At 38.2% G+C, this 125,952-nt stretch overlaps 1 long non-coding RNA gene across 2 annotated transcripts; it reads right to left on the bottom strand.

The window, feature by feature from the left end:
- Positions 1-54,888: 54,888 nt before the first annotated feature.
- On the bottom strand, positions 54,889-125,630 carry LOC121818101 (uncharacterized). 2 transcript variants are annotated; one of them, XR_009598702.1, is made up of 3 exons: positions 125,529-125,630; positions 123,677-123,827; positions 54,889-55,619 (listed from the first exon to the last, which is right to left on the bottom strand). It is a non-coding gene; the product is annotated as an uncharacterized LOC121818101 (long non-coding RNA). The 2 variants fall into 2 exon arrangements; XR_006058210.2 differs by lacking the exon at positions 54,889-55,619 and adding an exon at positions 57,141-65,408.
- Between the last annotated feature and the right edge of the window lie 322 nt (positions 125,631-125,952).

The following is a 125,952-nucleotide window of genomic DNA, read 5'->3' as shown; positions in this document are numbered from 1 at the left end:
AGGATTGACATATGCACATTATTTATATAAAACAGATAACTACTGTATTGCACAGGAAATGCTATTCAATACTCTGTAATGGCATCTATGGGAAAGAATGTAGAAAAGTGAATATATGGAATATATGTATACATATAACTGACTTACTTTGCTGTACACATGAAACTACACAAAATTGAAAATCAACTACACTTCAATAGAAATTGCCTTTTAAAAAGAAAGAAAAATGCTTAGGTTTATGCAAAACAAAAGTCAAGCAGTTTATGTGGTTCTGTTTATTGTACTGCTTCTTTTTATTTATGATAATTTATTTTCAATTATATTAGAATGGCTTTGGGTAAAATATACATAAATGATATTCCTGCCACAAACTAACACTTCTCCCCTGAATTTACTGTAACTGCACAAAATGGAATCAAGATTGCTGGGAGAAATATCAATAATCTCAGATATGCAGACGACACCACCCTAATGGCAGAAAATGAAGAGGAACTAAAGAGCCTCTTGATGAAGGTGAAAGAGGAAAGTGAAAAAGCTGGCTTAAAACTCAATGTTCAGAAAACTAAGATCATGGCATCATTTCACGGCAAATAGATGGGGAAACAGTAGAAACAGTGTCAGACTTTATTTTTGGGGGGCTCCAAAATCACTGCAGATGGTGACTGCAGCCATGAAATTAAAAGACGCTTACTCCTTGAAGAAAAGTTATGACCAACCTAGATAGTATATTCAGAAGCAGAGACATTACTTTCCCGACTAAGGTCCATCTAGTCAAGGCTATGGTTTTTCCTGTGGTCATGTATGGATGTGAGAGTTGGACTGTGAAGAAGGCTGAGCACCAAAGAATTGATGCGTTTGAACTGTGGTGTTGGAGAAGACTCTTGAGAGTCCCTTGGACTGCAAGGAGATCCAACCAGTCCATTCTGAGGGAGATCAACCCTGGGATCTCTTTGGAAGGAATGATGCTAAAGCTGAAGCTCCAGTATTTGGCCACCTCATGCGAAGAGCTGACTCATTGGAAAAGACTTTGATGCTGGGATGGATTGGGGGCAGGAGGAGAAGGGGACAACCCAGGATGAGATGGCTGGATGGCATCATGGACTTGCTGGACGTGAGTCTGAGTGAACTCCGGGAATTGGTGATGGACAGGGAGGCCTGGCGTGCTGCGATTCATGGGGTCGCAAAGAGTTGGAAACAACTAAGCAACTGAACTGAACTGAGACTGCACAATGTGGTATATAAAACATACATAGTTTTTATTAGCGATTTCTATATCCAATATAAGTACTTGAACAAATCATATGTTCAAAATACATATTCAAATTTAGTCCATTTTCTGCAAACATACTCTAGCAACTGCCCTGAATTTTTCGACTCTGTTCCAAAATCTCAGGTGATGGGTCAAACTCATCACTCAACTAAACTATTTGCATAACGAGGACTTTGTTCCAACTGAGCCTCATATTCATGTTACTCTTGGATCCATACCATGAAATTTAAGATAATATATACTCCCAGTTTTTATTGGGGTCATGATGAATCTGGCAAGCAATGCCACTACAAGTACTTAATCACTGAATTGTACTACTGTGAAGTTAAAATGCCTGTGAATATACAATCAATGTTCTAAATGGGTGCATCATGATAGTAAAGGTCAGGGAATGTCAAGTGGACCAGGTAGAAACGACATCATTATAGCTTTTGGAGGGAGTTAGCTAAATATTCTTGTTTTAAATGCCACATATGTCTAAAAAATATGAATATTTGCTACAATTTCTAAAAATACAAGGTCAAATACTTTAGTCAAATATAAATTGTACTTACATATTCTGAAAAAATTTAAAACTCCAGTCATTAAAAAAAAGTGTTTTGGGTCACTTACATGAAGGTCAGGCATGAAGGTAAGGCTATAAATAATAAATCATGTTGCCAGACACTTTAAGGCTTAGTTTTATAGTATTGGATCTATGGTTTTCTGTATAAGGGAAATATACTTTCTAAAGAAGGTCTTTTCTCCATACTCTGTAACAGAGAAATGGGTCAACAAAATGGAAATATTGCCTATATTGGACAAATAATGCCAGAATGCATGTGAGGATGGGGGCAAGTAAGGTATAAAGAAGTCTTCCATTCCTCCACTAGAGTCTTCTCTCTTTTTCCTATTTTCCCTCTTACCAGTACCTGAAGTATGATGAAGACTGTAAATCTCATAAATGAGGTTTTCTCTTTAAATGGTTGTTAGGGATAGAACAGAAGCAAAATCATAGCCCAATTCTAATAAGTACTTAAAGTAGCACTTTTTTTGTACTTGCACACCCACCTCATCTTATTTCCCTATTCAAATCTCCCTGTAACCAAATTTCATAATCCATCTTACTTGAAGTACTATTGAGGTGGCAGATAAATAGATGACTGAGAAATAGATGGCAGATTAATATTTATACCCTCAGGAAGACTGTGCAGCATCTAGACTGCATGTAAAGTCAGGATAGGAGGGACAGAAGGAACAACAGCAATCTTAGGGTGATGGAAAGAGGTTTTTCCTTCCATCTCTTCCATCTTCCTCCCCTTTCTGTGTCTTCTCCTAACCCAATATCGCACAGTGAAAAAGAGAAGGGTCTAGAGGTGAAGGAAGATGAACAAACTAACCCTGAGAGAAGCTAGGAGAAAAATACTTAACAGGAACAGTAAATGTAGGTATATAAGTCAAAAATTGTGTGTATGTTACACAGATTTTCTTGACTATATAAACAACGTATAATATATACTGATTATATATTATGTATAATGCATACACATAAACACTTCAAAAGTTCAGAAAGCAAAACATTTTTATGATACTAGGACAGGGAAAATAAAGCCAGGAAAGGGTTTTCTGGACATCTTTCAAACCTAATCTTGATTAGTTGGCATGTACATTATAAATAATTTGTATCTCTCCCCAAAGCATTTGAGTCTTAAATTAATTCTATGCCTTGTAGCTAAAAATGAGGCATAACCAATGATAGCCTTTTCCAGCCTCAAGCTCAGATTCTTGTTTGGGTAACTAATAGGACTTATTATAGAAAAATTTAAACTTCTCTTTATTTTGGGGGGCTCCAAAATCACTGCAGATGGTGATTGCAGCCATGAAATTAGAAGACACTACTCCTTGGAAGGAAAGTTATGATCAACCGAGATAGCATTTCCAAAAGCAGAGAAATTACTTTGCCAACCAAGGTCTGTCTAGTCAAGGCTATGGTTTTTCCAGTGGTCATGTATAGATGTGAGAGCTGGACTGTGAAGAAAGCTGAGCATCAAACAACTGATGCTTTTGAATTGTGGTGTTGGAGAAGACTCTTGAGAGTCCCTTGGACTGCAAGGAGATCCAACCAGTCCATCCTAAAGGAGATCAGTCCTAGGTGTTCATTGGAGGGACTGATGCTAAAGCTGAAGCTCCAATACTTTGGCCACCTCATGCAAAGACTGACTCATTGGAAAAGACTCTGATGCTGGTAGGGATTGGGGGCAGGAAGAGAAGGGGATGACAGAGGATGAGATGGCTGGAGGGCATCACCTACTTGAAGGACATGAGTTTGAGTAAACTCTGCGAGTTGGTGATGGACAGGGAGGTATGGCGTGCTGTGATTCATGGGGTCACAAAGAGTCGGACACGACTGAGCAACTGAACTGAACTGATGATAAACTTCATGATAAAAATTTAAAATTTATGATAAAATTTAAACTCTATGACAAAATAGAGAAAAGTCTATTGGTAGTAATTATTATATTTTAGCATTAATCTGGAATTTGATACATTATAGACAAATCCACCAGATTTTCCAGGGAAAAAATTTAGGAATGCAATTCTTGGAAATACAGCCTGAATTTAAAACTATAAAAGTCTCAGTACAAATTACCATCAAATATCACAATTAAAATGATTAAAATTCAATGATTATTTTCCTTAAAAGCGAATAGGCTATTGTTTAATAAGTCAAGATTGAAATCATTGATCTGAAGGATGATTTTACTTGAATGCTTTTGGTAAACCGAGCCATAGAAAAGAGTAGGAAAACCCAGGTTACTCAAAATTCGTTTTCAAAATTATTGTAAAATTAATGACTACAAAATACAGTTTTCATTTGGATTATTCATTTATTACATCTTCCTAGACTTGTCTCTAATATTATAAGATCTAATTTAAAGATGTTATCACTTAATGTACTTTACCAGACTCTGTAAGACTCTTTCAAAAGTCTAGTTTTGTGTTGAAAATTACAGGAATTAAAAAATAAATAAATAAATAAAAATAAAAAAAAGAAAATTACAGGAATACAGAAGTAGAAAACACAACTTCTGCCTTCCTTATTTTTAGTGACAATTATGATTCTTTGAATGCACAGACTGATCCAATATGAGTTGTAATCAAAACAATTTAGGTTAAATAATATGTACTAATCAGCTTCCGTCTGGCAATCATTCTGTAGTTAAATAATCAATTCACACAGAAAGATATTTATTATTAGAATCTCTTCAAACAAAGGTAATAAGTCAGGATGATGAATTTCCATAGAATAAAATAGATAAGTAAGAAGGAGAGCTTCAAGTCCAGTGATCTTTTTACTACATTTATATTGCCTTCAAGAGCAGAAAAAAGATTAATTTACATATGGGTTTAAAGTTGAAAAGAGTTGGCACTGATATATGTAACATAATTTCCTTATTCCTTTGCCTAGGATCGATGGCAATGTTCACAATACTCACTAAAACATAAATGCTATTCCTTTTCTGCAAAAGAAAATCTAGATATTTGCCTCAATGTGGGTAGAGATTCCCCAAAAGAACTAAATACAAGAGCTTAGAGTGACAGTGACAAAAGTTTCTGACATGACAATTTGTTGAGGATCTGCACTGCACCTTTCAATTTCCCTATCTTAAAAATACTTTTATTCATAATAATGAAATTTAATTTAATAGAGTAAATATACATCAGGAACTGTTAGTATAGCCCAAATATAATTTTAAACTTGCCTGTATAAACCCATTGATTTATTTTACAAAACAAACATCATAATTCAAATAAAACTTTAAAATTAAACTAAATTTTTTTAAAAAAACGTACTCAACCAGTAAGCAGTTAAGCATATTCCTTGGCAATGTAAGACTTCAGGCAGGATAACTAATATTTTCTTAGTGAAGCTAAAACAGCACCAGGCACAAGCAGGATTTTCAAGGACTGTAACAGAATGGAGGCTTTTCCCAGCCTGACAGCTCTTTTCTGCTGAATGCCAATTGTTTTTGTGGTTTAGATCTAATTCTCTAAGTCTATCTATCAAAGCCAATATTAAAGATGTGTTGGTTTGTTTTACATGTAAAAAGAGAAAAACCAAGGGACAGGCTGAGTCCTACTCCATTCATCATTGATCAGAAGAGGGGTCTTTCCACACATCACAAGAATTTGAGGTAATCGCAGTAAAACTAATCTTTTTTACATACTGCATGAAATTGTCCTTTCTCTTAGAATCAGGATCCAAAATGTTCTTACTCCAGGGAACTGAACTAAACAAAATGATGAGCTTTCATCTGGTGTCTCTCATCATGGACACTACTCATTTCTGAAAGCATGAGGCATAATACCTTACTGCATTATTTATATCCTGAAGCACATGGTGGTTAACATTTTCCACAAGTCATTATTCAGTATACTTCATAAAAGAGAATTACAATCAATGAGATCATAACAAAAAAATATAATTGTTTCACTTTCTTCCACCGTGGCTCTTACAAGATTGAAGCATCTTGAGTCTCCAGTGGACAGTGGAGACATGAAGCTCGTGTTTTAAACATCCCCAAAGTATGTATGTTCTACAGCCAATTATCTTTGTGGGATTCTATATGAGCAGCAAGTCTACAGTTGCTGTTGTTGTTCAGTCATTCAGTCGTGTCTGACTCTTTGCGACCCCATGAACTGCAGCATGCCAGGCTTCCCTGTCCATCACAAACTCCCGGAGCTTGTTCAAATTCATATCCATTGAGTCAATAATGCCACCTAACCATCTTATCCTCTTGCCTCCTTCTCCTCCTGCCTTAAATCTTTCCCAGCATCAGGATGTTTTCTAATGAGTCAGCTCTTCAGCATCAGTCCTTCAATCTACACTTAGGAAAATACATTTTCCCATAAATAACCTAAAATAGATTCTTATCCCTTTTGGTGTAAAACTAAATTAATGGGGTGCAAGTCTCAATAATTTAAGATAAAATGAAAGAAAGTAAATCTATATTTCCTTCCTTTATAGCATTTCTGATTTTCACAAGGACTTGTTCAATATCAATTTCCTCCATTCTCCTCTGAATACCTGATTTTTGTTTTGTTCTCTTATATCCAATTTTTTAGCAGAGCCTAAAACCTAGACAGTATAAAAATACATTCTGACAAATAACAAATGAATACGATCTCGCTTATACTCAATCCTCTGAGTTGTATCTTATTGTAAGACAACTGCTTAAACATGTGACATAACATAATACTGTGAAAGCACTGACTGAGGAACTACAAGTCAGGTATGATGATGAGCCTTCCATTCACTCTTGTACTTAGTTTTGCCCAACCATTCTAAGAGACCACTGCTATAACTGCCTCATTTAGTAGATGAAAAAAGAAAGAACTAAGAAGTTAATGGTCTTCAACCTGCAGGGTATATCAGACGCAATGCTCACACCTAAGTACAAATTGTCTGAAACCCACTTTTGCTTGAGTAGGGAACAGTCTTTCTACCATCAAAATAAAATTAGGTTTGATGTGAAAGACCAGTTTTACTACTAACCACCCAATGGCATCAAAGTAGGCAAACTTGACAATCTTTCTCAGAAATTCAGTAAATTTGCAAATTAAATTATTTAATTATAAAATAACACAAATTAGTTTACAACTTCATAAATGATGAACTAGTCTGAGATTTTGGAAGACATAATTCAGAAATTGGAAATTTCTAATAGTAGAGAAATTAGAAACTTCTAACGGTAGGTATCTCACTCGATTTCTGAACGCAGAACATTCTATGAAATATATGTTATTATTATTACTATTATTATTATACTTTATGTATGAGACCATATGTTATAATCAAGAGCACAACCATACAATTATAATTTTCATTTTAGTTAAAGTATGTAGTCATTTTCATGTGATGATTTTTTCCACTTTCAATTCAGATGTGTTCAAAGGATGGTATGAAATAGAAACTGGAGAGAAAATCAGATACTAAATATAGATTCTAGCTCGTGAGGGATGTCAGATTTATTTCTATATTGTGTAACTAAACAAATCTAGGCACCCTACCTCAGTTCCCTATTGTGTCCTAAACACAATGCTCCTGCTGCAAATGGAGGGCACATTAGCTTAAATACGCTGGTGAGATTAAGGTTTACAAGGAGCACTAACTGCCCCACTCTTCATCTGGGGCAGCCCCAAGCACCATGGCCAGTCTTTCTTGCTGTGTCCTTATTCCAGGACATACAAGCTGTGAATATCATAGGAATCACTCCCTTTGACAGTAGATTAAAAGGAAGAGGAATAATAGTAACTGCTGGATGCAGCCATTCAAGGTGCTGTTGTGAAGCTGCCATCTTGCCCTCTTCCACGTCAGAGGATTGTTCACTCTCTCTAAATCATGAAACTCTTAATCACTAAATAATTACATCGTTTGGGTTTGAAAACATTCTAGTTTTCGCTGAACATCATAAATCCACTTATAACAACTGCTATAACTTCTCTTGGGGTTTTGAGGAAAGAGATACTCAACTGGAAGAAATTATACCAAGTGCTATGACTGACTTTTTAACAGACTTGTGTTACAGTGCCATAAATTACATGGTTTCATGTAAAGTAAAGTCTTTTCTAAATGCTCTTTTATAGGCTTAGCATTGAAAACATCGACCTAAGCGTGAGATCATATTACATGCTTTCTTGGTAACAAGTGTTTAGAGTGTCTTCTTGAATAACGTAAAAACAAATTTATATGACATTTCTGAGAAAATCAGCTCATTTCCCAGGAATCTGTAAAACAGCCTCCAGTTGATCAACAATTATCTATACTGTGCACCTTGCACGTGCCGCCCACCCACTGACCCAGCACCGGACTTGACACAGATGAATTAATCTTAATTTAAGAAAGGATAAAGTCTGGAGAAACTTTCTTCTCCATCTAAATAAATGCTTAATAAGTATCTAGGAACTTCTTGGAATGCACATAGGAATACAAAAGGGACATCTAAAGAAATATCCAAAGGAACAAGAGGCCTGTTTTAGAAACATAATTTGGCTGGACCCGCAAGAGATAAAGTGCTGAAATGCAAGGGTACTTACAGACAGAAGAAAAACAACAATATATTATTGCTCTGTCAACCCGAACAGAATAAGCTACGCCTTATTTCCATGTTGATTTTGGCATAAACCACAATACTGTTGAATATTTTGAAAGATAGTAATAGGAGAATTTGTAGTGGCAATAAGCCAAATGAAAGCTAAGGATATAAAGCAGTAGCCAGAACTGTTCCCTATTGTCTATAGAGGCTTTGCTATCAGAGAGCAACAGGCAATTCACATCGGAAAAAAAATACTCTCTTAACAAGTGGCAAAAGCTAGAAAAATATAGGGAAAGCATGAAGTGGTAACATAACTTCACACATGAAATTTAAAAGCAAGATTGGAGATAAACCCTGCTGGGTGGTTCCTTCTTTGGCTTTAGGGACACCTGTCATATGGAATCTGCACAACCTTTGATGACTGGCTTGGGAAGCAAATGTTTTTAAGGGTGCTTGCCAAAGGAGTCCACAAGTGTGGCTTCAAGAGAGGGTTTCTCTCCAAGCTGAGAATTTGCTCTCTTACACCTAAATTCAGTCTCAGTAAAACTGAGACTTTTCTTAGTGATTCAGAGGCCATCATGATAATATTAAGAATAAATATACATTCTCCAGGGCTTGCCTTGTGGCTCAGCTTGTAAAGAATCTGCCTGCAATGTGGGAGACCTGGGTTTGATCTCTGGGTTGGGAAGATCCCCTAGAAAAGGGAAAGGCTACCCACTGCAGTATTCTGGCCTGGAGAATTCCATGGACTGTATAGTCCACAGGGTTGCAAAGAGTCAGACATGACTGAGCAATTTTCATAGTTACTTATACATTCTCCTACATAATCATGACTGACAACATTCCATTCCAAAAGGATCACTGCATGAGTGCATGCTAAATCACTTCAGTCATGTCTGACTCTTTGTAACCCCATGGACTGTAGTCCATCGGGCATCTCTGTTCATGGGATTCTCCAGGCAAGAATACTGGAGCGAGTTGCTGTGTCCTTCTCCGGAGATCTTCCCAACCTAGGAATTGAATCCTAGATCTCTTACATCTCCTGCATTAGCAGGTGAGTTCTTTACCACTAGCACCAACTGCGAAGCCCAAAGCATCATTAGATAATACTTATAACACCTAAAGGAAACCAGTCACCTCCGAAACACACAGACCTCTCTGTCACCTCCCTGACACACCTCTCAAGAAGCCTACCTCCATGAGAAAGTGGCCTGCTGGACATAATCATTACCAATCTGAAGAAAACCGCTAACCACCAATGAAATTTTCAATTCTCTGTCAAAGGATAAGAAAAACAAAAATAATTACAGTAATCCAACCCAGAGATCGAACCCAGGTCTTTCACATTGCAGGCAGATTATTTACCAGGTGAGCCACAAGGGAAGCCTAAGAATACTGGAGTGGGTAGCCTATCCCTTCTCCAGGGGATCTTCAAACCTAGGAATCAAACTGGGGTCTCCTGCATTGCAGGCAGATTCTTATCAACTGAGCTATCAAGGAGTTACCTTGTTATGACCGCCCTCAGAAACTTACACACTGGGTAACACATTCAAAAAAGCACAAAAAGCATAAATGTACAGCTCAGTGTATTAGTGAAGAGCAGGTACCTACATGAATATACTAGAAATGGCCCATATTGGGTGGGAGGCTTCCCAGGTGGCTCAAGTGCTAAAGAATCTGCCTGTCAATGTAGGAGGCACAGAAGACATTGGTTCAATCCCTGGGTTGGGAAAATGCCTAGGAGGAGGAAATGGCAAACCACTCCAGTATTCATGCCTGGGAAACCCCACGGACAGAGTAGCCTGCTGCAGTCCATTGGGTTGCAAACAGTTGGACAGGACTGAGCACACACACACTTAATCCGCATCTCTTCCTTCTTCCCAAAGGTAACTACTATCAAGGCTTCCAACCCTCTAGCTTCTGTTGAAAATACGTCCATAAATAGACCCAGACAGTATGCATTCTTGTGTGTATGGCTCCTTTCATTCAATATTATGTTTCTAAATTTTAATCAAGTCTGCACCACATTTTATGCATCTATTGATCCTCAATATTTGGCACTGTTTGCAAACAATGCTCCAGTAACCTGCTGGTATATGTCTTTGGTGTATGTGCACCCACTGCTGGTTTTTCAACTTGGAGTGAATTGCTCAGTCACAAAGTAGGCATGTTCACAGCTTTCCCAAACAAGTACAAGTAAATTTATAAAATATTTGCATCAATATGAGGCTTGCACCAAACAAGGGGCTTCCTTCAAACAAGGGGCTTCCCTTGCGCTCAGCAGTAAAGAGCCTGCCTGCCAGTGTAGCAGATGTGGGTTTGATCTCTGGGTTGGGAGGATGCCCTGGAGAAGGAAATAGCCACCTACTCCAGTATTCTTGCCTGGCAAACCCCAAGGACAGAGGAGCCTTGTGGGCTACATTACATGGGGTCACAAAAAAGTCAGACATCACATAGCAACTGAACAACAATACACACACCAAGAGGCAGTAAGTGAAAATTCATATACTCGGTACTGACAGTCTTTTTGAATCATTATCATTCTTGAGGGAGTATAGTAGTATCTTATTGTCTTTTATTTTGCACTTCCTTGATCAGTAATTAGTACTTTTTCATGTTTTTATTGGCCATTTTGATATCTATTTTGTGAGGGCACAGTGGTAAAGCTACACAGGTCAAGAATTTGAAAGAATAAGTAATTTGATAACAAGAAAAGTATAAAATATTATTAGAAAATAATATCACTGGTAACACTCATTAGTAAATGGTTTTTGCAATACATTTGAATCAGTTCTGATGAGATGGATGAAACTGAAGCCAATTATACAGAGTGAAGTAAGCCAGAAAGAAAAACACCAATACAGTATACTAACATATATGGAACATATATGGAACTTAGAAAGATGGCAATGATGACCCTGTATGCAAGACAGCAAAAAAGACACAGATGTGTATAGCGGACTTTTGGACTTAGAGGGAGAGGGAGAGGGTGGGATGATTTGGGAGAATGGCATTGAAACATGTATACTATCATGTAAGAATTGAATCACCAGTCTATGTCCAATGCAGGATACAGCATGCTTGGGGCTGGTGCATGGGGATGACCCAGAGAGATGTTATGGGGAGGGAGGTGGGAGGGGGTTTCATGTTTGGGAACGCGTGTACACCCGTGGTGGATTCATGTCAATGTATGGCAAAACCAATACAGTATTGTAAAGTAAAATAAAGTAAAATCAAAAATTTAAAAATAAATAAATAATGTAAGATGAAAAATAAATAAATAATAGGCTGTTTATTGCCTAATATAACAATTTCAGAGTAGCATGATTCCAGTACCCATTAAGTCAGTGTTCACTGAACATTACTGGACTATTCTCTACCTTCAGCTCTACAACAAAATAACTCAGCAGGGTGATGGGAGTGAATCTCCGTGGGTACAGACAGTAAGAAGGTCTCTTTCAAATTTATAGGGAAAAGTTGGTATAATAACATTGGCTATTCTCTCCTGTCTAATAATCTAACTGATTTGTTATCTGATGATATGCTTTTACAGTTGGAAAACTAAGTCAATGTTCTGAACCAAATTTCATGGTTACAGTGTAATAGGTGGGGGGGGGGGATCAAAATAATAAGCATCTTGCATTAATGCCCAATTAAATGAAAATTTCAAGTTTAAATTCCAGATGCAACAGTGAGCAAGTTTCCCTCAAACCCAAGTGGGTTGTTACACAAATCTGTAATCAAATGATCATGCTTAAAATGTTACTCTATACCTTAATATATGACACTGATTAATGCTATAGTCGCATAGGGACGATCTTATTTCAAACTAGAAATACTCCTTGAAATGAGAGTTCAATTCAGTATGAGAAAAATTCCAAGATGACAGAAAGGTTTATTAAAATATTTTTGGTGAAAGCTATATGGAAATATCTAGAAACAGACTTTTTTCACTAGAATTTAACAATTTTTTTTAATAAGATGCAAAGTAAAGCCTTCACTTGCAAAGATTTTTTGTGCCAGAATTCACTCCCAGGTAAAGTTCCCCCTGGGCTCACGAATATTAATTATCACTCACACCAGGATTTTAAACCCACACTTGGCAGCTTCTGTGGACACACCCAAACACACTAAGAAAATAAGTAAAAGCATGTATAACACACACACACACACACACACACACACACATCACACTCTTACAGAAACAATCTCCCCAGAGATTCACTTGGCAGCTAAACTTCCCTTTTCTCTTCAAGTTAGCTTGATGAATGCTTCATTTCCCTGACCTCATCTCTTGCTTTCCTTAAATCTAGTTATTCCTCTCGTTTGGATGTTGCACTCAACTCCTGTCTCACTGGGAGCATCTTTCGTCTCCTGGTGAGTCTCTGGACCTCACTTGGGCTTGGGCGGCAGGATCTCCCCCACTCCCTATTTGGAAGGAGAAGGGAGTGACAAAGCTTGGATGCAAGTAACAGCACTTCAGAACCAGTGCTTAGGACAGAATTTCCCTCACCTTTCATGACTGCCTCATGCTCTTCTTTCTCCCAGAAGTAAGATGGCAACTCAAAGATGTGGCTGTGTCATCCCCTCTGGTCCTGTTACTCAGTCACAGATGAAGATTCGCTCAGTTAACTGGAGGTTAAGACTGACTGGCAGTTAACATCTCACTGGAAGCCCAGAAATAATCTATCCTAAACTAAATAAGTATGTTTCATCCCTCTATCTACGACATTTATCACATGGCCAAAACAGCAGCTTTAGATCCATGAGAAGGAAGACTGATAAGATCTTGATAAATCTTAGCTCTGGGCCAAACCAGCCACTTCTACCACAGGTCTTGCTGTGCAGAACTGAAGAAGCCAGCCCCATCATCACTCCTCCTTCACAGACAAAGAAGCAGAACTCTGTTGAGTGTGTCTGCGTAAATTTAGGATTCAAATTCTCTTGTGCTTGTGGGGTCTGCCTCTAACATTTTTAAAGATGCAGGCGAAGAATACAAGTGAAGGTTCACATACCATACATCTAAATATTTAACAAATTAAGTTAGCCAATTTTAAATTAAGTTGCTCTTACTCTAACAAATACTGCTTCAGAAGAACCTAGATGAGCAGGTTCAAATTTGGATCTCTAGATACTCTGGTGCCCTCGGGGACAAAGCCTACCTCTTCCCACCGCTGACTCTGTCCTGTGTCACAAGCAGTCACATCTATCCATTCCTGGGGTCCCAGCTGTCACATCCACCACACTGTCTACACACACCACAAGCACCCTTGGCAAGTTCAGAGCTTGAAGAGCTCACAGCAGTGGTGTGACCCATGCTAAAAGAACTGGGTTGGAGAAGAATCCAAACTGGGTCCCAGCAGCAGGTTAAGAGCTATTAGAGTATAGAATTGGGGTCCAGGTGTACAAAGTCACACAAAGAGAGGGTTTGGCTCCTTCCTTGAAGCTACGGCCACCTTGCCTCCAGAAACCATCTCAGCCCCTGGGGAGCATCTAAGAGGTCCAGAGTGGGCCTTTCTAAAACAGTGTTTCTTATACTTTAATTTTATTTGGATCACAAAAGCCTGGGGCTGTGAGCAGAGAGCCTATTCCTGACGTCTGACGGCAGTGATCCCTGCCAGATTCTAAAGGTTAAACTTCTATCTCTACTGCTACCCGCTGCCCAAAAGAGTTCAGAAGGAAAATAATACAGAAAAGATACACTAATTAAGGGTATACAAGCATACTTAGAAAAAACAATACATATAGAAGTTTCCTGGGAAGAAGCTCAAATTATGAGGTCAATCTAAGAGAGTTTGTGTCTTTCTCCAAAACTATCCAAGCCCAGTTTTCTCTCTGCAGAATACACTGCTTTATCGCCTTATGTAAACCATTATTTGTTGGCTCTCAATGACATGGAGTGAGTGGAAATACTAAAAATACTTTGCAACTTGGCTCTAAAGAACTAAGGAGAAAATTCTGGCTTGTAAGCTGGATTTTGGCTCTAGTTCTATTGCTAAGAAGCCACTGTGGGTAAGTCACTCAACCTCCCATTTGATTGTCTTTGTCTAGAAGAGCATGGCAACAGGGAAGGCACTGCAGATCCCCCAAAATGAAATATGAATCAAATATAGCAATAAATATAAAATATGTATTTTGGAAAGCATACAATGGATTTATCTAGAAATCTACACATATGTAAGATGACAAAATTTACTGTTTATGTAAAGAAAAACAATCTATTTAACTTTTAAATACTGAAAATATTATGTTTGAGGGCATTATTACAAAAGAAACATTTCCAGGATTTATGAAGTAGGAAACAAAGAGAAATACTTTAGAAAAACCAATTTTTTTAGGGAAACATTAATGTTAGCTTCTGTCTTACAAAGTTTTATGCTAAAGCCAAGACATGAAATAACTAGGTAACCTTACATGAGGCAAATTCACAACTGAATTACAGGCAATTTCTACCACGGAGAATTCAAAACAGCTATTTGAAAAATTTCTACCATTCAATAGTTAAAGCACATTACATGTGAGAGAACTGAAAATAACTTGCTTATCACAAACATGCCCAGAAATTTATTTTTTAAAGTCAACATACAAGATATCATACATTAAGGATTTGATTATATATTTTCCCAGTTTAAAGGCAGAATGAAATATTTTCCCTTTTAACAAAGTTAATCATCAATCAAACAGCTTCTTACTTCTAAACAGAACAATATAAAATAAACGTACAATTTTACATTTAAGACATCATCTTTTACTGTCCCCTTGAAGTTAGTTCCCCCCGCAAAAAATGAAACAGCTGTAGACCTTCTGAATAATTACACCAAATAATTCACATTCTCTACAATTTTCTTTTGTAGAGAAGATATACCTTGCTTCACTACCACCCGACGCATCAAGTCATATGGGCAATATGTCTTAAAGTAATGAAATTTATATAAAATTAAAACATTTCTTTAAAAATGTAAATGATTTTGTACAGAAAAAGTAATCCTTCATTCACTAAACTGTGAGCATATTATAGGTCCTTTATAAATATATCTAATTCTTCCAACCTTGAATTCTTGGTATTGATATTGCATTTTTACTTGGGCTTTAGAATATCACTCAGACATCCATATGGGACATCACCTTCCAATCCTGTAACTAGCTGCATGTAGCAAGTGAGCTGATGAAATGTGGCTAGGACAACTAAACAGATCATGAACTAAACAGCTCAGATCATGGACTCCTTATTGCCAAATTCAGACTTAAATTGAAGAAAGTAGGGAAAACCATCAGACCATTCAGGTATGATCTAAATCAAATCCCTTACCATTATACAGTGGAAGTGACAAATAGATTCAAGGATTAGATATGATAGACAGAGTGCCTGAAGAACTATGGTCGGAGGTTCATGACATTGTACAGGAGACAGGGATCAAGACCATCCCCAAGAAAAAGAAATGCAAAAAGGCAAAATGGTTGTCTACAGAGGACTTACAAATAGCTGAGAAAAGAAAAGAACCTCAAGGCAAAAGAGAAAAGGGAAGATATATCTATCTGAATGCAGAGTTCCAAAGAATAGCAAGGAGAGATAAGAAAGCCTTCCTCAGTGATCAGTGCAAAGAAATAGAGGAAAACAATAGAATGGGAAAGACTAAAGATCTCTTCAAGAAAATTAGAGATACCAAGGGAACATTTCATGCAAAGATGGGCTTGATAAAGGACAAAAATGGTATGGACCTAACAAAAGCAGAAGATATTAAGACGAGATGGCAAGAATACACAGAAGAACTATACAAGAAAGATCTTCATGACCAAGATAATAACGATGGTGTGATCACTTACCTAGAGCCAGACATCCTAGAATGCAACCTCAAGTGGGCCTTAGGAAGCATCACTACGAACAAAGCTAGTGGAGGTAATGGAATTTCAGTAGAGCTATTTCAAATCCTAAAAGATGATGCTGCGAAAGTGCTGCACTCAATATGACAGTAAATTTAGAAAACTCAGCAGTGGCCACAGGACTGGAAAAGGTCAGTTTTCATTCCAATCCCAAAGAAAGGCAATGGAAAGAATGTTTAAACTACTGCACAATTGCACTCATTTCACACACTAGCAAACTAATGCTCAAAATTCTCCAAGCCACGCTTCAATAGTACATGAAACGTGAACTTCCAGATGTTCAAGCTGGATTTAGAAAAGTCAGAGGAACCAGAGATCAAATTGCCAACATCCCTTGGATCATGGGAAGAGCAAGAGAGCTCCAGAAAAACATCTACTTCTGACTTATTGACTATGCCAAAGCCTTTGACTGTGTGGATCACAACAAAATGGAAAATTCTTCAAGAGATGGGAATACCAGACCACCTGACCTGCCTCTTGAGAAATCTGTATGCAGGTCAAGAAGCAACAGTTAGAACTGAAAATGAAACAAATGAAACTGGTTCCAAATCAGGAAAGGAGTACGTCAAGGCTGTATATAGTCACCCTGCTTGTTTAACTTACACGCAGTGTATGTCATGTGAAATGTCAGGCTGGATAAAGCTCAAGCTGGAATCAACATTGCTGGGAGAAATATCAATAATCTCAGATATGCAGATGACACCAACTTTTGGAAGAAAGCGAAGAAGAACTAAAGAGCTTCTTGATGAAAGAAAAAGAGGAGAGTGAAAAAGTTGGCTTAAAACTCAACATTCAGAAAACTAAGATCATGGCATCCAGTCCCATCACTTCATGGCAAATAGATGGGGAAACAGTGGAAACAGTGACAGACTTTATTTTTGGGGGCTCCAAAATCACTGCAGATGGTGACTGTAGCCATGAAATTAAAAGATGCTTGCTCCTTGGAAGAAAAGCTATGACAAACCTAGACAGCATAGTAAAAAGCAGAGACATTACTTTGCCAACAAAGATCCATCTAGTCAAAGCTATGGTTTTTCCAGTGGTCATGTATGGATATGAGAGTTGAACTATAAAGAAAACTGAGCACTGAGGAATTGATGCTTTTGAATTGTGGTGTTGGAGAAGACTCTTGAGAGTCCCTTGGACTGCAAGGAGATCCAACCAGTCTATCCTAAAGGAAATCAGTCCTGAATATTCATTGAAAGGACTGATGCTGAAGCTGAAATCCAATACTTTGGCTATCTGATGCAAATAACTGACTCTCTAGAAAAGACCCTGATGCTGGCAAAGATTGAAGGTGGGAGGAGAAGGGGACAACAGAGGATGAGATGGTTGGATGGCATCATCAACTCAACGGACGCGAGTTTGAGAAAGACCCAGGAGTTGGTGATGGACAGGGAGATTGGCGTGCTGCATTCCATGGGGTTGCAAAGAGTCAGACACGAATGAGCAACTATATCGAAATGATAGTATTTTGGATATATAGACTAAATAAAATACATTACTGAAAGCAATTTCACTTATTGTATTTATTTTAATGTGACTACCAGAACCTTTTAAATTACATACATGTTTACATTGTTTTATACTGGATAGCATTGACATGGAATATATATGGCTGACCTTAGAGAGAATCTAATCTGTCTATCAAGTTGGCTATTTGCCTTAACGATAGGCTGGTTCTCAGTACATGAATCATTTGCATTAATTATTTCTCTTTAGCTTAAATAGAAACACTGAATATGATTAAATTTTAGTGTGAACTAAGAACATCTCTGTGGCATATATTTTTATTCTGTGCTATTTTTAGTGCCACTAGCATGTTCTTAAGCTATATTAAGTAGTCCAAAACTGTTTTGGTTTTGTGGTTCTTAGATGTATTCTTGCTTTTTATAAATTTTTTTTCTCATTTTTCCCCTTGTTCTCAGGCTATGAATTTTTCTCCCTTCCCCAGCCCCACTGTAGACATGTCTCTCTAGCAGACCCTTCTTCCCTAGTCTCCTTAAACACCTTTGGAGTTCATTTTCTGTGGACTAGGAGGTCAACTGAAGGGGTCCCTTAGCATCAGTTATAAAGTATCTTCAATTCGACACGTGCAAAACATGTGCTGTTATCCAAACCATGTGTTCAAAAGATTCTCACAGAAAAACAGGAAGATGCAATATAATGGCTTTCTAATGAATGTTTTGTCTGCTTACAGAATTTTTTTCTGTTTAAGTTCCATTTTTGGCATTGTTCTAGATATCTCATTTGGCTGAATAAGTGAATATAGGTGTTATTATTTCCACATTTCCATTTCAAGTGTTATTTGGCTCAAAGGTGAGTGTACATTAATTAATTCCATAGCTGCCACTCTCTACTAAAAATGGTAAAGAAATCATAGCAACAAAAATCCTGAAATATGGTATGTTAAATAAAGAATGAAAATATTCCATCTGCCAAATCATTTACTTCTCAATGAAAATCCATTAGAGAACATTCAGAAAAAGACCTCTGAGGGCTCATCGTTATAAATGACTTCAAGACAGTACCCAGGTGGGTGAATTTCTTTTTCACGTATTTCTATTTTGTAAGACTGTTGTTCATATTACAAAACAAGGTAGCTTTAGATTATAGCATGCACTCCAAGGTCCACTTAAAGGGTTAACCTGTGGTTCTCACACTGGTTATTAGTAGTCAAGATTAATCCACTATTTTAATTTATCAATGACGTTTGTTCTTTAAATATTTTAAGTTCTTTGGATTCTATGTATGTGTTTATTTCCATGTCAGAATATCCATGAATCCCAATGGTTAAGAAACAGAATTTCCACATCTAAATTTATTCATGAAGTTTTGAGTTTTAAAAGCCTTAGATTATAAAGAAATGAAAATACGTAAAAATTTTAGAGAACTTTCAAAGAGTATAGTCAAATTTAGTGCTTAAAAAAAAAAAAACCCGGATTGTTAAAAGTGACTAATTTTATAAAAGACTGAAAACACAGAGGTCTTCAAAGACGACCGAAAGTGAAGTCACTCAGTCGTGTCCAACTCTTTGCAACCCCGTGGACTGTAGCCTACCAGGCTTCTCTGTCCATGGGATTCTCCAGGCAAGAGTACTGGAGTGGGTTGCCATTTCCTTCTCCAGGGGATCTTCCCAACCCAGGGATCGAACCCAGGTCTCTTGCACTGCGGGCAGACGCTTTAACCTCTGAGCCACCAGGGAAGTCTACTGAAGCAGCTAGCTTATTATTATAAAACCTAGTAAGCAGCAGGCTCAGGAGTCAGTCCACGTTGCACTGCTACAACAAATACAAGTTCCAGTGCTCTAGTCACTAGGTTCAGAGATTTCTAAAACTGAATTTTTTTTTTAAATGATGTAAGTCAGACATAACTGTCTTCCAAAAGAGCAAAACAGCATAAAGTTAGAATGCGTTTTCCAAAAAGAATAACTATTTGAAGTTGTGCCTTATCATGTGCAATTTTTTATGAAATTCTGAAAACACTGGCAATAAATATCTACATAGCAGAAGACTCCCTTGAGTGTAAAGCACATAACAAATATCCATGTTAATGCAGGATGGACCAATCACGTAGAGACATAGGCATTATATTTCTGTCCTATCCACTTTTTGATCTCTGGCTCAGGACTTAAACTCTCCACTCAAGCTCAAGCTGTCCCCCTATCCTGCAATGTGGGCATTATTAAGAAGAATCAAGCAATGTTTTTTAGACCCTGGAGCATTTTGTAGAGTGTATTATTTTTCAAAACAATTTCTCACATTCTACCGTATTTACTGGGGATGCTCTCCTAAAATCAACTAAAGAAAAACTTAAGCCCTTTTTAAAAATGGAAAACAAAGCGGTAACACAAAAAATACCAGGGCGTACATTGTGCTCCCCTTCATGTGGACTCTAATCTTTTATTCCCCACGCTTCTTTCACAATATATCTGCTGTTGAAATTCAGTAAGGATTGAATTCCTAGTCTTTTTTAGCCCTTATCCTCAATGTCTACTGAATATAAAACTGACTTTCTAAAGCTTCCAGGGGCCTATACCTGGAAGAAATGTAGAATTTAAAATGGCTTATGTTTTAGAGTTTAGGGTTTTCTTTAAGAGTATGAAGAAGCTATATAGGCCTTCTGCGCTGAAAAAAATGCCATTAAACACAAAATATTGCATACAATTTCAATGAATTCATAGATTTATTGAAAAGGACCTCCCAGTGGTGGTAGATTTCAGGTCAAAAAATCATGAGTTGTATTATTCTCATGAGTATACTGCACTGGTACTGCACAACTTTCACCTACTGTGTAAAGTGTATCAGTTGGGAATGGACCATCAGTGTCTGCATGGACATCTATTCTATGCACAATATTTTTCCCCAATATTGAAGATTTAGAATTTTCCCCTCAAATTTACCTGTTTTATAAAGATTAAGTCATGTATTTAGATTTAATTACATCATTAATAGTTATTGGAAAAGAAATTTTAAAAATCATGTTAATAAACAGAAGGCAATTAATTACTATATAAATTCAAGGATGATTCATTCTGATTACTAATTAGGAAGTTGAAGAAAGACATCAACAGGGATAATACCCAGAAATTCACCATACCCATGATGAGAGAGAAAATAAGCGATAACAATAAGTATGTCAAGGGAGATAAGGAAATAATGTCTGTGTACCTTAGCCCTCATCTTTCCAAGTTCTCGACAGTGGAGTACCCCAGGATTAATTTCTTACCTCTTCTCGTATCCATCCATATTAGGCTCTAGATGACTGTATCCAGTTTCAGTTTCAAATGTTACCTACATTTGGCACCTCATAAATTGTTGTCTGAAGTCCTTATATCTCTTCTGAATTCCAGAATCATATAAGTATCTACTAGACTTTTCCACTTAAGTCTAAAAGACATCTCCTGTCTCAAATTGAAACCTTATTTTCTCTCTCAAACCCTGTTGCTCCCAAGGTTTTCTCCATCTCAGTAAAACGGCATTTCCAGTTGCTCAGACCAAGAGCCTTGCTGTTCCACTACACTTCTCCTAGAAAATATATACTCACTCGGACAAGTTGTTTCCCTACCACATTAGCCGTGTAGTCAAAACCACCATCACCCCTCATCTGAATTATGGCCTGATGCTTTACCCTTTCCCTTTATTCTTCATACAGCACTCCACTCTCCACTCTCTACTTTGTAAAGTCAAAATGCATTACAATGACTTGTAAGAGCCCACAAGACATATCCCCCAAATCCTTCTCTAAGTCTGTCTTCTACTATAGGTACTGTGCCCTCTGCCCACTCTGCTCCAACCACAACCACCTCCTTCAGTCACCTCACCCAGCTGCTTCTACCTCCAGGCCTCTGTTCTGGATGTCTTCTGCCTGGATGGTTCTTTCCCCAAGTATTTGCATAACTTCCTTCTCCTATTCTTTCAGGATAAAATATAACCTCATGAATTAATCCTTTCTTCATTTTCCTGGATAAAATAATAGGTTTTTATTCCACTTCACCCATGCACACTTAATTTTCTGTCTTACTTTTTTTTTAATCACCATCTGAAATACTACATATCTATTTTTAAGTCTGTTCACTATTTGAGCTCTGCACAAGATAACTGGAAAGAGAGCAGAGATTTAGGACTCATTTTGTTCTGTTTGCTGCTTTCTCTGCAGTGTTTAGGACAGTGCCTAAGGCCTGGTAAATTCTTGATAAATAGTTATTTAGTGATGGAGTCTTTGTCTTTAGTTTGAAGAATATAATTCAGGGAGGTGAAAGCACAAGAAATGGCTGAGGAAGTGCTCATGGTGATGGATAACAGCCGCTTGGACTGGTGTGGCAGAAGGGAAATCAGAATATGCAATAATTAAGATGCATATTTGAAGTAGAATCAATTGCATTTTCTCGTAGATTAGATTTAGAAGTAGAAGGAAGAAAGTGAATCTCATCTGATGTCCAGATTAATGACTACAGTTAAGTATGTAAACATCCACTGGATCATCAAAAAGCAAGAGTTCCAGAAAAACATCTATTTCTGCTTTATTGACTATGCCAAAGCCTTTGACTGTGTGGATCACATTAAATTGTTAAAAATTCTGAAAGAGATGGGAATACAGACCACCTGACCTGCCTCTTGAGAAATCTGTATGCAGGTCAGGAAGCAAGAGTTAGAACTGGACATGGAACAGACTGGTTCCAAATAGGAAAAGGAGTACGTCAAGGCTGTATATTGTCACCCTGCTTATTTAACTTATATGCAGAGTACATCATGAGACACACTGGGCTGGATGAAGCACAAGCTGGAATCAAGATTGCTGGGAGAAATATCAATAACCTCAGATATGCAGATGATACCACCCTTATGGCAGAAAGTGAAGAGGAACTAAAAGCCTCTTGATGAAAGTGAAAGAGGGGAGTGAAAAAGTTGGCTTAAAGCTCAACATTCAGAAAACGAAGATTGTGGCATCTGGTCCCATCACTTCATGGCAAATAGATGGGGAAACAGTAGAAACAGTGTCAGACTTTATTTTTGGGGGCTCCAAAATCACTGCAGATGGTGATTGCAGCCATGAAATTAAACGATGCTTACTCCTTGGAAGAAAAGTTATGACCAACCTAGATAGCATATTAAAAAGCAGAGACATTACTTTGCCAACAAAGGTCTGTCTAGTCAAGGCTATGGTTTTTCCAGTAGTCAAGTATGGATGTGAGGGCTGGACTGTGAAGAAAGCTGAGCACCAAAGAATTGATGCTTTTGAACTGTGGTGCTGGAGAAGACTCTTGAGAGTCTCTTGGACTGCAAGGAGATCTAGGCAGTCCATCCTAAAGGAGATCAGTCCTGGGTGTTCATTGGAAGGACTGATGTTGATGCTGAAGCTCCAATACTTTGGCCACTTCATGCGATGACTGACTCATTGGAAAAAACCCTGATGCTGGGAAAGATTGAGGGCAGGAGGAAAAGGGGACGACAGAGGGTGAGATGGCTGGATGGCATCACCGACTCACTGGACATGAGTTTGCGTAAACTCCAGGAGTTGGTGATGGACAGGGAGGCTGGGCATGCTGCGGTTCATGGGGTCGCAAAGAGTCGGACACAACTGAGCAACTGAACTGAACTGAAGTGTGTAAATGATGATGCCAGAAATACAGCTGAGCAATTAACAGAGGAAGATGCATTTGTCAGGAGTTGGTCGGATCACAACTCCTGTTTTGGATATTTTAGATGTTGGTCATACATTGAAATGAAGTGTCAAGTACGCAGTCTGATATGTAAGCCTGGATTTGAAGTAGTACTGAAGGCTGGAGATTTCATTGGGTATAAATCCACACACACTGATTTTAAAGCCGTGGATGAGATTTTCTAAGAAATAAGTTTATCTAGAGAAAGAGGACCAGGAACACACCACGGGGCCATCCAATATTTATCACTAGGGCAGTAGAAAAGAAGGCAACCAAACGGATGAAGAGTGAGTGAGGGAGGAGGTGGTTTTACAAAAGCTAAGAGAACATTGTCTCAAGAAGATGAAACTATCAAAAAAAAAAAAAAACAGAATTAATGTCTCTAACTTCATAAAGTTGAAGGCAGATGCAGGCTGATTAGTGGATTTGGTGTTGGGGATCCTAGAAAATAATTGTCTGATAGCCTCTGTTTTCCCAAGAAAACATGAATTGTGATCAACAGCTAGGACTTGGGGGTGAATAGAAGCTATTGGGGGAAACAAAGAAAACATTCTTATTACAGGAAATGAAAAAGAAAATGTACTAGCAAAATAAAAAATGTCATATCTCTTCTAGTTCTAGAATTCAATTTACTCATTTTCCAAGGAATTCCATAAACACTAAATCATATAACAGATGAACAAAGGGCACAGAGGATTTTTAGGGCAGTGAAAACACTCTGTATAATATTATAACGATGGATATATGCAATTATACATTTATTCAAACCATAGACCATACAACTCCAAGAGTGAACCCTAAGGCAAGCTATGGACTTTGAGTGATTATGGTGTGTCAATGCAGGTTCATCCTTGTTAAAAAAAGAAAAAGTACGGTCTGGGGAGTGATGCTGATAATGGAGGAGGTTGTGCTTGTATGGGGGCAGGGAGCACATGGAAAAATCTCTGTTTCTTCCTCTCAATTCTGTTATAAACCTCAGACAACTGTTGAAAAATAAAAACTTTAACAAGAGATTAATAAAAGGAGGAAACTCTTTGAGGAGACTAGGGAAATCTTTTTGACAGAGTGAAGATCCAAGGGGAGTCTTTGTGGTTTAGTTAGGACTTGAGAGAGAGGAAATGAGAAAAGAATATGCATGGACTAGAGACACAGATGTCTGCAAAGAGGTGAAGGTAGAAATGTACAAGGTGTTAATGTTTGAGTCTACTGCTGAAATATTTCACAAGCTACAAAACCACTTTATAGAGATATACAAATTGCCAAACTTTCTCACTTGCATCATTCCACCACTTGCTCTTTCTAACAAGATGTCTTAATAACTCAAAGGATTACATTGCAAAGCAGATTCACTTCCCCTCCATAAATCAGCTTCTGTCCCCTACATTGCCCTAAATTCTAGAAATGAGACCATGATCACTTCGTACTGCAGCATCATAACATGTGTGACCTCAGGTGGGTCCTTCATCTATCACAGGTGGCCTTGGGCTCAGTAGCTCATCTGCTCCTTCTTTCTCCCTCTCACTGTCATCATCCATCATCTAAAGCTCACACGATGGCAAGCATCTTCCACCTAATCTAGATTTCTCAAGTGTCTCACAGTTCAAATGGATCTTATTAGTACTCTTGAATCACAACTCTTATCATATTCTCCCCTCAAATCTAAAACCTCTGACGTCTCCTTCATTTCAGTTCAGTTCAGTTCAGTCGCTCAGTCGTGCCTGACTCTTTGTGACCCCATGAACCACAGCACGCCAGGACTCCCTGTCCATCACCAACTCCCAAAGTTCACTCAGACTCACGTCCATTGAGTCAGTGATGCCATCCAGCCATCTCATCCTCTGTCACCCTCTTCTCCTCCTGCCCCCAATCCCTCCCAGCATCAGAGTCTTTTCCAATAAGTCAACTCTTCACATGAGGTGGCCAAAGTACTGGAGTTTCAGCTTTAGCATCATTCCTTCCAAAGAAATCCCAGGGCTGATTTCCTTCAGAATGAAATAGTTGGATCTCCTTGCAGTCCAAGGGACTCTCAAGAGTCTTCTCCAACACCACAGTTCAAAAGCATCAATTCTTCAGTGCTCAGCCTTCTTTACAGTCCAACTCTCACATCCACACATGACTACTGGAAAAACCATAGCCTTGACTAGACGGACCTTAGTCAGCAAAGTAATGTCTCTGCTTCTGAATATGCTATCTAGGTTGGACATAACTTTTCTTCCAAGGAGTAAGTGTCTTTTAATTTCATGGCTGCAATCACCATCTGCAGTGATTTTGGAGCCCCCAAAAAATAAAGTCTGACACTGTTTCCACTGTTTCCCCATCTATTTGCCATGAAGTGATGGGACCAGATGCCATGATCTTCGTTTTCTTAATGTTGAGCTTTAAGCCAACTTTTCACTCTCCACTTTCACTTTCATCAAGAGCCTTTTTAGTTCCTCTTCACTTTCTGCCATAAGGGTGGTGTCATCTGCATATGTGAGGTTATTGATATTTCTCCCGGCAATCTTGATTCCAGCTTGTGTTTCTTCCAGTCCAGCATGTCTCATGATGTACTCTGCATATAAGTTAAATAAGCAGGGTGACAATATACAGCCTTGACGTACTCCTTTTCCTATTTGGAACCAGTCTGTTGTTCCATGTCCAGTTCTAACTGTTAGTATCTCTTAATTAAAATCTGAACTCTTTCACCTTGTATTTAAGGCAGTGTGGAATCTAAACCAAATTTTTCTTTAAAACTCAATTCCCCAATACAAGCTCAGTATTCCCTAGTACAAGCTGTAGACTGTGTCTCTGCAAATTTGCCATGTCTATTCCCCAAGTACTTGCTTATGCTGTTCCTTTTAGTCTGAGTGTGCTTCCATCAAAAAAAAAAGACACACACACATGCATACATATGCACTGATCTTGCCACTTGAAATCCTATTCATCAATTTAAATAGTGCCACTTTCTTCACAAACTCCCCTCATAGCTACATCACAAAATGTTCTCTTGCTTCTCTGAAGTCAAACAATATTCCTTTATTATTCTCATGTTACTCTAAACTTACAGTGAGAAAATCCACACTTACATTCATTCCCTGTCCATTAATAATTACATGACCTTGGACAACTCATTTGACCTCTCTGTGCCTCAGTTTTCATATCTGTAAAATGTAAGAGCTTTAAAATTAGTAAAATATGGCACAAGCAAAGTCTCCATTCATGTAATTGGTATTTGTTGAAGACCTTGGTGAATCATTGTTAATTTATCAAATAAAGTATTTCTGTATATAAGAAGTTGAAGACAGACTTTATTTATTCAGGAATCTGGAAAGCAATTTTAACATATATAGTCCAGCATTTTAAAGTTTATAATGGATAAAAGCAGCAAAAAGGCATATCATTATTACCTTAATAAATAGTAAGTATCTATTATGTGCTAAGCTACTTGAAAACAAATAGTTATAAGAAATAGAAACACTACAAGCACATTGTACAATGTCTAAAGAAATTTTTTTAAAGTTAGAACATTGCTACATTGCTGAAAATGTCTTTTGTTATAGCAAAAGTAAGCATTACACACATCTTTGATATAAATATTACACCCAGCATCTTGACTAAAAAATGAAAAGGCCCATCAATAAATGATTTTGTTTTCATGACATGAACAAATCCATCAGAGGAATTCTTTAATGGGTTGACCAGTTGGTTGGCAACGTGAAAACACAGGCTTGCCTAGATCATAAAATAATTTGCCAAATCAATCAACTTAGTAGAAACAAAATCAAACAACGCTAGCAAAAATTTCCAAATGGATGGGTGGAACTCCCACTTTTCAATCTGTTGTTTTGGAACTACAGGCGCGTAGTGTAAAACTTTTAACATTCTGAAGGATTTCTTACTTCCACTTAATTAGGGAATACTTTAGAGAAGGCAGATTTTACTTTTATGATAGAATTTTCTCTGATGTACTAAACTTAGAGGAAAAGAAAAGTGTGCAGCAGATATGAGGATGACTGGAAAACTGGAGAGATAGAAAGGAGTTGAAGGAAATAATTTTTGCTGTAAAGTTTACCTAGTTGATATTCAGTGGGAACAGAAGAAGCAGCTAAGCATGTAAGCATAAACCAAAGACGGAAAGAGAGTTCGAGATGAGATTGTTGGGTTTATTGAGTAGGCTCAGTAGGGATCAAGGAAGAGTCCTGAGGTGAAAGAGGTGGTCAGATTTTTCAATAATGATTTAATCTACTGGACAAGCCTAATTCATGCTCAGAAGTTAATTTTCTACCCCTTTTCTTAGCTTAGTATCTAAAAAGTGCCACTTCTCAAGTTACAAGCTTTGCCAACTCTTTTTTACACTATTGCTAAAAACTTTACAAACAGTAACAAAAAGAAGTTTGGTTAAAATGGATTTATTATAGTTTAAGATCCAATTATTTAGATAAAAAAAAAATCAAAGTAGAGACTAAGAGAGTGTGAGACAAACATAACCTGAACTGTCAGTAATTCTAGAAAAACTCATGAGGAGAGACCAAACAAAAGAGATTAAAAGAAATTAGATCTCCCTGTGAAAAGGTCTTTCTCTTTTAACCAATAAAAATAGTCTTTCAAACAACCTTATTTAAAACTTGAGCTTCCAGGGCTGACCAGTTTGCCTTTACATCACCTTACATTCATTAACTTTATAAGATCTGGGGAAAGGCATGCCAAGGACAGTTAGTTTACACACCACTAAACAGAAGGTGGACGAGCTAATGCAATCTCTGTCACTGAAAACAGATCCTGGGCTAAAGTTGATTGTTGTTTTCTTCTGTTTTTCCGTGGCAAACTTATTTTTTCCTGAAGAAAAAATTCATAAAAAGTAGGAATTTGATATTTTTCTTAAATCTACACACTTGGCATGTTCATGAAGGACACTGGATTTGTTTCCCTGTTAAAACTAACAGTAAATAGTGATTTCAAAACCTCAAGGAATTAGGATCATTCTCTAAAGTGCTGAATGAATCTACCAAGGGAGACTGTAATTTCAAGCCAATTTCAGTTTACTTTTTGCCTTGGGCAGGTCTCTGCTAATTTTTCTATATTTATAAGCACTGTTGACTTCATATAAGACACCAGTTTTTGACAATGTTTGAAGATTTATGAAAAGTGATCTGGCATCATTATACAGAACACCCTTTCAAAATACACTTGTGGAAACAAGCTGTGATTCCTAATCAGGAGGTTCACTTAACTTAAGACGAACTGAAACCCAGGATTCCACATCTGTTTATGGTAATTCACTGACACATGCCTTAGAACTCAGACACCATTCCTGATCCCAGGGGAATGCTGAACCTATTCCTGCAGCCACCATAAACAGAATTCCTGGTACATGAGGGAAAATAAACTACTTCTTTAAGCCACAGTAATTTAACTTTTTCTTACCTGAAGAAGAAATCATCTAACTGATATTTCTTACCTGGGGAATGAACTACATTATATGAACAAATAAACAAAACAAACAGAAGAAAAATAAGCCACCTGCTCAAACAGTTGTCACAATAGATTTATGGACTCTAAGGTCACTTGGGTGTTCGATACAGCCCAGCAATCCTGACCCTCCTCTTCTCAGCATGTTTTCAGGTCTCCAGAAGGGCTATTTCCATCCTCCATTCTGTTAACCCTGTCACTTAGTAATTTCCCTTCCAAATGTGTACAGAAAACAGGAGATTTCAGTCTCTTACCCACCACAGTCCATCTTCTGTTCCTACCACTCTGTCCATCCCAATCTCACCAACCATGTTTGTGGACTCTTCTTGTTTGACCTTCATAAAGTTCCTCAAGTCCTCCTTTTTCACGTTTTCTTCAACCTCTCCTCCCTTTAATTTCAGAGTCCCTTTCCAGAACACTCCTCAAAGTCTCCACATCCTGTGTTTACCCCTTAAATGTCAGTATTTTCCAGGAGTCTGTCATTTGCCCTCTATGTACTCACTCTTCCACCTAGATTTTTCTTTGCATGTATATCTGATTGCTTACTAAAAATCCCACTTTGATGTCTCAAAGACACCATGTTCAAATTTGAAGTCATGTCTTTTTGCCCCCCCCCCCAAGCCTCCTACTCATCACAGAAGTCTCGGTGGAAGACGTCATCAGTAGTAACTCAAGGCAGAGATCTGGCATTATCTTCTGTCCCTTAACCTCCTGCAAACTTCACATGGACTCCAGCGTCATCTCATCCTATCTGTTCTTCCACCAGATAGGTTCCAGACACTTTTCTCCGTACTCCTTGACACTTTTCTCCAATACACCATCATCTGTCTCCTAGAATATGACCACAGACTCCTACCTGGGCATGATCCCTGCTCGGCTCACCTCCACCCCACCTCCCTCCATCCACTCTCCTCTGGCAACCAGCCATGTGTGCTCTGTATCGGTAAGTCTGCTCTCATTTTGCTTTGTTTGCCCCCTTGCTTGTTTTTAGATCTCACATATATGTTTTTCCTTGACTTGTTTCACTTAGCACAACACCCTCCAAGTCCATCCATGTTATAAATTTTCATAGCTTTTAGTTGCTATATAGTAAGATTTATTATCCCATTTAGATACCACACATGATGTAAGAGATCCAACATTAAGATTTAAGCACTGAAACACTGTGAAAGAGAGGGAAGTATTTGCACAAACTTAACAAGTAATAAATCTGGAGTCTACCACTGCCCCCAGCCTCCCTTCTCACCTACTCCTCAGGTTCAAATCATTCAAAGATATTCTATACATCTATGTATCAGAAAGCTTGATTCTTTATCTCTTATGTTTTCACATTTTGAGCTTCGGAAGAAAGGAGGTTAGGAAATAGGAGACAATATACAATTTCTCAAAAATACCAACCACAGTCACTTTCAAAATGAGAAATTTCCAAATGACCTGGAGTAAAATGATATAATGTCATTTAAGGCAGAAAATGTGAAGCCTTGGAAGCTATGCTTTAATGCATTCAGCTGCATTCTATTATCTCATGCTTGAGAGTCAGCCCCATGGACTCCTCCATTATATTCTTCATTAAATCTATCATTAAAGCCTTGAAAAGAAGCATCCTTGCTATGCTTTTAAATGAATACATTAAATATGTTCAATGACCCAGGGAAAGTGTTCAGGAATGTCTGGAATAGAATGGAATTAATCTTTCACTTAAATAGCACTAACAACTCTTCAAAGTATCTGTATGTTTCAGTAGAGGCTGATTCATTGGTTATAGGTTTATATACTAAATAAACCAATAAGTAGGTCTTGACTGATGTATGCTCAGCACTATTTGGCACAGAAAACTATACAAGAGAAGTAATCAATATAGTGCCTAGTTTTGGAGAAAGAACGAGACTCACATGACACTACTAGAGAATGACCCCAGGTCACATATATTTAAGTGCAAAATGATCCAAGATTGCAAATATTTATAGTGCTGCTCTGAAAACCTCAGAGAAGGGAGAGGTCATTCCAAGTATATGCACAGAATCAGAAAACTTTAGGGCTTAGAAATAATCTATTAATAATTTGACTTGGTTATTTTACAGATAAATAAAATGAGGCCAACAAACATAAAAGATAAGAAAAGAAAGGAAATAACTGTTTTACAAAAAAATATTACATATTCTTTGTATACGTTATTTCAGTTACTCCTGGCACCAAGTCTACAAATTTGGTGCCACTATACCCATTTCATAGGAAGTCTATGATGTTGAGAGATGGATTGTTTTTGTGTAAGTTTTCAAAACTCAATTCATATTAGGTTTCCTTAATTCTAAATCTTATTTTACATAGCATGAAAAATAAGCAGATTTTATGCACAAAGTGCATTCATATATTTTACTTGAATTAATGTTAAAATAATATAATACCTCCAATAATATAAAATTCCCTCCTGCCCCCTTCTGTGATGACTTTTGGATGAAATTTTATGCAAGTCAGAAAGATCTAAAATAAATATCAAGTAGTTCTGAAATAACAAATATTTTTTATCACCCATTTTCTAGTTGTTTTGCATATATTTACTCATTTAATTACCCATCATAACAATGCTGGAAAGCCTGTCACTTGAGCCCATGCAGGTAGTCACTGTATACTGCTACCATTCACTGAGAAGGAAGGAAATAAGAGACTTAGCAAGAGATTCAAGGGATTTGGCTGCTGCACCAACAATAATAAAGGGTGCCCTAGTGAGCAAAAGGACTGAGATTCTGGAGGAAAGAAACAGCCGAAGAAGAGCAGTCATGAGCACCTTTACAAGGATCAGGCATCCGAAAGCACAGAGTAGAGCTCTTGGCAATTTTCTCACTGAAATATTTCCCTTTCTCTTTACAAGAATAGTGACTAGTATATACTTGTGTTCTAATTATGTTGAAGCTGAAGATTGGGTTGATGATGATACAATTTCTCTGTAGCATTACCACACCGAAGCTTTCTGCCCTGTTTGAAGAAAAGTCTTTAAAAATACTTTCAGCAGAAAATTTAAGATTATTGCCTTCACTTGGATTGCTTATTTTTATCTTACTCTCTTCTTGAATTTCCTATTTCACACAATCACTTGGGAAAAAATTACCAATAAGTCTTAGATACAGCAATGGAGCAAAGGAATAATTAAACTGGATCTTTTGGTTAAAACTGAATTTCTATCCATATTTCCCTTCACTATATAACAGTTAATTGGCAGTGTATTTTGCTATTTGACTATTTGAATAATTAATTTAATAAATAGTGTTTAATTATTAAAACAATCTAATAATTAAAGTTCTTAATGATTAATTTGTATATAAATTTAGCAGTTTTCATAATCATTACTTATTATGGATGTTACTTCTTAAATAACATTTATGCATATATCACTTAAAATTCCAATACATAAGCTGATTTAAGCTACATTTAGAATGAATAGCTAAATTTGAAAGTACGTAGTAAGATATTAATGATAAATCTGCATGACATGCCTTGTTCTTGTTCCTGAGATTTAATCTAATGGCACCTATAATAGCTCACAATCATTGATCACATGGAGTAAGTTCAGCTAAATAAGGGGAAAAAGGACACTGAAAAAGGCATTTGGCTTATCAGTTCCAAATGTCAAGCGAAAGTCAAAGGCAAACAGTTTTCACCTCTTAACTAGACTAAGCCACACTTTGGTAAAGACCAAGCTATTACATTTGTTTTTACTCTGAAGAGTCTAAGAATCTGTTCAGGAGAAAGAAAATAGAAAATCCAGGGGTAGAACCAAAAAAGCATTATATTTATGAACAATGTTTTAAAGTTAAAATTGAAATGCAATAAGTGGCATATATTAGGTATACGATATGACACATTAGTATAAATATATGACCAAGAGGAAAATGAACCACGTGTCACTTAGCAAATCTTCCCGTGCCTCGTGAATTCATACCTCCTGCCCATCTCCACTCCACCACCACCCCTCCCTGGCCCCAGAAAACCTCTAATCTGTTGTTTCTCACTATACGTTACCTTGCATTTCCTAGGATTTAATATTAATTAAATTTTAAAATGTATACTTTTTTGTGGACAAGGTTCTTTCACTCAGGATAATTATTTTGAGATTAATTTGTTACAGGGGTTTATCAGCAGTTCATTCTTTTTGTTGCTAAGAAGTAATCTGTTGTATGGAGTGATAACTGCGGACTTAAGCATTCACAAGATGATGGACATTTGGGTTATATCCAGTTTTGGGTTATATAAAGTTGCTAGAAACATTCATGTGCAATTCTTAGTACGAAGATATGCTTTTCTTTGTCTCCAGTAAATACTTAGGGATGAAATTGCTGGATCACATAATAGCTGTTCAGTTCAGTTCACTCGTGTCCAACTCTTTGAAACCCCATAGACTGCAGTTTGCCAGGCTTCCCTATCCATCACGAACTCCTGGAGCTTCCTCAAACTCATGTCCATTGAGTCGGAGATGCCATCCAACCATCTCATCCTCTGTTGTCCCCTTTTCCTCCCGCCTTCAATCATTCCCAGCATCAGGATCTTTTCAAATGAGTTAGTTCTTCGCATCAAGTGGCCAAAGTATTGGAGTTTCAGCTTCAGCATCAGTCTTTCCCAGGGATATTCAGGACTGATTTCCTTTAGGATGGACTGATTGGATCTCCTTGCAGTCCAAGGAACTCTCACGAGTCTTCTCCAACATCACAGTTCAAAAGCATCAATTCTTCATTTCTCAGTTTTCTTTATAGTCCAACTCTCACATCCATACATGACCACTGGAAAAACCATAGCTTTGACTAGATGGATCTTTGTTGGCAAAGTAATGTCTCTGCTTTTTAATATGCTGTCTATGTTGGTCATAGCTTTTCTTCCAAAGAGCATGTGTCTCTTAATTTCATGGCTGCAGTCACCATCTGTAGTGATTTTGGAGCCCCCCAAAATAAAGCCTGTCACTGTTTCCATTGTTTCCCCATCTATTTGCTATGAAGTGATGGGACCCAATGCCATGATCTTAGTTTTCTGAATGTTGAGTTTTAAGCCAACGTTTAACGTTGAGTTTTAAGCCAACTTTTAAGTATCACTGTAAAGTGTTTCCGGAGAAGGCAATGGCACCCCACTCCAGTACTCTTGCCTGGAAAATCCCATGGACGGAGGAGCCTGGTGGGCTGCAGTCCATGGGGTTGCTAAGAGTTGGACACGACTGAGTGACTTCACTTTCATTTTTCACTTTCATGCATTGGAGAAGGAAATGGCAACCCACTCCAGTGTTCTTGCCTGGAGAATCCCAGAGATGGGGGAGCCTGGTGGGCTGCCGTCTATGGGGTCACACAGAGTTGGACATGACTGAAGCGACTGAGCAGCAGCAGCAGTGAAGCGTTTCACAGCATAAAGGAGTATCAACTGCTGTTTGAAAAATACTATTTCTTGAAGCTGTAGAACTAAAGACAAGCCTCTGGCTATTTTTCAGCCAGAAAATTCTCAGCTCATGGAGAATACCACTAGGTCTCTGTCACATGGCTCCCTCCACTGACTCTCACCACCACATGTCAACCTACCTTCCCATGGCCAGCAGTGTCATCCTTCTCATGTTTTGAACCTCAGACTAAGGTTGGACTAAGGTTGGACTATTGTTTTTAAGTCTCACCTGATTAGGTCATACCTATCCAGGGTAATCTCCTTATGATTACCTTAAAGTCACCTGATTTGAGATCTTAACTACATCTGTAAAATCTCTTCACCTATGTCATATAATGCAAACTAATAAAAGGAGTTACATAAATCACATTCTTCTCTGTTCCTTCAGAAAAGAGAAAATCATAGGAACTAAAATTTTTTGACAAGATCAATAAAATTGATAAAACTCTAATCAGATTGATCAGTAAAAAAGATAGGAAAGAGACAAAATTACAAATGTCAGGAATGAGATAATATCATTGCATAGCCTACCTATAATGCAGCATTAGAATGGTAGAGAAACATTATGAATAACAAGTCTAGCTTTTTAATCCAATCTGACAAATTCTGACTTTGTAGTATTAGATCAATTGTATTCAGTGTGATTATTAATATGATTAAATTTAAATCTATCATCTTGCTATCTTTTTTTCTATTTGTCCTTTATTCCTTCTTCCTGTCTTTCTTGCCTTCTTTCAGGTTAAGTATTTTATGATACCATTTTATGTCTTGTGTTTGGTTACTTTAGGGATCATTTTAGGATTTATAGTGTACAACTGTAACCTTTCATAATCTACTTCATCAGATATTATACCACTTCACATTTAGCTTAAAGATCTTAGTATTTTATCCTTTAACTTTTGTGCTATTGTAGGCATATGTTTTAATTCTTTGTGTGTATCAGTATTTTTATCCATTCATTTGTTGACAGATACTTAGAATGTTTCCATATCTTGGCTATTATGAATAATGCTGCAACAAACATGGAAATGATGATATTTCTTTGAGATGTTGATTTCTTTTTGACACATACCCAAGAGTGAGACTGCAAGATCATATGGTAGCTCTGTTCTTATGAAGGACTTCCAAACTATTTTCCATACTTGGGGCTAAGCCAAATTCTTGGGTATATGAGTTTATAGTTTTATCAAATTTGGAAAAATTTCAACCAGTAATTCTTCAAATAGTTTTTTGCCCCACACTCTTCTTTAGGAACTCTAATCATGTTTATAAGAAATTGTCCTACAGCTACTGATGCTGCTTTTTTTTTTAGCTCTTTTTCTCTATGTATTTGTTTTGGGTAGTTTCTATAGCTATGCCTTCAAGTTTAGTAATCTTTCATTCTGAAAAGTTTAATCTGCCCTTAATCCTCTGCAGGGTAATTCTGATCTCATTGTAGCTTTCTGTATCTTCTATTTCTATACTTAACTTTCAAATACAGTACATATGAATATACTGTACAAACATAAACAAAACTGTTGGATATCTTTGTGCTAATTATATAACATCTCTGTCAGTTCTCAGTCATTTTTGATCAAGTGATTCGTCTCTTGTGTTACATTTTCCTACATTTAACACACCAGGTAATGTTTTTATTGCCAGAGATTGTGATTTTATCTTACTGGGATCTAGACACTTTTGTAATCCTATAAATATACTTGTGCTTTGTTATGGAACACAGCTAGTTACTTGGAAACAGTTTGATCGTTTTAGGTTTTCAAGATTTCTTTGTAGTGGAATAGAGCTGTGCTTAGTCCAGGACTAAGTTATTCACCACACAGGTGCAAGGCTCCTTATTCTTCCCAGTGCTCCATGAAGTTTTCAGTTTGCTTGGTGCACCAGTTACTATTACAGCCCCTGTAGTTCTTCCTTCTCCCAGACTCCAGAGGTCTGGTCACATGGAGGCACACTCGGATCAGTAGTCTGTTTAATACTCAAGGGAGAACTACCCAGGTTTCCAGAGTTCTTTATCTGCTTAGTCCTCTTCTCCCTACAAATACTCTGCCTGGAAACTCAAGTTGCCTTGGTTCCCATGGTCTCTCAGCTTGGTCTCCTCAATGCAGGAGCTCCACAGTGTTCTGCCTGGGTTTCCCCTCTCTGCACTGCAGCTGGAAACTCAATCTCAGCTATACACTGAGTTAATTGCAAGACTGTCTTGTTTGTTTCCTGTCTCTCAGAAATTGCTGTTTCTTGTCTGATGGCCAGTAACTTGCAACGCATTTTTTCATACATTTTCCCCCATTTAATGGTTGTTTTTGGCAGGAGGGAAAATTCAGTCCTTGCTATTACAAGCCAGATGTGGAACTCAACAATTTATAAGTGTTATTGTTTTTAAAGACATGAGCATCCCAGTAAGAGCCAAGCAAAATGGTCTATCATCAACCATTTTCTTCAAATAGAAAAAGGAATATATGGTGTCTAATTTAGTTTTAATTTCTAGAGACTGCATCTAGAAGGAATGAAAAATATGTATGTGTATGCATTTATTAATTTTATATCCCCAGTGTCATATAAATATGTTCTACGTATTCTAACTCCCCAGGGAAATCTCTGGGAAACATAATAATTGGCAGGATACAATTTAATTATCCTGAAACCCTGGCCACCACTGTTTAAATGCCTTCGAAAGCCCATTTCACAAACCTTACATTATAACATGAATTTTTTTTATCCCTCCTAATTATTCTAAGTGGAAGAATGAAGAGAAGTGAAAAGTAAGGGAGAGAAGGAAAGATACATCCAATTAAACGCAGAGTTCCAAAAAACAGCTAGAAGAGATAAGGCCTTCTTCAATGAACCATGCTTAATAATACAAGAAAACAACAAAAGGGGAAAGACTATAGATTTCTTCCAGAAAATTGGAAACATCAAGGGAGCATTCCACCTAAAGATGGGCACAATAAAGGATAAAAATGGTAAAGACCTAGAAGATGCTGAAGAGATCAAGAAGAGACAGAAAGAATATACAGAAGAACTGTATAAAAAAATCTTAATGAACTGGATTACTACAATGGTGTGGTTAGTCACCCAGAACCAGACATTTTGGAGTGCGAAGTCAAGTGGGACTTAACAAGCACTGCTGTTAATAAACCTAGTGGATCTGAGCCACCAGGGAAGACTCTGAAACACCAGCAGAACTATTCAAATAGTTCATCATCCCTAAAGGATGACGCCATGCCATCAAGGTTTTGCATTCACTATGTCAGCAAAACAGGAAGACTCAGCAGTGGCCACAGGACTGGAAAAGGTCAATCCTCATCCCAATTCCCAAGAAGGGTAGTACTAAAGAGTGTGCTAACCATTGAACAATCATACTCATCTCCCATGCGAGTGAGGTCATGCTTAAAATCTTGCATTCTAGGTGTCAGCATTATGTGAACCAAGAGCTTCCAGATGTCCAAGCTGGGTTTAGAAAAGGAAGAGGAACTAGAGATCAAATTGCCAATTCACTGGATTATAGAGAAAGCAAGGGAATTTCGGAAAAACATTTATTTTTGTTTCATCAACTATGCTAAAGCCTTTGACTGTGTATGACAAACTATAGAAAGCTCTTAGAGAGACGGGAATACCAGACCATCTTACCTGTGTCCTGAGAAACCTGTAAGTGGGTCAAGAAGCAACAGTTAGAATCCTGTATGGAACAAATGATTGGCTCAAGATCGAGAAAGGAGTACGACAAGGCTGTCTGCTGTCACCCTGTTGGTTTAACCTATACACTGAGCACATGATGAGATATGCCAGGCTGGATGAGTTACAAGCTGGAATCAAGATAGGCGGGAGAAATATCAACGACCTCAGACATGTGGATGACACCACTCTAATGGCAGAAAGCAAAGAGGAATTAAAGAGCCTCTTGATGAGGGTGAAGGAGGACAGTGAAAGAGATGGCCTAAAACTACATATTAAAAACCCTAAGATCATGGCATCCAGCCCCATTACTGCATGGCAAATAAAAGTGGAAAAGGTGTAAGTAGTGACAGATTTCCTCTTCTTGGGCTCCAAAATCACTGTGGATGGTGACTGCAGACATAAAATCAGAAGACGATTGCTTCCTGGCAGGAAAGTGATGACAAACCTAGACAGTGTGTTGAAAAGCAGAGACATTACTCTGCTGACAAAGGTCCATATAGTAAAGACTGTAGTCTTCCCAGTGGTCATGTATGGTTTTGAGAGCTGATCACAAGGAAAGCAGAAGGCCAAAGAATTGATGCCTTCGAACTGTGGTGCTGGAGAAGACTCCTGAAAGTCCCTTGGACAGCAAGGAAATCAAACCAGTCAACCTTAAGGGAGATCAACCCTGAATATTCCCTAGAGAGACTGATGCTGATGCTGAAGCTTCAGTATTTTGGTTACCTGATGCAAATAGACAACTCTTTGGAAAAGTCCCTGATGCTGGGAAAGATTGAGGGCAGAAGGAGAAGAGGGTGTCAGCGGATGAGATGGCTGGATGGCATCCCAGATGCAATGAACCTGAACTCAGGCAAACTCCAAGAAATGGTGAGGGACAGGGAGGCCTTGTGTGCTGCAGTCCATGGGGTTGCAAAGAGTTGGATATGACTGGGTGACTGAACAACAACAACAATTATTCTGAGAGTTTGAATTCCACCTTTACACCTATGTATATGAGATATTTGATATTTTTCTTAATCTCTTTAATTTTCACTTCACTCACATAAAAAATAGCAAAAACATAGCAGTATAACATGTTATGCATTCAGTGATATATGTAAAATATCACATACATTGTGTGAAATTGATATGATAACTATTTAATACTATTATTTCCTGCTTGTAATTTGCCCCAAGAACAAATTGTTACTATTAGCAGAAGTCACAATATTTATGCCTATTTTGTTCCCTATACCAGGAAAGCTTTTAGATTCAATTTTATTAAGGCTTCACAGCCTTGCTTTTGTTGATTTTCAATATAACTTATGATGGTTTCTAGTTTGTTGCATGCAACTCAATGTTGCATGGAGATTCGGCTTAATTATCTTTTAGGGTAATTAGAAAAGACATAAAATAAAACTATGTGTGCATAGCATTTTAAATAAATTACATCCTAAATAACAAGATGGAATAATCTATGTTTAACACAACTGATAACAAGTAGATCATAAAATTCTGATGGCATGCTTCTAACAAATACATATTTCACTTTGCAAATAAACCACTGAGAAGATTCTATAGGGCAAAGTAGCTCTATGTTGACTTCAACATTTCTGAGTATTTGATTACTAATATTTATTTTCCTCTCATGCTAGACTACAATTAGGATAAAGCCTTCATATGATACTTAGGTCTTGACTGGTTAAAATCTGATTCACTGGCAGGGTCTCTGATTAATATCTTAATGGGAATTAAAACTTATGCCCTGAGAACACTTTATCTCTTGTTCTCTCAAGTTAGAAGTCTTTTTCTCTCATATCCACATATTATAGGATCTGAAGGTGTGGAAGATGTCTCCTGGCTGCTTGTTGCCCTTCAGACTATCTAGCATCCTTCCTGTATTAAAAGTCTCAATGGTTTGACCCACCTCCCAGAATACTGGAAATAAAAGCAAAAATAAACAAACAGGATCTAATTAAAATTAAAAGCTTCTGCACAACAAAGGAAACTATAAGCAAGGTAAAAAGTCAGCCTTCTGAACGGGAGAAAATAATAGCAAATGAAGCAACTGACAAACAACTAATCTCAAAAATATACAAGCAAGTCCTACAGCTCAATTCCAGAAAAATAAATGACTCAATCAAAAAATGGGCCAAAGAACTAAATAGACATTTCTCCAAAGAAGACATACAGATGGCTAACAAACACATGAAAAGATGCTCAACATCACTCATTATCAGAGAAATGCAAATCAAAACCACAATGAGGTACCATTTCATGCCAGTCAGAATGCTGTGATCCAAAAGTCTACAAGCAATAAATGCTGGAGAAGATGTGGAGAAAAGGGAACCCTCTTACACTGTTGGTGGGAATGCAAATTAGTACAGCCACTATGGAGAACAGTGTGGAGATTCCTTAAAAAACTGGAAATAGAACTGCCTTATGACCCAGAAACTCCCACTGCTGGGCATACACACCGAGGAGACCAGAACTGAAAGAGACACATGTACCCCAATGTTCATCACAGCACTGTTTATAATAGCCAGGACATGGAAGCAACCTAGATGTCCATCAGCAGATGAATGGATAAGAAAGCTGTGGTACATATACACAATGGAGTATTACTCAGCCATTAAAAAGAATGCATTTGAATCAGTTCTAATGAGGTGGATAAAACTGGAGCCGATTATACAGAGTGAAGCCAGAAAGAAAAACACCAATACAGTATACTAATGCATATATATGGAATTTAGAAAGATGGTAATGATAACCCTGCATGCGAGAGAACAAAAGAGACACAGATGTATAGAACAGTCTTTTGGACTCTGTGGGAGAGGGAGAGGGTGGGATGATTTGGGAGAATGGCATTGAAACATGTATAATATCATATAAGAAACGAATCGCCAGTCCAGGTTCAATGCAGGATACAGGATGCTCAGGGCTGATGCACTGGGATGACCCAGAGGGATGGTATGGGGAGGGATGTGGGAAGGGTCTTCAGGATTGGGAACACGTGTACACCCGTGGCGGATTCATGTTGATGTATGGCAAAACCAATACAATACTGTAAAGTAATTCACCTCCAATATAAAAAAAAATTTTTAATAAAAAATTTTAAAAAATTAAAAAATAAAAGTCTCAATGGTTTTGCAGCAATTCTGCTACACTGTGTCACTCAATTCTCCTTTCCATGGATAGCTGCAGATATTGATCATCACTGTCTCTGCTTTATCATATCATTGATAACTTCAGTTTGGGGAATGTCAATACATGTAGATGACTCACCAAAAACTCTGGTCTCTGTCTCGCATGACTTTCTCGGTTTTGATGAGCATTTTCCCAGTTGATATTTTACAGACCACTATAATCATATGTATGCATAACCACCAAATTGTACCTTATTACCCTCAGTCACAATCATCTAGAAAACTGCTGCTGCTGCTAAGTCGCTTCAGTCGTGTCAGACTCTGTGCGACCCCAGAGACGGCAGCCCACCAGGCTCCTCCATCCCTGGGATTCTCCAGGCAAGAATACTGGAGTGGGTTGCCATTTCCTTCTCCAATGCATGAAAGTGAAAAGTGGCAGCGAAGTCACTCAGTCGTGTCCTAGTCTTAGTGACCCCATGGACTGCAGCCTACCAGGCTCCTCCATCCATGGGATTTTCCAGGCAAGAGTACTGGAGTGGGTTGCCATTGCCTTCTCCTTGCACAAATTCAAAACACTTCTCCACTTCTTCTGTGCCTAGATCCAAAACCCAAAACCAAATGTGCCGGGAGCCAGCACAGGAGATCCCACCCATGACAAGGTCATGCAAAGGAGACCTGATAAGCAAGGCTTCAAGACTCGAGGGATTCTCGGGGCCGATCCCACCCATGACAAGGTCATGTGGAAGAGACCTGCTCGAGCATCTACCCCAAAACCAGAATCTGTTTGTCTTACTATTTTGTGCCTTTCACCAACTCTTCTGACATTAACAGGGGGCTATCCCCAACCTTTTTCTGGAAAAAGTTAACTTAGGGCTTTAGTTAATAAGTCTCCTGGACATGATAGGAGTGTTTCAATTCAAACCCCCTCTGTTAGCATTCTAGCTTGCCTGACAGGTTTATCCAGACTCTTGCAGCTATGCTTATGATTATTTACAGCCTCCCAACTGTGAGAGGCATGGGAAGCCTAAAAATATAGAGCCTTTTGAAGAGTTAAAAACTATTAGAGTAGTGCTGGTGTAGGATTTCATTGTTGAGCCAATGCTTGCTGCTAAGTTCCCATATCTCTTATCCACTGTGCACCTGGGAGTGCATTAGTTAACATAGTTTGAATGTAAGAAAAACAAATAGTAGCCTTGAATTTAACCACATCAGACCTTTGAGCTAACTGGTTCTTTCTTTGTTGTAACTCACTGCACCTTTGCTCCATGAGAATGTAACTCTGTTTTATACTTTCTGAGGCTGACATAGATTAGAAATACAAAGAAAAAACACTTTGAGGGAAAGTAAGTTTTCTGGTTGAGCAGCCTTTATCAAAAGAGGGTCATAAAATGTCCACAGGCCTCCAAGGCCAGAAGATAATGTACACAACATTGTTTATGGGAAAGGTATGCAGAAAAAAATCCTGGTTTCGATAAGGGCAAAACTGCTGGAGTGTTTGGGCTGATTCTGCATGACCTTGCATCTTTCATTTCCCTCTATGTACAAGTCAAGGTATAAAAGTCCCTTTTGAAAATAAAGTTATGGGCCTTGCTCACCGAATCTTGGTCACCCCATGTCTTTCTTCTTTTCTTTCTTTCTCTCTCTTCCTCTCTTTTTCAGGCTGATCCCTTGGAGCATAGAGGCTCTCTGCATTCACTTATCTGCCTGGGCTTCTAAGACCTGAACAGGAAGGCGCTCTGTGTCTTCACTCCCTCGGGAGACTGGGAGGGTGCCTGCGGCCTCCGTGAACAGAGTAAGTCCCTTGTCTTGGAGCTTTATTAGTTTTCTGTGTAAACCAAGGAATATCAGCCTCTTTCTCTCCTCTATTTTCTTATCTGCAACATTCTTTCTTTATCTCTCTGTCTAAATCATTCTCTTTGCTGATGCCCTCACACTTCGGATACCCTGTATCCAACCAGGGCTGGACCCCGGCACAAATGTACTGACTGATTAATGATCACAGATCTTAACTGGATTCAGCACTGTCTGAAATTCACTTTCCTCAGTTAATTCGTTCTTTCACTCTCTAAGGTGACCTTATCCTGCCTTCTCTTTTTCCCCCTCAAACATTTAATATCCTTCCTCATACCAATGGTTGTGGATCTTCATCCTTGAACAAACAGCACTATTTATAAGGCAAGTGCTTTGGCTTCATACTAACTCTTTCTGTAATCAGTCTCCAGGAATAACAGGAATTCTCTCCTGTTATTCTGCCTGGAAAAATATACTTTGGCAACATGCAATGCTTATATAGCATTTAATACATATTAATACTGATCCAAGTATTTTACATTCATTCCTTTACTTAAGCCTACAACAATACTATGAGCTGATTGTTATAATTATACTTATTGTACAGACAAGGAAACTGAGGAACATAGGGATTAAGTAACGTGCCCAAGGTTACACAGCTAATGAGCCAAGGAACTGGAATTTAAAATAATTAACAATTTTAAGAGCAGTTTTAGGCTTATAGAAAATTAAACAGAAAGTACAGAAGCACCTACATTCCCCATTCCCCTTTAACTCTCTCTCTTTCTCTCTCTCTCTCTCTCTCTCTCTCTCACACACACACACACACACACACACACACACACACACACATAGAATCCCCTAATGACTTTCATTCAAACTTATGAGCCAATTCAGCTCAGTTCAGTCGCTCAGTCATGTCCGACTCTGTGACCCCATGAACTGCAGCACGCCAGGCCTCCCTGTCCATCACCAACTCCCAGAGTCCACCCAAACCCATATCCATGGAGTCGATGATGCCATCCAACCATCTCATTCTCTGTCGTCCCCTTCTCCTCCTGCCCTCAGTCTTTCCCAGCATCAGGGTCTTTTCCAATGAGTCAACTCTTCACATGAGGTGGCTGAAGTATTGCAGTTTCAGCTTCAACATCAGTCCTTCCAATGAACACCTAGGACTGATCTCCTTTAGGATAGACTGGCAGGATCTCCTTGCAGTCCAAGGGACTCTCAAGAGTCTCCTCCAACACCACAGTTCAAAAGCATCAATTCTTCAGTGCTCAGCTTTCTTTACAGTCCAATTCTCACATCCATACATGACTACTGGAAAAACCATAGCCTTGACTAGATGGACCTTTGTTGGCAAAGCAATGTCTCTGCTTTTCAATATGCTGTCTAGGTTGGTCATAACTCTCCTTCAAAGGAGTAAGCGTCTTTTAATTTCATGGCTGCAATCACCATCTGCAGCAATTTTGGAGCCCAGAAAAATAAATTCTGCCACTGTTTCCACTGTTTCCCCATCTATCTGCCATGAAGTGATGGGACCGGATGCCATGATCTTCGTTTTCTGAACGTTGAGCTTTAATCCAACTTTTTCACTCTCCTCTTTCATTTTCATCAAGAAGCTCTTTAGTTCTTCTTCACTTTCTGCCATAAGGGTGATATCATCTGCATATCTGAGGTTATTGATATTTCTCCCGGCAATCTTGATTCCAGCTTGTGCTTCCTCCAGCCCAGTGTTTCTCATAATGTACTCTGCATATAAGTTAAATAAGCAGGGTGACAATACACAGACTTGACGTATTCCTTTTCCTATTTGGAACCAGTCTGTTGTTCCATGTCCAGTTCTAACTGTTGCTTCCTAACCTGCATACACGTTTCTCAAGAGGCAGGTCAGGTGGTCTGGTATTCCTATCTCTTTCAGAATTTTCCACAGTTTATTGTGATCCACACAGTCAATATTGATATATTATTATCAACTGCACAGTGGATAAACAAACTCTGTAGTTTAGAGTTCATTGTGTTATGCTGTTCTATGTGTGTGCCTGCTAAGTCACTTCAGTTGTATTCAGCTCTGGAACCCTGTGCAGTGTAGTCCACCAGGCTCCTCTGTCCAAGGATTCTCCAGGCAAGAATACTGGAGTGGGTTGCCATGCCCTCCTTCAGGGGATCTTTCTAACCCATGGATCGAACCCACATTTCTTATGTCTCTTGCATTGAAAGGAGGGTTCTTTACCACTAGTGCCACCTGGGAAGCCCATATACAGTTGGATAGGCTTTGACAAATGAATAATGACATATATTTACTATTTCTGTCTCCTACAGAATAGTTTCACTGCGCTAAAAATTCCTTATACTGTACCTATTCATCCCTCCCTCCCCCTGCCCGAAATCCCCATCATCTCTGTAGTTCTGCCTTCTCCAGGATGTCATATAGTTGCAATCACAGTATATAGACTTTCAAACTGGCTTCTCTTACTTAACAATATGCTTTCAAGGTTCTACTATATCTTTTCAAGGCTTGGTAGTTCAATACCTTCTTTTCTGAATAATATTCAATATGGGACTATATAAACATAGCACAGTTTATTTTCTCATTCAGCTACTGAAGAGTGTCTTGGTTGCTTTCAAGTTAGGGCAATTCTGAATAAAACTACCACAAAAATCTGTGTACATAAAACTTTCACTTTTACACAGACATAAGCTATCAACTCCTTTGGGTAAACACTAAGGACTTTGACTGCCAGATTGCACATCAAGAGTTCACTCAGTTTTGTAAAAAATTACCAGACTGTCCTTCAAAGTGGCTGTACCATTTTGCCTTCCCACCAACAATGAATGAGATGTTCCACATCCTTGCCAGCATTTGGTATTGTCAGTGCTTTGGATTTTAGCCATTCTAGTAGAAAAGTACTGGTACCTCACTGTCTTTTTAAGAAACTGGGATTTTAAAGTAGGCCATCTGCTACCAGAATCTGTGGTTTTTAGTTACACTCTACCATTCCCAGTTAAGATCCAATCCTTAACCTGTGGACAAGATCCCATGCTTTCCAGTCAAATCAATTGCTCCACCCTGCAGCATCATTTTCTCCCTTTTTATTGGAACAGTCCCTTCTGCATATAAACCTGCCTTAACTTCTTTTATCTTAAAAAGAAAACCCTTAGGCTCATTATCTTCATGGTAACCCTCTCAAAATATTTACTCTTCCTTGCTATTTATATCTCTTCACTCAGTTCTCTTGATATTCTGTATCCCATTTGTATCATTTCTCTGTTAATGCTCTTGATTTCCATTTAACTCTCAACATAATCTGACATACTGGATTTCCCATATATTCTGTAACACTTTTCCATTTGCTTTCTGGGATGCCATACTTTATAATTCATCCCCACTACGTTGGTCTATGCCAAAGCCTTTGACTGTGTGGATCACAATAAACTGCGGAAAATTCTGAAAGAGATGGGAATACCAGACCACCTGACCTGCCTCTTGAGAAATCTGTATACAGGCCAGAAAGCAACAGTTAGAACTGGACATGGAACAACAGACTGGTTTCAAATAGGAAAAGGAGTATGTCAAGGCTGTACATTGTCACCCTGCTTATTTAAATTATACGCAGAGTACATCATAAGAAACGCTGGACTGGAAGAAACACAAGCTGGAATCAAGACTGCCTGGAGGATATATCAATAACCTCAGATACGCAGATGACACCACCCTTATGGCAGAAAGTGAAGAGGAACTAAAAGCCTCTTGATGAAAGAAAAAGAGGAGAGTAAAAAAGTTGGCTTAAAGCTCAACATTCAGAAAACGAAGATCATGGCATCTGGTCCCATCACTTCATGGGAAATAGGTGAGGAAACAGTGGAAACAGTGTCAGACTTTATTTTGGGGGGCTACAAAATCACTGCAGATGGTGATTGCAGCCATGAAATTAAAAGACGCTTACTCCTTGGAAGAAAAGTGATGACCAACCTAGAGAGCATATTCAAAAGCAGAGACATTACTTTGCTGACTAAGGTCCTTCTAGTCAAGGCTATGGTTTTTCCAGTAGTCATGTATGGATGTGAGAGTTGGACTGTGAAGAAGGCTGGGTGCCAAAGAATTGATGCTTTTGAAGTATGGTGTTGGAGAAGATTCTTGACAGTCCCTTGGACTGCAAAGAGATCCAACCAGTCCATTCTGAAGGAGATTAACCCTGGGATTTCTTTGGAAGGAATGATGCTAAAGCTGAAACTCCAGTACTCTGGCCACCTCATGCGAAGAGTTGACTCACTGGAAAAGACTTTGATGCTGGGAGGGATTGGGGGCAGGAGGAGAAGGGGATGACCGAGGATGAGATGGCTGGATGGCATCACTGACTCAATGGACATGAGTCTCAGTGAACTCTGGGAGTTGGTGATGGACAGGGAGGCCTGGTGTGCTGAGATTCATGGGGTCGCAATGAGTCGGACACAACTGAGCAACTGAACTGAACTGATGTTGGTCTATCGCAACCAAATTTTTTAAAAATATAATTATTTATTTATTTGACTGAGCTGGGTCTTATTTGCAGTGCATGGGTTCTATAATATTTGTTGCAGTACACGGGATCTTTAGTTGGGGCATGGGAAGTCTTAGTTGTGGCTTGTGGGATCAAATTCCATGACCAGGGTTTGAACCTGGGCCCCCAGATTTGGGAGCACAGAGCCACTGGACCACCTGGGAAGGTGATCCTTTTATTAATTTTTCTCATGTCCTAATATTTAACTGTTTGAGAGTCCTGAGCCACGACCCCTTGGCTCAGTCTTCATTTGTATGCTCTACCCCCTAGGTGATGATATCCATTTCCATGGCCTTAAATACTACCTGTAATCTGATGATTCACAAGTATATATTTCCAACCTTTCCACAGGCCCTCAGATCAGAGTCTTACATAAAACTGAACAGTTGACATGTTTACCTGGACTGAATCTAATACTTTCTAAGCCTCAAACTGACTCTTATTTCTTGTCCTTGTCAAAACTTGCTTCTCGTATAGTGTTCCTCATTTCAATGCATGAACTGCCTTTCACCCTGATGCTTCTGCCAAACATACATCATCCTTTATTCCTCCCTTCTTTTTCTCATATTCAGAATCCAAGTTGAAACAAATTCTGTTGGCTTGGCCTTCAAAATATGTCTACAATGTCTCACCATACCTACTACTGTTGCCTCAGATGTGCCATGCGCCATGACTTCCAGGATACCATTCACCCGGAATACAGTGAAAGTTTTGCCCTAGAGTTTATGCAATGCAATGGCATTGGCAGTTCATGCCACCCTCACTCTTGGGTTGATAGTACAATAGTTTCTCCATAATGTTTGCTTCTTGAGGGAATTACATTGCAGAGTAAGAAGAAATGGCATCCCCCTCCAGTGTTCTTGCCTGGAGAATTCTTTAATCTATATTACTGGGCTTCTCAGGTGTCTCTATTGGTAAAGAACCCAGCTGCAAACACAGGAGATGAGATCCAAGTTCGATCCCTGGGTCAGAAGATCCCCTGGAGGAGGGCATGGCAACCTACTCCAGCACCCTTGCCTGGAGAAGCCCATGCACAGAGGAGCCTAGTGGTCTACAGTACACAGGGTCACAAAGAGTCGGACACAACTTACACAACTTAGCGACTGAACAACAAGAAGCTTAGGAAATACTGTTATTATAGTATTACCCTTAATACTCTAGTATCAGATATTACATTTCATCTTAAATTTAATTCACTATTTATTACTTTTCTCTGATATGTTAACATTAAACTCTCTCTCTATTCAAAGAAGAAAATGTTGTGTTCCTGATTAAAAACTCTCAAGCATTTTGGTATAACAGATAAGAGGATGACGGTCAGAACATGGAATTTAAACAATATTGCCAAAAACACAGGTATGCAGCATTCACACTAGTTATGATTTCAAACATATCTTAGTCCTTAGGAACTAGTGATAGTTTTGTAGCATCCTAGGGGAGAAGAGAGAATATGATAAATTGTACTTGCCCCAAAGATTATCATTAGCAAAAAAAAAAGCAAAAAAAAAAAAACCCTTCCTTCACATAAGTAAGATGCAATCAACATAAATTCCTGTACACACCTATTTAGAAAATTGTTTATTAGATCATTAAAATGGGATTTGAAGTTATAAGTGTGGAATATTACAGTCAATTCTATTTTCATTCTGAAATTTTCAATTATGCCTTTAAATATAAGACTGAAGACATAAACCTTCATGTCTTCTTCCTGCCCCAAACTGAAAGGCCTACACCACTTAAAATACTATTTTCTTTTCTACTCTAGAGAAAGAAGTTTAGTCATTTGCAGTACAAGTGAATCAAGTTGTATAAATTATTTGCTGCTTAAAATACCTGCATTTTAAAAATAATAATTACTTTAAATTATTCTCTTCCCTTCTGCTATGTTAGTTATAGTATCTTTGTTGTAATTTTTGGTTGAATCAAGTAATGTAGTCCTCATGGGATTTTCTCAGACTTTGTAACAAGATCCTGTTAGTCCTTACTTTCAGATAGCCTGAGACTCTGAGTAACAGGCAGTTTGGTTGCACCCAGCCTTATCTTTCCCATCCATTCACTGTGCAACTTCTAGTAAGCCATCACAAATCTAGCTGGGTCAATGGGTTCATCAATAAAATTGTAATACTATTCTCTCATAATGTCTTATGTGATATTTAGGTGTCACAGGTTAATTGAGGAAGGTGTGTGAGATGAGATGCTGAACGTAGTAGCTTCTTTTTCTTTCTTCCCTTTCCTGCTTGCCTCATCAAATGCTATATTAAAACAAAGTATACATCTCTCCTGATTGTTCCCTGATAGACTCATCCTATCTTTTTCTAAGTCTTCTCTTTTGATTACAAAACAACAATAAAGGAAACATTTTTTTCTAATAGTTTTCTTTTCCTTTGCATCAATAATTCACCCATTACGAGTTGAAAGAATATTCTTAGTTTTCATTCAATTAAAATTTGAAAGAGACACGTGTACCCCAATGTTCATCGCAGCACTGTTTATAATAGCTAGGCCATGGATGTCCAACCTAGATGTCCATCAGCCAATGAATGGGTAAGAAAGCTTTGGTACATACACACAATGGAATATTACTCATCTATTAAAAAGAATACATTTGAATCAGTTCTAATGAGGTAGATGAAACTGGAGCCTATTATACAGAGTGAAGTAAGTCAGAAAGAAAAACACTAGTACAGTATAATAATGCATATATATGGAATTTAGAAAGATGGTAACAATGACCCTATATGCAAGACAGCAAAAGAGACACAGATGTCAAGAACAGACTTTTGGACTCTGTGGGAGAAGGCGAGGGTGGGATGATTTGAGAGAATAGCATTGAAACGTGTATTATCATATGTGAAACAGATCACCAGTCCAAGTCCGATGATGCATGAGACAGGGTGCTCAGGGCCGGTGCACTGGGATGAGCCTGAGGGATGGGCTGGGGAGGGAGGAGGGAGGGGGTTCAAGATGGGGACACATGTACACCCATGGCTGATTCATGTCAATGTAGGCAAAAACCACTACAATACTGTAAAGTAATTAGCCTCCAATTTAAAAAATAATTTATTAAAATAAATAAATAAAATTTCTTTTAAAAGTATAGCAGATTGATCCTGAATTTTAAGCATAATATTTCTGGGGATTTTATCACTGGGAATTGTATATTGACTGCATTTTAATAAAATGGCTCTTAAATTAAGGAAAGAACTTGAAAACAGGAATTTCACTAAAACATTTTTGGTGTTATTTGTGCTATGGTTTTAGCACATGAGATGTAGATGACTTCTTAAGCATTATCTGAACTGGTAAATAAAGTTTCCCTTAAAGTTCAATTCCCATTTAAATCAAACCCAGAACAACATCATGTTACCTTATTTGTAAGTATGGTAGGAACTTTAAAGCTTTTGGTGTCTATAGCATCTCCTCTGTAAGTCATTTCCCTGAAGGAGTTATCTATTCCCTAGAAGACAAAGGCCCTGAGGCCTCTTAACCCAGAAAAAAAAAATATATTTTCCCCAAGAAATAATTTAATGCTCACATGATCAATTAATGTACACAAAGGAAGCAAGAATATACAATGGAAGAAAGATAGTCCCTTCAATAGATAATGTTGGAAAACTGGACAGCTACATGCAAAGAATCAAACTGGATCACTTTCTGGATTATACACAAAAATTAACTCAAAATGGATTAAAGATTTATATGTAAGACCTGAAACCATAAAATTCTTAGGAGAAAATATAGGCAGTAATTTATCTGACATTGGTCTTAGCAATATTTTAGAGGATATGTCTCCTTGGGCAAAGGTATCAAAAGCAAAAATGAACAAGTACGACATCATCAAACTAAAAACCTTTTGCACAGCAGAGGAAACGATCAACAAAATGGGAAGGCAAACCACTTAATGGGAGAAGATATTTATACTTGGTATATCCAATAAAAGGTTCATATTCAAAATATATAGCAAATACATACAACTGATATTAAAAAAAAAAAACAACCTGATTTAAAAAGGACTATAAAAAGAGGAACTAAATATACATTTTTCCAAAGAAGACATACAGATGGTCACAGATGCTTGAAAAGATGTTCAGCATCACAAATCATCAGAGAAATGCAAGTTAAAAGCATATTGAAATAACAACTCACACTTGTCAGAATGACTATTATCAAAGAGACAGGAAACAACAAGTGTTGGTGAAGATGTAGAAAAAAAGGAAGCCTCATACACTGTTGGTAGGAATATAAACTGACAGAGGCACTATGGAGAACAGTATGAAGTTCCCCAAAAAATTACAAATAGAATTATACAATCCAGAAATTCCACTTCAGAGAATTTATTCAAAGAACATGAAAACACTAATTCAAAAAGATATCTGTACCGCTATGTTCATTGCAACACTATTTACACTAGTCAAGACATGAAAGAAAGCTAAATGCCCACCAACAGATGGATGGATAAATAAAATGTAGCATATACATACAATGGAATATTAGCCATAAAAATGAATGAAATTTCCGTTTGTATAAACATGGATGTGCCTGGACATTATGCTCAGTGTAATAAGTTAGAGAAACCCAAATATTGTATGATTTAACTTATATGTGTGACCTATAAAACAAAACACAGTGGGAACAGACTCACAAATACAGAACAAACAGAGATGGTTACCAGAGGGGAGAGAAGGGGGGACAGACTAAATAGGTGAAGGAGATTAAGAGGTACAAACTTTCAGCTATAAAATAAATATGTCATGGGACTGTAATGTACAACATGGGAATACAGTCAATAATACTGTAACAACTTTGTATGGTGACAGATGGTAACTAGACTGATTGTGGTAATTTTTTCATAATGTATAGAATTATAGAATCACTAAATTGTAACCTGAAACTAATATAATATTGTGTGTTCATAATACTTCAATAAAAAATAAATTTTTCTTTTCTATTACATAAAATGAGGTATCAATAAATTTTAATAATAAAATAATGATTTCAGCTATTATTATACTTTATTTCATATATTTTTTATTTTTTCTTCCCCTAAAAATATCTTGGTTATTTTTTCTGTTAAATCAAAATATTCAACATTGAAGATTTAACATCAGAGATTTAGCAGTAAATATAATATTTTTGGTTTAAGATTTGGAATTCCTTCACCAAAAGAAAATTTATCTTATCTAAGTTTGGCTAGTGTACATAGAAACATGAGGAAAAGGTGGCTGGGAAAGCTTTAATCAAATTAGAACTAAATCTGAAGACAGCTAAGGCTGGAAAGAGAATGAGCAGGAAATGATAAAGCCGTTTCATGAAGTTATTGGCTGGTACATATCTTAAGATAAATAAATGCGCTTATTAGTATCAATTTAGTCATACTAAGTAAAGTACTCTCCATTAAGAAGACATTTTCTAAAAAAAAAGGGGAATACTGCCATTGCTGAAATGATTAACAAGGTTGTTTTGCAGCTGACAAGAATAATATTTTGGTATATGTTCACATATATAATGCTGTGCATGTGTGCTCAATCATGTCCAACTCTCTGTGACCTCATGGGCTATAGCCTGCCAGGTTCCTCTGTCCATGGGATTTCCTAAACAAGAATACTGGAGTGGGCTGCCATTTCCTCCTTCAGATTTTCCCAACCCAGGGATCAAATCTGCATCTCCTGCATTGGCAGGTGAATTCTTCACTTGCTGAGCCATCCGGAGGGCCCTATATATATGTGTGTGTGTATATATATATATATATGCCCATATATGTTTATATATACACATATATGTATATATGTGTATGCTTACATATTAACATTATGTATTAGGACATCTGTGAATACATGGTATGTGACCACTGCAGAGATTACACAAAATGTTCTCTACTCATTAGTATACACAAGTGATCTTTGTTTAACACCAGTGTTGTCCACTTCTTTCAAATATTAAAAATCTAGAGCTTTTTTGTAATGAAATACAAAGCAAGAAAAAGTTATGATGATTAAGTTTTAATTTAATAATCTTGAGCTACATTTCAAGCACCCTGAATCAGGAAAAAAAAAATAACAAGTGAACAAAATAAAGATCAGGGAAAAAAGTCCAGCACAAGTCAGTGTGATGTCACTGTCTGAGAGGAGGAGTAAAAGTAGACACAGTAGACAAACCTGTACCAGAATAACATACAGGCAAAGCAACCAGTCTCAAAGAAGAGTGGACAGAAGGCAAAAGAGGGAACCTTTAAGAAGCACTTCCATGGTGGCTCAGATGGTAAAGCATCTGCCTGCAATGTGGGAGACCCAGGTTCGATTCCTGGGTCAGGAAGATCGCCTGGAGAAGGAAATGGCAATCCACTCCAGCACTCTTGCCTGGAAAATCCCATGAACGGAGGAACCTGATAGGCTACAGTCCATGGGGTCACAAAGAGTGGGACACGACTGAGAGACTTCACTTTCACTTTCAAGAAGCACAGGCATTTTGCCTTAAACATGATACAGACTTGTTCCCACGACAGATGCTTCCACAGAACTCACTAGCCTTGCATCCACTGATCTTAAATACAGATGTAAAACTAGCAAATTACAGTAATTAGGGTGAGAAACTAGCTTAAAAGTTACTGTTATTAAGTACTGATCACATACCTTATCTCATTAATCCTCACAGCCACACCTTGAGAGAGGTGCCATTAGCCTCATTTTATAGATGAGGAAACTGAGACTCAAAGTGACCAACCAATCACCGTCAGTTCAGTTCAGTTGTTCAGTCGTGTCCGACTCTTTGCGACCCCATGAATTGCAGCACACCAGGCCTCCCTGTCCATCACCAACTCCCGGAGTTCACTCAAACTCACATCCATCGAGTCGGTGATGCCATCCGGCCATCTCATCCTCTATCATCCCCTTCTCCTCCTGCCCCCAATCCCTCCCAGCATGAGTCTTTTCCAGTGAGTCAACTTTTCGCATGAGGTGGCCAGAGTACTGGAGTTTCAGCTTTAGCATCATTCCTTCCAAACACCCAGGACTGATTGCCTTTAGAATGGACTGGTTGGATGTCCAATCACCTTAGTTTACCCAAATGGAAAGCAGCAACATGGAATTCAAACCCAAACTCATTCAATTTCAAAACTTTCTCTCATGTTCATATACAGAGCAACCAAGAAAGGCAGCCTATATGGTATTTTATGATTTGTGTTGAACTCTAAAGAACAGTCAAGCTAAATAGAAGACTTTTGGAAACTAGGCTACTTGAAAAAATGTGTTTCCCTTTGCCTAGAACTAATTATAACAATGTTTACGTCATTTGAATGCTGGGCCAGTGCAATGCTACATACCTGCACTGAATGTTTCACCTTCTTATAGATGTGTGGCATTATATACATACAACCAGGAACGTGAGTTTCCAGTTTCTCTCTCTATTTAAAAAGGAGCAAATGTAACTAAAGAAATGTTCTGTATTTGGCAGATAAATTTTAATTGAACAAGTCCTGAATAATCATATTCAGTCATCAAAATGAGTAATACATCAACCTCTTTTTATCTAGGTCCCTGTAGCATAGCACCCGAAGAAGGCAATGGCAACCCACTCTAGTACTCTTGCCTGGAAAATCCCATGGGCGGAGGAGCCTGGTAGCTTGCAGTCCATGGGGTCGCTAAGAGTCAGACACAACTGAGCAACTTCACTGTCACTTTTCATTTTCATGCATTGGAGAAAGAAATGGCAACCCACTCCAGCGTTCTTGCCTGGAAAATCCCAGGAACAGGGGAGTCTGGTGGGCTGCCATCTATGTGGTCACACAGAGTCTGACACGACTGAAGCAACTTGGCAGCAAGAAGCAGCACAGCACCACTGACTCACTGGACACGAAACTGAGCAAATTCCGGGACACAGTGGAGGACAGAGAAGCCTGGTGTGCTATGCTACACCATCCATGAGGTTGCAAAGAGTTGGAAACAACTTGGAGACTGAACAACAATTGCTTTTTCAATACAAATATAAAGTATTAATCTACAATTATGGAAGACAGAGAATGGTTCAATAGCCAGGCATTTGAATTGCCTATACATTTCCCAAATAGGACATATAATACAGTGATTGTAAGTGATATGAGCCAGGGTTCTCCAGGAGAAACAGAATTAAAGAATTGGCTCATGGGATCATGAGGGCTTGCTTGCAGAAGTGAAATTTGTAGGGCAAAACAGTAGGCTGGAAACTCAGGCAAGAGCTATTGCTGCAGGACTGAGGTAGAATTTCTTCTTCCTGAAAGAAAGTTCAATTTTTACTTTCAAGGCTTTCAACTATTTGAATGAAGCTTTCCCAAATTATCTAGTCATCTTCTTTACCTAAAATCACCTGAGAGTAGATGCTAACCACATGGACAAAATACCTTTGGAGCAACACCTAGATTAGCATCTGATTTAATCACTGAGTGCCACGGTCGAGCCAAGTTGACACATAAAACTAACCATCACACTGATACAGCACAATATTTCTCAAAAGTACATGTTAACACATTCCTAGAGGGCCATAAGGAAACTTTTTAGGAGTCTGTGAGTCACCAAGTTAAGGAAATGATGGATATTAATTACAGCTTTTTTGTGTGTGTGTAAAATACCTCTTCAGATAGACTGATGTCCTCTATTTTGCTCATTTGTGTTGATTTATTGCCACAAACATTTGACTTTCCCTCTCTTTTTATACCAGTCCAATATCCTCATAAACAACCATGTACTTCGTGTTTTCTACTCTCCAGAGTGATACAGTAAGATGTCCTGACAAGAACAGAAACACTCAAAGCACAGGTAGTGACACTCTTTCCCAGGGGGTAAAATGCCATTGTCTGATTTTCACCTTATTAAGTTCAGTTCATTTCAGTTCAGTAGCTCAATTGTGTCCGATTCTTTGTGACGCCATGAACTACAGCACGCCAGGCCTCCCTGTCCATCACCAACTCCTGGAGTTCACCCAAACCCATGTCCATTGAGTCGGTGATACCATCCAACCATCTCATCCTCTATCATCCCCTTCTCCTCCTGCCCTGAATCCTTCCCAGCATCAGGGTCTTTTCCAATGAGTCAGCTCTTTGCATCTGGTGGCCAAAGTATTGGAGTTTCAGCTTCAGCATCAGTCTTTCCAAAGAACACCCAGGACTGATCTCCTTTAGGATGGACTGGTAGGATCTCCTTGCAGTCCAAGGGACTCTCAAGAGTCTTCTCCAACACCATAGTTCAAAAGCTTCAATTCTTCAGCACTCAGCTTTCTTTATAGCCCAACTCTCACATCCATACATGACCACTGGAAAAACCATAGCCTTGACTAGACGGACCTTTGTTGGCAAAGTAATGTCTCTGCTTTTGAATATGCTATCTAGGTTGGTCATAAATTTCCTTCCAAGGAGTAAGCGTTTTTTAATTTCATGGCTGCAATCACCATCTGCAGTGATTTTGGAGCCCAGGAAAATATAGTCAGCCACTGTTTCCACTGTTTCCGCATCTATTTCCTATGAAGTGATGGGACTGGATGCCGTGACCTTAGTTTTCTGAATGTTGAACTTTAAGCCAACTTTTTCACTCTCCTCTTTCACTTTCATCAAGAGGCTCTTTAGTTCTTCTTCACTTTCTGCCATAAGGGTGGTGTGATCTGCACATCTGAGGTTATTGATATTTCTCCCAGCAATTCCAGCTTGTGCTTCTTCCAGCCCAGCATGTCTCATGATGTACTCTGCATATAAGTTAAATAAGTAGGGTGACAATATACAGCCTTGACATATTCCTTTTCCTATTTGGAACCAGTCTGTTTTTCCATGTCCAGTTCTAACTGTTGCTTCTTGACCTGCATACAGATTTCTCAAGAGGCAGGTCAGGTGGTCTGGTATTCCCATCTCTTTAAGAATTTTCCACAGTTTATTGTGATCCGCACAGTCAAAAACTTGTTAATATTCCTCTGGTTGAATTATTTGTTCAAGTCAATGCTGCTAAAAGAGAGAGATCTTTTTAACACTTGAATATAATCTTCAATGAAAGTCTCGTGTATCAAACATAATATTTCATCTCCTCTCTGGGGAAAGATAACAAATCTACATGCCCCATTTATGGACAGTATGAATTTTTCTACATTGATTTTTCTGGTCCTCTTCTTGAACATTTGTTAGCCAAACACTAATACTACTGACATGATTGCTATATTCTGTACTGTATCTGGAGATACAGACTTCTCAGAAAATACTTTTAAATTTCCTTGCTAAGTTTATCTGTATATTTTTAACCTATCACTCAGTAACTCCAATGATGAAGCAAACATTGCTCACTAACTGCTATTACTGCTTCATTATGTATCTTCAGAAAAATTGGTTCTGACTTCAGCATTTAGAGCCTCATATGAATAAGGCAATAGCCAAGACATACTTGGAAAATGGTCACTTTTGAAAACAAAATGATAAATGTTCTTATTGTCGCTTTGAACTGGTAGATTAGAATAACACTTTTTTAAGAGTATTCACTCTACTACTAAGTAGTCTTCTTACTGATCTTGGTTTAGATGTTGTCCAAATACATGTCCTTTGCCTATTTTCTTTATCAATTTTTAAAATCAAACAGACAGCTGAAATATTTAGGCATTCCTTCTAAATAATTTCTCCTGTTTTTACTGGGTTTTTTTTAAATTATTTCCAGTTACTTCCCACTGGTCTTCCTATATACACTGGTCAAAATACAAGGCATATTCTGAGTATCCAGTAAGGCAAGGCAGTAAGAAATCATCTGTGGCATAAACATTTTAAAATTTGTTTTTAATTAGGGGATAATTGCTTTACAATGTTGTGTTGGCTTCTGCTGTATGGCAACGTAAATCAGCTGTAAGCTTCATATATCTCTCCTTCTTGAACCTCTCTCTCACCCTCCCCTCATCCTACCCCTTTAGGTTGTCATAGAGCACTGGGCTGAGTGCACTGTGTTATATATGCAGCAACTACCCATTAGCTATCTATTTCACACATGGTACTGCATTCATATATTTTTCAATGCTACTCTCAATTTGTCCTACACAGCCATAAAGTTTTTAAAAATTATAATATTGGGGTAGAAACATTCAAAAATTAATGACTATAGTTCCTTTGCTACATTTTACAGATCTGAACTGGAATTACCCTTTTGTGATGATGTCATCACAATTTTATTGGGGGGATAAGGAGAGAAATGAATTGTCTCATGTGAATGTAATTTTGCAGAAGATATGTTTCTGTGAAGGAAGGGGCAAGTATCTGCAGCATACCTACTTTGTCCAGGCACTATTAATCAGTATTCATTGGTTTTTTTTAACTCTGCATATCAACACACACAGTTGTTACTGCAAGTACATAATCCCTTATAATGAAGTCATTCAGGCTAAATATGTCTCAAAGTTTAGAATATTCAAGTTTTAGAGTCTGAGGTATCTCCTAGCAATCAATAATATTAATTTTACCTCAGTGAAATGTATAATTTACTTCACAGAGTGAAATAAGGAAGGACCATAAATAACCTCTTGTCAGTTCTGGTCAGATTTGCTGAAAATGGGCTCAGGTCAGGCCTGGTTTTGCTGCCAGAAAAAAAAAAATTGTTTTCAATGATGTTTGGATTCCAGAATTATGAATAAGGGCTACCTGTATACGGGCTTCACAGTTGGCACTAGTGGTAAAGAACCCTTCTGTCAATGGAAGAGACCTAAGAGACGGGTTCAATCTCCGGGTCAGGAAGATCTCCTGGAGAAGGGCATGGCAATCCACTCTAGTATTCTTGCCTGGAGAAACTCATGGTCAGAGGAGCCTGGTGGGCTATAGAAGATCTCTTTTGTATAGTTCTTCTGTGTATTCTTGCCACCTCTTCTTAATATTTTCTGCTTCTGTTAGGTCCATACCATTTCTGTATTTTTTTGTACCCATCTTTGCATGACATATTCCTTTGGTATCTCTAATTTTCTTGAAGAGATCCCTAGTCTTTCCCAATCTATTGCTTTCCTCTATTTCTTTGCATTGATTACTGAGGACGGCTTTCTTATCTCTCCTTGCTATTCTTTGGAACTCTGCATTCAGATGGATATATCTTTCCTTTTCTCCTTTGCCTTTCACTTTTCTTCTTTTCTCAGCTACTAGTAAGGCCTTCACAGACAACCATTTTACTTTTTTGCATTTCTTCTTCTTGGGGATGGTTTTCATCATTATCTCCTATACAATGTTATGAACCTCAGTCCATAGTTCTTCATGCACTTGTCTTTCAGATCTAATTCTTTGAATCTATTTGTCACTTCCACTGTAAAATCATAAGAGATTTGATTTAGGTCATACCTGAATGGTCTACTGGTGTTCTCCACTTTCTTCAATTTCAGTCTGAATTTGGCAATAAGGAGTTCATGATCTGAGCCAGAGTCAGCTTCCAGTCTTGTTTTTGCTGACTGTATGGAGCTTCTCCATCTTCGGCTGCAAAGTATATAATCAATCTGATTTCCATATTGACCATCTGGTAATGTCCATGTGTAGAATCTTCTCTTGTATTGTTGGAAGAGGGTGTTTGCTATGACCAGCATGTTCTCTTGATAAAACTCTGTTAGCCTTTTCCCTGCTTCATTTTTGTACTCCAAGGCCAAACTTGCCTGTTACTCCAGGTATGTATTGACTTCCTACTTTTGCATTCCAGTCCCCTACAATGAAAAGGACATCTTTTTTGGTGTTAGGTCTAGAAGGTCTTATAGGTCTTCATAGAACCGTTCAACTTCAGCTTCTTCAGCATTAGTGGTTGTGGTATAGACTTAGATTACTGTGATATTGAATGGTTTGCCTTGGAAACAAACAGAGATCATTATTTTTTGTTTTTTAAGACTGCACCCAGGTACTGCATTCTGGACTCTTTTGTTGACTATGAGGGATACTCCATTCCTTCTAAGGGATTCTTGCCCACAGTAGTAGATATAATGATCATCTGAATTAAATTAGCCCATTCCAATCCATTTTAGTTCACTGATTCCTAAAATGTTGATGTTCACTCTTGCCATCTCCTCTTTGACCACTTCCAATTTATCTAGTCATGGACCTAACATTCCAGGTTCCTATGCAATATTGTTCTTACAGCACTGTACTTTACTTCCATCAACAGTCACAGCCACAACTGGGCATTGTGTTCACTTTGGCTCAGCCTTTTTATTCTTTCTGGAGCTATTTCTCCACTCTTCTCCAGTAGCATATTGGGCACATACCAACCTGGGGAGTTCATCTTTCAGTGTCATATCTTTTTGCCTTTTCAAACTGTTCATGGGGTTTTCAAGGCAAGAATATGAAGTGGTTTGTCATTCCCTTCTCCAATGGACCACGTTTTTTCAGAACTCTCCACCATGACCCGTCCCATCTTGGGTGGCCCTATACCACATAGCTCATAATTTCATTGAGTAAGACAAGGTTGTGACTCAAGTGATCAGTTTGGCTAGCTTTATGTAATTGTGGTTTCCATTGTGTCTGCCCTCTGATGGATAAGGATAAGAGGTTTGTGGAAGCTTCCTGATGGGTGGGACTGGCTCTGGGGGTACTCTGGGTCTTGCTCTGATGGGCGGGGCCATGTGCAGTAAAGTCAGGGATACAGAATTTATACATAGACCTGTCTTGATTCAGAGAACATTTCTGTTGTTGTTGCACCTAAATTAAAGATTTATGTATGTATATTCTTTAAGGATCAGTGCAAAATTGGATTCTCCAAGGGGCACAAAAAATAAAACTTTCAAAGATTATCCATCACTGAATCAGTATTTTAAATATGTGTGAACAGTTTTCCATTGTGATCACCAATCACAACACCATGGGGAAAGTTATTTTTTCCAAGTTTTAGTAGTTAATTTATATTGAATAAAAGGAAAGCTTATGTGTGCTCCTTACTCATCTAATTTCAAATTAACTCAGGGGCTATCAAGAGGTTGTTCTGATGCTGAAAGTTTGATGCTAGATTAGATTTGAAGGCCCCATGAAGCTATTATTTTCACGGCAATACATGTGGGCTATTTAATTAATTATGGTTTATGTTCACATCTATTCTCAAGCTACAAAAAAGGCCTCACTTTTTCAAGCCTATAAGAGTGTGTAGGCTATGAACAGGTATTAACTGGGTATCACTGGTGTGTTGACAGTGCAGATTTGCCTGGGCAAGGAAAGCTGGCAGTGTACTGAAAATACTCTAGGATGCTACTCAGCCAGAACTTTGACAAGGGTTTTTAGAAAAACATGATGTTATCCTGAATACCAGATGCTGCATGCTAAAACTTTTGGACCAAGTAATCCTTTATTGGAAGGCCAAATGTTGTCCCCAAGTGTTGCAATCAGCCAGAATTTTCTACACTTACCACTCTACCTTAGGTGAACTTCCCATGATTACACCACAAACAAAGAAACAGAGTAATTCTAGTGGAATGTGTTAAGCTGAAAATAAGTGACATGATTATTACTGTATTAAGTGAAAGCTTAGGTGCAATTCATAAGTTCTAAGACATGGGTTCTAAAAATCATTGTCATTGCTGTTGTTTTTGGTTATGGGAAGCCATATTACAAGATAATCCTTTATAACAAAATTTTACATTATGGTCAAGTTAATTAGAGATTTGGCAAGCAAATTTTTATTGCATCCTCAATTTTGATACTAGTATTTTAATGACTGTAAAAACAAACTTTAATTATATTTAAATCTTGACTAATAAATTTTGGAAACTCAAGTAATAAAGCAATTAGAAATGCAACATTGTGATTAACATTCAGAAAGGTAGAGTTATTATGAAAAGATGTCAAATGTATCAGGCCTATTTTCTTTTTTTTCTAATGTAGAAAGTTACAATTGGCAATGATGCAAAGGTAATCTAAAACCGAACTGAATTTATCTACATGAGAGAATTGGCAAATAAAAAAATTAAGCAGTCAGTAATATAGATTTACTTTTGATCGCTTTTTGAGCTATTTGTAATATACATAGTATGGTGGACTAAAATTATAACACGTTGGTATACTTAAGCTTGCAAAATTCCACAATGAGTTTGAAATGAAAATAAACAATCCTCTCCTTATATTGGTGATTCAAGCTTCTAAAATGATGTCATTCCTGAGATCCAATGATTTTTTTTTAATGTGCTGGAAAAATTCTTTAGTCACAAATCATTGGACTTCTCTCACGAACAATGCAATTGTATTCATACTACTCAGTATAGTTTACCTTTGACTCCTTTTCTAAAATCTGAAATAATCTATATTTCTACTATTGTTAAACAATCCCTGATATTCTCCAAAAAGGTGTTCAGTATCTTTAACACTATGTTTTCATGGCCATTTATGGATACGTACATAAATACCTGTAGTCTGTTTAGAACATTTTCTCACTAAGCAACAATAATTTCATTTATAATATTACAAAATGCATTCACAGAGAAACTGTTTCATTGACTTTAGATATAGATATCCTTCGAACTGCTCATGTTTATAGCTGAAATAGAAAATACATAATTATATTGTCCATTATGATAGTTACTCAGGTATAGGAATCGAAATATTCCCAGAAAAGAAATAAAAATACACAAAAAGAAATTGGAAAATGATAACTGTCTTTTTGTTTGTTTCTGGCTAAAGATAAAAATAAAGAGAACTGAATAAAATAAAAACAGATTAACTATACCAGCATTTCATTTCCTTTCAATTTTAATCAGACATAAAACAACTGGCTAGCCCAGAAAAGGGAATTTCAACATACAGTAAAATATGATCAAAACAGATTGAGATAAAGATTTGTTGCTGCTCTGTATTGAGTCATATCCTAACTACAAGACCTAATTAGAGAGGTAAGAAATGACATGTAGCAAGGAGGAAGAGTTGGCCCTTTTTAAATACCATTCCAGTGGTTTGTGACACATTTATACCTATTCTTCCAAAGTATGTATAAATTCATAAAATGGCTTTGCCCTCTATGTTTGACTCATTATTTATTGAATATTATTTATTTGAGGCAATCTGAAAGCCTCAAATATCAAAGATCCAAGGGCCAGGTTGTAAAACAGATAAACATTATACATTAGCAATAGTTATGAACTAACAAGCAGAATACTTGCATTGATATATTAGTCAAGGTTCTCCACAGAAACAGAACCAATAAAGTAAACTTCCACATTTATTTACTGTAGGAATTGGTTGAAGCTTGGCATGCTGCAGTCCATGGGGTCACAAACAGTCAGACACGACTGAGAGACTGAAGAACAACAAAAACAACACGTATTATGGAGGCTGAGGAGTCCCAGCATCTGCTGGCTGCAGCTGGAGACCCAGGGAAGCCAGTGCTGTGATTGAGCCTGAGCTTTAAGACTTGGGAACTAGGAGCTCCTCCGTTTGAGGGCAGTAGAAGATGGACTTGCCAGCTCAAGGAGAGAGAGAAAGAAATTTGCTCTTCCTCTGCCTTTTTGCTCTACTGGAGTCCTCAGTTGGTTGGATGATGCCCACCCAGATTGGTGAGGGCAGACCTTCTTTACCCATTCTATAGATTCAAACACTAATATCACATGGAAACACCCTCAAACAACACCTAGAAATAATGTTTTACCAGCTGCATACACACCTCTTAGCCCAGTCAAGGAGACACAAAAAATTAATCATTAGTCTTGTAAGAAAAAAAATCTGGTTAGAAACATCTCCATTAGAAGACTTGTTAATTATTAAAGAGAAGATAGAGGAATTTCAGTTCACTATTTTTGGAGTATTTAAATCTTGGCAAGTTTACATGGAACCAGTATCCAGTCCTTGGTTTTGCAGGGTGAGAACCTGATTACTTCAGTTACTCTGGTTTGACAGGAAGAGGGGATCCAGTGCTGGAAAACCTATTTACACTATTCAAACAATCTCACTCCAAAGAGAAGACAGAGACAAGAAGGTCAATTTGTTATTTTTCCAAAGGAAAATTATACATTAGACTATCGTTTCCTTAGTCAGTGATTCTCTATACTCCTAAATGAACTTATTCAATGTCTCTATCATCACTAACTTACTTAAGGCTAGACAACACATTTTACTTCATCAAGGACTGAAACCCTTGGAAATGACTCAAACATCTTTGTTCACTGGATTCACCAAATCCAAATTACTCTTTCCTACCTGGTTAACTCCACTGCCTGGGGTCTATGCTTAATTTAAATGATTTCTACCTTGGGTGTTTTCCTGCAGTTTAATTCAAATAAATTAAATACGTTTGCTGCAACTCCATTATGCGCAGCGAAAGAATATAATCTGGTGTGTCATTCCTATATGTGGTTAAGTGGAAAGAGCAGTGAGTTTTTAAATGAGCCTTTCTAGGCTGTTTCTACTCCTCAGTGTCTGTCAGACATTGCACAGTTTACTCACTCTCTACAACTTTTTTTCAGCTATACATTGGATAGTTATATATGTTACAGATTTTTTTAAATGCGCATTCACCACATTTATAGATATGTTGCAACTAAAGGTAAATTACCTTATTAAAATATAATGGGAAACTTCAGCATAATTCCTGGAACTCATTAGGTGATTAATAAAGTTTAATTAACTCATTCTTCTTATCCTCAATTTTTTCAATTAATTTTTTTAATTAGAGGATAATTGCTTGAGAAAATCATAATTCAAAAAGACACATGTACACCAACATTCACTGCAGCACTATTTACAATAGCCAGGACATGGAAGCAACCTAGACATCCATCAACAGATGAATGAAAAAAGAAGTTGTGGTACCTATACACAGATGTGTTTTAAGGCTAAAGTCATATGATAAAATTGTATTCAAATGCTTTTTAAAATATAAATTGTGTCAATGAAAGATACTGTAAAAAAAAGACACAGGCAGAGCTTGATCTGAACACCCATCTAAGGGACTCTGAGCGTCTCCCAGAGGCAATTTTTTTCTGGATGTCGTGAGCCCCTCCTCAGAATGGTCACAGGAAATGGAGATCTGCTAATCACACATCACGCAGCCAGCTGTGCTCATCAGCGGGACGTCACCTCATCAAACATGAAACTAGGGAATTAGAGGCTCCCTCCTAATAGTAAAACAAGAAAGTGGAAAAATGAGAAAATGATTTCAATTTCTTTAATGGTAAATTATGAGCACTATATTGGGGCTTCCCTGGTGGCTCAGAGGTTAAAGCGTCTGCCTGCAATGCGGGAGACCTGGGTTCGATCCCCCACTATATTAGTTTGCTAGGGCTGTCAAAACAAAATACCACAGACGGGGTGGCATAAGCAACAGGAATGTACTGTCATCGTTCTGGAGACCGGAAGCCCAAGAGGAAGGTGATGGCAGGTTCGGTTTCTCCTGTGGCCTCTCCCCTTGGCTTGCAGACAGCCCTCTTCTCACCATTTCCTCACACAGCCTTTTCTCTGGGTATGTGCTTCCCTGATGTCTCCTCCTCTTTTTATAAGGATACCTGTCACACGGGATTAGATCAATATGGTCTCATGATCTCATTTAAACTTTAACTCTTTAAATATCCTCCTTCCAAATGTAGTCACTTTGGGAATTAGAGCTTTAACATACAGATTTTGTGGAGACAAAATTCAGTTTATAACAAGGATCTATACAAATAACGTGGTGATGGAAATAAAGTAAAATAACATCTGAAAGACATTTCTGAGATAGAATCAAAAGCATCATTTGATCAGCTGAATGTATGAAGTAGGAAGAATAAGAAAAGAGTTTAAAAGGCTTCACTTGGCATTTGGTCCATGTCAGATGTTTTGCTCATATGCTGAAATTACAAGGATGAACACGAAAGACACAATCCTGCCTTCAAAAAACATGCTAATTTTGAAGTGGCAAAATGAAATCCTATATTCTAATACTACCTTAGCTACTCTGCTTCATACATAAGCCTCAAAATATATAAATTCAAAGATTTATTTTTGAGAGAATTTAGGCATTGGGATTTGGTAGACCCTGTTTTAATTTATGAAATTATAATTCACCAGCTTTGTAATCCTGAAGAAGCTAATCTATCTGAACCTCAGTTTCTTCAAGTACAACATGTGAATAATAATATACACCTTACGTGGCTGATATAAAAATAAAAAGATATGATGTATGTAGGGTGTGTAGTATGTGGCCAGGTCTACAATGGACATTCTATAAATATTTTAATTAAAAAATTCAGATAACTTTCAATAATAAAAATAATGTTTGTTTTCCGTGTGGGAGAAAGAAGGAAGATAGACAAGGAGTAGGGGTGTGGCATAGGAGGACAGAAGCTGAATGAGGTCAATGAGAAATCAAAGAAGCTCTGTTTCTTCACAATTATGATTAGGATTGGTCCTTTCCTTCTCCTCAAATTTACTGCAGCCCAGAGACCCCAACCATGATTTAGTACAGTGGTTTCCAGCATCTTTTTTGGTATGAAGATTCCCACTTAAAATCAAAAAAGGATCCAAATAGTCTGGCAATTATTTTATGTTTAGTAATTACTTTTTAAGAAATACATAATAATACAAATGTACTTTAAATCCAATAAAATTTTAAAATAAATTTGTATTTTATTTATCATATTGAAAAATACTCATAAAGATACCACTGCAATATGTATTTAATTTACAGATATGTATGTATGGACATGAGCCTCTTTGAAATAAGTTTAAAGGACTCCAAACATCTGTGGCCCATACATTTGTATCTACTGGCTATTCATAGATCACAAACAGCAAAATCAGCAGATATCTACAACTAACCTAGTAAACTTGATCAAGTAATTCATTTAACCTCTTAGAAACTCCATTGAAATATCACTGATATTATCTGCTGTACCTCTATCATTAAGCAATTGTGAAGTACAAATGAGAAGCATTTAAAAGTTCACAAGGAAATGTCTGCTTCTCTTTCGTTACCACACTGGAAGTAACAGAAGCTATGGAAAGAGAAACTGCCATGAAAATGTGACACTATACTAGCAGTAGTGGTAGCAGTGCTATTGAATAGTAGGAGAAATCTTCCAGGGAGATTACCAAGTTATTTTTCTATACTCTGGTTTCTTTAGGACCTACACCCTGCACAGCATATGTGTTATCTCCAAAATTCATGTTTTCTTCAGCTACTAAATGGAAAAAAATTCTTAAATTAGTGAAAAACTTCTATCATACTACATGTTATTTTTTATTAGGGGAAATCACACAATAATATTGGCTAAATGAAGTTTTATATAGATTTTCTCACCTTCTTATAGAAAAATAAAACCCACAAGTGTTTTCTAGAGAAAGATCGTCCGATAATGTGGAGTTACTGCTAATGCTGCCCCTTTGGTAGCATCAGGAAAACAACCCAACATTTGATGGTGGCAAAGGATGGAAAGGAATAGATATGAGAAATAAATTTAGAGGATTGCTTAGAATGAACCAGTGAATCTATCTGGAATGGAAATTCCACTTGCATTTATCCATAAGTTAATAACCAGTAAGTAATTCATGTCCTCTCAAGGAGTTGAAGAATATAGAAAAGAGAGAGCCAAGAGATTTAAAGTCGCATGAGAAGCTATAAGAAAATAAAACAAGCTTTGTCACTTATTTTCTATTATAAATTTTACCCTAAGCAAAAAAATTCTATCTTGGATAAATGTATTCTCCAAGGACAAAAATCAATGCTCAGTAAGGCACAGCCTTGTAAAGCTTTCCAATAATGAAGACTATTTATTCAAAAGTTAGTGGCTTTTCAAATTAAAGGATCTTAAGCAGCTACAGAAGCTATTTGAAACTGTCCACAGGAAGCGCCAGAAGATTAAAAGACTATAAACTATTAGACACCTTATAACAGAAGAGCAAGTGGAAGAGACAGCCTGACTGATCCCAAAGAGAGATAAGACCAGGGAAGCATTCCCAGCAGGACAGAAGAGTTGGGGGTGGGAGGGAGGCAATGATAAGACTGCAACGGGAGAGGAAACCGGAGGAGACTCCATAAATGCAAACATCTTTCTCAATACCTTCACTTGCTCGGTCCAAAGCCCAAACTGACACATCCAAGTGAATTTCATATCTGATTTGCCTGTTTTCTAGCTTGATATTATATTTCGCTTACAACATCTTATCAAAATTATCTTTTCAATCAATCTAGAGAGCTTTGTTTTCTAAAGATTTTCCTCAGAGACACATTTCCAGACGACCTGTTTCTCATTAGCTGGAATAAATGGGAGTGTGTTTACAGCACAGCACCAGACTTAAACGAGTTCTTTCCTGGGAAAGCTGGTCAGGGATCAGCAGCTCTATCACCTAAAGGAGCTAATTTCAGTGCTCTGCTATAACATAAAACAGAGTATTGGTTCATTAACATAGTCTTCAAAAAGCAAACTGCAAAACTCTTCATGATATACAGTTTTGCTTTGAACACAATTTTAAGCAGTTCTAACATACAAAAATCTATTTATGCCAAACAGATATAATATGTACTGACTATAAAATATTTAACCTGTGTTCAGCAAATAATGATGGCCCACTGAGGGCAACATGGAGACTATGAAGATAAGTTAAGACATTCTTAAATTGTTTACACTGTGGTAACTAATCCAACTTTCTATATAAATAAAACCTTCAGAAATCAATCTTTGATACCATGGGCATGCTGAGAAAAATATGTCAGTTTAGCCAATTACAAATAATAGGGATTTTTCAGTGGAAGTCAACAACATTATCAGAAGATGTAATTAAGAATATTTACAAATATATTGATGAAAGAGAATATTTGCACATATTTTTATCATTGTAAACTATTTTTCAAATGTCTTAGCCAGCAAAACCAATAATCATAAGCAGGACAAAACCCACTTACATGAAGTCACACTGTATTATTATCTGACCTATCTTCTTGTCATGAAGCTAATGTCACTGCCACAGTGGTCCAGGCTTACTAAGACCATCAGTAGAGTGAGAGTGAGAAACTCAGACCAAAGACAATGTAGATAATTTACACATAAATAATTGCAAGTGTGGTATCTGATATTTTGCTCTCTTTGGGTTTATACATAACTATTTAATATAATATTCCTATAATAGCAATAGTAAGAATAGAATGTTAGAAATAAGCATGCAACTCAGTCCTTTAAATAAAAAACATATAAGGGAATTCTTTTAAAGAATGTAGTTTTATTACTATGTTTAATATTAAGCAAAAGTTTAGCCCCAGATGTTTTCAGCAATAATCTGGGATGCTTCTCCTTCAGTTATTAAAAGGTGATATTAAATTACTACCAGAAGAGAATATTCAGTTTAAAGACATTATTTATTTCTCAAACAGCTCATTAATCACTTGACTATATGCTAGTAGCCATATGACATTCACATATATAGTCACATGACATTTAATTTTGTTATTCTTACTACTAAAATATAAATTAAACTTGAAAAAATGTTTTCATAAAATTATTTTGTAAAGAAATTTACATTAACATTATATTTTTCTTGGTAAGGGAAAGTAAGTCCAAGTTCAATTTTATAAAATATAATCTGATTCTTGAGGTCTCAACAAATTTCTTTGTTGGACACAAAACACAATATACTTTTTAAGAGGGCTATATGTAGGGTAAAAATAATTCCAATGGTTGTTTGGTATAAAGAGAAAAAATTATGTATATGGTGATGAAAATACACTAATTATTGTAATCATTACTCCTTCTAACTATTGAGAAAAATATATTATGAATGTACACTATTCATAAATTTCTACTTCAAATAGTGTTGTGTCTCAAGATAGAAAAAATTCTGCAGAATATTTTTGCATATTCCCAAGAGGAGGTAAAGAGACTAGATAAATAGAAGTGAGAAGGGAAAGATTAACATAGTAATTCACTCCATTAGAATGGGAGCTAAAACAGATTCAGCTCAGTGAACTAGAGATATGATCATCTGAAAGTCACCCAGGGTAAATTGCTCAGAGAACCACAGTGAAGTCACAGGACAGTTTCTACTGTGACCACCCACTGGAAAAGTAGCTTTTGCCTAGAACCCCCAGAGGATGACAAGATCCCATTGACACTGCAGAGGAAGGTGTTCTGGAGAAGGCACCAACACACTCATTTTGTGAATGTTTGTCAACTGAAATCCTTTGATCAGAAATTGGAAACAAAATAGGTGGGGTTTTTTTGGTTTTTGTTTTTTGTTTTTTTTAATAAAAGAAACTTTGAGGTTATGGTGCAGAACTGGCTAGTCTGGCAACTTCCACAACGGCAATTTATACTGATCCAAATTTAGTTCACGATTTACCCTGCACTTAGCTAACAATGGGCTTCTCTTGTGGCTCAGCTGGTAAAGAATCCGCCTGTAATGCGGGAGACCTGGGTTCAATCCCTGGGTTGGGAAGATGCCCTGGAGAAGGGAAAGGCTACCCACTCCAGTATTCTGGCCTGGAGAATTCCATGGACTACAGTCCATGGGGTCACAAAGAGTCAGACATGACTGAGCAACTTTCACTCTTCACTTAACCAACAATAAGGTTATTATTTTATAGCTATTTTTTCAGAATTATTCAAATTTACTTCATTTTCATAAATTGTACCTCAAACTGATTCAAAGAAAAACAGGAAACCTATTCCCTTGAATTTTAGCAGAATGACTTTTGGAAAAACAATTTGTCTCTCAGAAGTTATTCATAGGAAATGTAAAATATTGAGAGGAGGAGTCTCTGGGGTCCTTGAACCTAGAAAGAAGATGGAATGCCTGAAGTAAAGGTTTTCCTTCCAAGCAACCTAGATGTCCATCAGCAGATGAATGGATAAGAAACCTGTGGTACATATACACAATGGAATATTACTCAGCTATTAAAAAGAATTCATTTGAATCAGTTTTAATGTGATGGGTGAAACTGGAGCCTATCATACAGAGTGAAGTAAACAGAAAGAAATATACCAACACCGTATATTAATGCATATATATGGAATTTAGAAAGATGGTAATGATAACCCTATATGCAAGACAGCAAAAGAGACACAGATGTAAAGAACAGACTTTTGGACTCTATGGGAGAAGGAAAGGGTGGGATGATTTGAGAGAATAACACTGAAACCTGTATATTATCATATGTGAAACAGATCACTAATCCAGGTTTGATGCATGAGACAGGGTGCTCAGGGCTGGTGCACTGGGATGACCCTGAGGGATGGGATGGGGAGGGAGGTGGGAGGGGGTGTTCAGGATGGCAAGCACATGTACACCCATGGCTGATTCATGTGAATGGGCAAAAAACACCACAATATTGTAAGGTAATTAGCCTCCAATTAAAATTTTAAAAATTAAAAATTTAGAAAAAAAGGTTTTTCTTCCAAGCAGAATAATTTAGTTTTGTTTTATTTTTAAATTGAGATAAAATTCATATAGCTTAAACTCACCATTTTAAAGCATACCATTTCAGCAGCTTACAGAGTATATTCAAAATGTTGTACAACCATCACCACTATCCAGTTCTGGATAATTCCCATCATCCAAAAAAGAAACCACGTATCCATTAAGCGGCCATTCCTCATTCCCTCCTCCCCTGTCACTGAGCAACCACTTTTTGTCTCGTGACTTCCTCGTCCCTAAATTTCCTCATTCTGGATGTTTCACACAAACAAAATCAAACAACACGAGGTCTGATATAGCTGTCTTCTTTCACTTATTAAAAGTGAAAGCTTTCAAGGTTTGTCCATATTTTATCATGTAGCAGTAATTCAATCTTTTTTGATGGCTAAATATATTCCATTGCATAGATATTACACGTTTTTTGATCCATACATTAACTGATAAAATTTGGGTTGTTTCTACCTTTTGGTGATTGTTAGTAATGTTGCTATAAATCCTCATATTAAGTATTTGCTTGAACATGTTTTCCTGTCTCTTGGATATATACCTAGTTTTGAGGAACAGCCAAATTGTTCCCCACTGTGGCAGCATTTTACATTCCCATCAGAAATATATGAGGGCTCCAAATTCTCAATATCCTCAACAATACTTATTAATTTTTTTTTACTACACCCATCATATTGGTGTGAAATAGTACCTCAATGTGGGTTTGATCTGTATTTCCCTAAAGACTACTAATGTTAAGCATCTTTCGTATGCTATTGGCTATTTATAAAACTTCTTAAGGGAAATGTCTGTTCAAATCCTTTGCTCATTTTGTAATTTTGTTATTGAGTTGTAAGAGTTCTTTATGTAGTTTGGATACTGAATCCTTAGAAGATATGCTTCAGTCCAACCATTACATGATTATGGCTGTGGGCCTTTCAGGAATGCCCTTTGTCAGGTTGAGAAGGTTCAGCGTGAAGGGCTTTTTCTTTCTGCACTTTCTGTAGGGTAGGCCTACTAGCAATGAACTCTTTGCCATTTTGTTGTTGTTGTTTTTATGTATCTGGAAATGTCTTACTTTCTCCTTCAATTTAAAAGGCAATTTTTTTCCTTTCATAACTTCAAATGTGTCAACAACTGTCTCCTGGCCTCACAGTTTCCAAGGCAATACCAGTTGTTATTCTCTTATTGAGGATCCCTTCCTTGTATGTGACAAGATGCTCCTGCTGTTTTCAGGACTGCCTTTGGTTTTTGAGAATTTGAGTATGATGTGTCTTTGCTTTTATTACCTCTTCAAATATTTATTCTGCCCCCTTTCTCTCTCCCCTTCTGAGCCTTCCATTATACCTATGTCAATAAGCTTGATGGTACCTCACATGACTTTAAGTCTCTGTTCATTTTTCTTAATTCTTTTTTTATACTTCTGTTATTCAAACTTGATAGTCTCAATTGACCCATTGTCAGGCTCACTGATTCTTTCTTCTCCATATTCAATTCTGCAGTTGAGCCCTTCTATTGAATTTTTCATTCTAGTTTTTGTAGTTTTCAATGCCAGAATTTCTGTTTGGTTTCATTTTATAATTTTAATCTCTGCATTGATATTCTTTATTTGGTAAAACATAATTCTCATATTCTCCTTTAGTTCTTTGGCCATGGTCTCCTTTATCTGTTTGAGCCAATTTTAAATAGCTGATTTAAAGTCTTTAGGTGTTAAACTCCGTATCTTGGCTTCCACAGAGACAGTTTTTATTAACTATACTCTGTATTGGCCATATCTTCTTACTTCTATAGATGTCTCTCTTTTGAAAATTGTATATTTAAAATATTATAACATGGCTACTCTAGAAATCTATTCATTCCCTTTCCAAGGGCTTGTTTTCTGCTACTTAGATTTGCTCAGCTATTTTTCTGAATTTATTTTGTAAAATCTGTATCCTCTGTCATATTTAGCCACTAAAATCTCTATTCTGTTAGCTTACTGTCAGCTAGTGATTGGATGGTGTTTGTAGACCCACAATGTGTTTAAGGCATGCCTTTACCACTCAACTAATTTGAACTCTACCTTAGCTTTCACTTCCTGCTTGTGCAGAACTTGAAGGTCAGCCTGAGGTGAAAGCTTAGAGCCTTCTCATGTCTTTCCTGAACAAGTGCACAGCCCAGGGCATCCCCATGACCTTGAAGATATCCAGGAATATGTCTGAGATTTTTAAAGTTCTTATTCCTTCAAAAATCTCAACCCCCAGACTTTCTTCCTAAGCTTTTCAGTTGTCTACTTTTTCGCTCCAACTTTCATCCACTGCCACAGGCAGCAGCAACTAATACGTTGCCTGTAAATGCTTTTAACAAACATTACCCTTTTGACCAGGTACTATACTAATCAAAACCAAACAACAAGAATCCTTTGCAAATGAGATCCAATCTGCTGCCTCCAGAACTGGCATCTGTAGAGGGAATGTGGGCTATTATCTTCAAGGCCACTATCAAGGTGGTGAGTAGGAAATGGGACCTGACTAAGTTAAAACACCATCACACTCTGTAGTCTGACTGAGATTCAGCTTCACCCCCTCTTTGTTAAATAAGAGCATTTCACTAGTTGCTGCAAGCTATTAGTTAAATTCCGGATTTCCAACAATGCTGATCCTGACAGCTTTTGCCTGGATTGTGTTGCTTTTATGGAGAGATTGATGTAAAGGTTTCAGTGAGCTAGTTAAGGCTCTTTTCTTCACTTTTTTCTTTTTTTGGATAACATTATATTATTTTGTTTACTTGTTATTTAATCAGGAGAGGATGTTGAAATCATTTTATAGAACACTTTACAGAAAATAAAAATTAGTAGAGAAATTCACCTATTTTTTCTAAAATCAGTCACCTACATATTCTGAAAATTATTAAAAATATATGATGTAAAATATACTATTCTAGTATTAATGCATGTGAAGTATGCAACTGACTCTTGTCTCAAAAACATGCCAAAGATAGTTACTAGCCCAGTTACATTACTGATCAGACTGCTGACTACAGTAGCTCATCATGGACAAACTCTTACGGATAGACAATAAACGCAATATGTTGGTATGAAAGTATAAAAGTGATTTTCAAGCCAATTTTAGAATTCCAATAATTTAGTTCTTATTTTTCAATTATCCCATTATATAGTAAGATATAAAATTATTTGTAATAAAGGAGTTAAAACTATGATCAGACCCAGTATTAGAGGTATTCCTTTTTTTTCATTTTTTGAAAATTGTGCATTGTGAAACTTAAGTGGTTCTCTCCTTCTGGGTGTTTTTGGTTCACATCTTTGACTATAAACATTTTCGGTAAAGGTTTAAGCATATTTTGGTACAGAATTTGACAAAATTAAAAACACTAAATTCACAATAACATACACTAAGTGAGTTTCCTAAAGGCTAAATCAACCATTTCATTGCATTTACACTATGTACTTGGTCCATTATAGAAGTGTCTTTTGATGCAATAATAATAATATATTGCCTTCTATGATCTATACTCATGAAACAAACTGTTTGCACTTTCTAGTAAGAATTACTTTTCCTTTATGAAACCTTGAACAGTCAAATTAACTGTGTCTCATATCCGTAGCTAGATATGACTTAGTCTAGACATTGTTACAAACCTGAAGTCTCACTTTCTGTTTATATTCTCCCGGCTAAATATCACTTGGACTGCAAGGAGATCCAACCAGTCCATTCTGAAGGAGATCACCCCTGGGATTTCTTTGGAAGGAATGATGCTAAAGCTGAAGCTCCAATACTTTGGCCACCTCAGGCGAAGAGTTGACTCATTGCAAAAGACTCTGATTCTAGGAGGGATTGGGGGCAGGAGGAGAAGGGGACGACCAAGGATGAGATGGCTGGATGGCATCACTGACTCAATGGACATGAGTCTGAGTGAACTCCGGGAGCTGGTGATGGACAGGGAGCCCTGGCATGCTGCGATTCATGAGTTCGCAAAGAGTTGGACACGACTGAGTGACTGAACTGAACTGAACTGAGACATTGTAACAAACCTGAAGTCTCACGTTCTCTTGATATTCTCCTGGCTAAATATCACACTAAAATTATACAAATATATAATTTATATATGCAATGTTTATGAAAGAAAACATATCCTATACACATATTGATCAAGATGCAGAATGCACCTTGAAGAACATTACCCTCCTATGCCTATAGAATCGGCAGAATTTTGCCATTTTCTCCAAGCCCTGAGCCTGATTTCTAGAGCTCTAACAAACACCCATTGACTTGCAATATCTTCTTTCAAGTCTAGAAATTCCTTAATTACACAGAAATTGGCCTACTTTTCCTCTTGTTTTTTTTTTCAAACTAAGTTATCAGACCAAAGCTTCACCAGAATTTGAGCTCATTTCATATGCCAGAAAGATGTTGTTCAAAATCCTTTAAGCTAGGCTTCAGCAATACATGAACTGAGAACTTTCAGATGTGTAAGCTGGATTTAAAAGGCAGAGGAATCAGAGATCAGATTGCCAACATACTCTGGATCATAGAAAAAGCTAGGGGATTCCAAAAATTATCAACTTCTGCTTCACTGACTATGCTAAAGACTTTGACTGTGTGGATCACAACAAGCTGTGTAATATTTTTATAGAGATGGTAATATCAGACAAACTTACCTGCCTCCTGAGAAATCTGTATGCAGGTCAAGAAGCAACAGTTAGAACCAGACATGGAACAACAGACTTGTTCCAAATTGGGAAAGGAGTACATCAAGGCTGTATATTGTCACCCTGCTTATTTAACTTATATGCAGAGTTCAGTTGCTCACTCATGTCCGACTCTTTGTGACCCCATGAACTGCAGCACACCAGGCTTCCCTGTCCATCACCAACTCCCAGAGCTTACTCAAACTCATGTTCATCTAGTTGGTGATGCTATCCAACTATCTCATCCTCTGTCATCCCCTTCTCCTCCTGCTTTCAATCTTTCCCAGCATCAGGGTATTTTCTAATGAGTCCGTTCTTCACATCAGGTGGCCAAAATATTGGAGCTTCAGCTTCAGCATCAGTCATTACAATGAATATTCAGAACTGATTCCCATTAGGATTGACAGGTTTGATCTCCTTGCTGTGCAAGGGACTCTTAAGAGTCTCCTCCAACACCACAGATCAAAAGCATCAACTCTTCAGCCCTCAGCTTTCTTTATGGTCCAACTCTCACATCCATACATGACTACTAGAAAATCCATAGCTTTGACTAGACAGACCTTTGTCGGTAATGTCTTTTATTTTATTTTATTTTATTTTTTGCTAATATGCTATCTAAGTTTGTCATAGCCTTTCTCCCAAGGGGCAAGCGTCTTTTAATTTCATGGCTGCAGTCACCATCTGCAATGATTTTGGAGCCCCCTAAATAAAGGTTGTCACTGTCTCCATTGTTTCCCCATCTATTTGCCATGAAGTAATGGGACCATATGCAGATACATCCTAAGTACATCATGTGAAATGCCAGGCTAATGAATCACAAGCTGGAATCAAGACTCCCAGGAAAAATATCAACAACCTCAGATATGCAGATGATACCACTTTAATGCAGAACATGAAGAGGAACTAAAGAGCTTCTTGATGAAAGTGAAAGAAGAGAGTGAAAAAGCTGGCTTAAAACTCAACATTCACAAAACTAAGATCACGGCATCCAGTCCTATTATGTCATGGCAAATAGATGGGAAAAATGTGGAAACAGTATCAGATTTCATTTTCTTGGGCTCCAAAATCACTACAGACAGTGACTGCAGCCACAAAATTAAAAGATATTTCTTTCTTGGAAGAACAGCTATGTCAAACCTAGACAGTGTTTTTAAAAAGAGACATCACATTACCAACAAAGGTCCATATAGTCAAAACTATGGTTTTTACAGTAGTCATGTATAAATGTAAGAGCTGGACTATAAAGAAGGCTGAGTGCCAAAGAAGTGATGCCTTGATCTGTGGTGCTGGAGAAGATTCTTGAGAGTTCCCTGGAGAGCAAGGAGATCAAACTAGTCAATTATAAAGGAAAATCAACACTGAAGATTCACTGGAAGGGACTGATGCTGAAGCTGAAGCTCCAATACTTTGGCCACCTGATGCGAAGAGCTGACTCATTGGAAAAGACTGTTGCTGGGAAGTATTGAGGCAGGAGGAGAAGGGGACGACAGAGGATGAGATAGCTTGATGGCATCACTGACTCAATGGAAATGAATTTGAGGAAATTCATGGAGATAGTTATGTACAACAGAGAAGTCTGGTGTGCTGCAGTACATGGCGTCACAAAGAATCTGACATGACTTAGTGACTGAACAACAGCAGCAACAACCTTCTTCACTGTAAGTTTAATTTGTAATCTGTTTATTCTTAAAAGGAGAGAACATGTTGGAACCTTAACAGATGCTACAAGTAACTGACAGTGGAAGTACTTACTTAATCTATTCTCTGAACGCTGCAAAATCTACTTTGTTTTTTGTTAATGGGAAAGAAACATGAATACTGCTCTCTCCCCATAAACATTCACATTCAATAAGGAGCACACATACACCACGGCACTCTCACCATAGAGCCTTTCAAAAGAAGAAGGGTGTAAACTTTCAGTGGCATCAAAGAAGGAAGAAAATTCTGTAACTTCATTTTCTCACTAAGGTTATAAACTTATGTTTCCACCCCAGACCTCTAATCTATCCATATACCTTAAATCTAAGCCCCTAAATTATTTTTCCTCCTTTATATAATTGTATATTTAACTTCTATTATTTTTGTTAATTTATATTGAATAAAGCACATCTAATTCTGAAAGTTATTATTTCTCTGAGAATAAGTTGTTCCTGAAAGTTCAAGGCAGTTAATCTTCAACAGACTTTCCCTGTAGTTTTAGCCTTTAAAGACAGTAATTATCTATAAATCAGTATATGGTACTGTACATAGGATACTCCCAGATAACACTGATAAATCTAATACCTACTAAAAAAATAAATATTCTACAGGTGGTCTACGTGGTACTACATGATAAGTTACTTAGCTTTCGATGTCTCAGGCTAATCACCTGCAAAATAGAGTGGTGTAGGGGCAGACTGTTAATTATCTAACCCAGAACTCATTTCACCTTGTGCCTGAGTAACAGAAACAGTTTTATTTGGATTAGTCATGCACCCAAATACAGATTACTCTTCCAAGTCTCTTGGCAACAGCTGACTCCTCAAATATCACTGACACAAAAATCAAAGATACATAGAACAATGTTGAGTCTATTGCTTATGTGGTAAGGGGGAATACCACCTTAATAAGCTTTGGCAGTGAGAGCTGAAAGTTTGATTTAAGGCAGGTCTTGAAAAGCAGGAGTTTGATTAAGACTGGTTACAAATCAAGACACAATCATCCAGGATTGGTGAAAACAATAAAGCTAGGATTTGTAAAGAGAAAGACCCACATAATCTTAAGGTGTAAACTGTCTTTGGATGCTTCCACTGAAGAACTGAAAGGTTTTTAGGAAAGTCCCTGTAAAAACAATCAAACTATTTGTTCGAAGACTTCTAAGAAAGTAAAGAAGTGCTAATGAAGACAATGGCATAGAAAAATCCTGTTAACATAGTCAGCAAAAAAATTTCTGTTGCCATTGTTCAGGCTGAGTACGTGAATAGATTTGATTCTCATTTCTTTGTGACCAGCTATGGTGTTATAACTATTCTTTTGTATAACAGAGGTACTCAAAGTGCGCTATGGACCTTCGGAGAATTTTCTTTAAATGGAGAAGTCACTGTATCTTCCTACCTGATGCCTAGAATTCAGCTGTAATGTCTGAAACTGGAGCAGCCACCTTGGCCTGCATGGTGAAGCACAATGCGAAGAATATGTTGTCTACACAACAGTTACTCACTCTCCCAGTTTTAAATGACCTACCTCTGCATCTTGTATATAAAAAAATAAATTCTTATATGTATAGGTCATTCTTATTACTGTTACTTAGTTTTAATTTTCTGATGTATATATCAAACCTGATATATACAGGTAACTGATACAGGGGTGGTAACACACTTACATCACTGCACAGTTGTGATGATTAACAGATGGATACATGCGGGGCCCTTAGAATGGCACCTAATTTTCAGTAAGTGTAACACTATTGTGTTATCTAATTTCCTCCTTAGTTTCAGAGTTTAGGAGCTAGGAAACAAGTTAGATTTAACTCCTAAGAAACCAAGAAGAGAAAAGAGAAGTCAGAAAGAGAGGCAATTATTAACAGATATAAACAAGAAAAGAACCATTAAATATTGAACTCATTTTTTCAGAAACTGAGACTTTCAATTGTATTGTTGTTTGAATTGCTAAACTGTGTCCTACTTTTTGTGACCCCATGGACTGTAGCCCACCAGACTCCTCAGTCCATGCGATTTCCCAGGCATGGGAATAGGTTGCCATTTCCTTCTCCAGGGGATCATCCCGGCCCAGGGATTGAACCCACATCTACCCACATCTCCTGCATTGCATGTAGATTCTTTCCTGCTGAGCCACTTGGGCAAGTACATCATGTGAAATGCCAGGCCGGATGAACTACAAGCTGGAACCAAGATTACAGAGACAAGTAACAACCTCAGATATGCAGATGATACCACTCTGTCAGTACAGTATGCAATTTCCTTGGTTCTGTCTCACTGCAAGAAAGATTTGAAAGAGTGGATCAGTGTTACAGCTTGGTTACAGCTTGTTTACAAGGCATGAGGGCAGGCTGACCCCAGTGGAGAGGCCCCAACCAGTCTTGGCTCCCTCTTTTTATAAGTTTTGTCTCCTCCCCACTGAGCCTACCCTATGAAAATTAGGGCTGGCCAGGAAGGGGCATGTTTGTTTCACTGAGTTTCTCACTCCAGCATGCAGATTTTTCCTTTGTTCCCTTTTCTTGGGCTTTTCCCTTTCTTTGTCTTTTAGCCACTGCCATTTTGGACTCCTTTTTCCTATTCTAACTGCCTAACAACTCTAATTGCAGAAAGTAAAGAGGAACTAAAGAGTCTCTTGAGGGTGAAAGAGGAGAGTGAAAAAGCTGGCTTAAAACTCAACATTAAAAAAACTAAGAAACAGCATCAGGTCCCATTACTTCATGGCAAATAGAAGGGAAAAAGTGGAAGCAGTGACAGATTTTATATTCTCAGGCTCCAAAATCACTGTGGACAGTGACGGCACCCATGAAATTAAAAAAGGCTTGTTCCTTGGAAGGAAAGCTATGATAACCCTAGACAGCATATTAAAAAGGCAAAGACCTCACTTTGCTGGCAAAGGTCCATATAGTGAAAGTTATGGTTTTTCCAGTAGTTCTATATGGATATGAGAGTTGGATTATAAAGGCTGAGTGCTGCAGAATTGATGCTTTTGAATTGTGGGACTGGAAAAGACTCCTGAGAATCCCATGGACAGCAAGGAGATCAAACCAGTCAATCCTAAAGGAAATCAACCCTGAGTATTCACTGGGAGGACTGGTGCTGACACTGAAACTCCAATACTTTGGTCCACCTGATGCGAAGAACTGACTCATTTGAAAAGACCCTGATGCTGGGAAAGACTGAAGGCAAAAGGAGAAGGGGTAGGCAGAGGATGAGATTGTTAGATAACATCATCCTCTCAAAGGACATAAATTTGAACAAACTCTTCCGGGAGATAGTGAAGGACAGGAAAGCCTGGCATGTTGCAGTCCATAGGGTTGCAAAAAAGTGGGACATGGCTTAGGGACTGAACAACAACCACATAATAAAGAATTTAACTGATTATTGTCCCCACTTCCTAGGAGGATGCCTTTAAGCTCTTGCTGCTGCTGCTGCTGCTAAGTCGCTTCAGTCATGTCTGACTCTGTGCGACCCCATAGACTGCAGCCCACCAGGCTCCCCCATCCCTGGGATTCTCCAGGCAAAAACACTGGAGTGGGTTGCCATTTCCTTCTCCAATGCATGAAAGTGAAAAGTTAAAGTGAAGTCACTCAGTCATGTCTGACTCTTCGCGACGCCATGGGCTGCAGCCCACCAGGCTCCTCCATCCATGGGGTTTTCCAGGCAAGAGTGCTGGAGTGGGTTGCCATTGTGGAGTGTCTTTGTTATTCAAGCTGGGCCTCTCAGCCCATACCCTAAGGGCATATTTGATAGCTGATGCTAACAAGGTGACTCTGATGGACACTTAGACTGTTCATGCTAATAAGATGCCTCAGGAACAAAGAGCCAAGATCCACCTCATGATTAGAAGGTTGAGGTATTGTAATGGGGTCACAAACAGTTGGACACAACTGCATGACTGGGCAGGCAGACAGACAGACAGACACACAAACACATATCATACACACACACATGCAGACACACTGTGATTTCAACCTCACAGGGGAAGGGAGGAAGGCTGGAGACTGATTCTATCAGTCATGTCCAGGTAAAGAAGCCCCAGTAGGAGTTGTGGGTGCTGAGCTTAGGTGAACTTTCCTAGGTAGCACCCTCTTGAGTACTATCACCAGTTGATAGGAGGTTATGCCATTGGGGCCCCACAGAGAGATGAGGAGGCTTCATGTTTGCCCACCCTCACCTCCCAGATTTCACCCTGTGACTCTCTCCCTTTGGCTGGCTGTGATTTGTAATTCTGCAATAATAAAACTGTAATAGTAAGTACAGCACTTTCCCAAGTTCTATGAGTCATTCTAGTGAATCATTAAGTCTAAAAGGCCAGTGGAAACCCCCAAATTGGTTCCCATCTTGTTAGAAGTGAAGACAGTGTAGTGGCTGGTGTCCAAAGTGAGAGCGGCTCTGTGGAGGGCTGTGTCCTTAACCTGTGGAGTGTGACTCAGAAGTCACTGCAAAGACAGAGGAAGCTGAACTGCCCATCAGGCTTTGGGAGGATGAGTTTTGCTCTGGACTCAAGTCCTTCCTGTTCTCAGCCGCACTGCGCCCAGCTGGCCCTGTACCTGTGCATCTCTTCATCTCTCAGGCACTGAGGACTCACACTAAACAAGATAATTGTAATAAATACCAAGAATTTAACATTTAAAACTGAAGAGGAAATACAGCAGTACTTAATGTGACTTAGGATTATACTACTTTACAGAAGATAAAGAGAACAAGCTCCTTCTTTTAAAGAGCAAACATCTAAAACAGCAATGTGAATTATCAATGAAAATTCTTAATCAGAATAGAAATTGTGCCAACTTTGGAAATAGTTCTTTTTGCAACATAGCTCAAAACATCTGATTCAAGAGTAATTTTAACCAAAGAAAAAAAAGTAACCTGTATTACTTTTTAACCAAATTTTGGCTAAGGACTTACTTTAGGTCTAATTTACTGGAGAATAAAATCCTTATAAGGAACTAAGACACTTGTTTGTGGGTTTTAGTTTTGACTCACTAAATAGCAATCAGCTAAGTTATTTTTCACAGATGATCATTTTAATTAATTATATTTTCCATTTTCATGTATCCATTTTCTCTGACAGTATGTCTCCATGAGAACTTTCTGTGACTTTCAGAAAATAAAATTATTTACATAGGAATTTAGCAAATATTTATTAAACTGATGGCAAAAAATAACTAAGCAGTGTATCTCCCAGCATGTCAGTATTTATATACTCTCCTCCAGACAGCCTGTTCATCAGCCATCCTATTTTATATCCAAATATTCTCAAACATGCTTAACACAAAACTCATTGTTCTGACAAAGTTTTGGCAAAAGCAAGATAGACAAGTTCCCTAGAGGTGACGTGCCATCAGTGATGGAGAGCAGGCATAGACCAACTCCCTAATCCAAGAAACTTGGGATTCTTCTTAAATTTTCCCTTATTCCCTGGGTTCAGGCCAGCAAACTTGATAGTGTGGTTGGTATCCAATTCACAGGCAAGGGGTCATTTAATCAAACAGGAAATCACAGGAGTGAGGAGCAGGGTGTGAAGTATGAGCTGCAGACTAAGTCAGACCAAACGCAGTGACTCCTGAGCTATGACGGGACTTTCTCCTTGCTCCATTAACCTAGGCTCAGATGATGGTCAGAAGTACGCATGGTCCAAAAAAACATCTGGTGAAAGTTATACACTCTCCCTTCCTTAGTTTCAAGTGGTACCACTCTGCATCTTTCCTGATCCTAAACTTCTCACTGATCAGCTCAAATCCGTACCTAAAACTGACCCTACCTCTCTACACGATACTCAGAGTTTAGGGTTAACCCACTTATAACACTGCTCTGATCACAGTCATATCATTTCCGACGGAGTTAGTGCTAAAACAGCATCATTAAGATTTAAGTGCACTACTTGGCTGATTTCTAGACACTCCAAAGTTGAATTTTTTGGGGGGAGGGGGCTATCTAACACTTATAAAGTTCCTACTATGTGTCAGGCACTATATCAAGTGTTTTACAATAAATAACACTTAAGATTGTTTTCACATAATCATTCCTAATTTACAGATGAGACAATTGGTACACAAAAATGGTTAAATACTTGTTCCATGTGACCCAGAAGCAACTGGTAGAGTAGGAATTCAAAACCAGCTTCCAAGCCCCAGACTTCTGAGCTGGTTTCTTCTGAATCCTGGACTTGAACAGATTGGGCTTTTTGACGTAAGGAATGTGACTCTACTAGTTATCTTGGTAACAGTAACTTCAGTTCAGTTACTCAGTCATCTCCAGCACTTTGTGAACCAATGAACCACAGCACACCAGGCCTCCCTGTCCATCACCAACTCCCGAAGTTTACCCAAACTCATGTCCATTGAGTCGGTGATGCCATCCAACCATCTCATCGTTTCTCGTCCCCTTCTCCTCCTGCCTTCAATCTTTCCCAGCATCAGGGTCTTTTCCAATGAGTCAGCTCTTTGCATCAGGTGGTCAAAGTACTGGAGTTTCAGCTTCAGCATCAGTCCTTCCAATGAATATTCAGGACTGATTTCCTTTAGGATGGACTGGTTGGATCTCCTTGCAGTCCAAGGGACTCTCAAGAGCTTTCTCCAACACTACAGTTCAAAAGCATCAATTCTTCAGCACTCAGCCTTCTTCACAGTCTAACTTTCACATCCATACACGACCACTGGAAAAACCATAGCCTTGACTAGGTGGACCCTTGTTAACAAAGTAATGTCTCTGCTTTTTAATATGCTGTCTAGGTTGGTCATAACTTTCGTTCCAAGGAGTAAGCATCTTTTAATTTCATGGCTACAATCACCATCTGCAGTGATTGACAATCTTTACACTTACACAAACTATTTTTAAACAATAGTTACAGTTTTATAAACTATAGCATTATTATGCCAAGTAAAATGCTTTATATCACAGACATTATTAACTATTTTAATGTTGAAAAAAAATAACAACAGACACTAGCATTGCACATGATCACTGGTCAACACTGATTGATGTCTGATTCTCTATCTTTGGAAGAATAACTAGATTTTAATTTTCTTGTGGGATTCATTTGATAAGATAGAACTATAAATGAATTATTAAAACCATATTTTTCTCATATTTCACAATGTATGTGTATTCCCATATATTTCTATACTGAGATGCAGGTCAGGAAACAACAGTTAGAATTGGACATGGAACAACAGACTGGTTTCTAATAGGAAAAGGAGTACGTCAAGGCTGTATATTGTCACCCTGCTTATTTAACTTATATGCAGAGTACATCATGAGAAATGCTGGACTGGAAGAAGCACAAGCTGAAATCAAGATTGCCAGGAGAAATATCAATAACATCAGATATGCAGACGACACCACCCTTATGGCAGAAAGTGAAGAGGAACTAAAAGCCTCTTGATGAAAGTGAAAGAGGAGAGTGAAGAAGTTGGCTTAAAGCTCAACATTCAGAAAATTAAGATCACGGCATCTGGTCCCATCAATTCACGGGAAATAGATGAGGAAACAGTGGAAACAGTGTCAGACTTTACTTTTGGGGCTCCAAAATCACTGCAGAGGATGACTGCAGCCATGAAATTAAAAGATGCTTACTCCTTGGAAGAAAACTTATGACCAACCTAGTTAGCATATTGAAAAGCAGAGACATACTTGGCCAACAAAGGTCCGTCTAGTCAGTTCAGTTTAGTTCAGTAATTCAGTGATGTCTGACTCTTTGCGACCCCATGAATCACAGCACGCCAGGCCTCCCTGTCCATCACCAACTCCCGCCACGTCCATCGAGTCAGTGATGCCATTCAGCCATCTCATCCTCTGTCATCCCCTTCTCCTCCTGCCCCCAGTCCCACCCAGCATCACAGTCTTTTCCAATGAGTCAACTCTTCACATGAGGTGGCCAAAGTATTGGAGTTTCAGCTTTAGCATCATTCCTTCCAAAGAAATCCCAGGGCTGATCTCCTTCAGAATGGACTGGTTGGATCTCCTTGTAGTCCAAGGGACTCTCAAGAGTCTTCTCCAACACCACAGTTCAAAAGCATCAATTCTTCGGCACTCAGCTTTCTTGACAGTCCAACTCTCACATCCATACATGACCACAGGAAAAACCATAGCCTTGACTAGACGGACCTTGGTCGGCAAAGTAATGTCTCTGCTTTTGAATATGCTATCTAGTTTGGTCATAACTTTTCTTCCAAGGAGTAAGCATCTTTTAATTTCATGGCTGCAATCACCATCTGCAGTGATTTTGGAGCCCCAAAAAATAAAGACTGACACTGTTTCCACTGTTTCCCCATCTATTTCCCATGAAGTGATGGGACCAGATACCATGATCTTCGTTTTCTGAATGTTGAGCTTTAAGCCAACTTTTTTGCTCTCCTCTTTCATTTTCATCAAGAGACTTTTTAGTTCCTCTTCACTTTCTGCCATAAGGGTGGTGTCATCTGCATTTCTGAGGTTATTGATACTTCTCCCGGCAATCTTGATTCCAGCTTGTGCTTCTTCCAGTCCAGCGTTTCTCATGATGTACTCTGCATATAAGTTAAATAAGCAGGGTGACAATATACAGCCTTGACGTACTCCTTTTCCTATTTGAAACCAGTCTGTTGTTCCATGTCCAGTTCTAACTGTTGCTTCCTGACCTGCATACAGATTCCTCAAGAAGCAGGTCAGGTGGTCTGTTATTCCCATCTCTTTTAGAAATTTCCACAGTTTCTTGTGATCCACACAGTCAAAGGCGTTGGCATAGTCAATAAAGCAGAAATAGATGTTTTTTTGGAATTCTCTTGCTTTTTCCATGATCCAGTGGATGTTGGAAATTTGATCTCTGGTTCCTCTGCCTTTTCTAAAACCAGCTTGAACATCAGGAAGTTCATGGTTCATGTATTGCTGAAGCCTGACTTGGAGAATTTTGAGCATTACTTTACTAGCATGTGAGATGAGTGCAATTGTGCGGTAGTTTGAGCATTCTTTGGCATTGCCTTTCTTTGGGATTGGAATGAAAACTGACCTTTTCCAGTCCTGTGGCCACTGCTGAGTTTTCCAAATTTGCTGGCATATTGAGTGCAGCACGCTCACAGCATTATCTTTCAGGACTTGAAACAGCTCAACTGGAATTCCATCACCTCCACTAGCTTTGTTCGTAGCGATGCTTTCTAAGGCCCACTTGACTTCACATTCCAGGATGTCTGGCTTTAGGTGAGTGATCACACCATCATGATTATCTGGTTCGTGAAGATCTTTTTTGTACAGTTCTGTGTATTCTTGCCACCTCTTCTTAATATCTTCTGCTTCTGTTAGGTCCATACCATTTCTGTCCTTTATCGAGCACATCTTTGCATGAAATGTTCCCTTGGTATCTCTAATTTTTTTGAAGAGATCTCTAGTCTTTCCCATTCTGTTGTTTTCCTCTATTTCTTTGCATTGATCACTGAAGAAGGCTTTCTTACCTCTTCTTGCTCTTCTCTGGAGCTCTGCATTCAGATGCTTATATCTTTCCTTTTCTCCTTAGTTTTTCGCCTCTCTTCTTTCACAGCTATTTCAAGGCTATGGTTTTTCCAGTGGTCATGTATGGATGTGAGAGTTGGACTGTGAAGAAGGCTGAGCTCTGAAGAATTGATGCTTTTGAACTGTGGTGCTGGAGAAGACTCTTGAGAGTCCCTTGGATTGCAAGGAGATCCAACCAGTCCATTCTGAAGGAGATCTGCCCTGGGATTTCTTTGGAAGGAATGATGCTAAAGCTGAAACTCCAGTACTCTGGCCACCTCATGTGAAGAGTTGACTCATTGGAAAAGACTCTGATGCTGGGAGGGATTGGGGGCAGGAGGAGAAGAAGACGACAGAGGATGAGATGGCTGGATGGCATCTCTGACTCGATGGATGTGGGTCTGAGTGAACTCCAGGAGTTGGTGATGGACAGGAAGGCCTGACATACTGCTATTCATGGGGTCACAAAGATTTGGACATGACTAAGTGACTGAACTGAACTGAACTGAGATGTAATCTATGTATAAATGGATCACCAATTCTCAAGCTCACCTTACTTTTTTGGTGTCTTCAAATTTACACACATTGTTCTATCACCAGAAGAATATCAATACCTAGCCTTGAAACTTAAATCTTGCTTCATAAAAGCATTTTTCTGGTTAACTCAGCCTCAAATGTATGTCCCCTGTAACATTATGTTCTGTCCATTTACTTTGATTTCAAGGCAGGTACCAAAACCATAATTTGAAATTTAATTTGTCATCTAAATTTTTATACTTTTGTTACTATTGTTGTTGACTTCTTCATGCTATTGCAAATTTCTGAACTCAGGGACTTTATGGCAGAGTTTTCCACTTCCTGAACCAATATTCATTTTGTTCATAATAGATATTCAATCAGTGACATGAGAGAAAAGGATTTACCTTTACTGAAAACCAACCTTGCATGCGGCAACGCTAGGCACTGGAGCACATACTGTTTGATGTAAAAAGTCCCTGTCCTCACACAGGTTAGTAGGTGCCAAATATGCTACTGGATCAGTGGAGAAATAGCTCCAGAAAGAATGACGAGATGGAGGGAAAGCAACAACAATACCCAGTTGTGGATGTGACTTATGATAGAAGTAAAGCCCGATGCTGTAAAGAGCAATATTGCATAGGAACCTGCAGTGTTAGGTCCACGAATCAAGGCAAATTGGCACTGGTCAAATAGGAGATGGCAAGAGGGAACATCCACATTTTAGGAATCAGTGAACTAAAATGGACTGGAATGGGTGCATTTAAATCAGAAGACCATTATATCTACTACTGTGGGCAAGAATCCCTTATAAGGAATGGAATAGCCATCATAGTCAACAAAAGAGTCTGAAATGCAGTATTTGGATGGAATCTCAAAGACGACAGAATGATCTCTGTTCATTTCCACAGCAAACCATTCAATATCACAGTAATCAAGTCTATGCCCGATCAGTAACGCTGAAGAAGCTGAAGTTGAATGGTTCTAGGAAGACCTACAAGACATAGAAATAACACCCAAAAAAGATGTCCTTTTCATTACAGTGGACTGCAATGCAAAAAATAGGAAGTCAAGAAACACCTGGAGTAACAGGCAAATTTGGCCTTGAGTACAGAATGAAGCAGGGCAATGGCAAATAGAGTTTTGCCAAGAGAACACACTGGTTATAGCAAACAACCTCTTCCAACAACACAAGAGAAGACTCTACACGTGGACATCACCAGATGGTCAATACTGAAATCAGATTGATTATATTCTTTCCAGCCAAAGATGGAGAAGCTCTATATAGTCAGCAAAAGCAAGACTGGGAGATGACTGTGGCTCAGATCATGAACTCCTTATTGGCAAATTCAGACTTAAATTGAAGAGTGTAGAGAAAACCACTAGACCATTCAGGTATGACCTAAATCAAATTCCTTAGCATTATAAAGTGGAAGTGAGAAATAGATTCAAGGCATTAGATCTGATAGACAGAGTGCTTGAAGAACTATGGATGGAGGTTCATGATAATTTACAGGAGGCAGGGATCAAGACCATCCTCAAGAAAAAGAAATGCAAAGAGGCAAAACGGTTGTCCAAGGAGGCCTTAAAAATCTCAAAAAAAAAAAAAAGTGAAAGGCAAAGGAGAAAAGGAAAGATATATCCATCTGAATGCAGAGTTCCAAAGAATAGCAAGAAAAGATAAGAAAGCCTTCCTCAGTGATCAATGCAAAGAAATAGAGGAAAACAAGAACATGGGGAAGATTAGAGCTCTCTTCAAGAAAATTAGAGATACCAAGAGAACATTTCATGCAAATATGGGCTCAATAAAGGACAGAAATGGTATGACTTAACAGGAGCAGAAGATATTAAGAAGAGGTGGCAAGAATACACAGAAGAACTATACAAAAATGATCTTCATGACCCAGATAACCACAATGGTATGATCACTCAACTAGAGTCAGACATCCTAGAATGTGAAGTCAAGTGAGCCTTAGGAAGCATCACTAGGAACAAAGCTAGTGGAGGTAATGGAACTCCAGATGAGCTATTTCATATCCTAAAAGATGATGCTGTGAAAGTGCTGCACTCAACATGCCAGCAAATTTGGAAAACTCAGCAGTGGCCATAATACTGGAAAAGGTCAGTTTTCATTCCAATCCTAAAGAAAGGCAAAGAATGTTCAAACTACTGCACAATTACACTCATCTCACATGCTAGTAAATCATGCTCAAAATTCTCCAAGCCAGGCTTCAACAGTACATGAACCATGAACTTCCAGTTGTTCAAGCTGGGTTTAGAAAAGGCAGAGGAACCAGAGATCAAATTGTCAACATCCACTGGATCGTGGAAAAAGCAAGAGAGTTCCAGAAAAACATCTACTTCTGCTTTATTGACTATGCCAAAGCCTTTGACTGTGTGGATCACAAAAAACTGGAAAATTCTTCAAGATATGGGAATACCAGAGCACCTGACCTGCCTCCTGAGAAATCTATATGCAGGTTCAAAAACAACAGTTAGAACTGAATATGGAACAACAGACTGGTTCCAAATTGGGAAAGGAGTACATCAAGGCTGTATATAGTCACCCTGCTTGTTTAACTTATATTCAGAGTACATTATGAGAAACGCTGGGCTGGATGAAGCACAAGCTGGAATCAAGACTGTCAGGAGAAATATCAATAACCTCAGATATGCAGATGACACCACCCTTATGGCAGAAAGTGAAGAACTAAAAGCCTCTTGATGAAAGTGAAAGAGAAGAGTGGAAAAGTTGGCTTAGAACTCAACATTCAGAAAACTAAGATCATGGCATCCGGTCCCATCACGTCATGGCAGATAGGTGCGAACGAATGGAAACAGTGACAGACTTTATTTTGGGGGAGTCTCCAAATTCACTTCAGATGATGCCTCAGTTCAGTTCAGTTCAGTCACTCAGTTGTATCCAACTCTTTGCGAACCCATGAATCGCAGCACGCCAGGCCTCCCTATCCATCACCAACTCCTGGATTTCACTCAGACTCATGTCCATCGAATCAGTGATGCCATCCAGCCATCTTACCCTCTGTCGTACCCTTCTCCTGCCCCCAATCCCTGGTGCCTACAGTCATGAAATTAAAAGACATTTGGTCTTTGGAAGAAAAGTTATGACCAACCTAGACAGCATATTAAAAAGCAGAGACATTACTTTGCCAGCAAAGGTCCATCAGATCAAAGCTATCGTTTTTCCAGTAGTCATGTATCGATATGAGAGTTAGACTGTAAAGAAAGCTGAGCACCAAAGAATTGATGCTTTTGAACTGTGATGTTGGAGAAGACTCTTGAGAGTCCCTTGGACCACAAGGAGATCAACCAGTTCATCCTAAATGAAATTAGTCCTGAATACTCATTGGAAGGACTCATGCTAAAGTTGAAACTCCAATCCTTTGGCCACCTGATGCCAAAGAACTGACTCATTTTAAAAGAACCTGATGCTAGGAAAGATTGAAGCCGGGAAGAGAAGGGGAATGACAGAGGATGAGATGGTTGAATAACATCACCAACTCAACGGGCATGAGTTTGAGTACACTCCAGGAGTTGGCGATGTACAGGGAGGCCTGGTGTGCTGCGGTTCATGGGGTTGCAAAGAGTCAGACATGACTGAGCGACTGAACTGAACTTAACTGAACTCTCACAAAGGCTTTCCTGGTGGCTCAGCAGTAAAGAAGTCACCTGCAAGGCAGGAGATGTGGGTTCGATCCCTGGGTTGGAAAGATCCCCTGGAGGAGGGCATGGCAACCCACTCCAGTATTCTTGCCTAGAAAATCCCATGGACAGAGGAACCTGGTGGCTACAGTCCATGGGCTCGCAAAAAGAACATGACTGAAATGATTGAGTATGCAGGTTCTCACACAGCTTACAGTTTAGTGGCAAGGGACAGTTAGTGATCTTTGTGTTAATCCTATAGTTGAAACTGAATTTCAACTAGACAGTGCAGGTGGTGTTGCCATGGGGATCCAGGTTGGTTTAGCTGTCACTGTGGCCCTAGAAGGGCAGCAGGAGGACTTAAGAAGTAGGACACAAGAAGGCAGCAGACACACAGGAAGCCTATGAAGGGAGCTCCTCAACCAGGCAAGGCGGCATGGGCCTTATTTAGCTACCAAGTGATGGAAAGAGGTCAGAAATCTAGGGCCTGATCCATGAGAGAGACAGGGATGGACAAGGAGTCTAGATGGTACTGAGTCAGATCAGAGGGCTCTGGGGATCCAGAACGGGTTTAAATATTTTCTAAGTGTGATGGGGTATTTTAAACAAGCCAATACCAATCTCATTTTCCTTATAAATGCACCTTGGCTGCAATGTGTTGCAAATCTTGCATGTGGTTTTCTTAGACCTGTTGGGCTACTATCACAAAATGCCACTTCCTGAGTGAGTAAATAAGTTCCGGAGACTAGAAAGTCCAGGGTGCAGAAACAGTATCCAGTGATGGACACCTTCCTAGTTCACAGGTGGCTTCTCTTCTCTGTGTCCTCACATGAAGGAAGAGGCCAGATCTCTGTGGGGTCTCTTTTATAATAACACTCATCCCACGCACAAGGGCTTCACCCTCATGACCTAATCACCTCCCCAACATCATCTTCCCATCATCACCCAGAGGAACAGAATCCCAACACACAATCTTTGAGGGCAGACATTCAGCCCACACCAGTGGTGATTTACACTGGCCTCAAAGTGTAGTGTTTTCCTTCCGTTTTCTCAAGAGAGGAAACAAATAACACCCTTAAATTCACAGAACCAGTGACAGGCAGAGCTCTGTTTCAAGTTCAGGGATGTATCATCCAAAGCATCTAATCTTTGATGAGAGAGGTCTCAATACTCTCTTAAACTGATCACGTACCTCCATGTTATCAGTCAACTTTAAGGGAAGATGGGGTTTATTTTTAAAATGCTCTTAATCCACACTGTGTAGACAGACACAGGGCTCAGAGGAGAAAATGTAGCTCTGTAAAGTGTGAGCTCCAGGCTGGGCTAACTGACCTTTCAGAAGTCTCCTGGCAGGTACCTGGCGGCTCAGAAGCAGAAGCCCCCAGTCTATGACTCCCAGTCAGCAATGAGGTGCTTACCCCTGGATCATATATTTAACTACAAGCAAAAGTGAGCCAAACTTAAATTTCAGTGGAGCATCTCTAATGCTTCTAAAAGAAAAGACTACATTTCCTATTTTATTCTTGATATATCTCATCGTATTTCCATTTAACATGGCTGTTTTGTGATAATTCCTATAGAAAAAATATCAGTGAGTTTGTCACCAAAATTATGTGACTTAGGCCACTTGGAAAGGCACTTAGTGCATGCTGTGTAGTGATGAACTTATCTCAACTTCTGTACACAATTACTGTGACACTGATGTATTCGAGACTATTGTGTCTGTATCACGGAAGAGTCACTTTAAAATACAATTTTCTCTTTAAAGATTCTCAGGCAATATGGGAAGTAAAGATCCTCAGGAAAATGAGAGCTAAGTGTCTAGAAAACAAGATTAGCCTTCCTTACGTAATCTTCACTGAAGAGAACTGCGCTGTTATGGTGCTGACAGGTTTAGGGAATTCCACTTTTACTTTGCCTTTACAAACTCAAGTATCACAGTCTCCACCAGGATTTCTGCTCCCTCCTTGTCTTATGGTTCCATTGTATGTCTACTTTTGTGGGAAGTGACCTAATGTGACTGTAACTGGTGAACCTAGCATCACTAATCTTGATCAAGGTTCAGGGGGAAATGCCCTATATTCTTTTCTGGAGCCATCAGATAAAATTCATCCCTATGATTAATCTCAGGTAACATTTTATCCAAGTTTTCAGTGTACATAAGCATGAAAAGTAAAATAGCCATTTAGAAGGAAAGTACATCATCACACTGACATATTTTGCTGTTTGAATTATCCCATGGCATGGGTACTAATGGCTGATGTAATGTGTCCAACAAGAGTCTGAAATGCAGTACTTGGATGCAATCTCAAAAATGACAGAATGATCTCTGTTCGTCTCCAAGGCAAACCATTCAATATCACAGTTATTCAAGTCTATGCCCCAACCAGTAATGCTGAAGAAGCTGAAGTTGAACGGTTTTATGAAGACCTACAAGACCTTTTAGAACTAATGCCCCAAAAAGATGTCCTTTTCATTATAAGGGACTGGAATGCAAAAGTAGGAAGTCAAGAAACACCTGGAGTAATGGCAAATTTGGCCTTGGAATGCGGAATGAAGCAGGGCAAAGACTAATAGAGTTTTGCCAAGAAAATGCACTGGTCATAGTAAACACCCTCTTCCAACACCACAAGAGAAGACTCTACACATGGACATCAACAGATGGTCAACACTGAAATCAGATTGATTATATTCTTTGCAGCCAAAGATGGAGAAGCTCTATACAGTCAACAAAAACAAGACCAGGAGCTGACTGTGGCTCAGATCATGAACTCCTTATTACCAAATTCAGACTTAAATTGAAGGAAGTAGGGAAAACCGCTAGACCATTCAGGTATGACCTAAATCAAATCCCTTATGATTATACAGTGGAAGTGAGAAATAGATTTAAGGGACTAGATCTGAAAGATTGAGTGCCTGATGAACTATGGAATGAGGTTCGTGACACTGTACAGGAGACAGGGATCAAGACCATCCCCATGGAAAAGAAATGCTAAAAAGCAAAATGGCTGTCTGGGGAGGCCTTACAAATAGCTGTGAAAACAAGAGAAGCAAAAAGCAAAGGAGAAAAGGAAAGATATAAGCATCTGAATGCAGAGCTCCAGAGAATAGCAAGGAGAGAAAAGAATGCCTTCTTCAGCGATCAATGCAAAGAAATAGAGGAAAACAACAGAATGGGAAAGACTAGAGATCTCTTCAAGAAAATCAGAGATATCAAGGGAACATTTCATGCAAAGATGGGCTCGATAAAGGGCAGAAATGGTATGGACCTAACAGAAGCAGAAGATATTAAGAAGAGGTGGCAAGAATACACAGAAGAACTGTACAAAAAAGATCTTCACGAACCAGATAATCACAATGGTGTGATCACTCACCTAAAGCCAGATATCCTGGAATGTGAAGTCAAGTGGGCCTTGGAAAGCATCGCTACGAACAAAGCTAGTGGAGGTGATGGAATTCCAGTTGAGCTGTTTCAAATTCTGAAAGGTGATGCTGTGAGCGTGCTGCACTCAATATGCCAGCAAATTTGGAAAACTCAGCAGTGGCCATAGGACTGGAAAAGGTCAGTTTTCATTCTAATCCCAAAGAAAGGCAATGCCAAAGAATGCTCAAACTACCGCACAATTGCACTCATCTCACATGCTAGTAAAGTAATGCTCAAAATTCTCCAAGTCAGGCTTCAGCAATATGTGAACCGTGAACTTCCTGATGTTCAAGCTGGTTTTAGAAAAGGCAGAGCAACCAGAGATCAAATTGCCAACATCCGCTGGATCATGGAAAAAGTAAGAGAGTTCAAAAAAAACATCTATTTCTGCTTTATTGACTATGCCAACACCTTTGACTGTGTGGATCACAAGAAACTGTGGAAAATTCTGAAAGAGATGGGAATACCAGACCACTTGACCTGCCTTTTGAGGAATCTGTATGCAGGTCAGGAAGCAGCAGTTAGAACTGGACATGGAACAACAGACTGGTTTCAAATACGAAAAGGAGTACGTCAAGGCTGTATATTGTCACCCTGCTTATTTAACTTCTATGCAGAGTACATCATGAGAAACGCTGGGCTGGAAGAAACACAAGCTGGAATCAAGATTGCCAGGAGAAATATCAATAATCTCAGATATTCAGATGACACCACCCTTATGGCAGAAAGTGAAGAGGAACTAAAAAGCCTCTTGATGAAAGTGAAAGAGGAGAGCAAAAAAGTTGGCTTAAAGCTCAACATTCAGAAAACGAAGATCATGGTATCTGGTCCCATCACTTCATGGGAAATAGATGGGAAACAGTGGAAACAGTGTCAGTCTTTATTTTTGGGGGCTCCAAAATCACTGCAGATGGTGATTGCAGCCATGAAATTAAAAGATGCTTACTCCTTGGAAGAAAAGTTATGACCAAACTAGATAGCATATTCAAAAGCAGAGACATTACTTTGCCAACTAAGGTCCGTCTAGTCAAGGCTATGGTTTTTCCTGTGGTCATGTATGGATGTGAGAGTTGGACTGTGAAGAAGGCAGAGCACCGAAGAATTGATGCTTTTGAACTGTGGTGTTGGAGAAGACTCTTGAGAGTCCCTGGGACTGCAAGGAGATCCAACTATTTCATTCTGAAGATCAGCCCTGGGATTTCTTTGGAAGGAATGATGCTAAAGCTGAAACTCCAATACTTTGGCTACCTCATGTAAAGAGTTGGCTCATTGGAAAAGACTCTGATGCTGGGAGGAATTGGGGGCAGGAGGAGAAGAAGACGACAGAGGATGAGATGGCTGGATGGCATCACTGACTCGATGTACGTGAGTCTGAGTGAACTCCAGGAGTTGGTGATGGATAGGGAGGCCTGGCGTGCTGCGATTCATGAGGTCGCAAAGAGTCAGACACGACTGAACTGAACTGAACTGAACTGAATGTGTCCAAACAGTTACAGGAAGATTTAGGGGCCAACATTAAAACTATTGCTGCTTTAGCAGTCCCACAGCTACTTTGAAAAGCAAGGTGCAGCCGATGCTTTTGTTAGGATTCATTTCCTGTAAGATAAGACCTCATTTCTTATTTTAGAATATTTATTTTAGATCAATATGAAAAACCAAAAGTGAAAGTATTAGTCTCTGTCGTGTCAGACTCTTTGCTACCCCATGGACTCTAGCCCACCAGGCTCCTCTGTCCATGGAATTCTCCAGGCAAGAATACTGGAATGGGTAGCCATTCCTATCTCCAGGGGATCTTCCTGACCCAGGCATTGAACAAGGGACTCCTGCATTGCAGCCTGATTCTTTACCTTCTGAGACTCCAGAGAAGCCCAAGAAAAACCAAATGTCGTACCTAATACTCAAACTTTTTTAATAGAAAAGCACTGCCCACCTACAGACTAAAAAGTATATACTATATAGTACATAGTCCCCAAGCATGGTGTGTCAATAAATTATTTTAATCAGTTGCAGTTAAAAGAACATTATTAGATAAATAATTTTCTGAATTTCCTATATCATTCCCTAATCATTAATAAAATTTATCCTTAAACATGATATAGATTTAATTATTAATCATATTTGTCAGCTCAAGTTTGGATTTAATTTGTCTCTTTAGCACGTCCAACTGGGTAAAGTAGTTTCGCTCTTCTTTGATAAATTCATAGTAAACATCATGGCCCCACACAGGGATAAAGCCCATATTATAAAAAAACATGCATAAACATTTATGTTCTGCTTCATCACATGGAAGGCCAAAAAGATCATAATTCTTTCACTAATGAAAATAACGTGGTTGCACTTTCTAGGATAATCCCACTAACTTGGGCGTGTTCATCATATAATTCAGACACCGCTGCTCCTGAATTAGAAGCGTTAGAATTCAGGAACACTACGCTGATGCTGGAGGACATTAGGGAACTATCAGGTGCGGTTGGTTACTTTGGATCAGATACTGCCACACTAGACACCCAAAGATGACTGTTGCCAAGTCCAGCTTGAGGTTCCACTTACTCACAGCAAGGAAGCCTCAGGAAGCTCCTCACATTGCCACAGAAACCTGATGCACAGAGCAATACTGGTTACACAGTCCTCAGGAGAAAGATCTGGAGGAAGAGTCACCATTGCAGTACCAAGTATTGCATGTGGATACCCCGGAATGCTGTGCAGTTACGGCCATCTCCCTGCTGGTCTAGAAAGACCTCTGAAAGGTAACTCTGGGAGAAGAGAGAGGTAAGCGGATCTCCTTGCTCTGCCGCCTTCCAAAGTTACACTTAGCGATGGTCATGCTATACTTTTAGACATCTGGACTCGTAAGTTTATATTTAAAAAATAATAATAATTTGCTCATGGCTGTTAAACAGAAAGCAAACTCTTAACCTCAGGCAGGTAGATTAAGACTGGACCCAGAGAGATTTCTGGCTTCAGGACTACTGATTCCACAATCCGCCCTTCCCCACAACAATCTAGGTCTTGACTCTGTACTAGCTTGTCAGGTTCAACTCCCTCTCTATCAGGCTGGGATCACCAATGAGAAAACTCAAAGCACTCTTTCCTGTCTACTAGTCTCTGTGGCTATTTCCTTAAAAGCAAGAAGAAATAGGATCTTGATTGCTTTTTTCCACAGGCAGTTCCTTGCCCTTTTGCAAAGTTTCCCAGTTCTTTCCCAGTAAATCCTGAGTTGCTATATTCCAAGGAATGAAACAGTCAGTAACCTCTGCCAACAGCCAAAGTTTGCTTCTTTGGGTTAACTGATTATAGGTATTGTAACAACAATAAAATTACTTTTAAATAAAGTGACATTATTTTAATTTTTTTCAATTAAATACGAGGAGAAAAGCAAATATTTCTTTCAGAAAATCTACTCCTATTCTTTTATCACCTGTGTTTTGCCAAGAATATTTCACAAGAAACTCTTCCCTAAATAAATCTACATTCATACTCTTTGGTTTTCCTTAAATAAACACATTCACCACAACTGAAACTGTCAGGGAGAATCAATGAACTCAATTTAAAAATTAGCATGAGTTTCCAAAATAAATACCAACATTTAAAACATGAAAATGTCTATAATTTGGCCCCACATTTGTAATCTTATACAGAAAAACAGTTTCTTTAAATCCTATTTTTGAGTAGGTCTAATATTGTCTACCTTCCCCATTGCTGAGGACATTTTGATAGTTCAGTCAATGAAAACAAAATCAAACCATTCAGGCAAAAAAAATTTGAAAAATGGTACTGACAGATATAATCATATTAAAATTTTAAGACTATGACTTTTCTTTTCCATGTAAGTTTAGAATAGATGTTTTTCAAAATCTTTTCAAAGAATAAATAAACCTGAAATACTCAGACTATGAGGAGATAAAATAATTTCAATATTTACTAAAAATAAGTATGAATTATTTTTTTAAAAAGTTTATCATTACACGTTTCACCAATCCTTTCCTAGGATAGCAGGATGGCCTCCTGAGGGTGGGGTCAGAATTCCTTCAGGATCTGCTTCTTACAGGGTAAGCTTTCATAGCCCTCTTAGCTCCCAGCATTTCATTTAGGAGAGTCATATTTTTCTTTTAAACCAAAAAATTACAGAAGACCTAAAATTACAGGAAAAGTAGGCTCAACTGTCCTGCATTCATCCCTCTGAGTGAAATTTCCTTCATTGATTCTAGGGTCCCTGTATTTCCCTCTTTCCAAAGCATCAGTGGAAGTTTTCAGTGAATCACAGTCATTTTCAGGTACAATCCTTCTGAAAAAAAATGGAGCAAGGCTAGATTCTCACAAATTCTCTCATGAGGCTCCTTGATAAATTTATTTTCCTTTGTATATTGAGAATAACTGGTAATTTTATTTCTAAAAATGTTTCTAAAATTTGTTCTACTTTAAAATAATGCCTGTGAAAATTTTATATAGGCAATGGAGAGCTATTAAACTGCTTCCAGCATGAGGATAACAGAATCAGTTTTATAATTTATAAAGAGTTGTGTTCACAGTAGTCTGCCACCTGGACCCACAACAACCAGGACTGATGTCATTTGTAATAGTCTACAGGTCAGGACCTGAACCAAGACACTGACTATGAATGGACAGAACAGAGGAGAAATTCAAGAGAGATTTCTGAAGTAGAAGTACCAGAACTTGGTGACTGGGAGGTCACTTTATTTAAGAGCTGTCTTACTGTTGTCAAAGCTGTAATCTGCCCACAGGAGCAAACTGCAAGTGTTGACCGAGGTTGCTGGCTGCCCACTCTTTGGTATCCAGAGCAAGTTGACATTTTCTGGGAAAGAGCTAGGACACTCTGCAAAAGAGCAAGGAGCTGCCTGTGAAAGAAACAATCAAGATTCTACTTCCTCTTCCTTTAGAGGAAATCCCCAGAGATTAGTAGGCAGGACCCATCACTGAGATTTCCTCTTGGGAGATCCCAGACTGAAAGTCAGAGAGTTGAAACTAGCAAGGAGGCATAAGATCAAGGGTGAAGGGACACAGTTGTCAAAGGATAACTCCCAGTTTTCTATTTGGGGAGCCTGATAGGAAAGACATTAAGCCAGAGAGAAAATGCAAGACAAGGAACAGGGAGAAGGCAATAATAACCGGAAAAATCAAGGAGGACACAAAACTATGTAGGCTAAAGAGATAAGATAGGACTGGAAACAATGACACTCGAGCTAGCAGAAAGTGTGATATTTAAAACCTTGGGGCTGATGAAATCACCCCGAAAGGGTTATGGAGGCATGTGGCAGCTTGAAAGGAATCTGAGCTAATCCTAGCATGAGGAGATATCTGAGCACCCTTGAAGTAAAACAGTGTGGACAGGTCTATTAAGGGTCTGTCAGTAAAGAGGAAACAAGAGAATACAGGCAAAGCACACATTCTGAGGGAATGCCACATTAGGAGAGGCAGTTCTTAGTCCTGCGAGACATCTGTTCCTTAGACCATCCTCAGACCTGGCTCTTTGAACTTGGACCACCCAGGCTTGATAAATAAATGTGATGAGGCAGAAGAGAGGGACTAAAAGGAGGAACTGGAGGGTTTGAGGGGCTGTATTCTTCATGTGGTCAAAGAGCAAAGACAAGGCACCAGCCAAGTGGAAAAGATGGGCCTGAGAAGAGCATAGCCAAGCGTGACCTCAGAAGAGTGAAGTCTCAGTGAATGCAGTCCACTGCGCGGCCCTCAGGAGAATGGAAAAGCTGAGCAGAGATGAAATGAGTGGATTTGAAGAAACCAAGGAACTGAATATTGGACTGTGAGTTGCTCAAGAACAGAAACATTGAAATCTTGTAGCTACTTCAGAGTTAAAGTGAGGGATGAAAAATGTGAATCGGGTTATGGGAGCCACGTGGCTACTGAATACTTGAAGTGCAGCCAGTCCAAATTGAGATGCGCTGTAACTGTAAAATACACACCAGATGCTGAAGACTTAGTACAATACAAGGAGAAGGAAATGGCACCCCACTCCAGCACTACTGCCTGGAAAATCCTGTGGACAGAGGAGCCTGGTAGGCTACAATCCATGGGGTCGCAAAGAGTCGGACACGACTGAGTGACTTCACTTCACTTCAGTATGATACAAAGGCTGTAAAATAAGTGTCTGATTAATAACTTTTTACAGATTTCAGGTTGAAATGAGAATATTTTAGATGTGTTGAATAAAGTAAAATATATTATTAAAATTAATTTCACATACTTTTGCTTTTTTAATAAGATGGCTATGAGAAAAATCTAAAGTTATCCTTGTGGCTTACATTATATTTCTAAGGACAAGGGTTGATATAGAATTTTAATGACTTCAGGTAATCATTTTATTCTTTATTCTCACTGAGTGCTGATATGTGAAAAAGCCAGGGTTAGATTATTTACATAGTTTTGATATGTAGCCTTATAATTTATTAAGAAAATAAAAAGTTATTAAAAGTAGATGAGGGCTGGCTAGGACAGCATGTTGGGGATAAATTTCAGGCCCACTCTGTCCCAGATTCAGGGTTTGGATTGGGGTAGTATTATAAAATCAGAGAGTGAGACTATAATAAACATTATTGTACCGATTCCTGTTCCTTCTTCTCCATCCTCAAATAAGTTCCTACTTTGATTATTTCTTACCTAGGAAGAGGATGTCAACCTGGGTCATACAACATGTTACAGATAATTTTAATATTGATATATCCATTAAAAAAACTAAACTTTTCAGTACTATATATTACTAAGTGTACAGCCCCTAATTAACCTGACGCAATAGAATTCCCACGCGCCTGATTTGTGATATGAGCTGATTTTTTAAGTTTGCTATCTCCAATACAACCAGTGCTTTAAAACAACTCCTACAATTACTGTGCTGTGCTGTGCTTAGTCACTCAGTTGTGTCTGAATCTTTGCAACCCCATGGACTGCAGCCCGCCAGGCTCCTCGGTGCCTGGGGATTCTCCAGGCAAGAACACTGGAGTGGGTTGCCATGCCCTCCTCCAAGGGATCTTCCCAACCCAGGGGTTAAACCCTGGGATCAAATCCACATTGCAGACGGATTCTTTACTGTCTGAGCCACCCAAGTCACAAAGGATAGAAATTGTTCCTTTTTTTAACTGCACAAACTTGTTTTTTTGTTGCGTATCTTTTCCCATTTTAGAAACAAAAGTATAGTTTGTAAAAATAATAATTTCACAGAATATTTTCTTAGAAGCAGTCACCTTTAAAAAAAAAAACTTTTAGACATAATTACTCTTTAGAGACAAATATTGAAAAAAATAAGACATGGTAAAAAATCTAAAGTAACAAAGCGTGACTTTGAGAGCAGGTCAAGAAGGACCAGTGGCCACAGAGAAAACAATAATAATGAAATAATATGCAGTTAAGGAAAAGCTGGGTCAATACTATTTAATGTTCTTCATCATTGTGGGAGGTAGGCCAAACATTTGGCAATGAGCTTTATGGTAGACAGAGAAAAGGGAGAAAGATAATCTGATGAACTATTCATAGTGACCGAAGGAGAAGAATGAGCCAGTTACTTTGGCAAAGCGTGTCTGTTAGTAAGGGTGAGCCTGAAGAAAACTTCTGGCTGTGGTTCTCTAAAAGGAACATACTATGTGATGTCTTTTATCGAGTCCAAGAGGAAATTTAGTTTTTAAAAATTCTGTAATGAAATCTCTGTATTTATGTGTACACACAGACACGCACACGTCTCCCTTAACCTTTTCCTTATCCTTACCTGGCTCCATAGATAATTCTCTGATGGTTCAGGTTTCTCTTCTACATATCAGAGTTGGGCCAGTCTTATCATGGTTTCTCCTATTAAAAATTAACTTTCTAAACTAATTTTTTCAGCACCCTGATCTCTTTAAGAGGTGAATCTGAAAAACTGAATATTTCCTGGAAGCAAGAAGGGATAATAGGTTAATATGTTATCTCTCTTGAAAACTGTATGTAATTTAACAGCTTTTGGTTACTTGCCACACTAGAGATTTTTAACGTTTTCCTTTATTTAGCAGAAACTGGTATTTTATTTTTCCCCCAAAGAAAGCATAAGTGGAACTCTAATATATCAGATGGGCACAGAAGGAGCTGCCCAGGGTGAAGCAGGGAGCCGCCTCCCTCAGCTGTGCCTGTGACCCTCAGTAGGACATCAGCACCTACAGAGCACAGGTTCAACGCCACTGTTTAAATAAAAGGGATGCCAAACTCCTATAATGGTAGTGGGGACCTTTGGGGCTTAGTAACCCCTCAATCCCCTCCACTTGGAGAGCTGCTACTCTGCCTCCGACTAGAAGCACCCCTAACTCCAATGCTGTATAAAGTATCTCAGACATATAAACTCAATGCCATCACTGGGAGGTATCATTTTGGTGAGGATACATAAGGATGGTGAAGGGGAGAGAGGGGTGTGAGTCATAGGGGAGCCAGGCAGCTCATCAAGAGCCCTCATGATTCTCCAGGGGGCTTTTAAGAAACAGTTAACATGGTATAAGTCACCTGGGGAATCTGGTTAAAATGCAGATTTAGACTGAGTGAGTCTGAAGTTGGGCACTGGACCCCAGAATTCTAATAAGTTTCCAGTGATGCTCAGGTTATTGGTTGGAAGACCACCCTTTGACTAGCAAGGCACCTCCTGATAATGCCTTATCTAGGGGTAAGAAGTTTACTGAAACATACTCTTATAATACAATCTATAGTCACACTTCTTGGTATTTACCCGAAAGAGCTGAAAACTTATATCTACACAGATATTTGCACACAGATCTTCACAGTACCTTTATTCATAAATTCCAAACCTGGGCAGCAACTAAGATGCCCTTCAGTAGGTGAATGAATAAATAAACTGTGGTCCATCCAGGCAGTGGAATATTATTCAGTGTGAAAAAGAAGTGGGCTATCAAGCTAAGATGTAGAGGCATTTTAAATACATAACATTAAATGAAAGAAGCCAATCTGAGAAGGTAACATGCTGTATGCTTCCAGCTATATGACACTCTGGGAAAACGCAAAGCTAAGTAGACAGTAAAAAGTTCAGTGATTGTCAGGAGTAGGGAGGGGATAAGGATGAACAGACAGAGCACAGAGGGTTTTTAAATCAGTGAAAATACTCTGTACAGTATTACAATGATGGACATATGCTATTATAAATTTTGCCTAAACCCATAAAGTGTACAACACCAAAAGTGAAACCTAAAGTAAACTATGGACTTTGCGTGACTATTATGTATCAATTGGATTCAGTCATCCTTAGTAAAAAAAAAAAAAAAATTACCACTCTGATGAATGAGGTTAATAATGGGGGATGCTGTACATGCATAGGGGCAGGATGTATATGGGGAATATATCTATCTACTTCCTCTCAATTTTACTACATACCCCCCAAATACTCTTTTTTAAAAATGAAGTACTTTTTCAAAAAGAAAGAGTTTATTAAAGGCTACTGCAACCCACAGAGGCAGAACCAAAACGGGCTCAGGATTTGCAGGAATAAAAGTTTAGGTTATAAAGATTGAAGGCGGGAGGAAAAGGGGGTGACAGAGGATGAAATGGTTGGGTGGCATCACCAACTCAATGGATATGAGTTTGAGTAAACTCCAGGAGTTGGTGATGGACAGGGAGGCCTGGTGTGCTGCAGTCCCTGGGGTCACAAAGAGTCAGACACCATTGACAGACTGAACTGAACGAATTCTGACCAGCTGGCATGCTACTTGAGGGCAAAAGAAATACAAAGTGCAGAGAAAAGGGGAAAGTGACAAATAATGATCATGACTCATTGTGTCATGAAATGAGGACCCATTGGTCTTTCCTGGTATTATTTCATGCCAATTTATTTTTTGATTCTATCCTATGCCTAAGGTGAGTCATTGACAGGTAACTTTACAATTCAGTCCCTGAGTTAAAAGGATTGTGGCTAAAACATTAGAAATCAAAAACCATAAAATATACTCTCAAATTTTACAAACAGAAATTATAGATTCAATTTTACATGATCTTTAATAGAATTATATACTGGGCAGCAATCATTATAAATTATGAGGAACAACAAAGTCGGTGAAATCTAATTCACTTTTATAACAGAATGAAGCCCTCAGAGGGGCTTGACGGATGGATATAAATTTAGTAATTCTTACATAACCATTCCCAGTGGTTACGTTTCTGTATCATATACTAGTCTCCACAAAAATGGGAAAACAAGTTTACTCCAGAACATTCCCAAGGGTCAGATTAACTTTATAAAACGTTGAGTGAAGCAAAGATGGATCTATATACAATATGTATGTGGTCTATTCTGGACTGTATCAACATAATTATGGAAAGAGTCGGACACGACTGAGCCACTGAACTGAACTGAATCCTTAGGTTATTAATTTTATTTTTTATTGTTACCACTGAGAATTTTACTTCAAATCCCTAGCAACAAAACAGCACCCTGAAACAAAACAGAAAAATATTCACAGAAGAAATTTAGAGGAAAAGGACCATTAATGTTTCCTTGTGTTGATTTTGAGAATACCTTTCTCATGATCTAATTACTGAATGCTGTTCAAAACATCTGAGATGATCACTGTTTATGTTTTCTCTTACTTTTAATTACAGAAAATATCATATGCATACAAAAATTGTAGTGAATTTCCATCTTCCATTACTCAGCTACAATAATTATAGAACTTCTGTCTTCCTTATATCTATACCTTGATTGATTTCCTACTTTCCACTCATAATATCAACAATAATAATGATAATGACAATCACTTTATGGGTATGAGTAAGGACTATTCATATTCATATTATTATTATAGGTCTAATTTGGGCATAAGATACACAAAAAGGCACTGGAATCTTAGCAGTAAGATTTGACAAATGAATACAGCTATGCAACCCAGACCCAACATGATACAGAACATTCCATTTGCCAATAAAATGTTCTTATTTCCTTGCCCCCACCACCAAGGACATTGTTCTAAAATTTTTCTGCTTAAATTAGTTTTACTTGTTCTAGAATTTCATATAAATGAAACATAATTTTTTTCAAAATTATTTCACACTAGGTTCTTTCATTCAAAGAGTGCTCAAGATAATGAGTCATTCAGTTCAGTTCAGTCGCTTAGCTGTGTCCAACTTTTTGCGACCCCATGAACCGCAGCACACCAGGCTTCCCTGTCCATCACCAACTCCCGGAGTCCACCCAAACCCATGTCCATTGAGTCAGTGATGCCAACCAACCATCTCATCCTCTGTCATCCCCTCCTCCTTCTGCCCTCAATCTTTCCCAGCACCAGGGTCTTTTCCAATGAGTCAGCTCTTCACATCAGGTGGCCAAAGTATTGGAGTTTCAGCTTCAACATCAGTCCTTCCAATGAACACCCAGGACTGACCTCCTTTCAGATGGATCTCCTTATAGTCCAAGGGACTCTCAAGAGTATTCTCCAACACCACAGTTCAAAAGCATCAATTCTTCAGCACTCAGCTTTCTTTATAGTCCAACTGTCCCAACCATACATGACCGCTGGAAAAACCATAGCCTTGACTAGACAGACCTTTGTTGACAAAGTAACGTCTCTGCTTTTTAGTATGCTGTCTAAGTTGGTCATAACTTTCCTTCCAAAGAGTAAGCATCTTTTAATTTCATGGCTGCAATCACCATCTGCAGTGATTTTGGAGCCCCAAAAAATAAAGTCAGCCACTGTTTCCACTGTTTCCCCATCTATCTGCCATGAAGTGATGGGACTGGATGCCATGATCTTAGTTTTCTGAATGTTGAGCTTTAAGCCAACTTTTTCACTCTTCTCTTTCACTTTCATCAGAAGGCTCTTTAGTTCTTCTTCGCAGGTCAGGCGGTCCGGTATTCCCATCTCTTTTAGAATTTTCCACGGTAATGACTCATACTGTTCCATTTATCAGTAGTTCATTTTTAGTAAGTAGAATCTTATCATACAACATAATAAAATTTTTCTATCCATTCTCCTGCTGCTGCTGCTGCTAAGTCGCTTCAGTCGTGTCCAACTCTGTGCGACCCCAGAGACGGCAGCTCACCAGGCTTCCTCGTCCCTGGAATTCTCCAGGCAAGAACACTGGAGTGGGTTGCCATTTCCTTCTCCAGTGTATGAAAGTGAAAAGTGAAAGCGAAGTCACTTAGTCGTGCCTGACTCCTAGCAACCCCATGGACTGCAGCCTACCAGGCTCCTCTGTCCATGGGATTTGCCAGGCAAGAGTACCGGAGTGGGTTGCCATTGCCTTCTCCATTCTCCTAACAACAAATAACTTCCTAATTACTCCTTTAATTTCCTCTTTGACTCATGAGTTATTCTGAAATGTATTCCTTTTAAAATAACCAGATAGTCTGGCTTTTTTTACTTTACGATATCAGACTGTTAATGATTTCTAATCTAATTCTATCACAGTCAAAGAATATACCCGGGAAGGTTTCAATTTTTGAGAAATAACTGAAATGTATTAGGGCAATTTTTAGAGCTCAGCATATATATATATATATATATTTTTTTTTTTTTTTTACATACACACACACACATACACACACACATATGATTAATAAACATGATTAGTAGCATCAATTCGGAGAAGGCAATGGCACCCCACTCCAGTACTCTTGCCTGGAGAATCCCATGGACAGAGGAGCCTGATAGGTTGCAGTCCATGAGGTCGCTAGGAGTTGGACACGACTGAGTGACTTCGCTTTCACTTTTCACTCTCACCCATTGGAGAAGGAAATGGCAACCCACTCCAGTGTTTTTGCCTGGAGAATCCCAGGGATGGGGGAGCCTGGTGGGCTGCAGTCTATGGGGTCGTACAGAGTCGGACACAACTGAAGTGACTTAGCAGCAGCAGCATCAATTAGGCCAATATGAGTCATGGTGTAATTCACATCCTATATATCATTATGGAATTTTTTTGTCTCCTTGTTCTACTGAAATATGATGTTCGCGTTCCCAACAAGAGCTGTAGATTATCTATTTGTATTTCATCTTGTTAGTTTTTCCTTCATGTATTTTGAATCTCTGTTATTAGTATCACACATATGTATAATGTGTGATATATGTTTTCCTGATACATCGATAATTTTATCAATATCCCTCTTTACCTTTGGCAAAACTTATTGTTTAGAAGTGTTTTTCTCCCACATTTAATACAATCACTCTGGATATCTTATTACTAGATACTGCATGGCATTTTTTCTTTTAAATTCTAATTTTAACCTGTTTGTGTTTTTATAACTAAAGTATGTCTCTTATAGACAATGTATAGTTGGGTCTTGCTTCTTTAATCAGTCAGAAAATTGTTGTCTTTTAACTGGAATATTTAATCATTTGCTTTTAATATAATTATTATTGTGATTTGATTTAGATCTGCCATTTTACTATTTGTTTTCTTTTGATCTTATTTGATTTCTGCTCCTCAGTTCCTCATTTCCTGGCTTCTTTTATGATAATTACATTATTTTTTAGTATTTCATTTTGATTTCTACTTTGGCTTTTCAGTGCACCTTTGCATTTCTAAAAGTAGTTGCTCTAGAATTCACACTATGCATCTTTAAATGAACACAATCTACCTAGTATTAATATTGTACTACTTCACATAAAATAAAGGAAGCTTGCTATAGTAGTTATATTTACGTTTGCTCTTTGTGTTTTGCTTGTTAAATATGCTACAACTACCCACATTATAAATGCCTCAATATATTACAATTATTGCTTTGTCTAAGAATATAAAAAATGGGTGAGCATTTACAGATTTTTACTTTTAAAACAATACTTAATTACATATTTATAGTTCTGGTGATTGCCATTCATTCCTAGAGCCAAGTTCTATCTGTTGTTTAACTTCCTTCTAGCCTAACAAGCTTGTATTAGCATTTCTTATAGTGTAGGTTTGTTTCATTTTGTCTTTGGAAAGTAGATACTCCTCCAGTTTCCGCTTGATTTTGGCAGCACACTCAGTGACTTCAAATAGTTGGAGGTTTTGAGGGAGTAAGGGAATGAGACAGATTGTATAATTGTTATCTGCAGCTGGCTTAGCCCATAGTTACCAGAAGCTAAAACCCCCAATGTTTATATTGTAACACACTAAATGGTGGCCTTACTCATTCATTAAAGAAATACCTATTATAAATAAAAAATGTGCTATACATTATCAAAGGCAAAGCTTATTCAAAGAATTCCAAGTGATTTAATATCCTTAGAAGATTGGCCATGCTGGAGAACAATCTATGGAAAAACAGATACACGTGCATTTTTATCTCCGATGAAGAGCTGCTGACGGGATTTAAGCAAAACAGAAACATAAGCCAATATGAATTTTTGAAAGACTAATAGTATGGATAAAGGAATTTATAGGGTAAAACCTACGGGTAAAAAGATAAGCAGGAACAGAATTCATATGAGTTTTGGAGAGGATAAGAGGAAATCAGAGAAGTAGGAGGTAGAATCTGGGGACTGATCTGGGTATCAAAAGCAAAGGTGTTCTGATAACAGCTACTGATCCCAAAGTGATCATTAAAATTAACAGGTTCTGAGTATTTGTTCCTTCTAAGCTTCACTGTTTCAACTGTCTGAACATGCTAGTACATTTCCTTGACCTACATAACAAGAGCTCCTGTCATTCGCTGGGTACAGAGGATATTGAGCAAATAGGAACACAGATACATCATATGATCAGAAGTGCAGTATCTCAGACTTAGGGAATTACCTCCCGGAGTAGTGGTTCTTAATCAAAGCTGCACATAAATGACAAGGGAGTATTTTAAGGAACACTGATATTCAATCCCCACCCCTAGAGTTTCTGATGTAATTGGTCTGGGGTTCATCCTGAATATTGGGATTTTTAAATCAGTGGTTCTTAAACTGTCCATCAGATTCATCTCTGAGATTTGTTCAAGACTGCTGGGCCCCACTCCGGGAGTTTCTGATTTAGTAGACTTCTGGAGCTGGGCTGAGAGCATCTAAGAAGAAATCTTTTCTAAGAAGATTTCAGGTGATGCTGTTGCTGTTGGTCTGGGGACTCTACTTTGAAATCCACTGTCCTAGAGAGACTAAAAAGTCTCAACAGAGTTAAAATTAAATAATGCTGTAGTTACTATCTTATTAGAAATAAAAATTGCTTTGGTCAATATGAAAATAGTAGGATCAGTTTTGAATTAACTTGTAAAAGTTTAAGTGATATAGCCATAAATACAAAAAATAAAAAATAAAGACCCAATAAAGATATAGAAGGATCAACTGAAATAATACATTCAAGAGACTATAATTAACAAGAAGCAAATATAAGCTATTCTGGCGATTAAGAGTAAGTTGAGTAAACTTTCTTTAAAGAAACGTCTATGAGTGAGAATTCAAGGTGAAATTTACTTTGAGATGTTGATGAACTATTTTAGACAAATGTAAGAAACAATTCTTCTCAAAGATGGTGATGAACAAAGCTTATCAAGGTTGTTTCTGAGGCAAAGTATTTATGTATCTTAATTTCAAAATGATTTGAATATAGGCTTTCCCAGACTCTGTGCCTGTGACATTTGTAGTTTCCACCTGTACTCCTGTCCACAATGTGTTCTTTCGTTCTATCTAGATGAATTTAAGACCTCGGATTGTACATGGAAAAGAAGTGAAAAGGCACAAGCTTAAAAGATTAATTCAAAATTAAGAAACTCATGCCATATATTCTGCCAATCAATAATCTCAAAGGGATTTTCATTTGCCAGCACGACTTTTGCTTAAACTAGTTTATAGATATTCCGAATGCAGAATTATTGTCTTCTTAGATATGATCATTTTTAAACATGACAATGTTATGTGAATTTCTCTCAAAATAAATGTTATTTTACTAACCAATAGATTACTGTAGGAAAAATTAAGTACACTGTAATTGTTCATGTACGCTGTCAACTCTAAAGGACCTATTCAACGCAAATGGCAAGTGATGTTATCTGTAGTATTTTACAGTGTTCGTTCAGAAAAGAGGCATTTCCTGTTATTTCCTTTGCAGCTTATCTGTATCCTAAAACATAACAACTATGGATGAAATCACTCCAATTCTAAAACAACTATGTATTTGTGTGCATGCCGTTTTGTTATATTGAAATTCCTAAAATATCTTGTTTTCTTTAAAACAAAACCTCAAAAATAACATGTGAAAAAGTGAATGGTTAAATCTATTCTGTCATGAATTTAAGGTTGTATTTAAACATAAACAGCCACTTGACTATTTGACTGACTACAAATAATGATCACTGACAAAGTAATTCAGCTATATGTGACACTTATTCACATATTTTTATTCTTTACTCTTTAGTCCTTCTTCATTATATTTTCTTAAGCTTATTATCCTGTTAATTGACTTAAACTTATATACTGTTGCACTACTACAAACTGACATAAATACTGTAGCAAAAAAGTGAGAAATTAGAAAAAAATTTTTTTATATTGGAGCATAGTTGATTAACAATGTTGTTTTAGTTTCCGGTGTACAGCAAAGTGATTCACTTATACATATAAACGTTTCCTTCCTTTTTAAAATTTTTTTCCCATTCAGGTTATTAGGGAATATAGAACAGAGTTCCCCGTATTCTACAGTAGGTCCTTGTTGATTATCTATTTTCAATACTGTATATTAGTATGCACATATCAACCTCAAACTCCCAATCTATCTCCTACCCTTTCCCCCGGAGAAGGCAATGGCACCTCACTCCAGCACTCTTGCCTGGAAAATCCCATGGACAGAGGAGCCTGGTGGGCCACAGTCCATGGGGTCTCTAAGAGTCAAACATGACTGAGCGACTTCACTTTCACTTTTCACTTTCATGCATTGGAGAAGGAAATGGCAACCCACTCCAGTGTTCTTGCCTGGAGAATCCCAGGGATGGGGGAGCCTGACGGGCTGCCATCTATGGGGTTGCACAGAGTCGGACATGACTGAAGCGACTTAGCAGCAGCAGCAGCACCCTTTCCCCTGGGAGAAAAACAGATACTAGATGGATAGATGAATGTGCATCTAAATGTGTGGCATATAGAGATAGATGAAAGACGAGTTATAGAAAAAAGAAGATAAGGAGGAAGGGAGGGAAAAGGAAAGATGAAAGAAGGAATTTTCATTAATAATTTTGGGTAATAAAATCCTGGGGCTGGATTCAAGAAATGCCATTTAAAAACTGCAGTCATCCCTGAGTATCTGAAGGAGATTGGTTCCAGGAAGCTGAAGGTCCCAAAATCCATGGATGCTCCAGACCCTTATATATTAAATAAAAGAACTTCATATTTGCACACAGCCTACACACACCTTCCCATATACTTTAAGTCATCTCCACGTTAGTTACACAGTCCTCACCCTTGAACGATGTGGCGGTTGGGGTGCCGGCCCGCTAAGCAGCCCTATAACTTTATTGTCGGCCCTTCCTGTCTGAGGTTCCTCCGCATGTGAGGCCCTGCCGCTTTAGACTCAACAAACTGTTGATCGTGTGGTATATGACTATATATATGAGAGTCTTATTTTATTTCTATTTTATCCTGAAAATTTGTCCATGAAAATTCCAGAGACAACACGATTCTAACAGATACATAATATTTCATTAAAGACTAACGTAGCAAAATTTGACCTTAGCTCCCACTCTGGTTACCCCTGCACTCTCTCTTACCCTTCCTCTGAATGTTTTTCAAAACATCTTCTACACTCACTGCGTCTATCTCCTTGTTTCCTTCTGTCTTCTCAACCTACTGGAACAAGCCTTGTACTCCCAACTTTACACCAAAACGTTTCCATCAGTGAGCAGAGTGTTCAGTGCACAATGCTCAGCGCCCACCTTACTTACTCTCCTGCCAGCCTTTGACTGCCAGTGGCTACCTCTATCTTAATACACTCTCTTCTCTTGACCTCTGTGACAACCCCATCTCCTAGCTCTCCATCTAACTCAGAGGCCACTCCCTGCGCTCCTTTGTAGGCTCAACCTCCTTTTCTTGACTTTTTACCATAGCAACCACCAGACTTTTCCATTCACACATAATACTTTCTCTGGAGGTGGTCACTTTCACCTCCCAGTGTTTTAATGATCCCACACTGATGACTCACAAATGTATATTTTCAGCCCAGGCTTCTCTTCTGGGATCTCATCTAGTATTCTCACTAATATTCATCATTTCCACATGGGTGAATCACGGGCAACCAAACTTCCATGGATCCAACATGGAACTTGTAATCTTCCTGCATATACCAGGCCCTACTCAGCTTTCATATTTTGCTGTATGTGCCATCATCAATCCAATGGTAAAAGCCCAAACCTGAGATTTAGCTCTAAAACTTTCTTGTTGCTCATTCTTATGTCCAAGAAAACACAAAGTTCTATAAACTTTAACTTTTTTGAATGAATCCAGCTATTTCCATTTCTGTTTCTACCATCACAGTTCGACTTATAGCCTATCTTGACTGAACTCTCATCATCGTGTCCTGACTCTTATTTGCTCATAAACTCTTCCATTCCATTTTCAGCACTGTAGTAGGGCACTACAGATTTAAAAGCAGAAATCTAATGCTGTTATTGCATCACTGTGAATTCCTACAGGGCACTACAGGATCTGGCTGAGAACTAAGTTAAAGCTGTCAGCTGGAAAGGTGATAAATTCATGCAGTTCAGGCAAACAGCAGGTGTAACACCTGCATCGGTTGTGCATCTGCACATCGGCCGAGCTCAGAGAATACTGCAGGTAGGCTATCAGGCTAGTAAAAGTCAAGAGCTGATTTTCTTCCTTCGCTCCCCATACCTCTCGTCTCTTTTCCTTTTCCTTTCCCTTTCCTTATCTTGACTTCAAAGTATCAAACACTGCAGCTAGCAAGATGGGCTGAGGAGCAGCAACATAAAGCAACTCTGTCTATCCCTTTCCTGCCACTGGTAGTGAGACTGCAACAGGACCAGTAGTGGAGGAAGCCTGCAATTTTAACAAATACAGGAACTCTTTTTCAGATATGATTATGAAACTGAATTAGAGTAATAAATTACAAAATTCTGACTGTTTCTATGTCTAGAAGAAATTAGAAGACTATTGTCTAACAATGATCAGAAAACTCGTTAACACTGGTTTAATTTTCATGCAACTGCCAGCAATAAGTCTAAGCAGGTACTAGTGAAAAAAATAACAGGGATTTCTAATTATACACTGTGAATCTTTCTTGTTCAGTCCACTAGTTTGGGTAAAGAAAATATGCAGAACTTTGTAATTTAATGACCAGTGAGAATGAGAAATCCAGGGCTTTGAGCATGAAATTCAAGCTCTTATCTTAACAGCAATAGGACAACCTTGAGATAGGAGCCTTGAGACAGACAGCAAAGCAGAGAGACAGAGCGGCTCTGACCTTGGTGGAAGTGCAGCCACCACATGAGTCCAGAACTTCTCACCTACAGACTCATATTACATCAGAAAAAAACAGATCTCTGCCACTTTTTAAGTAGATTGAATAAATGTACCAGTATTCCCAGGACAATTGAGATTTATGTCTATTGTTACAGTGTAATTATTATCAGAGCCCCTTTTCACTCTCAAAGATCTTATTTTTGAATAAAATATAACATACATAAGAGAGATTAAAAATATACGAAAAAAAATGATGCAACTGCAAAGGAGAAATAGACAAACCCACCTGGAAGCACTAGTGCTCCTCTCTCAATAACTGACAGAACATGTAGACCAAAAATCAGAAGTGATACAGAACAAGTGAACAACACGATCAATCAACTTGACTGAATTGACACATAGAAAATTCCACCCTACCACAAGAAATTATATATGTATTCTTTTCAAGTACATATGGAGCATTTACCTGAGTAGATCACATTCTGAGCCAGAGAAACAAGGCTTAATAAATTTAAAAAGACTCAAGTCATAGTATGTTCTCTGTTCATAATGTAAATTAGATATAATAGAAGGAACTCTAAAACATCTGAAAATATTTGGAAATTGTAAAACACAATTATAAATAACATGTGTCAAAGAAGAAATCAAAAGACAAAGGATACAAAAAATTGAGAGAAATCAATGAAATAAAAGATTGGTTCTTTGAAACAATCAATGAAATTGATTAGCCTCTAGCTACTCTGATCAGGAAAAAGAAAAGAAAACTGTAAGCTATTAATATCAGGAATGAATCCATCATGATAGACCATACATATTTACAAAGGAAAAATATGACATGAAAAATGCTATGTCAGTGAATGTGTTACAATTTAAGTGAAATGAAAGAAATCCTTGAAAGGTAAAAACTACCAAAACTCATTCAAAAAGAAATCAATAATCTGAATAGACCTACATCTTCTAAAAAAATTGAATTTATAGTTTAAAATCTTACCACAAACACTCAAGGTCCAGATGCTTCAACTGTGAATTCTACCAAACATTAAAGAAAGAAAAAGAATACCAATTCTATACAAACTCTTGGGGTTATTTCAGCAGCAAAAAGTGAGTTTAACACCTAAAAACTAATCAGTGTTACTCACCACATTAAGCAGCTAAAATAGAAAAGCCATATTGATCATCTCATGAGAGCTTTGTCCTCTTGTCATACTAAGATCTGAATGTGAATGTTCGCAAAAGCTTAGTTTCTAACAGCCAAAAACTGGAACACAAATGTTCATCAGCAGGTGAAGGGATGAAGGAGTGGTGTCTCTGCCCACACCACAGAATACTAATCAGCAATGAAAGGAGTGAACTTTACATGTACTCAACAACATGGATGAATCTCAAAATAACCATGCTGAGATCAGACCCCAAAAAAGTACATACTGCATCGTTTCCATTATGTGCATAGTATAGATGTGCCATTTTTAGTATGTTACTTATATTTCAAAAAACCTGTCAAAATAATAAATGAAGAAATAAATCAATTAATAGATAGATGAATAAATAAGTTTTTGTTTCAAATTACTTGCTTACTTTTAATTACATTCAACACACCACTGCACTAATGATACAAGGAAGAAAATGATGAGTGAGATTCAGTTCCTACATTCAAACTGGTTAAGGACTAAGTAAGACGGGGCAAATATAATTTTTATCAGAGTGTGATTTGGAGAAGAAGGTGGAGAATAATGATGGGAAGGAGGAGGAGGAGCAAAGAAGAAAGACAATGAGAAGAAACAACTGTGCTTTTGTTAAGCAGAGAAATAAGAGACATACTCATTCTTCAAGCATTTATGAATTGTTTATAATAGCCCAGGCCATATGCTCATCAGTGAGAAAATACCCCTAAGAAGTAAGCACACAAAGAGATAAACATGCATGTAGGTGACGAAACACAAACAAAAGTTAAGATTTATATTTAAGTGCTCAGAGAAACAAGGAGAAAAGAATTCACTGATGGATTAGAAAGGAACATGTGACCATGACCTTAACAAAAGTATTTCAATGAACATCAAGACTGGAAAGAATTGTTCCTACCATGGAAATGGCATAAAAAAAATTCCCAGATATGAGACAGTTTCTCTATTGTGATTGGAGAATGAAAATTCTTAAAGCACTGTTGGCAAATAGGACACATAAAAGGAAAGTAACTGGAAATAAAGCTTGAAAGGTGGGGCGGTGATAATATTGTGAAAGAAACTGCCTCCCACAGGAAGCGGTTTGAAACCAATTACATAAGAACATGGATATTTTAAAACAGTAGCATGACCAACAACTGTTCTAATCAGTTGTGGGTTTAATAATTATTGGGTTTAATAATAATAATTTAATTATTTTAATAATAATTAATAAAATGAATTATTTAATAATTAAATCCAATAATTTGCTAATTATAATTATTACATTATTCATGCTTATGAACTATGTTTTTAAAAAGTCAATCAAAATGTTCTCTATCATAACATCATACTCAATAACTGATTTTCCAATATTCACTTGTGAGTGTGAAAGTAGGATATATACAATCACAACTGGTGAGAGGTAGAATTTCAAAAATACTTTAATAAGCACAGAAAACTGTCAAAAAAGTGAATTATAAAATGTATATAATGGCAGAAAAATTATGTATGTATATATGCACAGAAAGAGAAGAATCATTGATAGTAACAATGCGAGGTGTTTCAAATCATATGAAAAGTTCTAGAATGCATGAGGACAGGATGAATAGGTGGAATGAATACAAGAAAAGTTAATACATATGAAAATAAAGGTAAAAATTTCAATGTCTATAGGCAATAAGTTCTAGGAAAACATAAGGAGACAATATATCAGTTTGTATAAGGTATTTAAAGACATGTGACCTATAATTTCACAGATATATCACACACAATACTTTGGCCACGGGATGCAAAGAGCCAACTCACTGAAGATGACCCTGATGCTGGGCAAGACTGAAGGCAGGAGGAGAAGGGGACAACAGAGGATGAGATGGTTGGATGGCATCACCAACTAAACAGACATGAGTTTGAGCAAGCTCCGGGAGATGGTGAAGGACAGGGAAACCTGGAGTGTTACAGTCCATGGGGTCAAAAAGAGTTGGACACAACTAAGTCACTGAATAACAAACACACACAAGCAAACATGAACTCAGACTGAAAGATCCCAAAGTGTGCAAAGAAGTGATAAATAAATCACAATGGACATATTATTGCAAAATTCTAGTCACATCAACCCCATGAAAAGGCAAAAAGTATGAAAAGGCAAAAAGATATGACACTAAAATATGAACTCCCCAGGTCAGTAAGTGCTCTCTCTGCTACTGAAGAGTGGAGAAATAGCTCCAGAAAGAATGAAGAGACGGAGCTAAAGGAAAAACATCTATTGTGGATGTGACTGATGATGGAAGTAAACTCCGATGCTGTAAAGAACAACGCTGCATAGAAACCTGAAATGTTAGGTCCATTAATCAAGGTAAACTGGAAGTGGTCAAACACGAGATGGCAAAAGTGAACATCCACATTTTAGGAATCAGTGAACTAAAAAGAACTGGAATGGGTGAATTTAATTCAGATGATGATTATATCTACTACTGTGGGCAAGAATCCCTTAGAAGAAATGGAGTAAGCCTCATAGTCACCAAAAGAGTCTGAAATGCAGTACTGGGGTGCAATCGCAAAAATGACAGAATGATCTCTGTTCGTTTCCAAGGCAAACCAGTCAATATCACAGTAATTCAATCTATGCCCAATATCTACACATGGACATCACTAGAGGGTCACTACTGAAATCAAATTGATTATATTCTTTGCAGCTGAAGATGGAGAAGCTCTATATAGTCAGCAAAAAGAAAACTGAGGGCTGTCTGTGGCTCAGATCATGAACTCGTTCTTGCAAAATTCAGACTTACAGAAAAAAGGGAAAACCACTAGACCATGCAGGTATGACCAAATCAAATCCCTTATCATTATACAGTGGAAGTGAGAAATAGATTCAAGGGATTAGATCTGATAGACACAGTGCCTGAAGAACTATGGACGGAGGTTTGTGACACTGTACAGGAGGCAGCCATCAAGACTATCCCCAAGAAAAAGAAATGCAAAAAGGCAAAATGGCTATTGGAAGGCCTTAAAAATAGCTGAGAAAAGAAGAGAAGCTAAAGGCAAAGAAGAAAAGGAAAGATATATCCATCTGAATGCAGAGTTCCAAAGAATAGCAAGAGGAGATAAGAAAGCCTTCCTTAGTGATCAATGCAAAGAAATAGAGGAAAACAACAGAACGGAAAAGACTAGAGATCTCGTCAAGAAAATTAGAGATACCAAGGGAACATTTCATGCAAAGATGGGCTTGATAAAGGACAGAAATGGTATGACCTAACAGAAGCAGAAGACATTAAGAAGATGTGGCAAGAATACACAGAAGAACTATACAAAAAAGATCTTCATAACCCAGATAACCACAATGGTGTGATCACTCACCTAAAGCCAGACATCCTGGAATGTGAAGTCAAGTGGGCCTTAGGAAGTATCACTAGGAACAAAGCTAGTGGAGGTAATGGAACTCTAGATGAGCTATTTCAAATCCTAAATGATGATGCTGTGAAAGTGCTGCACTCAATATGCCAGCAAATTTGGAAAACTCAGCAGTGGCCACAGGACTGAAAAAGGTCAGTTTTTATTCCAATCCCAAAGAAAGGCAATGCCAAAGAATGTTCAAACTACAGCACAACTGTACTCATCTCACATGCTAGCAAAGTAGTGGTCAAAATTCTCCAAGCCAGGCTTCAGCAGTATGTGAACTGAGAACTTCCAGATGTTCAAGTTGGATTTAGAAAAGGCAGAGGAACCAGAGATCAAATTGCCAGAAACTGCTGGATCATTGAAAAAGCAACAGAGTTCCAGAAAAACATCTACTTCTGCTTTATTAACTATGCCAAAGGCTTTGACTTGGTGGATTACAAAAAACTGGAAAATTCTTCAAGATATGGGAATACCAGACCACCTGACCTGCGTCCTCAGAAATCTGTATGCAAGTCAAGAAGCAACAGCTAGAACTGAACATGGAACAACAGACTGGTTCCAAATTGGGAAAGGATTATGTCAAGGCTATATATTGTCACCCTGCTTATTTAACTTATATACAGAGTACATTATATGAAATGTTGGGCTGGATGAAGCATAAGCTGGAATCAAGATTGCTGGGAGAAATATCAATAACCTTAGATATGCAGATGACACCACCCTTATGGCAGAAAGTGAAGAGGAACTAAAGAGCCTCTTGTTGAACGTTAAAGAGCAGAGTGAAAGCTGGCTTAAAACTCAACATTCAAAAAGCGAAGCTCATGGCCTCTGGTCCCATCACTTCATGACAAACAGAAGAGGAAACAATGGAAACAGTGACAGAGTTTATTTTCTTAGGCTCCAAAACTACTGTAGATGGTGACTGCCACCATGAAATTAAAAGACGCTTGCCCCTTGGAACAAAAGCTATGACCAATCTAGAGAGCATATTAGGAAGCAGAGACATTACTTTGCTGACAAGGGTCTGTCTAGTCAGAGCTATGGTTTTTCCAGTAGTCACATATAGATGTGAGAGTTGGACTATATATAAAGAAAGCTGAGCACAGAAGAAATGATTCTTTTGAACTGTGGTGCTGGAGAAGACTCTTGAGAGTCCCTTGGACTGCAAGGAGATCCAACCAGTCCATCCTAAAGGAAATCAGTCCTGAATATTCATTGGAAGGACTGATGCTGAAGCTGAAGCTCCAATACTTTGGCCACCTGATGCGAAGAACTTAAACTCATTTGAAAAGACCCTGATGTTGGGAAAGATTGAAGGCGGGAAGAGAAGGGCATGCCAGAGGATGAGATGGTTGGATAGCATCACCAACTCGATGGACATGAGTTTGAGCAAGCTCCCGGAGTTGATGATGGACAGGGAACCCTGGTGTGCTCAGTCCATGGGCTTGCAAAGAGTCAGACACAACTGAGTGACAAACTGAACTGAACTGAGTTACATCAAAGACAAAGAAAGCATTTTAAAATTTCACAACAATAAATGGCAGATCATGTTACCAGTCAAAACATGGAACAACATTCTTTAGGAGGCAGTAGGATGTAGTGCTTGGTATTCTAGATGCTAGAGCCTCAGGCCTTTGAATCCAGGGTCTGGCCAACACTAGCTCTAGCTCTAAAATTAGACAAGATATGTAACTTCTCCACAGCTCAGTTTCCTCATTTATATAAATATCATAATAGTAATTTCTATGTAATAAGATTATTAGAAGTACTAAATATACTAAAATATGTGAGACACATAAAAATACAGTCAGGCATGTTAGTAGGCATTTTACAGCTATAAAAAATTATTATTCTCAGACTTCTTGGTAGCAATATTGGATGAAGGAGTACCACAGAAGAACATTTTCAAATTGCTTAAGAAACAATGGTGCTTGTTAGAATTTTTTATCTATTTTAACAATCATTTTAACACATGAGTGGAAGAACAGAGAAAATATAATAAATATAAAAAGAAATCAAGATAAATATATTAGACATGACATAATTTATACATTAATTTTTAACTATTATTCATGTTCCATCCAAAATTTAGTGAGGGATTATTAAATGCCAACTATTATTAAGTTCTTTATGCATATGTGCATGCTAAGTTGCTTCAGTCATGTCTGACTCATCTCATGTCCACCGCCTTGCTCAGTGGAGTCCTGACCATTAGTGCCTGGGACGCCCCTCTTTATGTATGTATTAACTAATATACTATTCATATTAGCCCCATGTGGAAAAGAGAGATTGACCAAGGGTCACTCAGGGTAGACTGTCAGGCAGTCAAGGGTTACCTCCACAGTAAGCCTTCTGTGTAAGATCTGTAAATGTGAGGCAGGTCTTAAATATAAACCATCTGTTCCTGATTCTCTTTCTGAGTCTTTCTTCCATGAAAGTTTGTTTATAGACGTTATCTCTGAGAAATGGTCCCTGAGCGTGCTTTCAATGGAGGCAGAAACCTTTCTTTCTAAGGAGTTTTTAATTTTGGTTACCTGTGCTGTAGTGCTATCTTTCACACAAAAAGCAAATTTGTGGTTGAGTACAGTTATGGATAAAACCAAATACTTCCTAACAAAAGATTGCCACTAGCTGGCTAGTCCTCACAGGGAAATGTGTGCAAAGCACAGAGCTTTAATAACTAATAAGGACCTATTGTATAGCACCAGGAACTCTACTCAATAGTCTGTAATGGCCTAAATGGAAAAAGAAAGTTCAAAAGAGTAAGTATAACTGATTCACTTTGTCATCCAGCAGAAACTAACACAGCATTGTAAATCAACTATGTTGCTGCTTAGTCGCTAAGTCATGTCCAACTCTTTGCAACTCCATGGACTGTAGCCTGCCAGGTTTCTCTGTTCATGGGGTTTCCTAGGCAAGCATACTGGAGTGGGTTGCCATTTCCTTCTCCAGGGGATCTTTCTGACCTAGGGATCGAACTCAGATCTCCTGCACTACAGGTAGATTCTTTACTGTTGAGCCACCAGAAAAGTTTTTTAAAAAACACAGAATTTTTTGTTTGTTTTAGACAAAACATGTGCGCACGTTCTCTAGTATGTGAGTCATAGCAAGGAAGGACTAAAGAGAAAGGAAGTCATATTAAAGTTAGAGACTCTGATATTCCACTGGTCATCCACATTACAGGCAGATTCTTTACTATCTGAGCCACCAGGGAAGCCCTAAGAAATAACAATGGCTGGTTAACTACTCAGAATCTTAAGGCTACAATCACATAAGAAAACAGTTAAGGAAACAGGTTAAGAAAGAAAGCATGCAGATGCAAGCAAGGCCACAGTCATCTAATTCTAACTCTGGAGGCCTTGAGTGGAAGCTGGTCATGTCTTGCAAACTCCGCCTTGACACAAAGCTCACTGGTGAAGTTCTTTCTATCCAAAGACCACCTGTCTCTAAAAAATTCTTAAGAATTTCTCATTTTAAATGTCCTAAAGGTATGTTAATTCTGTTGTCAGTGAGTTAAACCCTGTGTCTTTTTTTAGCTGGGACACACAAATGTAGGCTTTCACTTTCTCAAGTTTATCTATTGTAGCAGTCAAAACTACCTGACAGTTCCCTTCCATTGTGGGTCCTAGGCCTTTTTTTTTTTTCTTTCATGGTGTCTTTTCCAGATGACAAAGTCTCTGTTTCTTAGGGCATGTAGAAGCTACTTCAAGAATATGAAGGAAATGCAACTCATACCTGAAGGTGATCAAACTAGTTATACTGCAGGAACCCCTTAGAGAGTTTTGTCACATCTGGAGAAATACGCAACCTTAAACAAAGACCTGTGACGTGCTTTTATGATGAGAGTCAGTGAGTCCTCATTTGAGCTTAAAAATACCACTGACTTTCTCTACTTTTCATGAGGATTGGAACTGACAAGGACGATATGACTTCTGAGTAAACATCAAGGATGCACAAAGTCCTCCAGGAACTATCCCAGGACAATGAGTGCCTCCGTCCGTGGAAAGGGAGGTTGAAATTCTCCAGGTTGGAAACACAAAGTAACGCAACTTTTTGCTACCGTCAGAACACTACTGTCCTGCTGTTCATTCCCAACTACGCCAATTGTCTAGCTGTATTTCACTGTGCACACTGTTCGCTGAACCCAGGATAGACAAGCAGGTGAACTGGAATAAAATGCGGAGATCAGTAAGAACGCAAACATTCTTTATTCACAGCAGCAAGGCAGACATGCTTTACTCTCTAATGGCTGACACAGCAGCAACGATGGCTATGCAACTCAACTCAACCCATCTCGACTGGACTGGACTGGACTCGACTCGACCCCCGCCCCCTGCCAAGAACTTTTCAGGTGATGCTTATACAGGGCAATTTTTTCAACAATGCTGATATAGCACAGTGTTCAGTTTGTCCTCCTTGGGGTGGAACACAGGGTCTGAACATGAACTTCCTGCTATCAACCAACAACAGGAAATAATGAAGAGCAGTGACAAAAAGCGATGTTGCTAGTAACAGACAGCTTTCCACCAGGGATACACTGCTTTCAAATTTGATCAAAGAATCAAAGCATTCCTGAAAAGGAATATTAAGGGACACAATACACTTAGCATCTGGAAGCCTAATGAAGAGAAATTGGAACTGAGATTCACTGTGAGACTTACCCCATCTCCGAAGGCTTCAGTTGTTTTCCCTGTTTCTGAATTAAAGGTCCTGGGCTTCAGCAGCCAGGGAAGTATCAATAGGATATTGGTAGGACATCCAGGTTGTTGAACTTCTCAAAATATCATCAGCAAACCTTTAAACAAACAAAAGCTACATTTCATTTAGTAGAACTTACAGCAGTAGGAGAGAATACTATCTGACAGAGCCTAAAAAGGTGTCTCAAGAGAGTTAATTCAGAAACAGAATAATTGTAGGATTTGGGGACTCAAGTAGGATAAAGTAAGTCTGCAAAAGTGGAGAACTAAGTAGAGCTGGGCAAAGTTCACGAGGCAGTAGTTTAGGGTTGGCTGACATAGGGGAATGAGGGTCTTGATAAGCAAATTGTTATTGATAAGCAGGCTGTTTGGCAGCATGAGATTACTGTCTTCAATGTATAGATTTGTGGGCATTTCCTGAAGCAAGAGTGGACTAGTTTACAATCTTATCTTTTCCAGGCTAAAGCTTTAAAGCTTTCTAAAAGGAACAATTAAATTATACTGATATAAGTCCATCATTTTATCTAAGTCATAATCACAGATGGTCTCAATTCTCAAAGACTAAGATTTTAATATTAGAGAAAGCAGAATTTCAAATAAAATCATTAGAAGTTACAAAATTGGACATTATACACTAGTTAAAGAAAAATTAGATTTAAAAATGTGTCATCATGAACATCTCAGACTAGCAATACAGCATCAAATTATATGAGGAAATAACTGAAAGAATTACAGTCAGAAACAGAAAATAAAGTCAATAATTGTAACAAGATTTTAACAACTCACTTCCAACCAAGATTTGAATACTAAAATTAATAAGCTCAAACTTGATATCCAAGAAAAGAGAGCATGCAAAGAATTAGCTCCAGTAAATCAACCATGTACAAAGTCACAAAGAAAGCTTAAGTGAGTTTCTAAAATCAATATCATTTATAGTACAATTGAATAAGATTTAAAATTAATAACAAAAATTCCATCAGCCTATAAAGTATAAAAAAGAAATAATTTTTCAGGTAAAGAAAAAGGGTCATAGGGAAATTAAGATAAATTACAACTGTTCAACAAAGAAAGCACAACAAAAGTGGCAAATATATATGTAAAGCAAAATTTAGATAGAATTGTTTTTTAAATAAGTTCATCAGAAAATAGACAAAAGACAAACTTTAGTCTAAGCATTCAGCTAAAGACATTTGAAATAGATCAACAAAGTAAAATTAAAGAAGCAAAAATGAAGAAAAACTGAAATCAGAAATAAACTAAAGATGGTCAGAATGGATACTGGAGAACACAGAATGAAGATACTATAATCATTATATGCCTTCAAACAAAACAGAAATCCAATACGTAAAGCAGACAAGAGGTGTCACTCCAGCTGGGGTCTGAGGAGATGGCAACAGGAACACTGCTCCCTAACTCCCCTTCTCAATTTCTCCCCGCTGGGGGGCACTTTTTGAAAAATCATTGTTCAGAAGCCCTGTTATTGAACAGGCGCTTTCTGAAGCTAATAAAGGACTCACAAGCCAGGAAAAATGCACTTCTTACGCTTCAAAGTGGGCTGGTGGTAGAAAATTTTTCCACAGGGTAAGCAAGCAAAACCAAAACATACAAACAGGGAAACAGATAAGCCCTGAAACAACTAATGCGGGATTGTTTTCTGAAATCATCGATTTTTTTTTTCTTTTTCACTCAAATATACATTTTGCCAGCATTTTCTGTACTTAATAACCATAGCAGGAAGAAAGCATTTTCAAGGGGGGCGGCGGGGGAAATCCAGTGATTATTGCTCTATTTCAAATAAAACAAATAATATACTTACTATGATATATTTCAATTCTGTTGATTTCATAGTCCTCAGGGGTAAGCCCGGCTCAAGTTGGAGATGCCAGAGATTCTCAACTTGGTTGCCTAACAGGATCCTGAGGCTCAGGTCTTAACCCAGACCAATTAAGTAGAGTCTCATGATGGTGCACACAGGTGCAAACACACTCAGGCGTGGTTTTGAACTCTTTTCGTATTCCAGGTGCAGTCAAAGTTGAGAATCACTAGAATGGTTAAAAGGAAGCTCCAGTATCTACTTAAATCCCACCCAGGTCTGTCCTTAGCTCTTCCCTTTCAGATATTTTATCTGAAGACAAACAGCAAATTAATCAAAAAGGCAAAAAGCAGGAACATAATCAAAGAACTACTACCCGGCGGGCTCAGCTTTCCCAAACATCTCAACGAGCTACAATGATGGACTA

This window comes from Ovis aries, chromosome 26, assembly GCF_016772045.2.
Source record: "Ovis aries strain OAR_USU_Benz2616 breed Rambouillet chromosome 26, ARS-UI_Ramb_v3.0, whole genome shotgun sequence".
Taxonomy (NCBI): Eukaryota; Metazoa; Chordata; class Mammalia; order Artiodactyla; family Bovidae; genus Ovis; species Ovis aries.
Note: the sequence above shows the minus strand (reverse complement) of the source record. Positions and strands in the feature narration are given on the sequence as shown.